Source organism: Oreochromis aureus, linkage group 3, assembly GCF_013358895.1.
Source record: "Oreochromis aureus strain Israel breed Guangdong linkage group 3, ZZ_aureus, whole genome shotgun sequence".
Classification (NCBI taxonomy): domain Eukaryota; kingdom Metazoa; phylum Chordata; class Actinopteri; order Cichliformes; family Cichlidae; genus Oreochromis; species Oreochromis aureus.
The window spans coordinates 28,298,118-28,427,380 of NC_052944.1; the positions used below are offsets into that span (position 1 = coordinate 28,298,118).

At 41.2% G+C, this 129,263-nt stretch overlaps 5 protein-coding genes, 1 long non-coding RNA gene and 1 other non-coding gene across 9 annotated transcripts; 5 read left to right on the plus strand and 2 right to left on the minus strand.

Moving 5' to 3' along the window:
- The first annotated feature begins 15,127 nt into the window (after positions 1–15,127).
- On the plus strand, positions 15,128–18,780 carry pfdn2 (prefoldin subunit 2). Its single transcript, XM_031732329.2, has 4 exons — positions 15,128–15,270; positions 16,295–16,383; positions 17,444–17,567; positions 17,698–18,780. Exons 1-4 carry the CDS (start codon positions 15,190–15,192, stop codon positions 17,887–17,889), a joined length of 486 nt encoding a protein of 161 aa, XP_031588189.1. The 5' UTR covers positions 15,128–15,189; the 3' UTR covers positions 17,890–18,780.
- A 1,312-nt stretch (positions 18,781–20,092) lies between these two features.
- Positions 20,093–25,353, plus strand: b4gat1 (beta-1,4-glucuronyltransferase 1). The gene is made up of 2 exons (XM_031732312.2): positions 20,093–21,827; positions 23,009–25,353. Exons 1-2 carry the CDS (start codon positions 20,724–20,726, stop codon positions 23,198–23,200), a joined length of 1,296 nt encoding a protein of 431 aa, XP_031588172.1. The 5' UTR covers positions 20,093–20,723; the 3' UTR covers positions 23,201–25,353.
- Positions 20,112–20,193, minus strand: trnas-gcu. The gene has a single exon. It is a non-coding gene; the product is annotated as a tRNA-Ser (tRNA).
- Positions 25,354–43,438: 18,085 nt separating the features above from the next.
- Positions 43,439–47,215, plus strand: six7 (SIX homeobox 7). The gene is made up of 3 exons (XM_031732331.2): positions 43,439–44,277; positions 45,484–45,647; positions 45,831–47,215. The coding sequence occupies exons 1-3, from the start codon at positions 43,870–43,872 to the stop codon at positions 46,039–46,041; spliced, it is 783 nt and encodes a 260-aa protein (XP_031588191.1). The 5' UTR covers positions 43,439–43,869; the 3' UTR covers positions 46,042–47,215.
- A 1,662-nt stretch (positions 47,216–48,877) lies between these two features.
- zgc:101810 (uncharacterized protein LOC493612 homolog) lies at positions 48,878–56,087 on the plus strand. Of its 2 annotated transcripts, none has more exons than XM_031732317.2 (9): positions 48,878–48,947; positions 50,907–51,017; positions 52,152–52,310; positions 52,411–52,540; positions 52,664–52,800; positions 52,915–53,064; positions 53,152–53,297; positions 53,395–53,527; positions 54,196–56,087. In XM_031732317.2, the coding sequence occupies exons 3-9, from the start codon at positions 52,158–52,160 to the stop codon at positions 54,364–54,366; spliced, it is 1,020 nt and encodes a 339-aa protein (XP_031588177.1). In that variant the 5' UTR covers positions 48,878–48,947; positions 50,907–51,017; positions 52,152–52,157; the 3' UTR covers positions 54,367–56,087. The 2 variants fall into 2 exon arrangements, with proteins under 2 accessions (XP_031588177.1, XP_031588173.1); XM_031732313.2 differs by lacking the exon at positions 48,878–48,947 and adding an exon at positions 49,605–49,778.
- Positions 56,088–57,601: 1,514 nt separating this feature from the next.
- Positions 57,602–87,800, minus strand: si:ch211-168d1.3 (ras and Rab interactor 2). The gene is made up of 12 exons (XM_039599852.1): positions 87,733–87,800; positions 80,056–80,199; positions 79,541–79,655; positions 77,700–77,772; positions 77,229–77,320; positions 76,409–76,581; positions 75,931–76,215; positions 75,235–75,790; positions 67,535–67,843; positions 66,994–67,125; positions 64,999–65,168; positions 57,602–59,707 (listed from the first exon to the last, which is right to left on the minus strand). The coding sequence occupies exons 2-12, from the start codon at positions 80,197–80,199 to the stop codon at positions 59,384–59,386; spliced, it is 2,373 nt and encodes a 790-aa protein (XP_039455786.1). The 5' UTR covers positions 87,733–87,800; the 3' UTR covers positions 57,602–59,383.
- Positions 87,801–91,824: 4,024 nt separating this feature from the next.
- LOC120438971 lies at positions 91,825–114,090 on the plus strand. Of its 2 annotated transcripts, XR_005612291.1 has the most exons (5): positions 91,825–92,044; positions 93,891–93,932; positions 94,044–94,171; positions 100,253–100,352; positions 114,034–114,090. It is a non-coding gene; the product is annotated as an uncharacterized LOC120438971 (long non-coding RNA). The 2 variants fall into 2 exon arrangements; XR_005612290.1 differs by lacking the exons at positions 100,253–100,352; positions 114,034–114,090 and adding an exon at positions 95,682–95,801.
- Positions 114,091–129,263: the final 15,173 nt, after the last annotated feature.

A 129,263-nucleotide genomic window follows, 5' to 3' on the forward strand; every position in this document is an offset into this window, starting at 1 on the left:
TATTTGTCATGATCCTGGGTCCTTTTGACCCAGCGTTTTGTGTTTTCTATTATTGTAATTTTGGTTCTGTTCTTCCTCGGTTAGCGTTCATTCTTTTCTGCCCATGTATCCCTGTGTTTAGTCTGTGTTTTGAGTCTGTGTCATTACGTGTATGTAGTTCCTGTTTTATTGTGAAGGTCTGTGTCTTATGTCAGTGTGTTCTGTTTACGTTTCCCCTGCCTCATCAGCTGTGATGTCTTCCAGGTGTGTTCCCCTCCTGTTTCCCATCCCCTGATTCCTGGCATGTGTATTTATAGTGTGTGTTACCTCGTCCTCGTTGCTGGTTTGTCTGTGTTGTTTCCCCTTGGTCTCCCTGCGTCTCTCCATCCGTCTCTCTGTGTGTATTTCCCTGGAGCTCTCTGCATCTTCGTTTCTGGTTTGTTTTGTTGGTTTTGCCCAGTTTAGGTTTTCCTGTTTAATGTCCGCCCGCACCGTTTACTGTTTGTATTTTCTGTTGTCATTAAACTCACGTACACCAGAGCTGCCGCTTCCTGGTCCTAAATAATTCCACACGGCTTGCCCCGGCAGACCGTGACAATATTAGATATTCTCAGTGGCAACATTTAATTATTGAAATTTAATTATTGAAAAACAAATGTGTTTGTTAAGTGTAACATGTGATAATTTGTTTTGAAATGCTGCCAATTTGGTGAAAAGTTCTGTAAAATTTGAAAGTTGATTTTTGTATGTTACATACATACAAAAATAATGTATGTAACAGTGCATGATTTGTTAAAAATTGTTAGCGGCAAGTGAAAATGTTGTAGAAGTGATCACATCAAAATGTAAATACTTGCAGAGATATATAGAAATAAAGCGTTGCATATTGATATTTATCTGTTTCCTACCTTGTTTCCTACTTGCAATCTTTATAATTATGGTGAAAAATAATTAACATAATTTGTGTTTTTACATAGAAGAATATCATTAATTATTAATGATAACACATAATTAACGTTAAATTGAGGAAATTTGTTATTTGAGAAGTGTATGTCAAACTGGTAGCCCTTCGCATTAATCAGTACCCAAGAAGTAGCTCTCACTTTCAAAAAGGTTGGTGACCCCTGATATATAGGCATCCCTCTTCTTCCATTCTTACTAACCAAGATAGATCAGCGTCTTTTCTTTTACACCGTGGGACACGACAAGGCTGCTCTTTGAGCCCTTTGCTCTTCGCAATTTCTATTGAACCTCTTGCAGTAACCATTAGGAATGAGCCCTCTGTTGACCCTGTCCAATTGGGGAATATCAAGCACTACATTTCCTTATATGCGGATGATGTTGTTTTGTTTTTGTCAAATCCTGAGCAATCTGTTCCTGTAATTTTAGATGGTAAGGTGGTAAGGTCGTTTGAAATACTTGGGTGTTATTTTGCCTAAGGATCCTAAATTGATCTTTAAGTTGAATTATTGAACAAGTTGAAAAATTGAAAAGGGCCTTGAGAAATGGAGGGCTCTCCCTATTTCCATGGCAGGTCGCATTAATGTAATTGAAATGGTTTCCCTTCCTAAATTTCTATATTTATTTTTACATTGACCTATTTTTTTGAATAAGCAATTTTTTAAAGTGATCGACTCAGTAGTATTACCATTTGTCTGGGGCTTTAAAACTCACAGGATATCAAAAGTTCATCTATGTAAGTCAAAACTTAAGGGTGGATTTGCTTTGCCACTGTTTCAGTTTTATTACTGGGCTGCAAATGCTAGAACTCTTGCTTACTGGCAGGAAGGGTACAAAAAAGGTCATGTCTGCCGATACCCCACCTTGGGTGGTCATAGAGAGTGGTGGGGTTGAGAATAGTTCCCTCCCTGCTCTTCTTTTTTCATCCTCTAATCCGCGAACCAAGGTCAATAATTTTATAGTTTCGAACTGCGTTAAAATCTTTAGTCAGATCAAAAAAGGTTGTGCTCTACCAGACACTTCGATCCACACTCCAATATACGGTAATCATGCATTTCCACCCTCATGTTTAGACGCCTCTTTTGAGGTCTGGACACAGAAAGGTATTATTACTCTCAAAGATTTATATATTGACAGGCAGTTTGCATCATTTACTCAGTTGCAGAACAAGTTCTCTCTCCCTGCATCACATTTTTTTCATTATTTACAGATAAGAAACTATGTTCATCAGAGTATTGTTAATTTTCCATCTCTTCCGGAAGAGGGGTCAATTTTTGCGCTCCTTCTGAGTTCCCCGGATTCTAAAAAGTTGGTTTCTGGTTTTGTGAAAACTTTTTCTGAGTATTTAAATTTTAAATCTGACTTTTTGAAGATGGCATGGGAGGAAGAGCTTGGTTTGCTGATTGGAGATGAGGTGTGGGAGAGGAGTCTGTGTAGGATCCATTCTTGCTCTATAAATGCAAGGCATCAGTTAATTCAATTCAAAGTGCTTCACAGACTTCATTATTCAAAAACTAAACTGCACAGGATTTTTCCTTCTATTAGTCCGGTGATCATTGTAAACTTGGAGAAGGCTCTCTTACTCATTTATTTTGGACTTGTCCCAAATTGCATAACTATTAGTTGGACATTTTTAAATGTTTTTCTGGTATCTACAATTGCACATTAGAGCCGGACCCAATAATTGCATTGTTTGGATCTTCCTCTTCTCTTTTACTCCTCAGCTCTGCTGCACAAACTACAGTTTTGTTCGGAATGGTAATTGCTAAGAAAATTATCTTGACTCTCTGGAAATCGGATACTGTACCTCAATTCAAAATGTGGCTGACAGAACTGACTGCTCTACTACATATGGAGAGGATTAGGTATACATTAGCGGACAAACTTAGTAATTTCTTTGATGTGTGGCAGCCATCTTTAGATCATGTATTAAAAAACAAAGTCCTGTTTGATCGATTGATCAATAACTCAGCCTACCACCTTAGTGTTTTATTTCTGCTTATTGCCAGTGTTGAAGTAGTATTTTTGTCGTTGCAGTGTAATCTTTTGTCTCATTTGTGTATTTTAGCCCTTGCTGTTGTGTTGTCTGTTGTTGTTTTTTTTTTGTTTTTGTCTCTTTTTTTGTTCTTATATCAAAAAATCTCAATAAACATACTTAAGGATCTTAAGTGTCAGAGAAGGCCTGAGAGGGCTGAGGTGTGGCGCTTGATCAGTGCATTGCTGAGGGAGAGGGAGAGGCCTGCACAGCCTGAACAACCAGCAACATATGAGCCATCTAAGAAAAGATCAGCTCTCATGCTTGCATCACAGTCTTCATCTGATGAAGAGGAGGACTGCATTGAGAAATGTGTGGAGCAATGCAGGGCAGAGCCAACTATTGACATTGAGGACTGTCCCCAGAAATGGTGGTCCAAGCATGAAGGGGCACACAGTGAGATGGCCTACCTTGCATGCAAGTACTTGGCAACACCTGCCACATCCATACCATGTGAGAGGTTATTTTCACTTTCTGGGCATGTTGTTCAGAAGAAGCGAGCTGCCCTGTCATCTGAAAATGTCAAAATGCTTGTCTGTTTCAGCAACTGAGTCAGTGCAAAGAAACAAAAGTAATAGGGACAACCCATGCACTGTATGTTTTTAGTTCTTCTTTTCTTTCTCCTTTGTGGTGTTTCCATGTTCATGTTTTGTTCGGAAAACAGAAAGAGGAATAAGCTTGCGTTGCTTAGCCTCTGCTAAATACAACTGGAGGCTACAGCGCTTGGTCTCCCCTGCCTGAAGCTCAGTTAGCCGCTCGGCCTCAAGCTCAGTTGCCACCTCCACCACATTCAGCCTCACTGCCCATAGCTCAGTTACAGTCTCAGACAGACTTACTACAAACTATGTTACAGTCCATAGCCCAGTCAGTAGCTCAGTTGGCAGAAGAGTCATTAGCCTTATCATCAGTTCAGTCTCCAACTTCACCACCATTATTGTCTCAACCTTTACTTCAGTCGTCCTCAGCTCAGCCACATATTTAGCCATCATCTTCACCTACTCCTCCTGTACAACAAGCTAGGTCAATTCAACCCAAAAGAAACTGTTGTTCGTCCATTCATTCCAAGCAGAGAGACAAACCTAATAATCATGTAAACATTCCTCAAGAGCTGGCCATTTCTGAGACTGTGATGCACTCCAGGGCCTCCCCAGAGGCTGGGTTTCAGCCCCCAGCTGACTCTGGACCCCTGGAGGTTAAGAAGCCAGCTGAGGACTGCACTCGGCTGTCGCTGCCTGAGCAGAGTCAATGCTCTGTGCGGCTGCAGTCTGCTATGTGTTTGCCAGAGGCCCATGTGCCTGCTGGTTCAGCCCTGCGTGTGCCAGGGGTCCTGGTGCCCGCTGGTTTTGGGACTGTTTTTGCTGGGGGGCCCGAGGAGCCCGTCCAGCAACCTGCCTCGTCAGCTGGGGGGCCCGAGAAGCCCGTCCAGCCACCAGCTGCTCCACCAGCAGCTTCATCCACGCCGCCTGCAGCAGCAGCAGCAGCTTCATCGACGCCTGCAGCAGCTGCTTCATCCACGCCATCGCCTGGTCCAGCCTCAGCTTCGCCGTCGCCTGGTCCAGCCTCCGCATCAGCTTCGCCGTCGCCTGGTCCAGCCGCCGCATCAGCTCCAGCGTCGCCTGGTCCAGCCTCCGCATCAGCTTCGCCGTCGCTTGGTCCAGCCTCCGCATCAGCTCCAGCGTCACCTGGTCCGGCCTCCGCCTCAGCTTCGTCTGGTCCAGCCTCAGCTTCAGCTTCTTCAGCTTCATCTATTCCAGCCTCAGCTTCAGCTTCATCTGTTCCAGCCTCTGCCTCAGCTTCATCAGCTTCGTCTGGTCCAGCCTCTGTTTCAGCTTCATCAGCTTCGCCTGGTCCAGCTTCGCCTTCGCCTGGTCCAACTTCAGCTTCAACTTCGCCCTCGCCTGGTCCAGCCTCTGCTTCAGCTTCTGCCTCGCCTGGTCCAGCCTCCGCCTCGCCTGGTGCTGCGGGGGCCACGCAGCCTTTAGGTCCCCAACTGCCGCCTCAACATCATCGGTCATCTGTGTGGCCGCTTGTTGGGCATCGTCGCCACTGTGGACGACCTCCTGAACGCCGCCACTGCCTTCCGTGTGGCCAGCCTCCATTTACAATTAAGAAATACAGATAGTTTCTCTCTTTACTCTTAAAGTTAACAAATATGTTTTTTATATTTATCAATCTAAAAAAAATAAACATTTAGTCTGATTTGATGTTACAATTAAAAAAGTGTTTGTGTTTTTATCTGAAGAGTATGTAAATATCTGGTTTCAACTGTATATTTGATGATGTTGGTGTTTGGCTTGCTTGTCAGCACAAAGAGGGAGAGAGAGGGAGAGAAAGAGGAACAGAGAGGGAGAAAGAGAGGAACAGAGAGGGAGAAAGAGGAACAGAGAGGGAGATGGAGAACGAGGACAGAATACCCACATTCGTGAAAGAAAACCAAAACACTTTTTTGAAAAGTCTGTAACAAAACCATCAAATCTGATAAAGGTTATTTAAATGCTGCAAACGAAGAATGGATTGGAATAAAGAAAAAAAACATATCCTAACCTTAATTACTTTGGGGGGTGGGGGGTAATGAATGACGCCAATAGTGAGTAAAAATTCAACAGTATAATACAGATACATAAAAAACACTCCCAAAACAGAATAAATTATTACAAAATATTAATAAAAAACTATAAAAATGGAGGCAACTTTGCCTGAGGTAGAGTGTATACAATGTATGAAAAAATCTTTACTGCAGATACTAATTTGACTAATTTAATAATACTAATTTTGTGTTGTAAGATTTATGAGTTTCATGCTTTCATAGTGGTACTTGGGAGAACTGACATTTTTCTCAGGTGGTACACACTGTAAAAAGTTTGAGAAACACTGATAAGTGTATGTGTGCTTTTGGAAAACATTTAAAGCTGCTGTACAGAATCTTTGAAACAAGCTTAAAACATTTTTAGAATATAAACAGAGCACTCTGCTTCTCTTTACAGCTCCTCACTCCAGCAGGGCTGTTTGGCTCTTTCTGATAGTGTGCAAATGTGATGTACGTACTGTGGCAGTCATACAGACAACTGGACGGTCCAAAAGTTATATTACCTATTACCTATTACTGGCTGAGGTTTTAGTAGAGTTGTGGCTGAACCACATAAAATATATCATTAATTTTAATCTCCCAATCCATTATAATGTTATGTTGGAATGCCTTTAAAGAGGGTCAAAATGTTTCAACCCAGTTTGTTTTGCAGATTCTGTATAGCAGCTTTAATATAGGGAGAACACAACTTCCAGATTGTGCGAGTAAAAGTAGGTTTTTTCTCTTTGTCAGTTTAACAGTTTCTGTTTTGCCTGTCACTGTTCCCTGTCTGTTTCCTCCTGACCTTGTACTTTCTCCTCACGTTCCCCTCTTTCCTCCTCTCTCCCGCTTTGGACTGACAATCATACACAAATAGATTCAATTAGATGAAAAATTACATTAATATGAAAAAAATATTATTAAGATCACTAACAAAAAGTCCACTCTCAGTGTACTTTCAACCAAAAGGCAAATAACCAAACCACATGAACATCTAATAAAAGATATAAATATTGAAACACTGATCCAACATTATTCTTGAGAGACGGACCATTTGATTTTACACTTTTACCTGAATGTGGCTCCTTTTTTTTTGGAAATAACTTCCTCATATCCATTATGAACCTGGCTGTCTCTCTGCACACACACACACCGGGAGTTATAAGGTTAATGGGCATTCAGTCAGTTAGCTAGTTGGTATCAATTTCAAACAGGACAGTGGTAACAACAGTAGGTTACGGACAATTTTAAGTTTTACATTTTAAATAGGCTGTATAAATTTCAATGGGAGCAACAGGACGGTCAAATGTCGTCGATTTTACTACAGTGTAGGACGGATTGTAGGGTAGCAAACATCGTCGGAAAACACGTTTTCAACACAGCAGGTTACCTGGTGTAATGTTTTTCAGCTAAAAGAAACATGGTCTGACTCCTACCTAACTATATAAAGAGTAACTGAAGGTTAAATGCAGCTAATATGTCCTGTTTTAAGCCGGGCACTTACACCTCCGCTCCACTGCGTCTCAGCCACCATCGCTCTGGCAGCAACGGCACTAGAAAGCCGGGGAGCTGGAACAAACCATTTTTTTTGGGGGGGGGGGGTATCTATACTTTTGTTGTCTCAACCAAGTACTGTATGCTTTTTATATGTTTAGTATAAAAAACAGCAATTATTGTCAAAAAAAAGTAAGAAATATTTGGGGGTGCTTCAGCACCCCCAAAAATGGGCTAAAATCGCCCCTGGTGCTAAGTAGATAGATATATAGCCTACATGAGTGCAGGTGGTGATCAGTGCCAAACATGGAATGATGCAGTGGTGGGAACAGTCATGTGGTTATTGTTCATGAGTCCAACAGCAGAGGGGAAGAAACTGTTCTTATGGCGAGAGGTTCTGGTGCGAATGGACCGGAGCCTCCTGCCTGAGGGAAGCAGGTCAAACAGACTGTGTCCAGGGTGAGAAGGGTCAGCTGTGATCCGAGCTGCACGCCCCAGTGTCCTGGAGGTGTACAGGTCCTGCAGAGATGGGAGACCACAGCCAATCACCTTCTCAGCAGAGCGCACAACACGCTGTAGTCTCTGTTTGTACCTGATAGTGGCTCCAGCGTACCACACAGTGATGGAGGAGGTGAGGATGGACTCGATGATTACAGTGTAGAATTGCATCATCGTCCGTATTGGCAGGTTGAATTTCTTCAGCTGCCTCAGGAAGTATATCCTCTGCTGGGCTTTCTTTATGACGGAGGTGATGGTGGGCTCCCACTTCAGGTCCTGGGTGATGGTGGTACCCAGGAAGCGGAATGAGTCCACAAAGGTGATGGGGGTGTCAGTCAGGATGATGGGGGGGGAGTGGGGCTGTATGCTTCCTGAAGTCCACAATAATCTCCACTGTCTTCTGGGCATTCAGCACCAGGTTGTTGTGGCTGCACCAGGACACCAGATGTTCAACCTCCCTCCTGTAGGCAGACTCATCCCCGTCCGAGATGAGTCCAATAACGGTGGTGTCATCTGCAAACTTGATTAGCTTGACAGACTGGTGGGTGGAGGTGCAGCAGTTAGTGTACAGGGAGAAGAGCAGAGGAGAAAGAACACAGCCCTGAGGGGAGCCGGTGCTGATAAAACCGTTGTAATGTCAGAGGTAACGTTCATATGTTCATTAATGGTTTTCTTTCGTTTTTGATGTACTGCAGAATATTTTTATAAAATCCCAGGCCAGGAAAACCTTCCTGTTTTTCTGTGTTTTATCTTCAGCTACTTTGACACAAAAGCATCTGCTGTGACGCTCACACCTTTGATAAAGTCTTGCATGTGTCAGCTTCCTTTTTATAGATACAAAAATATGTAAATGTACTGATCTGAATTATAATATTTCTGACTGTCAAAATTTCCCAGATTCAAATCGAATTGAATTGAATCGAATCGAATCGAATTTAATCGAATCGTGGATCGAATGGATTCGGGACCTTGTGAATCGGAATTGAATCGATTCTAGAAATCAGTAACGATACCCAGCCCTAATTTTAATGCCTTAACATTAGAGTTTTCCATATTATTTATGAGTGACTAAGACTATAAACTCAGCAGGAAAGTTTTTTGCAGAGGCTTTTCCATAGACATTTATAGGACCTGAAGTGTTTTTGAAACTACAGCAATTAGCATCTGTCTGAACCTACATTCAGACAGAATGTAGGTTTAAGACACTTTGGCTTCAGTTTTCCAATCCAGAAAATGAACGTTCATGTTTAATACTGTCGGTGTTTACAACAATATACTGTAATAACAAAAGACACATGTTGTGGGGGGAAAAACTGTCTGATCTATGTGAATGGCTCTGGAAAAACAGCACTAATTAAAACCCCAGGAATAAGTTTATGTATTCAAAAGTGATCCCTAAGTGTACACTCAGTTATTCCCCTTGTTGTTTTCTAAATATGTTCTAGGTTAGTAAATTTACTTGTGAACGACCCATTTCCCCATAAGAAAGTAAGCAGTCTTTGCTTTTTTGGAAGAGGGCTGCCCACCACCTGCCAGCTGCAAAAGGTTGTGTGTGGCAAACAGCTGGTCACTTAATACCTAGATTTCTTTTTTTTAATTGAGCAATTGCAAAATACAAACTCTCAAAGAGGATAACACAGGTAATAATACAAATGAAAATTTGGAACAGTACAACAGTACAAGCTTGTATGAATCGGGAGTAGTTCACATTATTTGATATTAAGAGATAAACCAGAAGCTTTAGAGAAGATTGAGATAATACTTGAAGTTTTATCTACCATTGATTTATCTTTCAAAAAGATAGATATATCCTCTGCAAACTGACTTTGAACTCTTTATTAAAAATTGATATTCCTTGTATGTCGTTAGAATTTTTGATTAATAGTGTTAAGAATTGAGTTGCCAATATAAAAAGCTTTGGGGAAATATGGCATCCTTGTCGGATTCCTTGTTGCACCTTGAATCCAGGAATGACTCCTGGATTCAAGGAGACCGTGCTACTGATGTCAGTGTAAGCATTTCAACCATGTTGCAAAATTTACTTCCAAAGCCCAAAAATTCTAAAGCTTTTAACAAAAAGGAATGCTCGATTGTGTCAAAAGCCTTGAAGAAGTCCAGAAACAACACATAACTGTCTGTTGTGATAAATTCTCTGTAGTCTAGCAGGCCAAGAAGCAGTCTAGTGTGGTTATGTATGTTTCTACCCTTCACAAAGGCTGACTGGCACTCATCCACTATTTTGGATACCCCAAATCCAATCTATTGGAGTAAATATGAGCTAGCAACTTGTATTCATTGCATAATAAAGTAATTGGTCTCCAGTTATCCAGCAATAGTTTGTCCTTACTGGGTTTTGGAATTAATGTGATGACACCCCTTTTCATGGTAGACGACAGAGATGACCAGATGAAGTACATTCCAAAAAGGCATTACAAGGCAGTACCCTGATATCATTCCAAAAATGAATAATTCCACTGTTAACCCATCCAGTCCTGGTGACTTTCCTTTTGAAGTATGCCCAATTGCTTTATCTAGCTCTGCAATTCTAAGTTTATCTTCCATGTGTTGCCTAAAAGACTTGTCAATTATTGTACTACTTGGCCTAATTATTTCAAAAAATGTTTGACAACCATCGAGTGAAAAGTTAGATTCATATAATTTCTTATAGAAATGTTCTATTTCCTCATTTATTTCTTCTTGGCTATCATAAATAAGATTATTAACAAGTAGTTTATTGATTTTCTTTTTTGTTTGTCTTTGTTTTTCTAGGCCAAAGAAATAAGAAGTATTTTTTTCACCTTCCTCAAGCCAACGAGCTCTTGAGCGTATAAATGCTCCTTTTGCTCTTTCCAGATATAAACTATCCAACTGATTTTAAAGATTATTTAGTTTGATTTGTTCTTCTACAGATGGGTCTTCTTTTTGACGTAATCTGTTCATATCATTAATAATATCATGTTGTTCCTTTTTTTTTTTAACTTTTGAGATGCCTTTACTTATTATTATGGCAACCTCTTTGATTTTAAATTTTAAACCATTCCCATTTACTCAAGGGTGACATTTCCAGTAGATTAATTTCGTTTAACAAGTTTTTTTGTTTCATTGCAAAATTCCTCATTGTCTATGAGGCTACTGTTAAACTTCCATAAATAGTTAGGGATATGCTTAACCCCACCTGGTTGAAAAGACATTGAAATAGCACAATGGTCAGTCAGGGGTGATGCTGATATTTCACATTTAGGGACCTTATTTATCAGGTTAGTAGACATTAACCAAAGTCTAACCTTGAACATTGACCATTATTAGCCAAATTGTACCATGTGAATTGTTTGACATTGGGATTTCTCATTCTCCAAAAATCAATTAGATTTCCTTTAGTAATAAATTCAGCTACAATCTCCTCATAATAGTGGCTATTTCTTCTTGGAGGAGGGCGATCCATATAGACGTCAGGGACCAAATTAAAGTCTCCTCCAACTATGACTTTCTCAGTGTTGGAGTATTATAGGTCACTATCCATTCCTCCAACATCTTATTCAAGGAAGAGTAAAGTTGTTTGATCTGTGCTCTTTTGTTATAACCATAAACACAAATCAAAATATATTTAACATCATTAAACTCAATCACCATCATTAGCCTGTGTCCATTATTGTCACTACTGTGGTTAATTACAATTCCTGAAAACCTGTTGAACAGGATCATCACTCCAGCTGAATGTGAAGTCCCATGGCTGAAGAAAACATAATTCCCCATTGTTGTTTCCAGAAATGTTTATCTGCCTACCCCGAATGAGTCTCTTAAAAAATAATGTTGCTCTTCTGCTCTTTGCAAAAAAGAAAAGTTGCCTTACGCTTTGCATTGTTCTTTAAACCCCCAACATTCAAAGAAAAAAAGGATAACATTCGTTAAATAATAAGAGTGCACGAAGAGAGTGGTGCGCAGGAATGAGCAGCTAATGTTTTCCCTACAAAATTCAACATTAGCATTTATTGCAGCAACCCTTAAGGTGTCTGAACATTCGTAGAACTGGTAAACTAGTCACACTACCTGAAATGGAGCAATTGGAGAAATCTTCACTGAAGTGAATATGCATTTCATTACACACTTGGGCTTGCTTCAGCACCCCCAAAATGAATCAAAGCACACCCAAATATTTCTTACTTTTTTTGGACAATAATTGCTGTTTTTTATACTAAACATATAAAAAGCATACAGTACTTGGTTGAGACAACAAAAGTATAGATACCACCCCCCCACCCCCCACCCCCCCCAAAAAAATGGTTTGTTCCAGCTCTCCGGCTCTCTAGTGCCGTTGCTGCCAGAGCGATGGTGGCTGAGACGCAGCGGAGTGGAGGTGTGAGTGCCTGGCTTAAAACAGGACATATTAGCTGCATTTAACCTTCAGTTACTCTTTATATAGTTAGGTAGGAGTCAGACCATGTTTCTTTTAGCTGAAAAACATTACACCAGGTAACCTGCTGTGTTGAAAACGTGTTTTCCGACGATGTTTGCTACCCTACAATCCGTCCTGCTCTGTAGTAAAATCGGTGACATTTGACCGTCCTGTTGCTCCCATTGAAATTTATACAGCCTATTTAAAATGTAAAACTTAAAATTGTCCGTAACCTACTGTTGTTACCACTGTCCTGTTTGAAATTGATACCAACTAGCTAACTGACTGAATGCCCATTAACCTTATAACTCCCGGTGTGTGTGTGTGCAGAGAGACAGCCAGGTTCATAATGGATATGAGGAAGTTATTTCCAAAAAAACAGGAGCCACATTCAGGTAAAAGTGTAAGAACAAATGATCCATCAATAAAGGATAATGTTGGATCAGTGTTTCAATATTTATATCTTTTATTAGATGTTCATGTGGTTTGGTTATTTGCCTTTTGGTTGAAAGTACACTGAGAGTGGACTTTTTGTTAGTGATCTTAATAATATTTTTTTCATATTAATGTAATTTTTCATCTAATTGAATCTATTTGTGTATGATTGTCAGTCCAAAGAGGGAGAGAGGAGGAAAGAGGGGAACGTGAGGAGAAAGTACAAGGTCAGGAGGAACCAGGTAAGAAAACAGACAGGGAACAGTGACAGCAAAACAGAAACTGTTAAACTGACAAAGAGAAAAAACCTACTTTTACTCGCACAATCTGGAAGTTGTGTTCTCCCTATATTAAAGCTGCTATACAGAATCTGCAAAACAAACTGGGTTGAAACATTTTTGACCCTCTTTAAAGGCATTCCAACATAACATTATAATGGATTGGGGAGATTAAAATTAATGATATATTTTTATGTGGTTCAGCCACAACTCTACTAAAACCTCAGCCAGTAATAGGTAATAGGTAATATAACTTTTGGACCGTCCAGTTGTCTGTATGACTGCCACAGTACGTACATCACATTTGCACACTATCAGAAAGAGCCAAACAGCCCTGCTGGAGTGAGGAGCTGTAAAGAGAAGCAGAGTGCTCTGTTTATATTCTAAAAATGTTTTAAGCTTGTTTCAAAGATTCTGTACAGCAGCTTTAAATGTTTTCCAAAAGCACACATACACTTATCAGTGTTTCTCAAACTTTTTACAGTGTGTACCACCTGAGAAAAATGTCAGTTCTCCCAAGTACCACTATGAAAGCATGAAACTCATAAATCTTACAACACAAAATTAGTATTATTAAATTAGTCAAATTAGTATCTGCAGTAAAGATTTTTTTCATACATTGTATATACTCTACCTCAGGCAAAGTTGCCTCCATTTTTATAGTTTTTTATTAATATTTTGTAATAATTTATAATGTTTTGGGAGTGTTTTTTATGTATCTGTATTATACTGTTGAATTTTTACTCACTATTGGCATCATTCATTACCCCCCACCCCCCACCCCCCAAAGTAATTAAGGTTAGGATATGTTTTTTTTTTCTTTATTCCAATCCATTCTTCGTTTGCAGCATTTAAATAACCTTTATCAGATTTGATGGTTTTGTTACAGACTTTTCAAAAAAGTGTTTTGGTTTTCTTTCACGAATGTGGGTATTCAATTGTGTTAAAATGTACAAAACAGTGATGTCATGTTTTGTGACGAGGACCCAGGCACAGAGAGACTTGATGAATTTAAGAATCTTATGATTTAGTAAAGAAATTTGCAGATTTGCACAGAGATGGTAAAATTTTGATGACTGATAACAGAGACGAAGACAACATACGACAAGGACAGGGAGGAACAGGGGTTTAAATGCAGGAGGAGACAGTCATAGAGAACTCGGGACAACTGGAGACATTTAAGAATGCAGGGACTGAAAGAGACAGGGAAGAAGTCTCATCGTGATGTGTAACGTTTATCTTGCCTGGATGGGCAGCTCTCTGGGTGCTCAGCACCCCCAAAGCTCTAATCCTAGAATCGCCCCTGGTTAGCACTTTTAATTTTTATTTATTTTTATGTTTATTTAAGCGTTATATGACAGTATGTTTGCACTAAGTACCGCAGCAATTTCCTAGTGTTGTAAACCTGCTCGACATTTGGCAATAAAACCCTTTCTGATTCTGATTCTGATTATTAGAGACACGGCTAAGCGTTTTGCTTTTTGCATAATTTTAAAAAGTTTAAATTTGTTCAGTATTGAACGGCAGAAATTAGGTTTTCTTTTCAGAAGTATGAAAACGAAAAAAAAAACAGCGGCCGACAGCACTGTAAACAACGGTAAACTTGTGCATAACAAGCAAGCGAATAATGCAGAAAACAGTACAGAGAGAGAGAGAGAGAGAGCTGTGCATGAAGTGTGATTTTATCGTGGTGGAAGCAAAACAGTAAAAGTCAGAGGAAATTCATGACGATGTTTATGTGGAGCGTAGTTTGGATCTTCTTTTGCTGCTGGTTCAGTCAGTTTTATTTTTATTGTTTGGAGAGAGATAAAACTAACAGCTTTAGAATCAGCGCCAACAGGGCGTGAACACAAAGTGCGGACCCGCCGACAGATCAGAATCAGTGAGTTGTCAGCTTTCAGCCCCGACCGTGTCCGTGCCGTCAGGTGAGAAAGGCGACATCTCACTGATTCTGATCCGCGGGTCCACGCTTTGTGTTTACGTCTTTGTGCAGAATCCGTGTACCTGCTCTCATTTACTGTCTTAGCTGTTTGGTGGTTGTTGAAATTTTGTGAGATTTCACCAGAGATTCTGGCATTTCGGGCAAAATAAATTTATATTAAAAAATCGATTCAGGATTAATGAATCGATTTCACGTTATCCAGGCCAGAATCTATTTTAATCGATAAATCGATTATAAAAACCCACCCCTAATTAAAATAGGATTTCATAAAGGAATGAAGTCGCCATAGAGTGTAAATAGACAGATTCTTTATTGATCACGCAAGGGAAATTGCCGTCTTGCAGCAACACCATAAGAAGTAAAAATGAAATGTATAATCCACAATAAAAACAACATAGGCTGTGTAACCTTTAACAATGTAATTTAAGGTCCATACAGTAATTGGTCCATACTGAAGGCCTAGTAATGTGAGGTAGTCCATACTTTCACATACTTAAAAGAAAATAATACCATAATGGAAAGTCACACTTTATTCATTTTTATACAGGCAATCGCGTAAACCAGCCCTGTACGTCTTTCCTGGGTCCCTCGCAGCAACACCCTTCCAAGATGGCAGCCAACAGTAGCAGCACGGGTAGCAAATCCAGCAACAGCGGCGGTGGGAAACAGTCCGGCCCGTCAGCTGAACAGGTACCCTCCCCTCCGCCTCAGGCTGCTTCACCGGTGCAGTCGTTGATATTATTGTCGTTGGGCCATGTGCGGTGGAGTTACAGCCACCAGTTTGAGTCCCGGATAGCTAAAGCTAACGTTAGCTTCCCATCGGCGTGAGCCAGGTGTCCGGACATCAGTCTGCTCTCTAACAAGCAGCTGGTGTTAAACATGAAGATTTAAGCGTTCATATAATGAGCTGGGGTCAGGTGTGCGCTTCTAGAGAGCGGTTTATGGCTGTTAGACGTATTTAAATGTGCGCATGTGTGTAAGGAGATGGTGTGGATGCGTGAATAGAAGATGCTATTTTTATAACTGAAGACCACCCAGCCCGACTCAATCAACGTGAAGCCACATTACTCAGATATTCATAAAGTATCTGTAACGATGAACTGAGTCTGCCGTAAAAGTCCTGCAGTGTAGCTGCTCTCAACAAAAGTATGTGGAAAGCGATTAATGTGATCAATGCAATGGTTTCATGTGGTGCTTCTGCAGGCTGTCCATCATGGATCAGTTTACGTTTGTTGGTGTCAGCTGCCCTCTGCTGTCCCAGCGAAGCACAGAACAGCATAGAGTACAGCAGTGACCATCACAGACTCATGCTGAGCGGATATTAAAATACCTCAGTCATCTCAGAAAATAGTGATGGCTGTGTATGTTGTTGAGAACTTATGTGTTTTTAGTGAAGTCTGGTTAATTGTTAATGTGAACATTCCTTGACAGTTTCCACTGGTAGAAACAGGGTCACTGATTTTGATCACCAGGAGGCGTTTAAGTTACTTGAAATTAAAATGCCATTATTTTTATGATATAGCCAAAAAATTACTGAAAATGTGTGAATTTCTGAGTGTGGTGAGGTTACATAGACTTTTACACCTTAACTATGTGTGGATCAGACATGCTTACATGTCCGGTCATCTCCAAGAAACGTGAATATAAATATAACATACCATATGCAATATCTCTGCTGGTCCATGATGGTGCTCACTGTGGTTTTCTGCGGCAGGTGGTGGCAACATTTCAGAGGATGCGTCAGGAGCAGCGCAGTATGGCTTCTAAAGCTGCAGAGTTGGAGATGGACATCAACGAGCACAGGTTGGTACAAACCTTCTGATCCGCTCTAAACAGTTTACATTTACAAAGAAGTTTCATGCGGCAGTTCAAGAAAGAGAGAACTGAACATGATTTATTGATACACAGAATTCAGTTATGCTATTTGGCGACTCCGATGCTACGACAGCAGAATGAAATCCTAGTGGCGATAGACGTTATCTAGGCGTCAAGGGTCATGCCTTGATTCTAGGTCCTTGTCAAATTCTAGCTCAGGTTCTAGCTCAAGTGCCCCTCCAGCTCATAGAGGATCTCAGAGCAGAAGTCCAAGATGGTGGAGTTTAATCCATCTGACCATGGCTTGCAACACGCACTGGGAAGCAGCTAAATTATTTTATGGTTTTACTGCGTGCCTTCTCAAATGTTGGCCCAAATGTGTGCGCGCACACGTGTACACAGAAAAAGCGGACAGATGATAGAAAAACACACACAGCAAGTGTTTATTTCTCACTTCCAGTATTAGGAAACGTTTGCATGTTTGCAAACACTTCATTGGCACAACCGGAACAGGTGGCTGGTTTGCAGCAGTTACTTTGGTAACTGAGTTTAAGTAACTGATCTTAAAACGTTTAAATATAAAAGTAAATAAATGCTTAAATGAGGTGTCAGATATACTTGTATGGGTATTAATATACTTGGTGGAAGACCTGATGGCTGAGTCGTTATTCCTGTTATACTTCTTTTAAGTTCACCTCCCAGAGTGGATGTGTGGTCAGTGCATGGTGAAATAAAGTCTCCGTGGATAAGTCCTTGTAGACACATGGACCCTCACACTCACTGTCTGATGATGAAATTTATGATCCTAGTGAACTTGTGGATGTGGAGGTTATTTGAGACTTATGGCCTGACATTATAAGCATCTAAATACGTAATAAGCTCTAGGGCAGACCAGGTGGTGCATGTGAATGTAACACTGAATGCATGTTCTTAGCCGCAAATATTTCACAGTCTGGGGAATCATAATGTCAGCTACTAGCTGAGGCATTCCTGTGATACCTTTTCAGTTGAATACGTTTTCTTTTTAACATTTCTGTTTTCCATTCAGCTTAGTAATAGACACATTGAAGGAGGTGGATCCATCGAGGAAATGCTTTCGTCTAATAGGAGGAGTGTTGGTGGAGAGGACAGTAAAAGAAGTTCTACCTGCCTTGGAAAACAACAAAGAACAGGTGATGGAAGAGGAAATGATAGCATATTACAATTTTCACACTGTGTTCTGCTGTTTAATAGCTTCATATATTGTACACAGACTCTTATTTCGCTCACGATTTAATTTTCTTCCTCCTCCTGTCTTCACAGATCTCCAAAATAATCGAGTCCATCAACTCACAGATGCAGACGAAGGGGCGGGAGCTCACAGAGTACAGGGAACGCTACAACATACGTTTGGTGGGAGAGGGCGAAGGAGAGGAAAAGGGCCAGTCAGCCGCTCCCTCCAGGGACAGCGAAGGAGGCGGATCAAAAAGCGGAGCCGGTGTTTTAGTTTCATAGGTAGTGAGCATGGACAGTGACAGCAGGGCCCTTTGATTTCTGCAGTGTTGAACACGTAGATGGAGTCACACAGTTTAGGTGGAAAACAAACTCTTTGCAGGATAACTCTGGATTTGAAGTTTACTGAAATCTCTGCTTAATCTAACGCACTTGTTAATTTGCAGCAGGTATATTCTGCTTCCTTATGTTCAGTGTGAAAGTTAAAGCTGTCTTATGTTTGCCTTTTTTAATGGTGAAATACTGTGACATCAGTTCACTGATTGAATTCAACCCCCTGAACATTTACCCGCACTCACGCAGGAGCAGCTAAAAACATGATTTTGCTGTCTTAAGATTATCGAAAGTGTTTTTCCCACACAAGATGCAACTGCTAATGTGTTTGGCCAAAACTAAAGAGTCATTTCGAAAACTAAGAAGAAATGGGACACCTAAACATCCAGTAAAATAAATAACGAAGAGATCATTTTGAAAGATGTGCAAAAATTGGATTTCATCGTGCTGTAAAAAATTATTAAGTTGAGCAAAAGTTCATGTCCATGAAGGCATTTAAAAAGCACTCGTCTTTAGCATGAACATCTAAATTTACTCCAAGTACATCATCAGACTTAAAAACAGACACGTTATATTCAACCTCCCTCTGTGACAGTACGTTTCCTCTGAGCTCGTTTAGCTCCACACATGAGCCATGCAGAGTATTAGCTCTGAATGAGGTCGGTTTGTGTTCAGGGGTGACGAGCCTGGAAGTGTAACTGTCTCATCTTAATAATAAAAACCCACCATAACTGAGGAAATGCCTCCTAGGACCCCATGAGCACTGTCCACACGGTTAATGTGTTGTAAGGCCTTTGTTTTTGTTAATGATCATGAATAAAAAAAATGTCACAGTTGTGATTTGTTGTTGTCCTCAGTTCATCTCATCACTTCCATGAGGAGTGGAGCCAACAAGAGTTTTAAACAAGATGAGACAAGGTTCAACAAAAGTGCATCATAAATTATTCTCATATACAAACGGTGAAGAAAAAAAGGACTAGTTTAAAGAGTCCCTCTCATAACATGGTTTGTATATTCGCTTGTATGTGCAGCACCTGCTTTCAAAGGATAAACCTCTATCAATAATTATAGCTCTGTCAAATCATGACGTTCAGAAACTGAGGTATCCTGCATGGTGATCTAAGACTGATTTCAAGATGGGGAAAGTCTTTTGTATTGAGTTTTTATAAAAAGACCTCTGGGGGTTTTCTGGGATAGTGAAAAGTTTGCCACTCACCAAAGGTTTTGGACACAGTGAAAGGAAGATAACTTTGTTTACTCAAACACAGAAAACACCTAAAATGTATCAATAGGAAAATACACGTCAGTTAAAGTAAGATATAATACCTTTACTATACATGTGCTCACTTTCATTCTAAAACAAAAAAAGAGCAAAACCACAGGTCAGCCAACAGATTTTGGTGCCCAAGTTTTGGATTGCTCCTAGTTTGTCTGCAAGGCAATTATAAATAACAAAAATTTAAACTTAGTGTGGGGAACTGAAAGGGCTTTAACTGAAACACCACACTTCAAAGAAAAATGGAAAGGATGTTGATTGTTTACAAAACTAAACCAAAAAATACACAATAAATGTCTTTAGTTGTAATTTTTGTAAGTTTAGTTAAATTTGTCAAACACAAAAATACACTGGAGCTTATGTTTAGTTGAGACGAGTATGTGGTAGAGAGCCGTGTGCTTTTGAACTTATTATCTTACCTATGACAAATAACCACCAAAAACAAAACCAACAACATAATAACTAGAATGAACCACACCAAAAACTCTTAGGCAAAAACATAAACCTTAAAATATCAGATTAACTCGTGAAACTAAAGTAAACTGAGACAGGGGAAAAGAAAAGCTAACAAAAACAATAAAAATGCGAGCTGATATTTTCTCTGGACGTCTGTGTGCACTGCCATCTCTGCACCATCTCTCACATCTATATTTATCTCTTTCTATGTGTGTATATATATAGCTACACTTTATAGTATTCATTCTGGGTTTTATATGGGATTGAGGCAGATTGATTGAAGCTCCTTCATTTGTAATTTAAATCTCTTGGTCCGTTTGGACTAATGTGAGCAAGCGATACTGGGCAATTGAGAGTTCAGATTATTTATAAATATATGGCGTTACGTAAGTGACAAAACACGTGATTCAGGATTAAGAGGGAAAAAGTGAAAAGCTACCGACGAGGATGGGATTCGAACCCACGCGTGCAGAGCACAATGGATTAGCAGTCCATCGCCTTAACCACTCGGCCACCTCGTCTGAATGTCTCTTTCGCAACAGCAAATTGTATTCAAGGGCAACATAGAAGAACAGTATCCATATTTATTTGGCTTATTTCTAAAGACTTCGTTCTCACGTAACGGCACCGTATTTAGAACATCCTCTAGTTCACACAGTGGCCTTTAGGACAAATTAAAAACAAGCGCAAACACTTCTCCCGGAGTGAATTCAGCGGCGCCTTTACTTTCGTCATTACGGTTATAACACATCGGTGTGCGCCGCTGTCGCAGCAGCAGCAGACTGCTGACAACTGTGCTGTGCTTTGATGGAGATCACAGAAACTGGATGGTCGCTTTATTTGTTCTTTTCTGAGTCGTGTGGAAATCTAGGTCAGCGCTGCCACTAACCGGGAAAACATGCGATCGAGTATTCGTTACATTTCCAGCCGAGGAGGCTGCAGTTAGCACCGAGGCAGCAGTGTCGGTGACGCTAGCTGGGACAGAAATAGAGCAGTAAGAGGCATCCAGTTGTGGTTTTCGGACCTCTTTGTGTCCTGCAGCCTGTCTGGGATGCATCTCTCCAAGAAATGTTCCGCCTTCAAAGTAGTGCTGAGCGCCCTGCTGATAGTGGCGCTGCTGCAGCTCATCTACCTGTCCTTCCTGTCCAAGTTTCACGGTAAGCAGCAGCGGTACCGATACTCGGAGCTCTTCGGAGGCTCCGGGGCCAAGAAAAATGCCCACCCGGAGAAAAACTCGCGGAAGGAGCGCCTGAGGTACTCGCTGTCCACCGGCGGGATCTTTGACAACAGCGGGCAGTACCGAGTGTACAAGAACTTGATCAAAAGTGACTTCACCACGAATGAGAAGCCGGGATCTGACCCCAGCTCCAACATCCTGGCTCTAGCTACACACACCACTATCAACAACCTGCACTACCTGGAGTCCTTGCTGGAGAGGTGGCAGAACCCCATCTCTGTGGCCATATTCGCTCACGGCCAAGATGTGAAGTTTGCCACAGCTCTGGTGTACGCTCTCAGCTTCTTCTGCCCTCACATCCAAGCCCTGGTGGACTTCCACTTGGTTTGCCTCTCTGGAGAGATGGCCAGCTTCCCGGAGCAGGACCGTGAGCATTTTGCAGGTCTTGAGGACTGTGCCTCAGTGTTCTCCAGACTGGAGACTCACGGGGAGAAGTACAAGAACTATGCCATGAGCGGAAACATCTCCTACCCCAACAACCTTCTTCGTAACATCGCCAGAGGAGGCACGGAGTCCTCCTACATCTTGGTCATTGACATGGACATGATGCCAAGCGCCGACCTGCACGAGCAGTTCATGGCCATGATCGCCAAGCGTGAGCCAGCGAGTGACGAGGTCTTCGTCCTACCGGCTTTCGAGATCCGCCACGCTAGGAAGATGCCAGCCACCAAGGCAGAGCTGGTTCAGCTCTACCAGGTCGGTGAAGTCCGGCCCTTTTATGAAGAGCTGTGTCCTCGTTGTCAGGCCCCCACCAACTACTCACAGTGGGTAAACAGCCACGTCAGAGAGACGGGAACCCTGGAAGTTGCCTACACGCTCACCTGGGTGGACCCCTGGGAGCCCTTTTACATCGGGCACCGCTCTGTGCCTCTCTACGATGAGAACTTCAAGCAGTATGGCTTCAATCGTATCAGCCAGGTTGGTATGAGAAAGGTGGTCATGATTTCAAGAAGATCTGCCTGTTAGCTGAAGCCCATGAGGTGTTTAAATATAAAACCACAACCATCACTGAACATACAGGAGAGAGCTACCACACACTGTCAGCATCAGTATCGCTCTTAGACTAAAACCTGGAAAACCTGAAAAACATATATCACATCTGCATGTAGACTACGCCTGTGCTTGAATTTTGTTTTTTGGTACTCGCTGTTAAACTTCTGTTAAATGTCACTGAGGCTGCAGCTGAAAGCATAAAAACTGACACTGTTTTTTTTAAGATTATTTTAATCCTGTGTTTTAGCGATAGAGCTGTGATGTTTATAAGTCTGTCATCTCACACACTTATTATTTAAGTTGCCTCTCCTTCCTGTGTTCACATTTGCTAAACTTTATCAGTACAGCAGATCTTTTAGCATAATCCCCATATACACTGTAAAGAGGGCATGGAGCTGGACAAGAGATCACAAATGAAGTTTAATGAGTTACCGTAGTGGGAGAGGACGTGCCCCAGAGCAGGATGAAATCCCATAAAATATCTTTTTTTCATAATCCTGGACTTTTCAGACTAAAACTGGGTCAGCAGCTTTTTTGTGGAGTTTTAAGCTTCCTAAAACTTCTGAGAGACGTGGATGGTGGATGTAAATGCAGTAAGAGTTACATATTTTAAAACTAAAACACATGATTGTTTACTGAGGACGAGAATTCACAGGACGTCTGCCTCTGGTGCATCAGCTTTGACCTCTCACAGGTTCCTCAACTTTAGGAAAGTCTGATATTAAAGGAGTGAAGGCCCCTTCAAATTAAATTAATCTGATCGTTAGTCTGTTCGACACAGATCGTTTTTGGTGGTATCAACCCACCAAAACTTCTAAACCTTATGGCCTTCTTTTTCTAAGCTTCTCCTTTCCCCTGTGGAAATGTCTCCACACCTTCGTCGGTTCCATCACTCCACACAGCCTCTCCCTGACACCTCGTACCTGAAGAAGACGTTTCATCTCTCCTTCATCACGCCCGCTCTCTCACCTTTGTTCTCACGCCTTCTGCCCTCGATACCAAAACCGTCTCCTGTGTCATTATCTTCTCTCACCTCCCCCCGTTCGCTCTCATCACTTCCCACCTGCACGTCTGTCTTCTCATGCTGTTGTTTAATCTCCCTCCAGGCCTGTGAGCTCCACGTGGCCGGATACAGGTTCTCCGTGCTGAGCACTGCCTTTGTGGTGCACCGCGGCTTCAAGATCCAGGGGGAGTTCCACGCTAGGAAAGACGAGGAGAACAAACGCAACCGGGTTCTGTTTCGCAACTTCAAAGAGGGCCTGAAGACCAAATATCCGTCCTCCGCCCGGCGCTGCTGAAAAAAAGACGAGGACATCGGCCGTTGATGACGTCGCTGTCGAGCTGAAACGACGGACGCTTTCTTCTTGTATCCAGATTTAGCTTCCTGTAAGACTCTTTCTGCCCAACTTTCATAGTCAGCACATCAATTTCCTAGTTTCTCTCTGATTTTTCTTTTTTTTGTGATGGTGGCACAGTAGGCGTTTATTTCAAATTTTGTGAAAATGAGCATCAGGGAAATGCTGCCTGGGGATTTCTGAGTGTTCGCTTGGATGGGAGAAAAAGAAATGATCATTCAAGAGTGAGAAACAGGGCAGAAAATCTGGAGTTCACTGCGATTTCACTCAAATGCACATTCAGATAACATTTGGGGTCATTTTAAAGCACATAAGGAATGCATCCTATATTTAGAAATAATTTTACACTCGTCCAGATTGAAAAATGGAGCAGAGTCCTAGATTTCACTGCGAGTAACATGAAGTTTAACGTCTTACATTTCAGACATTGTGTTTAACGTTAACAGGCGTGGTGGTGTTTGACAGCAGCTGGCAGAAAAATGAATTGGCTGATACATCAGGGACCAACAGTAAGGACCAGCTGCTTAATGTGGAGCTCCTGACCAGCTTATTCTCCTGCAGACTGACTGAGCAGGTTCATTTTTAGGAAGGTGGTGGAGCATCACAAAGGTCTACTTGTCTACAAGGAGACATCAGCAGGAAGGCAGCGGTGTTGTTTTCTAGAGCGATGCTGAAGATGCTTTAATCAGGCTTTCTGTACAGAAACAAGTTCTCCATCTACATATATACAAACACCAACAGCCCTCTGACTGGAAGTGAAGCTAAAAATGCTACATTTTTTTCCTTTTGGGGATTTGAAGGGTTTGATTATTATATTTCCTCCAAGGGCAAAAACACTAGTTTAAAGATAAAGCTTCTTTCTGCTGCTCCTTGATTCTGACAAGGTCGTCACAGCAGACGAGTCTGCATCTTTTGATTTGACACAGATTTCTGTGGCTAAAAAAAACCTCCTCACACTATTTAACTTCACTTGTTTGGCCTGGTTTCAGACATTTATGTCAGCTATTCAAGAAAAAAAATGGTGAAGTAGTCTGATTGTTGCTCTGCAGACCTGCAATCATGGGAGTAAAGTGTGTTCTATAGTGCGCTCTGACCACAAGGTGGCAACAGTCGCTCGAGTGTTTGTTTTCAGCCTGTGGTAAAAACAGCAGAGCGCTCACACATCAGCGGCGCTGTTTGGTGCTCAGGACGTGAAGCAGCTCCGCAGCACGGCCGTTAGCACATTTGGCTGCGAGTGCTTATCGGACTGAAAGGGTTAATCTCATGAGAACAAAGCTCTGGGAGCCTGTGTACACAGATTATGTACAACACTAGATTTTTGCATACACTGTGGAGAACTGCTGTATTTATAACACTGGGGATCTGACACTGGCAGTCCTCTACATCTATCAACAGATTTTTGTTGTTGTTTTTACCTCTTCAGCTGGAGTGTGTGTTGGGAGCGGGCAGCTACAGGCACTAATGTAGCACACATATAAAGCATAATCAAAGTGTGAACCACAAACAGGAGCAGCCTGTGGTGTTAAAGGATTGCTTCTCTTGCTACTATTGGAGTAAAAGACAGCAAATGTTTGATCTTAGGCTTTATTCTGTAACTATGGTACATACATACAGTATTAACCTCGACTACCACTCTTCTTCTTTGTTTGTAGTGAATGCATATACACTTCAGATATGTTTGACTCACGTGTTTAAGTGTTTAATTTCAATTTAATTCTCGATTCGAGACGGACTGACGTGTTTTTTTTCTTCCTCACTCGTCATGTTTGTGATATATTTATTGTAAAAACTCTTCTTTGTTAACAGGAATAGTTTTTTATGACCTCGAGCAACAAAGAATAACCTGTAGCACGAAATTTAAATGGAACATTGTGATTTTTTTTAAACCACTATGAAATAATTTATTTAGCATTTTTGGAGCAGAATCAGTTTGAACACATTACCTTATGTGATTATGTGGTGCAGTGCTTTTCTCCTGGTGCAGTGTTTCTTCCTTATTTGGAAATTAATTGTTTTTGTATTTATTTATTTTTTTCTCTATGATGCCTGATTTGTATTGTTGGAATTTCTAATAAACCTGGATTATTTACATTTGACCCGTGACTGTGATTGACTCTTGCTCTAACTCAAGAATAGAGTAAGTTTGTGAAATCACACCTGGTTATATCACAAACTCAGAGTATATGAAAGAAAGAGCCAGCTGTGGCTCAGGTGGTAGAGCAGGTCGTCTTGTAGTCAGAAGGTCAGTGGCTTGATCCCTGGATCATCCAGCCCACATGGCTTGGGAAAGATACTGAGCCCTGAGCTGCCTCCAGTGCATCCACTGAGCCTGTGTGTTTGTTAGAAAGCACTTAATCCGCTGCATGAAGATGTCAAGTCAAGTGACTTTTATCATCATTTCAAACATGTACAGTGGTACAGTACAGAGTGAAACGAGACAACATTCCTGATCCTACATATGACAGACAAACACAGGACTATGTAAAGTGCAATGTGCAAAAAAACAAGACTAGACAGAACAGGACGATGCAGACACAAGACAGTGTAATGGAAGTGTGCAAAATACCTAATATTGTAATTTCTTTATTTTATATATAACCCTTAATCCTGTGCAGTCTATTTACCAACATTAGCAAACATACTACACGTAGAAACGTCAGAAATCCATTTTGGCCATTCAGTCAGTTTTCAATTCAACAAAAGTGGAGAGGTTTCTAAATATTGAAGGTTGTTGATTCATAAAGGGGAGAAATACAAATATAACATCTCCAAGAGGTATTTGGGAAAAATTGGGAAAGGATCTGTGCTAATGGCTCTAATTTATTGACACTTACGGGTAAGACTGATATCACTTAAAATATCACATTATTTCTATTGAACCTACAGCAGGCTCAGACTGGACTTCATTAAATCAAAGGAAATGTAACAGCATCCACATTGTGAACATGTTTAAAATTCAGCTGTACTGGACAAAAATAATGATTATTTAGATGTAACTGAGATGTAGTGAGGCCTGTGACAGACTGGCACCTGTCCACAGAGCACCCTGCCTCTCGCCTCTAACCCCTGTCTTAGCCCCCCACCACCCCCCGAGACCCTGACAATTTTTTAAATATTGTAAAGCATTCAGTCAAACTTTATCACGCACTGAAGGATTAGACAACAATCACAATAATGATTGGATATTAGACTCGTTTTTAAAAAAATGAAAGAATTCAGGAAATGCTCCTTTAATGAGTCGCTTTACAAATCAGGGAAAGTCACTGATACGAAATAATGTCATATAAGATGATTAATAATGTACAAAAATACTTCAAAATTAAACATGTATATATATTAGCATTTATGCATGAGTAAAGTGGGAGGATGAGGAAATGTATTTGTCTTTTATTTTATTAAACTGAAACGCTGGCATAAAAATGGGTCCAAATTCTTCTGTTATAAGACGAGTAAAGACTCCCTTGGGCTGAATTTTTAAAAATGCATTCATTCACCCTACAAAACTGTAAAATAAATAACTTTACTGTAGGTGTTTTTATACCACCAGTTTTTATAATTGTGTAAAAGTTTCAAATGAAAAGTAATTTTAAAACAAATTGCAAGTAAGAAAACAAACATCCTCAGTCATGCGAAGGTTCCTTGAGCACTTGGAAATGCTCAAATCCAATCAATTAACTTCACCAGAGGGATTTGCAATGACATCTAATGTCAACAGAGTTTCCAGAAGCATCATTTAAAAACAACTGCAACACTTCATGTCCAAGTAAAGCGTTTCAAACACAGCAGGCTTCGCCCGTCTGAACTCAGAGCGTGCGCGATGTTACGTAAAACCTTCATATGTGTCGAGGCGTGTCGCTCAAAGTGAGAAAACTACGAGTTATCAGAGGAGTATCATTCTCCAAAACACTTGACCTAGTTGACTCTAACCTGTGGTGTAACGGGGTTTAAGATGGGGAGGCTTTAAAGCCATCCCTGCACCAACAGCATGTGACGGGTGATTACAAGGTGAGCTGGGACAGCATCCAATTAAAAGTTCCTACTTAGTAATTAAGATCTCTGTTACAGTGGAGTTTAATGAGTTCTCTGTATGGCTTCTGTTTCATATGGACTGAATTCCCTCTGCAATGACACCCATGGCCAGTGAGGTTCCCAGGAGAGCCTTCATTGTATCCTGATAAATAAAAAAAAGAACGGTGATGAAGAAAATAAAACACGTCAGTATCATTGTGCTCAGCTGTAACGTCGCTCGAGCGTTGATGGTTTAACCGGCCATCTGTTGGTTGATAAAGTGGAGCACGTGTGACATTCAGCACTCGACAACTGTGCGAGGGGCCGTGGCATTTTGTGACTAAGCCTTCATTATTGGGTCCAGGCACACGAAGGCAAGTGGCACGCAACGCCATGCTATGACTTTAGATCAGCCTTCATTGGACGCACACTTGGTCATCACCAGCTTTATTAAGTTAGGCTTTGTTTTTGCCTTCTACTCACTTCATCCCAACCTCCGTTATTACTCACGTACAGCAGCGAGGCCTTAAAAAAATAGCAATAACCTTAGAGTTAGAGTACTCATGCTAGGTTATTCATTTGTTTTACATACATACTATATATATTTGGTATATGCTTAGTCATCTTTTTTAAATACAAAGACATCAAACTTTAAAACCCATGATGTACATTTTTTCTCCCCCTGCTCAGGGTGTTAATAACGTAGCAGAAGGTGCGGAAAGGTTAGGAGGGGGATGGTGGATCAGGAGAGGCAGGTTTGGTGAGGTAAAGTGGGGTTTATCTCAGCAGCTTTGGGGAGTGAAGGCTTATCTGGGTCAGAGAGCTTTATGACATAAGCAATTAGGGTTTCCTTCTCTTGTGGATGCTAGCAGGAGGGAGGCCTCCCGCTATCTAGATTAGCCATCCTACTCAAGCCAGGAGAGCTCGGCAGCTTCTGGACAGTGGAGGGAACCAGCTGGGGGGCGAGATGAGCAGGCGGCAGGGGGTTCCTCGATGGGGATGGGGGGGAGTGAGGGCAACAAGAGCGAGGGGTCAACAAACATATCTTGTAGACATGCAGGACAAGCAGCACGGGTCAGCGGAGGAGCAAGAGCAGAAAGACGGAGTCAGTGACCCAGACTGATGAGAGGAATTCACAGAATGAAATGTGGGGGGAATGAAGAGGGCGTTTGTTCACTGTAGCATGTTTAACAGGAGTGTGGAGAGAAAACGACCACAGAGGATGTTTATGGTTACTCAGCTTAATGTCATCGATTTCTTCTCATGAGCCACTTGACTCGAAGGACTTACAAGTGATTAGGACAATTGGTTTAGAGAAATGGTTTAAAAGGTCTCTATATGTGCTCAGCTCGTGACTCAAGGCATCTGACAACATGTGAAAATATGAATTATGGATTTTTTATTTTTACTCGAACTGCACATTTCTACCCCCCCAAAAAAAGTAAAAATGTGACTGTAACTCATCATTTCACATTAAGCTATTGCAGTGATGTGAAGCAAAAGCAGCCATGCAAGCTGAATGCTGTTATAAGAATCACATTTTATGTGTTGTAAACAATACTTATGACGATTTGTTAATCTCTGATGTCAGATAACCATTGAAAAAAAAATTCGTGTTAATCCCAACCTGACCAAAAACACATAATTTTACATAACAGCGTAACAGAAATGGTTACATATGAGCTGTTCGAGACATTAAATGTTGGCTGTACTCACACGATGAATGATTTTAATGATTGATTATTTAATGTTTTGTTATCAGAAAAAAAAGGTTAAATATTTAAACTGGTCTGATCTCTGCTCTTTTTTTTCCTCCTGAATCTTTAAGAGTTGAAGTTTATGGTTTACAAATAACAAAAGCTTTCATTATTATATTAAATCATTTTATTATTATCATTATCATGGACTAGATTAGAATTATTTTCTCTGTAAATACCACAAACTAATCAGTAATAACTTTTATGACCTTGTCTGATGGCTTGAAATTTCTTTCTCTAACACAGAGTCAAACATCTTTGAAAAAAGGCCACATGATCTTTACACATAACTAAATAACAGAAAAAGGAGCAAACGCTCACTTTTATCAGGGACCACAGTATCTCCCATTTCAAAAAATTACTTGGATGTTTCCGACTGGTCAGAATTTTCTCCCATTAATTTTCTGCTAGCCAACTTGTTTTAGATCTATTACAGTGGTGCTTTGTTATATTTCCATATATTTTTCTTCCAAGGACACAGATTTTCTTAACAATAATTCTCGAAGATTTCTGGAGGTCTGTCAACTGCTTTTTTACTCAGTTTCAATCCTTGTACCTGTCCATTTTCAAAGGAATGGTTTTATCTTTGTTAAGCCACTGACATTGCACTTGATCCAAATTCTTTAGTTGAATCTGTGAAAAATAGCAAAGGTGACACAGTTTGACAGACATAAAATCAAGGTGATTCCCACAGAGCTATTAGCTGAAAACCTGGCATATCTCAGCATGATGTGCAGGGTCAGGATATCTACAACAGATGAATAGTAGCTGAGAGTCATACTCTTAAGAAACAGGAAACAATCCTGACACAAGGTGAGAGAGACATTTGGTCCTTCAGTTGATCCATCTACTGTTCACTGAAGCCTCATCAGAAATGGTCACAGTGGAAGGGCGGGTGTGAAGAGGCCATGCTTACAGAATGGAAGGTATGTCAGGTATGCTGAGATTTGGCAAATCACACAAGAACTGACAAGAAAATCAATGGAACAGGTCTGATGGAGTCATGAATCAAAATGTGAAATGCTCAGGCCAAATCATCATCAATATGGCAGCAGCTTCATATTTCAGCATGATGACGATCCCACACATTGGATTGGCCTTCAACATTATTGAAGCAGTGTGAGATCATCTTGACAGAGAACAGAACATCAGGCAGAAACATCAAAAGAAGAGCTTTAAATGACCTTCAAGAAGCCTGGAGAACTATTCCTGAAGACTACTTAAAGAAACGAGAAGAGAGCTGCCTCGAAAGTTCAGACTGTGCTGAATAATAAAGGTGGGGGCTTGTTAGGTTAGTACAAGTTCTATCTATCTATCTATCTATCTATCTATCTATCTATCTATCTATCTATCTATCTATCTATCTATCTATCGATCGATCGCAGCCTCCACCCTTCTCCTTTTCATTCTTGTAATGGTGCCTGTTAATAAGATTCAGGTCTCAATCACAAACACAAAGACACTCTTGTTTTGATCAACAATCCCAACAACAGATTGTAACCACACGCTGAGCATGTCTATCTCTGTGATGCATGCATCCGTTTCACTTAAACAAGCGAAGGCTTAGCTGCCATCCGCGCCAGCTTTGGGAGAAGTTTACCTGTCTACTTACCGAAGAAAGCCTCTCAGGCAAAGGGCACACATATCACTCTACCTCTAAACCTGGTGTTCCTGGACGCCCCGGCTGCCTGCATTTTAAATGCATCCCACTAAAGCCAGACTATCCAGGCTGGAGGACAGAAGTAATGAGACGTGACACTGCCCAAGGGAAGGAAAAGGAGGCCTAACAGATATAGGTAATCCTTCTCACCAAGCTAACGCCTCTTAGCCTCTCGCCCCTGCTGTCACATGAACCCAGCAGGAAAAGATCCAGGAGCCATACGCATATAGACAAATGCAGACACACTAGCAGCATAATCATTAGAAGCTGTCAGCTTTGTATTCATACGTGTTGTTTGAAGAGCATACACTGTTCAGCCACAGCACTAAAACCTCTGACAGGTAAAATTAACATCGATCATCTCATTACGATGCAGCGTTCAGCAGGGAAACCTCATTTTGCTCTTACTTTGACACTCACCACCAACTTACACATTGTTTAACCAGCCGCTTAAGCTAGCCCCCCACAACACGCACCACCAAACCGCCAAAACTGCTAAAGAACAGCTTGAGGAGGCCGACCCCAGAGGCCTGGACATGTTAGAGGTAGCTTCTAAGCACAAAACAAGGCAGGTGGTTTCAAAAAAAGGGAAACATATGGTCTGCATCAGCCACGCACACTCACACACACTTACAATAGCTTCTGCATCGATCGATGTGCTAATGCAAGGCTCATTTATCACCATAACTCACTAACAGATGTTGGGCGCTATGATACCATTACCCCAATGTTTGCACAACACAACCCGGGTGTATGACAACAATGTCTCAGAGATGACCTGACTGATATTATCTGCATCGATAGAGAAGGTGATGGATTGTTGTGTACTTGTAAAAGGTTTATGAAGTGTAGCACTGATGGCTGAGTAGAAGCACTTCTGCTGAGCAGTTACAGACGTTAATATACTCGATGTAGCGGTTGTGGAACAGGAGATTAGGTCGGATTTATTTTACAGATTAAACTTTAGTTGAACTGTCAGCCACTGTATCAAAGGATCACACAACATGGCTTTAATGGAAATCAATATAAGCCACGAGTGAGCGCGACTATTTGTTTTCACTATTTCTTTCTTTGTTGTGTATTTTAGTGCGCTCATGAGGTCAGAGGTTGTGTCGAATGTTTGGAGGTGCAACAAAACCTTCGTTTGACCAAAACTGCTGCATTTATTCCAGTAACACAGACTAAAAAAGGACTATGATACTGATATAAATACAGCTTTCACATACTTACTGTTTGCTGGAGCTGAACTTTAAAGATAGTTTTGGTTTTGGTTGAAAAATGCAGCATAGTGCCCTCAGACCCTGTGCTCTGTACGATTTATTTAAATACACCTAATAAATGATCAATAAACTAGTAATTAGGTCATATTATTCCAGCTTTTGATACGGCTAATTAATTGCTATAATAGCAAAACTCAATAATCCACACAAACAATTAAAAAATCTAAATGAGATTTGAGAACATTATTTATCATTACAGCTTAGTACAGCATGAAGAGGGCTGAAGGCCCTGAAGGCTGAATGACCACAGGCATGTGGCTCCTCGTTAATGCATCATGTCAGTGTGTAAGTGTCAACATCAGCTCCGATCGCAGAAAGATAACTGAAATTTTATTCAAATTTTGCAAACAAGTTAACTCTCCACTCAGTTTATTAGGTACATGGTGCTAGTACTGGTTTTCCTTCAGAACTGCTTTAATTCTTCATGGCTTAGATTCAACAAGTTGCTAAAAATATTCCTGACGTGACAGCATCACACAGTTGCAGCAGATTTGTCGGCTGCACATCCATCATGAGAATCTCCCGTTCCACCACATCATAAAGGTGCTCTGTTGGACTGTGTTCATGCTGCTAATGCCAAACTCTGACCTACCATCTGAATTTTGCAGCAGAAATCAAAACTCATCAGACCAGGCAACAATTTTACATCTAATTTGAGCGGCTTCCAGTGTGGTCTTCTGCTGCTGTAGCCCTTCTGCTTCGAGGTTCAATGAGTTCTACATTCAGAGATGCTTTTTTTTTTACATATACCTTGTGTAACCGGTGTGTTCGTGCAGTGTGTCTGACAATGAAAGGTAAAAAGAAAGTTAATAACTTGCCCGCTCCAGCTCCTCTCCCACAGGGGAATTGTAGAAAAGGGCGCAGTATTTAATTTTACATTAAACATAAAGTAGAAAACTTACATGCAACATATTTAACACAGATCGGGGAAAAAAAACCCCAGGGTGGATAAAGATATAATTAGTGTTGGAAAAGAAATGACACGAGCTTTCCTACAGAGGAATTGTCGAAAAGGGGAGAGGCCGAAGGGCTACCCCAAATTTATAGGGCTGCACCAAAGAAGAAGAAGAAGAAAAGGATGAGGAGGGGCTCTAACTGATAATGAAGATAACTTCAGGCGTGGAGGTCCTAAAAGTCAGGTATACCAGGAACAGTTTTGTGTAATTATAACAATATGTAATTTATGTATTAATTTATTTGAGTGACTGTTGTCTTTCTATGAGCTTGAAGCACTATGGCCATTCTCTGACCTCTGACATCACCAAGGCATTTCCAGTCAGAGATCTGCCGCTCACTGGATATTTTCTCTTTTTTTGAACCCTACAGATTCAGACCTCCAGATCAGCAGTTTCTGAAACATTCAGAAGAGCCTGTCTGACAACAACCATACCACGTTCAACGTCACTCAAATCCCCCTTTCCCCCCATTCTCACAGATATTTACACACAGTGTATTATTTACTAAATTACCAGAGTAAAAGAGTAAATTACCAGTTAAGTGCAGCATGTTTTGAAATGTCACGTTTTGGTGTGAACAATTATCTTCTTATGATTTAGTACAGCTTGGAGGAGACACATGTTGACACGTGTCACAATAAACTTGGGGCTTCCTCCATATGATCCTAATGTTTTCAGACATGAACCTATAGAAACCACAAGACTGTGTGTCTGTTTTTGCTGTCAGAGACAAACTAAAAGTTAATTAGTGCGGATGACCTGGTGGTTATAAAGCAGTAAAACGTGTCTTACTCTGAATGAAGTTCATACTGAAGCTCAGAAGTTCAGAACAGCAGCAAACATTATTGGTATGTAATGTGAATTTATTTAAATTAAGTTCTGCTTACATTTACTAATGTATACTTTTAAGGTATACCAAAAACACGCCAAATTATAACTGCAGAATCATTCAAGTCAAAGTATTAACATCCAGTTAATTTACTTTTTTGTGGGTTTGTCTCATATTTATCCCATTTGACGTCAATGACATTTCAGTTTGCTTATATTTACAACACATAAACGTCAGACATGGACACATCTATCTTTCAGTGCTGTATTATCCTCCCGGGGCCTTGTCGAGGCCCTGACAGCGTCAGCAGCACAGAGGGCGAGGCTAGGCTGGGCAGAGCCGGGCGGTCCAGAGAGGATCAGGGGAGGTAAGTCACCAAAGCAGGAATTAATGAGCATTATAGTATTAGGTAAAAATAAGTCCCACCTTAAATCCCTCAGGATTCCTAAACAACCACCAGCACCTGTTACATATGATGAAGAGGATCAGAGAGGAAGACCAGGCTCCTGTGACCAGACAGATAACTGAAAAAGGTCTACGCTGTTTGTGTAACTGATCTAAAATCAAAGCGCACACTGTTTCCTCTTTACTGTTGTACTGAATATTTCAGCTGTACATTTATACAGGCTGCTGTGCTGTTACATTTTATTTCTTTGTTATATATTTTTTTAACTTCTTCCAACATAAAGAAATGTGTAAATTCAGGTCTTTTGGTTTTCTGGGTGTTTCAAAGTGTGAAAATGGTTCATTTTTGCTCAGTCTGTTATCTTTTACCTTTGCTCCCCACGTAGGCAGGTCTATACAAAGCTCTGCGACCACAATTAGCAAAGAAAAGAAAACAAACAAACAACAATCCAGTGCGAGCAGTGATTTGCTGGGCTATTTTTTCTCTGGCTTAAATTAGTTTGCCGGCTAACCGTGAGCTTGTGGTAAGCTGATCCCACAAACAGGGAACATGATACTGTCTGGAGGTGGTTCATTGTGCTGGAGGGAACAACGACCAAACCCACCTATTGGTGATACCTGGAAAGCACAAATGTTACAAATAATAGGGCTGAATTTTCTTTTAAAGACCCTGTTGCTTTGAGCCACTAATTAATTCACAGAGTTCAGATTTCCCTTGGAAATGCTGTAATGTCAAGAAACCAGGCACTACGAGGAACTGCACATGCCTCGAGATTACTGACCTTTAAGAGATTCCTTCAGGGCTCTGGAAATTAAATCTTCTAAATATGCAGTTGTGAGTGCTTTAACTGTGGTTGAATCTCATAACCGGGGTTATTACAGTTAAGTAAAACAAATTAAATCAAAGGATATTTAACTGAAATGAAAAATAAAAGCTAAATAACTGAAACCTGAGACCTGCAACACTCTGTATGAAGAAATCTTTGCAGGTTTGGTCTAATTTGGTCACATTTGTCATGTTTAGATTTTGATGTCTACATGACTGCGAGTGAAGGGTTTGCATTAGAATATCTGCTATAAAAGGCTTAAATTTGCAGCTGACAAATATGACCTGAAATGAAGACAAAAAAATGAAACTAATTCAAAAACTAGACCAAAATGAGCAAACCTTGTAAATGAAAAGAAAAATGTAAAACTAAGTAAAAATAAAACCTTTAAATTATTTAATTAACCAGTTAGTCATTGGCTTTAATGAGCTGTTCCTAACGCTGGATAGTCTGAGCTTATCAATACAGTGGTTTAATCAACTGTTTAATCACCTCATGATTAAAAAGTTTGTAGAGCTTTAGCTGCAATAACTTTTCTGTGTGATGTATCAGTCTCTCACATTATTGTGGAGGAATATTACCCCACCCTCACACTCTTCACCCTGCTGCCTTCTGGCATGAGGCACCGAAGCATCCGGGCCCTCACTGCCAGACTGCGAAACAGTTTCTTCCCCCAAGGTTAGACTCCTGAACACTCAGTGACTGGACTGGCACACACACTTTCATACACCAAGTTACTTTTTGCACAATGCTCAGTCTTTTCCCACAGCCCACTATCATTGTTGCACTTTTCTACTGCACTGTTGTGTCTGTATCGTTCTGTTCTGTCTGGTGTTGCACTCTGTTTTGTTTTTTTGTAATTTTTGCACATTGCACTTTATGTGGTTCTGTGTTGATTGTCTGTTATATGTGATGTGTAGCACCACGGTCTTGGAGGAACGTTGTACCACTGCACATGGTTGAAATGACAATAAAGCCACTTGACTTGAATTTTGGGTCAAGTGGGTCATATTTACATACTTGTGACTTCAGTTTGCAGGTATTCGTTCATGCACAGCTCTCTTAAGGTCCCACCACAGCATTTCAATCAGGTCCCAACCTGATTGAAATGCTGGACTTTGGCTGGATCATTGCAAAACTTTGATTCTTTTCTTTTTCAGTCATTCTGTTATAGATTTCCTGCTGTGCTTGGGGTCATTGTTCTGTTTCATGACCCAGTTTTGGTGAGTTTTAGTTGTCAGACACATTTGACTCTAGAATATTTTGGCATACAGAGGCGGTCATGGCCGACTCAGTGACTGCGAGGTGTTCAGGTCCTGTGGATGTAAAACAGGCCCAAATCGTGACCCCTCCACCACCGTGCTGACAGGTTGCATACCGAGGTGTTTGCGCTGATATGTTGTTTTTGTTTTTTACCATGGTGGTGTGCATTACGACCAAAAGTCTCCACTTTGGTCTTGTCTGTCCAAAGTATTTTTTTTTTTTTGTAACTCTTGTGGTTTGTTAAGATACAGTTTTGCAAACTGAAGCTGTGCAGCCATGTTCTTTTTACAGAGACAAGGCATTCTCCTCCCAAACAGTTCATTCTTGTTCAGTGTTTTTCTAATTGTGCTGGCATGAACTTTTAACATGACAAATTATGTTTAACAGGCTAACCAAATTTTCTAGGGTCTGAGATGTAACTCTTGTGTTTTGTCATTTCCCAGTATTGTACAGTCTGAGCTCGGCTGAACGTCCACTCCTGTCTTGAGTTTTAATGCACACTTGAATGCTCCAGGCCAGCGAGCTTTCAAGACCTCTGCTTTTATAGAGATGCTCAAACTTGCTTATGATCAGTTAATTGAATCAAGCAGCAGTAGTCTCACCTGGCTGTTACTACTGCTGCTTAATTCCTATAAAAGCATTGAGGGTGTCCTTAGTTTTTCACAGGGCTGATCTAAATAAAGATTTTATTTAGAGGCCACAACATTTCTCAAAGAGTTTGTTCAGTGAGGCATCTTCAGTTATACCAAAGCAATGACATATTTTAGATCACACCTGTACAAAGGTATGGCTTTTCCCTTTTTCATTCTTTGTAGTCACTGATAACCCACCAAATGTTGTTACAGTTATCTCCTATCAGTATTTTCCATCCACGCTGACTTTATATCACCTGTGTCTATATAATCAAGAGATCTTCTTCTCTCTCCTCTTCACACCCCACAGCAACAGATCAGGAAGTCACTTTTGTCGTTTGTTTGCTGAGTGCTCCCGGCTTGAGCTGAGAGGTAAAGCTAACATGCAGGAGTTTGGGGGTGAAGGGAGGGGAGGATGCAGAGGGGGTGGACCTGTCTGAGAGGAGACTGCTATAGAGTTGTAAATGAGCTTGTAATTAGCTCTTACACATTTGCCTGGAGGGAATTAGTGTGTGCGTGCTTGCGTGTGTGTGTGTGTGTGTGTGTGTGTGTGTGTGTGAGAGAGTGTGTGAGTGTGTGTCATTGTGTGTTTTTTAACCCCTTTTCCTTAGAATAGGGGTTGATGGTGATAAGCAGATAATACTAATTACTTCTCCTCCCCATTGCTTGTTAATTGTGCTTGGTGTGGATTTATACAGCATGGTAATACCCCCATTCCTCACACACACACACACACACACACACACAAAACAGATGCATGCCCCCTGCTTTGTGGGCAAAATCAACAGGTCATTTTTTAATCAGGATATTTCTGTTTAAGCCGTTGATTAATTATGCCAGTTTGGTGCTTCATCATATATTAGTCCAGCCAATGAGGCAGTGTGTGTGTGTGTGTGTGTGTGTGTGTGTGTGTGTGTGTGTGTGTGTGTGTGTGTGTGTGTGTGTGTGTGTGTGTGTGTGTGTGTTTGCTTCTTTTAATATATTCATGGAGGTTAAATACCTGGGGTCTGACAGCTTTGGGGTCAGACCTCTACAGTATATGGAAATGAAAATGCTGCGAAGAGTAATAAATGGATTAAACCTCATTTTATTGTTAGAGGGTCTCTCACATACATGACTGAGTCAGGCCAGCAGTCGGCAATGGTCCTCTTTTGTTAAATAACACATTACAGTAAAACTTGAAGTATAAATGTCAGCCTTCCTGTCTCCATTTCAGCACTAAATTAAGTTTCTTCACTGCTTTTCTTTTTTTTAATGATTAGCATCACACCAATCTGGGAACCCAGTGACTATCATGTGATAACTATGAGATCCAGGTTTGTCATTCTGTAAACAAATCAGGCAAAATTTCAAAAAGCTCAAGAAAACTTAGCATCCGAAGTTCAGCCAACTGGATCTACGTCTGCTCTCCTGAAAATTGATCAATCACTACGAACAGAAACCAGAAGATTTCCTCCAATTTACTATTGTTAAGAATCAGCATATGGTGTCAAGAAGATGATACTTAACACAGTGTGTATTGGGAAAAAGTCAAGGTATACTCTAGACAGACCGTCAGTCTGTCACCTTGTTAACACAGATAAGCTGTGTACCAATTCAGGGACTGGAGTGTGTATTCAAGACCAGGTACATCACGATGGGCAAACGACACTCAGCGTGAAAACTGCTTCATCAGGGAATCTCGAATGAGCCGCAAACATACGGAAAATGCAGATGATGATTTTTTTAAGGAAAAATGTGGAAATCAGTAAACTGGACAATATTCTTTGCACATATACATAAATAATATTAGAATATTTTAGATGTTACAGAACTATTTGTAGAGGCACCACTTGAGTAATTGAGCAAATTTAAGCAAAACAGCAAATATAACAATCGGGAAAACAGAATTACAAAACAATAAGATGACATAGTTAAAACATGATTAAAATAAAAACCTGTTCACAGAAAGACGCAGTTAGTTTCTAGTTGAGATTTAAAATCTGTTTTGTGAGGCCGACAACCTGAACTGTAGGAGGAAGCTGCTCCAGAGTTTTGGAGCTGCGTTTGCTGCAGCTGATGTCAAGAGAAAAAAAAAAGAGTCACAAATGCCTTGTAATGGCTCTAAATATTTTTGTTCTTTTGATATTTCAGCTTTTGTTTTTTAAAGTGAAACCTAGATAGTCCCTAAAATTCTGTTTGTGCCTTTTCATAACAGGGAAGTGAATATAGAGTCATGAAAATCAATTATTTTAATGATTTTAGGAAAAGGCCGAATCATAAAAAATAGTAAAAGAACACGAATGGACTAAACAGTAACTGAGAACATACCAATAAGCTAGTCGTCTATAATGTTGTTAGACAGAATTATTTTTCTGCAGTAACCGTGATTAGGTTGAGATCAGGTGATTGACTCAGACACTGATGAATGTCTCATTTCTTGGCCTTGAGAAACTCTCGGGTTGTTCTCATACTTTGCTTTGGGCCATTATCTAATTGCACAGTGAAGCTCTGTCTGATCAGCTTTGCAGCTTTCAGCTGAATCTGAGCAGAGAGTACAGCCCTGTACACTTCACACTTCATTCCACCTCCACCGTGTTAGACAGATGAGTGTGCTTCAGTTTCTCTCTCCATACTTCTCTCTGCTTCTCTCGGGTACAAGTTCATCTTGGTTTTCTTCTTGTTCTTGAGTGTAATCTGTGGTTTTCACCTTGTTGTAAATTCTCTGTATTTCCCTTCATGAAAGCATCTCTTGACAGTAGCATTTGACAGTGACACTCCTGCTGTACCACCACAAGAGTTTGCTTGACTTGTTTAGATGTGGTGAAGCTGATTTTATTAACCATGAAAATAATTCTGTGATCATTCACTTTGGTTTTCTTACAGATCTTTTGGCGTCTCTGAGCTGGTCAGGATGTTCACTCTTTATAAGCAATACCCAGATTATTGATTTGGCCTCTCCTAAAGTTTTTGCTGTCTCTCTGATATATAGTTTATATTGTTTTTTCACCCCGTGAAGGCCAAAGGCCTCCCTTACATTAACAAGTCGGACCTCCCATTGAAGCTCCAATAATAAGATTTTTTTGAAGTGTTTCCTAAATCACCATTAATGTACACATGGTTCAGTTGGATATAATTAAAATAGTTGAGCTGGAAGCTTTTTATGAAGAAGAATTACAAACAATAACTGCACTTCTGATTTCACAGGTATGACACTAATTATTTTGTGAGTTATTTTTATGATACAGGACTTAGTTTTGTTTAGAGGCAACATTTCATGATCCCTTTTTAGTATGTACAGTAAAAAAAGAGTCACGGTGAGTGATTTTCTATTTTAATATAATTTATATAAAATGAACCTTCTGAGCCCCCACTGCCTCCTCCCCTCCACAAACACATGCATAATCTTTTTATTCCTCCATCTTATTATTCATTCTGCTCTAACGGCTTGGGAGTACTTAAGCAGATTTTGGTTCAGTCTGCTCTCAAAGTGTTAAACAGATTGGGTAGGGGGGGATTTCTTTCAATGAAGGTGAGTGTGTGTGTGTAGGTGTGTGTGTGTGTGTGTGTGTGTGTGTGTGTGTGTGTGGTGGTGGTCAGTGGCGCAAAGTGTCTGAAATTTGGACGGGTTAGATTAACTATGAGCATGATCTTCACTGAGCTCATTTCCCCCTTTCTGTCACAATGAGTGTGACTGACACACACACACACACACACACACACACACACACACACACACACACACACACACAGCTAACCACCTTTCCATTAGCTCACCAATCCCACCTGGTATTTTAATCTAGACTTAGGCTCTAACACGTATCAAATGATGGCCTTCTGCTTACAAAGTAATTCTACACCCTTTCTATACCCTAAACTCTCGTAAACAGCATCTCAGGAACAGATCTGGAAAACCTCTAAAAGATTAATCAACTAGTTATTAAAGGAAAATCAGCTAAAGTCATTTAGCTGAACTGGATCTTCGTCTCCTTTCAGAAGGTTGGAAATAAAGTATCCAAATACACATTTAGATGTTTATTTTAACACAGTTTGTTTATTTGACATTTATGCAAATTGGTGTGTGATTAATGAGATACCTCATTTGCATATTTTAACAACTTGCCTTTAGAAAAATAACTTTAGTAATGTAGTAACAAGTTGGAGAAACTTCATGGTGATATCTGTTACTTTAAAGAATGAGTTATTAAATTAAATTAAAATGAATGATTTTACTATATGTATCAGTGAAGACTCTTTTCTTATACTTTAAGTAAAATTTCTGCACATCAGCAGCACTTACACACATCAAATGTTCCAGTTGTATTCCTTATTATATTTTGAGGGATTTTAAAAATTTTAAAATAAAAAAAACATTTAAAAAAAAAAAACAGTGAAAATTCCTCCTTTTTTTACCTTATGAAATTATTTTCATAGACTTACACAATTCCCTGTAAATAACTTCACTATTTCCTAATTTGTCAAGAAAATGAAAGAATCATTTTAGGCCTCACTTAATCCCGCATTCACATTTTTGTTCTGGACAAGTTTGGAAAAAGGTGTATTTTTTTAGATAGATAATAGATATATAATGCCACGCTTGAATTATTTATTTACTTTTTTTTTTTTCTTTGAGAAGGGAATAAACATCAGAATAGGGAGAAACAAGTGGGGGGAAAAAATTAATCCAAAACTTCCAAAATGTTTTAGAAATTACATCTTTGACTCGTGTTGTGACTTTTCACCACTTGGCTCATAACTGTCTGTAGTTGTACTTTAGTTCTTAAGGAAGGAGTTATTGTTTTTCTTTTAGCATATCCAGTCTCCGTCCTCGGCGGATCACATTTGATCCTTTTCCCTGTAAGAGCGGTTTTTCATGCGATAGTCAAAATTTTGAAGAGGTAGATATCCTCTCTTCTAATCATTCCACTGCTGATCCCAGAAACATCTGTAGAGGTCCCACAATCTAATAAGATCTCATAGCTGACGATTGTTGTGTCTTACACATGGAGTGCTAATCACTCTCTAATCAGTACACAGTTTTGTCCCTCTTACCTCACTTGAAGTTTTAAAAACAACATTTCTGAATACTTGTAATATCAAAATATTACTTGTTATGTAAGTAAACAACTGAGGAAAGAAAAAAGTTTCACTTTGTTTTCCTTAATTTATTTGACCAGTTGCAGGTTACTCAAATATTACAATAAAGTGAGGGTTAAAATCATTACTTAAGTACCTTATCAAGGCAAAATAATCATTTTAAAAAAGATATAAAAAGTTTACTGTATCAGAGATATGGGTCCTGAATATGCAAGCCTTGATTCCAAAAATGTTGGCACAGAGTTTTGGAAATAAAAACAGAACGCAATAACTTGCAAATGTCATAAAACAACATTTTATTTGCAATATATATAACAAATGTTTAAACTGAGAAATGTACCTTTTTTAAAATACAAAAAATACATTTTACACAGTGTCCCAACTTTTTGGCAATTGCAGTTGTGCAAAATATTCAACCTTTGTGAGTAAAGGCTTTTTTTGTGAAAAAGGTGTTCAAAGCTAATTTTCCTGTTTATCTCATTGTGTATTTGACGTGCACACAAAGGTAATTATGTGTCAGCCTGACAGTCTGTTTCACATGAACACAATGTTAAGACTCCAGATGTTCATAGCTCAGCCTTCGATGTCTGCTGGGCTCATATCTCTATTCTAGACAGAGTTTGAGACAAAAATTTAAGCTCCTTCTACTTATTTTAAAGCAGATGATCCTTCACCTGACTGCAACCTTTATGCAAAGTTAAATTCACTCCAGGGAGTAATCGTGTCTGCCTGCGGAGGAACTTTTTGCGGACTCTAACTCCACATGTATATAACAGTCTCACTTTTTCCTCAATGTTGTGCTTTATGCAGATAAAGTTTATGTTTGCAGCTGACAGATGCTTTCAGGGTCCTTAACCTGATTAATAACAAAATTGCCCTCAGACTGATTAATGAGCTGCTGAGATCAGAAGGATTGAACCAGGCAGCGGATCATTAATTCCGTGTCCTGGAGTCGCTCTGCCGCACGTCGATGTCCAGCGGCGTTTTCATTATGTCTCGGCCTCACGAGAGGTCGCAGAGGATAGCCGACGTGCAACCACGTCTGCTTTAATTACAGGGGTATTAGCTGGTGGGGGGATCCCTACAGCTTTGTGTCCCGACATTCCCTCTGAGCCAAATGTCCAGGCAAATGTGACATTTTTTTTATATCATCGGGCATCACGGTTTCATTGTGGCATCCAAGTGTGTGGCAGAAATATTGTCAGTTATCAGACTATCACTGGTGACATAAAAGCAGAACAGCTTTAACAGGAAACCTCCCAATAAAATTTGTATTAATTTTGCATTTTTTGCTTGTATCTTTCACAGTCTTGGTTGGCCTCCTCTCCAGACACTGAGCCATTTTGTGGCCTGCACCCTTTCTTGCCCAGCTTTCCTCCAGCCCATCATCTGCTGCTCCAGCAGGGCTCCAACTCCACTGGTCCATCTCCACCGATTAACCAACCTAACCTCACTTGTTTGCTCACTGCAGTCATCCTGGCAGTCAATGTATCCTCAGGCTAAGCCAAACAAGCTGATCAGCCAGCCACCTCTGTACACAGTACCCCCCACTAAGAGGCTAATGGCCGGGATGTATAATCCTTCTCAAAACAACCACAGAGATGCTAATTGTATCCAGCTATAAATACGAGCCGACTCCTTGTCCTCTTTCTTCATTTGCCTATGCTCGTCTAAACCTGGAACAGCCTACGCCCTTCACACCGGCTTCCCCGAAACAATTTGCACAGATACCAGGAAAAACTCCGTTACATAAGACAGGCTCCAGATAATTGAGACAAGTGTCAATAAACCTACAGCATCTGAAAAAAAGGGAGAGAGGCAGAGAGCGCGCGGGGCTTTACGCACGGATACACCATTTCATGCGTCTTTTGGCTACTTCTTCACTTCTTCTCTGAGCTGCTGCGAAGCAACAGGTCGAGATGTTCCCCCTGCCGATGTTCACACCGGACCAGGTGGCTCGGGTATGCGAGAACCTGGAGGAGACCGGGGATATCGAGCGCCTCGGTCGGTTCCTCTGGTCCCTGCCCGCCGCCGTCCCTGGCTCCGCCGGGGAAGCGCTCAACCGACACGAGTCCATAATGCGAGCCAGAGCGCTGGTCGCGTTTCACGGGGGGAACTTCGAGGCTCTTTACCAAATCTTGCAGAGTCACCGTTTCACGCGCGAATCTCACGCCAAGCTGCAAGACCTGTGGCTGGACGCGCACTACCGAGAGGCGGAGAGGCTCCGTGGGAGACCCCTGGGCCCGGTGGAGAAGTACCGCATCCGCAAGAAGTTCCCGCTGCCCCGCACCATCTGGGACGGCGAGCAGAAGACGCACTGCTTCAAGGTAGGGTTGTGGTTTCACTCTCGTGGCTTTTGGTGACAGAGTGCTGTCGTGATATTCCAGGTTTGCCCACGTGTTTCCTCATTTCTGAGAAAAACACGGACTCTGCAGAGCCATCACAGGCTGCTACAACAAGCATAAACATTTCTGTAAACTACGCATTAACTAATAAATCAGGGCTTTTTAACATAACTGTTGTATTCGTGCTGGCTGGACTTTGTTAAAATGATGATGGTCAGAGTCACGGGTTTCCCCTCAGATCAGAAATTTCAGAGACTTCTCTACTTTAAAACAAAGTTGAATAATTTCTTTAGAGTTAAACTGTTTTTTGGCAAATATTACAAAACTAATCTAAGCTTATATGTATGATGCAGGTGCGTGTGTGTGTGTGTGTGTGTGTGTGTGTGTGTGTGTGTGTGTTTTAAATTAAAGTACCTCTGTGTATCTGTGTTATTGTGGTTTCAGCAGAATTCCTCTTCTTGCTCTGTAGCCATGTTTAAGAGGACCATTACTTATGCACACCTTGCAGACTGCTGGTTTGCACAGCAAGACTTCTTCTAGATTTATAAAACTTTTTCTTGTGACAAATGAACAATGCTATGTCCAGATGTGCAGAGAAGCTCGACTCAAAAAAGGGAAAGAAAAAGAAAGAAAGAAAGAAAGAAAGAAAAATTTTTAAATTTTGATGCCATGAGATTTGTTGCAGTTCCTCGGGAGGCAATTTGGCGACATTTTTGGCTTTTAAAGTGCAGTTTATAAATCATAAATCGGTAAAATTACACAAAGAACTGCTTTAAAGATACAATATAGTATATTTGGGGGAAGTAAACATGCACTTTTCCTCTTGGAAGTGTGTGTCTGAAAGTGTGAGCGCCCTCTTGTGGCAGGGTGGTGAAGTATCATTCAGAGTTAATCTTTAATTCCAACCCTCAGGAGGGATAGCTTCTCCAGCAGCTTATTAAACCACTTAGCATGATCCAATTTAGTGGATAAACATCGTTATGTGTGCTTCTAATGTAGATTGTGTTTATCTATTTATAAATCCGGACTAATGTGATTATACCAGGTATCATATAAGAGCGATTGTTGCGGTTTAATAGGATGATATTAAAATAACACTAACCACTTTATTGTCGGCACCTTTGGTTGATCCGGCATATGAGACACGTTGAGTCTTTAATGATCCACATCATTTTAACTCTTCCCCAGGAAAGAACTCGCAGTTTGCTACGAGAGTGGTATCTCCAAGATCCGTATCCCAACCCGTCCAGGAAACGCCACCTGGCCCAGGCCACCGGGCTCACACCTACCCAAGTCGGGAACTGGTTCAAGAACCGCCGGCAAAGAGACAGAGCTGCCTCAGCAAAGAACAGGTATCTCAGAAATTCCACATTTTATACATGTTATGACTCAGAAAGAGAGAGAAATCCTGTTTAGTCAAGTTAAGGAGACTAATTAGGTGAAGTGGCTGTACTTGTCTGAAGATCAGCTCTGACACTCACACTCATAAAAACAAGACTTCTCACTCTTCTTCTCTTGTCTTTCCATCCATGCAGGCTGCAGCAGGATCCTTCCCTCCTGCCCTCTGAAAGCTCTCCCGACGGCTCCCTCCAGGGACGCCATCATCACCCCCACCTGCTGCCCGCCTCCCCTCGCCACCCAGGGAGCCCCGAGGCCAGCGACTGCAGCACAGAGCCCGAGCCCAGAGGAACCGGAGCCTCCACCCCGGAGATCTCCGTCAGCAGCGACAGCGAGTTTGAGTCTTGAGACGAGGGACTCTCTGTCGCAGACGGCAGACTCTTACTGCCGTCTGTGATCAGACCCAGACACACTTACAAAGACACTTGAACTTTCAGCGCGACTGTGGACATATTAGAGCTGTTCTCGGTGGGAGGAGGGCAAGGATGAGACCACTTGCTGTGGATGTGAGTGGACAAAGTAAAGATATGCACTTAAAAAAAAGCACCATGGCACATGACCCTGACTGTTATGTATTAGTTTAATGTGACTCAGTGGTGTAAAAAGATAAACATCCAGTTGAGTTTCAAACTCTCGGGCGAAGTATTTGTAGAGATCATGCCTATGAGCTTTAGAAGAGATGTGAATATTAATATTTTAAGGTTGAACGCTATTTTAGTAGAGACAATTTTCTCAGTTTTTATGGAAGCTACAAAAAGAAAAATGCCTTGTGCAGGCTGTTATTGTATGTCAGTATGTTAACATGCACATTGTTTCGTTTGATTATCTTCAAATTAGAACCAGAAACAAACTGTGAAAATCCCCTAGAACTGGCAGAGACGTCCCCACACAGTGTTACAGTTTTATCACTCCTGAAAAATTACACTAAAAAAAATGCACACAGTGGTGACACGCTTAACGATAATAAAGTTTAGGCAAATTTATTAAAATTAAAAACAGCCAGCGTAAATGTGCAAAATCTGTCTTGCAGCGCTGCAGTTTGCATGTTAACATAGGGACGTACCAACTCAACACATTTCACTGCCTTAAAATGGAACTAAGGGCATCACTGTTTTGCAATGCAATAACAAGCAACACGTTTAGAGAGACTGAGCTGTAACTCATCACCCATGCACACATGCTGCTTAAAATACAAACCATGTCATTGTGGGCTGTTTTACCTTTTCTGCTGATCGAAATCTGCTGGAAATGCTCCTGAGCTGCTCTGATGATGACGAATTCCTGCAGGAGCCGACGCAGAGGTGAAAGAGGAATCAGAGGGAATAAAACACACTCGTCGGTCTTAACTCAATGTGCCTATTACATCTGAGAACAGTGAGACCTAATCAGGCGTGAGACTGTCCTCATGACAACGACACACTCAAAGGCCTACTGTTTGCTGTCTTTCTTAACGACCATCATTTCTCATAAAGTATTTCTGCGTTTCAATGATAAATGTGTATTTTGTAATGTTTTGTGTAAATAAATGAACCTATTTTTATCCAAAGCGATGCAGTCTCTTTTTAGTTATGACCAGTATGAATACACTGTGTTTGTCTTTCTTTAAATCACCTTCAATATAAAAAAAAAAAAAGAATTTTTGAGCTTTTTTCACCAAACAAAATCAGCATGAAGCCACAGATTTACTCAAACTTTACAAAGAATCAGATACAGCCTGTTGAATACCCCTTTAAGTATCAACGTTAATATAAGGTGTAAAAATTGAGCTTTTTAAACATGTGAGTACTCTGCAGTTGGTTACAGTTACAATTGCAATACCAGGACTTGAATCACCTTTAGTGTTAATAATAACTTGAAGCATTCATTTTCTGTGTGACTTGTCAGTCTTTTGCATCACTGTGGAGAAATTCTGGCCCACTCATCTTTACAACGCTGCATCAGTTCATTCATTTATGCACAGCTCTCTGTCTCACCGCAGTATTTCAATCAGGTTGAGGTCTGTACTTTGGACCATTGCATCCCTTTGATTCTTTTATTTTTTCAGACTATTTGTTGTAGAGTTGTTTCTCTGTTTGACATCATTGTCCTGTTGCATTACACAGTTTCAGCCAAGCTTTAGCTGTTGGACAGATGACCTCACATTTGACTCTAGAATACTTTAATAAACAGAGGAGTTCATGTTTGACTCAGTGACTGCGACGTGTTCAGGTGCTGTGGCTGCAAAACAAGCCTAAACCATCACCCCTCCATCACTGTGCATGAGGTGTTTGAGCTGATATGCTGCGTTTGGTTTCAATTTGTGGTGCCATGCATCACAGCCAAACATCTGCAGTTTGGTCTCATCTGATTTGTTCACATGCAATTTTGCAAACTTAACCTGTGCTGCCATGTTCTTTTTTAGAGAAAAGAGATTTTCCATACAGCCCATTCTTATCAAAGGTTTGTCTAATTGAACATTTAAAATGCTAACTGAGGCCTGCAGACTCTGAGATGTAACTGTAGGTCTTTTTAAAAAAAACTGTGAGCATTGTAGTGGCTTTTTGCTGGGAAGATAAAGGCATTATGTTACACACACATGTATGCTCCAGCCCAACAAAATGCTCACACTTCTGCTTTTAGGGAGGAGCTCACAAATGCTCTTGATCAATTAATCAAATGCAATTCATCAGCAGCACGTGGCTGATACCAGCCCTCTAAATTCCCATGAAAGCAATAAGGTTGTGCTATGAAAATGGTCTTTTTTACGACAGTGTATACAGCCAACACAGTTACACATTAAGCAAATGCAAATTCATTTAGAATTGTGACATTGTCGGACTAGATAGATAGATAGATAGATAGATAGATTATTGTGGTTTATCACAGCTAAAACTTTAGTACTAGCTAACTCTTTTACACTAACAGACACCAAGCTAGCATATTTTTGTAAAGAGAAATGCACAAAATGTATGCAGCTTACATAAAAATATATATATATGTTGTTTGGAGAGACTTACCAGACTTACTGATTAAAGACATTTCAAAAGTCTTCCATCCAGCTTTAGGAAAAAACGCTGTCTGTCTCTCAGAAAAAAAGACTTGCTGCTCTGTGGATGAGGTTGGTTCTCAAACTAAACAAAGATGGCGGCCGGAAATGGACGGGTTTTTTTTTTTACCCTAAACCTAAAAGAAGTTGAAAGTAGAAGATAAGCAAGCTGCATGACGAGCAGAAAGGAGCCATTTCATTACAGGGATTACAAAACAAACAAAAAAAGGTAAAATATTAAACCAGGTTTCTTCTGGCACTCACTCGTAATTTGGATTCATGCTAAATGTTGTGAAATTGCTGAAATATGGGAAATTACAAATGATTTACTGTTTTTATCTTGTTATTAAAGATAAAAACATAGACATTTAAACTATACATTTTAATCATATGTTGCTCTGTAATTTCAGTTTAAAACTATGTCAGCGCTGGCAGAGAACACGCTGCTGCCATTCAAAAAGTTCTGCACCGTCAGGCCGTTATAGGTTAAAACTACTCAGATATTGGATGTGTAACTTTAAAAAAATGAACAAAGGGTGTATAGTACAAATTGCTAAATATTAGACCTCCAACATATTGTATAGTATTATGTTCCAAAGCAACAACAACAACAAACAAACAACAAACAGTTCTTTACCAACCTGAAAGTGAACATATACAGAAACGTTTCCTCCTTTGTGACTAAAGGACATTTAAAGGTAAGTGAAATGCATAATGTGCAAAATGTCAGTCACATATTTGTGTAAATTCCTCTTTTCATATCTCATAACAAAACAGTGTAGAATAGTTCTTCCTCCCTCCTGACCACAAAAATGGGTGTTGTCACACTCAGTAATCCCACCCACACCAGAAGTAGTAGCAAACAGACTTCTCCTTACCTGTCACTTTTTAGCCACTGCTACACTTATGTGCAATCTTAGGGCTGCACATAACACATAATCGGCTGTGCGTCAGTGAGGTTCCTGTGCAGACAGGTGGGGGTATTTTGAGGTGTTTGCAATATTTATTAAGAATGGACAGCCAGGGGAGGAAAGTGGTGGTCAGTGACAATGGGACAGGGGTAAGTCAAGCAGTCCGGAGTATATTACCACATAGTCAGATATCCTGTTAACAGTACTGGATGTTGTCTTTTATTTTTCTTTCAATCAGCGTTTAGTTTTAGCATGAAAAATATTACTAATCATGTTAACTGCATGTCTCTTTAAGATATCTTGATGCAAAGTAACCTTTTGCGTCGATGTCTATCTTATTTGTTTTATCGTCAATCATCTGGATCACTTAATGGCAAATATGTGAAGAAGTCCCGGGTGTGAGACAAAGTGCACTGCTGTGTGATTCCACATATGTCTGGACTTGTCACTCCTGACTTAAGTATGCGCACACCACCATAAATGGTTGTGGTGCTTTGAAGTGAGCAGACATTGGACAAAAACCAGGAAGAGAGACGTATCAGAGGAGATAAAATCACAGAAGTGGCACTCAGATGTTTATTTCCGGAGGAAGTCAAGTCAAGTCAAGTCAAGTCAAGTCAAGTCAAGTCAAGTCAAGTCATTTTATTTATATAACACATTTAAAAGACATCTAGTGTCGGCCAAAGTGCTGAACAGGGATAATATAATCAAATAGAAAGAATTAAAATAGATAAGATAAAAACATTATGTCAATGTGCATTAGGAAGATGCGCATTGACAGACTTTACCTGCTGCAACCAGAAACAGTCATATTTTTACCCCTGTTAGGAATGTATTGCATCCCTCCAGGCTAAGGAATGTGTGTCTGTGCCCACACGGACAAGTTAAGACAGTGTAGTAGGAGGTGTAGTTATGGCAGATTGGGAAGCATGGAAAATTTGGTAAATCTGTTGCTGTTTAAAGGCAGCATAAAATACATCTATATATATAGTGTGCTTTCCAAATGAGTTCCAATAAACATGATGAAATTGCAGTCGCCGCTGTCTGTTAAATAAGAAACAATTTGGTAAATGCATTACAGTAATACACTCTAGGTCAGGTCCTTGGAGGCAGATTAATCCCAGCATCGGATTAAAATGAACAAACCTGATTTATGAACGGAATTTTATCTGCACAAAAGGCTTTTAGTGCAAGAGTACAATTAATACGTTTAGCCTTAATGCAGGGCTACACAAACACAAACTGACTCTCAGTTTCATTTTCACATCCCCGTGCAGTTTGTCAAGTGTGGTTTTGCCGGATCCAACTTCCCGAAGCACATCTTCCCAGCCCTGGTGGGCCGGCCAATCATACGATCATCCACCAGAGTGGGCAACATCGAGATAAAGGTAAGACTGATGTAAATGAAAGGCCTGCACATGGGTCTTTCAGTTAACCTAAAGTCAGAATAGCGGAACATTAAAACGACATGAAATAAGTGGAAATGGGGAAATTACATCTACTGTATGCAGAGTTCTGTTAACAGCAAACAGCATTAAAACCACTGACAGGTGAGTCATCCTGTTACAGTTCAGTGCTCTATTGGGAAACCTGGTGTCGAAGCATTACAGCATTCCCAAGAAGGATAAAGGGCCCTGCAACACCACAAAAACTACTACTAAGAACATAATAAATAGCCAAGATGTAGACCACAACCACAATGGTCCCACCCAGTAACCCACAGGACACTCGAGGTCCACGTCTAGACAAGTCAGAGCTGTTCTAGCAGCAATACAGGGACCTGCACTATATTACTCAGGTGGTTTTAATGTTTGAGATGGCACAGTGACGTCTGGAGCCTCTGTATGTGGAGTGTGTGTTACCCCTGTGTCAGATTGGTGCCATGGTGTCGCACCATGTGACAGCTAAGATAGGCTCCAGCAACCTTGGATTGGATAAATGGAAGAAATTGGATGGTTTTAATGCTGTAGCTGATTGGTGTAGCCATCTATAAGATCTAGATACACATCCTCTGTATCTCTGCTTCTCATCAACTTCCTGTGCCTCAGCTTAAAGCGTCTTAGAAGTGCACACCTGCTAGCTTCCTAAGATGCTGAGACTGTTGAGTTCATAGACTCATGTAACCTGAGATCATTCAGACCTTTTAACCTGATAATCCCTGCAGGATCGGAGCGGAGAAAGCATGAAAAGGTCAGTGGTACAAATAAATAAGTAAACAAATAAAGGCAGGCTGCTATGTAATAAACATTACGCTTTCATAGATTTTTTATCAAATGTTGAGTTGAAACACCAGGTTTCCCAGGATAGCTGTCTTATATTTGTACTTTTGTATGGATGTGTATGTTTGTGACTTAATATTTTATACAGTATATTTAAACCTTGCTGATAATTTTCAAACTAAAAATCAAACTGAGGCTTTTTTTTATTATTATTTATTAAAGCTATACTTTGCTGTAGGTCAGACAAAGAAGAGCAAAAACAAAACCATTAATATTTCCTGTCTCTGTCATCTCTTCCACCAGGACCTAATGGTGGGAGAAGAGGCCAGTGAGTGTCGCTCCATGCTGGAGATGTCCTACCCCATGGAGAATGGCATGGTGCGCTGCTGGGAGGACATGCTCCACCTGTGGGACTACACCTTTGGCCCAGAATGCCTGGACATCAACCCACCAGAATGCAAGGTATGAACGGGTTTAAGACAGACAAAGACTGAAATGAATGAAAAGAAAAACTGTACAAGTGCTAGATTAATATTGAGTTTGTGTATGTTTTCTATTCAAGATCCTACTGACTGAGCCGCCCATGAACCCGACCAAAAACCGCGAGAAAATCGCTGAAATCATGTTTGAGAAGTACCAGTTCTACGGCATCTACGTGGCCATTCAGGCTGTGCTCACTCTGTACGCTCAGGGTAAGAGGGCGTGAAACGCTGTGCAAAATAAAGGGTTTAAATCCTGACCTGCTGTTAACGGTGCAGTTCACTGGATATTTGGTCAATTTTAACTCCCGCTTTGTTAAATGACTCTGTCCACAGGTTTGCTTACCGGTGTTGTAGTTGACTCAGGAGACGGCGTCACCCACATCTGTCCAGTGTATGAGGGCTTCTCTTTGCCCCACCTTACACGCAGGCTGGACATCGCAGGACGTGATGTCACACGCTACCTCATTAAGGTGAGCTGGAAAGATCAGTGTTCGGGCAAAGAGTTGGGTTTTTTTCAGTGTAAGGAAAGTATATGTACAGTTTCACAGCAAACATATGTGTGAAAAAAATGTTCTTCCCATCAGCTCCTGCTGCTTCGCGGCTACGCCTTCAACCACACTGCTGACTTTGAGACCGTGCGCATGCTGAAGGAGAAGCTCTGCTATGTGGCATACAACATTGAGCAAGAGCAGCGTCTGGCCACAGAGACCACTTACCTGGTGGAGACATTCACGGTACGTTGGGGAGCAAGCTTTAATTTATTCTGCCTCCTAAAGTCGAGAAAAGTCAGAAAAAATAACCGATTCCTCTCATTTATGCAGCTTCCTGATGGCAGGCAAGTGAAGGTGGGCGGAGAACGATTCGGGGCTCCTGAAGCTCTTTTCCAGCCTCATCTCATCAACGTGGAGGGAGCCGGAGTGGCCGAGCTGCTGTTTAACACCATCCAGGCTGCAGACATTGACCTCAGGTCTGAGCCTCCTCCCTCGCCTTTCTCTGATTAATGAAGCTGAACTACTGCAAACACGCCTTCATCGGGTCCATCTCCCATCTGCTTTCCCACGCAGGGCCGACTTCTATAAGCACATCGTTCTGTCCGGGGGGACCACCATGTACCCGGGCCTCCCATCCAGGCTCGAGAGAGAGATCAAGCAGCTCTATCTGGAAAGAGTGCTCAAGGGAGACACTGAGAAACTATCAGTAAGAGCTTTCATATTAATGTCAGTAGAGAATGGATTCGATTAAGAGCCTGTGAGGTGTTCTTCAGTGCATTTGCATAAATATAATTTTACTGATGATCAGTGTCATCTGTATCATGAGCTGACAAAATGTTAATAGAATACATTTTCCAGTTATTTAATAAATGTCACCAAGCATTCATATAGATGCTCTGTTTTATTCACTGAACCTGAGGGCTATTGCATGCAGGTTTTTCTACAGCAGGTCCAGTTTGGCTGTGATATAAACTCTCTGAATTTAAATGTCTTTATGAGTTAAAAGTTTAGAAAAAGCTTGGTATTTGCTATTTGACTCTCTGCAACATTTAAGGTTAAAAGTGACCTATCTATTTTTCTTTGTATTAAAAATAAGTTTGGGCTATTTTATTACAAATACCAAAATGCATTTACTTTTTGTTGTTTTAAAGCCAAACCAATAAAGTGTGACATTTGTCATATTAATTAAATATATATGTAGAAATTGAAAGTTTATTTTATTAACCTCATTACTGAGGTTGTTTCTCTTTTAGCACTTTTCTTCGTAGCGGCACAGAATGTAAAAAAAAGGCTTAAAGGAAAGAATTGTTGTACTTAAATATTAGGGCTCTGTGTTTTAATGACATCTCCTGACCTTTCTCTTCACCCCTGCAGAAGTTCAAGATTCGAATCGAGGACCCTCCCAGGAGGAAACACATGGTGTTCATGGGAGGTGCCGTGCTGGCCAACATCATGAAAGACAAAGAATCCTTCTGGCTGACTAGACAAGAATACCAGGAGAAAGGCCTGGGAGTGCTGCAGAAGCTGGGAGGTGGAGTCAGATAAAATAAAACGGAATTAAACAGAATTTTAAAAACACAAATTAAAAATGAGGAAAATATGAACTAGGTTTTGTACTTTTAAATATTAACTCTGTGTCTCTCACAGTCTCATCTCTATTCGAAACAGTTTTAACTGACAAAAATTACAACTTTTATCATTAAAAACACCATGGTAGGTTTTTTCAGCTTTTACATACTAAATATAACAGTTATGTTTTTTGGACCGTGTAGGTGCTCGCTTGTCCAGGTCGTGCTTTTTGGATCATTTGATAAAACTTTGATGACTAATGTTAAAAAATGTCAGGAATTCATTTGTTGCATTAATAGCAAGTTTAGGTTTTATTTAACCTTTTTAAAACTAACAGATCTATGCAAACCCTTCAGTACTGTGCAAAAGTTTTGAGTCACCCCTCGTTTTTTTATATGTTGCTTAAAAAATGGGAAATAGATCCAGCAATGTATTGAAACATGTGCAAACATATATAGAAACTCAGTAAAGGAGGTCAAAACAAAGTATTAAAGTTCTAACAGGCTTGAAAGTCAACATTTGGTGTGACCGCCTTTATTCTTCAGCACAGTCTGAACTCTCTTAGGCAGCTGAAAAATGAAGCCAGTCACATGCCTCCCTGAAAGGAAGTCTTTGAAAAACCTTTAGAAAGTCTGGAGAACTATTGTTAAAGACCATTTTAAAAAATACAGAAAAAAACTTTTACATTTTATCTTAACTGAGTCTTAATTTATCCTTGTGCAATAAAGGTTATTATAAAAACAAAAACATGAATATTTGGATAAAAATGACTTAAATGTAAAGCCAAAATTAATTTTTTTTGTTAAACTCCATTACTAATTCATTTTGGGACCCCACATTATGCCAGCCAAACAGTAACCTGTTTGCTACTGTTTCTTAGAAATATTTGTCAGTAAAGTTTACTCGCTAAACTTGATTTAATCAAAAATAGATTACAGTCAATGATCTTCCGCAAACACAAAACTTACCCAGTTTTTACTTTGGCTAGCTTGGCATCTAATCACAGGAATCCTCTTTTCTTTACTCTGTTTATATGGTTGGTGGTGTTAGCTTACTGTTATTATCAAGAGCTTAACTTTAATTATTGGCTCATATGAACTATTAGTTTAGGTCTTTTGTGCTTTTTTCCTGCACTTTAATCTAGTTTTGGTTGATGTATATTGTAATTATTATTAGTTGCAGCCTCCCGGGGGTTCCTGGTTGTTCCTCCCTTTGTGTTTCCTTACTCCTGACTTGTTCAGTGTGTATGCGGGTCTGTGTAGGACTCTGGGGTTATTTTTATCTGTTTAAATTTGAATGTCAGTATAGCTTCCTGTCTGTCCTCCCCAAACCCCCGACTGTGACCGACTGTGTATTACTCTCACCTGCATCTCGTTCCTCACCTGTTTGTCACTTCTCAGTGTATTTATAGTTTGGCCTTTGTTATAACACCTGTGTTTCCGCCCTTTGGTGCTGCTCATTTTGCCTCGGTCCCAGTTTGATTCCTGATTTGTTGCTCCTCCCGTTCTGAACGCCTCTGTTTCAGGCTGGGATTTCTACTTTGTTTTTGTTTTGAGATTGAGAGATTCTTCTTATTAACTGTAAAAAATAAGTGTTCAATGGACTGGCAAATACAGGCTGAACATTTGAATGTTCTGAATGGAAAGAATTTGTCTGTGGGTTTGTTTGGATTTTTTAAAAATAAATGTCAAACAGAGGTTTTTTTTATTGTACATATTTCTTGCTGTAAGCGATGAAAAATGATGCAAAATGTGACCTGTTACTTCTCTCATAAATATAAAATTGGGTACATACACTGACTTAATTGGGTACACCAGTTCAGCTGCTCATTGCTGCAAGTAACTAATCAGCCAATCAAACAGCAGCAAGTTAATGCATTCAGCTATATAGACAGGGTGAAGACGGCCTGCAAAAGTTCAAGCTGAGCATCAGAATGAGGAAGAAATGTGATTTAAGTGGCTTTGAATGTGTCATGGTTGTTGGTCTGAGTATTTCAGAAACTGGTCAGAACATCTGCTGGGATTTTCCCACAAAAACATCTCTGTGGTTTAAAGAGTACAGTTTGGGGGGGGGGGAGAAAATATCCAGTGAGCAGCAGATCTCTGCATAAAAATGTCTTGTTCAGGCCTGAAGTCAGAGAGGTATAGGCCAGATTGCTTAGTAAGTAAGTAAGTGAGGTATGGAGAAGCGCATCTCTGAATCCACAACACATTGGCCTTGGAAGCAGATGTGCTACATCAGCAGAAGACCACACCGGGTGCCACTCCTGTCTGCTAAGAACAGAAAACTGAGGCTACAATTCAAACTGGACAACAGATGATGAGAAATGTGTTACCTAGCCTGATGTGTATCAAGCTCTGCTCTGACCTTTGGAAGGGAGGGTCAGAATTTGGCACAAACATGGATTTATTAATGTTTCAGCGTCGAGGTGTATTAATGTGTGGCACATTTTCTTCGCACACTTTGGGCTCCTTAATACAAACTGAGCATCATTTAAACCCCGCAGCCTGCCCGAGTACTGATGTTGACCATGTCCATCCCTTTATGACCACAGTGCACCATCTCCTTATTGCTGCTACACACCATGTCCCAAAGCTCAAATGAAACTGGTTTCTTGAACATGACAATGGGTTCACTGAACTAAAATAACTTCCACAGCCACAAGATCTCAGACTGACAGAGCACCTTTGGGATGTGGTGGAAGAGGAGATTTTCATCATGGATGAGCAGCAACTGTGTGATGCTGTCATGTCAACATGGACCAACATTCCCGAGGAGTGTTTCCAGCACCTTGTTGAATCTGTGCCATGAAGAATTAAAGCAGCTCTGAAGGAAAACGGGGCTCCAACCTGGTGCTAGTGACCACTGAGTGCAGATGTTAGTGCCTTTCATTTAAAAAATATAATTTAATCTTTTTTTTTCTTTTTTTATGAGACCTATTAAATAACATGATCATACATCCAAAAGCAGGACTTGGCTTGATGGGTTAATTAATGTATTAATACATGAATTACTAAATAGTCAGTGATAACTCTCAACACTCAAAGCCTGTAAGAAATAAATGTGAAGGTGTGAAATGACAGTGTTAGTATTTGCTGCCATCTGGTGGTTAAATCTGCACCCGTCAACACTCCAGCACTCCACTCACCGTAACCACATGGCGAACAGATATTGCAATTTTTTTTTATTGCGATACTGAGTTACCTGACAAAATACAGTCATGTGTTTTTACACTGAAAAGAAATAGTGAGCTCTCACAATGAACACATGCTTCACGCACACATACACGCACACGTACACGCACACATACGCGCACGCCACATTCGCAGAACCTTCACGTTAAAATGAAAAAAGCATGCAATAATGTTCAAAACACATCTCAAGAATGAACCTCCTCCCCTCCCCCGACTCGGCTGATCGAAAAACTCCAGAAATGTTGGAAAGTCCACACGTTTAGGTTCGATATCTACCCAACAAGTTCAACAATTCAAAGTTAGTTTTAAATACACAATAATGATCATCGATAACGACACTGAGTCGAACAGTCAGTCGATAGTGATGACTTGCAGCAGGAAGTCACCAAGAGGCTGGCGACGTGTACATTTACATTCTACCAGTCGCCGCGAGGCTCCCGGTTTTATTGGTCAGACTGTCCTCTCAGTCCGCTTATAACAAAAAGAAAGAAAGGAAAATAAATGTTAGCTCACGGGCTCGGCCAACAGTACAACTCAAAAGCGGTGAATCGAGACATGAAACGGATGCAGTTCTGAAAAGGAATAAACACTGAGAGAGATTTTAAATACATTCGCGAGTCATTCAGTAAAATCTGTTGTCCTGGTGTGTGGATGTGATGCGCTTCCGTCTTTTTTCTTCCCTCACTTGGTTTAAAAACAGAGAGAGATGATGCCTTTCTATCACTTCCCTCCTACTCGCCCATTACTCCACCTGCCAAAACCATTAAATAGAATACGCAAGCTGGGAGGAGAGCTTCTTCTTCTTCTTCTTTGCTTTCCTTTTTTTTCTCTTCAGGAAGCAAAAATAAAATAGTCTTTGTGGGTGAGCCTAAAAATAAACAGCTGATTTAAAGCTTCCCTCATGATTTCTTTCAAAGCAAACAGCTGTTGTGTCACAAGATGGCCTTTCTTTTATCTTCTTTTTTTGTCACTTTGGTATTGAAGTTTGGTCGTGGCTATCACACATCTCACCTTTTTTGTCACTGGGGTGGGGGGGAGGGAGGGGGGCACAGAAAGCCTCGTACCCCCACCTTTTAACAGCATAGTTCCATCCAGCAATCAATCTGCAGACTTTTACACATAAAAGGAGCAAAAAACCAAAAAAAAGTAATAAAATATCCAATTTTCACCCAGAACTATACAGTGGAAGGGTTACATCACCGCGGTGGACAATTTGCCTTCTCGAGGCGCGCGCTCGCAGGAAGTGATTAGTTTCCAGGCAACAGTAGTCTCACAGAATTTGTCTTTGGATTCGAGCCTCTTCACATGTTTTTGTTTTTTTTTGTTTTTTTTTAATGATGTAATCGCTTCATGGTATAACTCTGGGTTCATGTTTCAAATAACAACCAAAATCCATTTATTACACATTTTCCATTGTCACAAGCAGCACACTCCTTTACACTAGCAGCCACACTGAGTGGTACATAGTACAACTTTTTGGCAACACTCCCCTACGTTGGTCCTGCTCTGTTCGGTCCGTTTAGGGAAGAGTTTACCGTTTGTTTGTTTGTTTGTTTGTTTTAAAGCTCTGCTCCTGGTCTGGAGAAGGGCTGCAGTTTGTCACGAAAAAGTCCCGACCCACGACGAGACACAACACACCGTCGGAGAGAGAAAAGAGACAGAACAAGAGAGAGAAAGAGAGAGAGAAAGCAAGAGCCACCATCCATCTCCTCCTCCTCCTTCATTTCCTTCCTTCCTTCCTTCCTTCCTTCCTTCCTTCCTTCCTTCCTTCCTCCTCCTTCCTCCTCTATGCCTCCCACTCACTCCTCACACACCGACTCGCTCAGGTCCACGGCGCCACCCCTGGTGAGCCGCCGCATCTTGCTGAAGTCGTGGTCGGTCCTCAGGTAGGAGAGCGAGGGGCCTCCCTCGCTGTGGCTGGCCAGGTCCTGGGGCTGGGCCTGGGGCGGCAGGGCCCTCATCTCGCCGCCGCTGCGCCAGTACAGGGTGTATTGCTGCGGGTCGGACACTCCGAAGGTGGCGGCACACAGCTGCGCCAGGGCCTGGCTCGTCTCCCCGGCTCTCCACTGCAACGTCCGCACAGCGCTCCGCTCCCCGTCCTGGAACAGTATCCGAACGCACCTCTGGAGGCAGCGAGGGAGGGAGGAAGAGAGAAAGAGAGGGAGAGAGCGAAAAGGAGTGAATATATATACTGTATTTATGCAAAACACAGGTCAAGAGGCTTATGGAGTGAGGGCAAACGAGGGGGAGGAGAGAGATGGAGTCAGAGGAGGAGTGAGGACTGTATAAGCACGGGCTGATACGCTGCCACAATAAATGAGCCCCCCCCAAAAAAAACAGAAAAAGGACGATCATGAAAGAAAAATGCCTCTTAAACAAAGCTCCTGCTTCCCACACACAGCCGGCAGGTCCGAGAGCTTCACGCGAAAGCCATCTTCATGAAACTGCTCTTTTTTTCCCCCCCGCTCTGCTTCATGTTACAGCTTCACTGACAAACTCCCGGCATAAATCCACTCGAGCGAGTCCACTTCCAAACTCAAATATCATCCATTAAACTCGCTCTGCTCTGGTGCTCTGCTAAAGTCCCCCCTCCTCCACCACCGCCACCACTCAGCAGACACAAACTTTTTTCACATTTTCCACAGAGCAAAAAGAGAGCAAACCCAAAACTAACAGGTCTATCGCAACAATCGCTGCTCTTCAGGCACTTGAGCCATTATATAATGTCAGATTCAACCACCTACAGACGCCCTCACAACTCTCTGTAAAGCACACACACACACACACACACACACACACACACACAGTGAAAACATGCTGGACATAATCCTTTTTACCAAACATCCAACCTTGAGAAACCAGGGAGAATCCTTTTCCCTGTCGCTCACGGAAACACACAAACAGACAAGCCATCCAGCCTGCCTCCTCCATCACACACACACACACACCACAGATGAATAAGTGGCTTTTAAAAGAAGCAAAAAAAAAGAACGAAAAAGCACTCAGTAGCAAATATAATCAACAGGTCAGCCATAATCAGAACTTACAGAGTCACTGAGCTCCTCGCTGTCCGTGTGCATATTGTGTTTGCCTGCTTCGATGGGTAGATGCAGCTCAATAAATTTCATGTTATCTGACCGCCCACTTCTTCATAGCACTTGGCTCACTGATCCCCGCCTGTGTCAGTGGAAAATCTGGCTGCCGGGTGAGTTAGATCGGCTATTTGAAGCCAGGAGAGGAACCACGTGACGAGACAGAAACGTTGTGGATGACAATGCCTGTTTTCCATGGCATCTGGTGGACCGTTACACAAACGTGGGGCCAGCAGGGTGATAATAGGAGAGTGTAGGTAAAAAGTCAGCGTGCGTGTGTGTTAGTGTGTGTGTGAGCGCGCATTAGCGCACGCCCGGTCGTAAGCCGGCGGCCCCAGATCAGAGGATTACCTCTAAAAATGTCTAAAAACTAATCCCCCTAAATGAATTTGAAACGTGTTTGCACTCAGAAAACAAAAAAAAGGGAAATCCAGGTGTGCTCTTTCACCTCTGGCTCTCCCGAAACTCCAGCTCTGTCCACGACTTCATCAAGAAGCTTCAGTGGTGATGCCCGAAATCAACTTTGAGTCAAATGTGGGTCACTGCTCCTTTTTTTTCTACCCCACCTGCCAGAGTCACAGATAGAGGACAGTGTGATGTTCTCAACACTGTGTTGCCATCAGTGTAATTAATGTGCTGTAATATCTGACCTCTTTGGATGGATTATCACCTCCTTTTTGATGTCACTTGCTTCTTTCGTGCAATTTTTATGTGCCAAAGCTCACTGTGACAGTTCTAAGCAGATGCTGGCCGCTCCAAGCTGCAAAGACCACACGTTTGATACGAGAGAGACTTTGATTGTTCTGCCAGAAGAAAAGAGATTTTAACTGGTGCCATCAACGATGATTTGCTTTGTTATTCTCTGACAGTCAATTAAAGACTAAGCCAGGGTAGCCTGCTTCTGAGTGCAGCTTTGTGTTTAATCCATAAACGTGCAGAAAATGGTTAAAGCTATACTGCTGTCCAACACCAGCACTAGTCAAAGCTGCATGCAGAAGCTTTGCAGCTGCATGGAGACACTTGTCTTGGCCCTTGTACGAGATAAGCTAGAGTGGATCCAGAAAGTATTCACAGCCATTTACTAAACAAGCTATTTCCAGTAACTCTGTATTTATGCTGAAACAGCCAAACTGATAAATCAAACACACAGATTCTTGGTGAAGGGGTGAAATCAAAACCCCAAAGCTCCAGTGGAGTCCTCTGCAAAAGAACAAAACCTGCAGATTGACAACATCTGAGTAAAAGATGCTCTGGTCTGATGGGCGGCATGGTGGCGTAGTGATTAGCACTGTTGCCTCACTGGGTTCGACTCCACCACCAGGCCGGGGCCTTTCTGTGTGGAGTTTGCATGTTCTCTCTGGGTACTCTGGCTTCCTCCCACAGTCCAAAGAGATGCAGTTAGTGGGGTTAAGGTAACTGGTGATCCTAAGTTGCCCATAGGTGTGAATGTGAATGGTTGTGTGTCTCTCTGTGTTAGCCTTGCAGTGCAAGCATCCTAAACTGGAACCCCGATGGATAGATATTCTGTTCTGATGAGCCTTATAACCCAAAAAAACATTTAGAGAAACAGATTGGGACAGGAGATAGTTGCCCTCAGATGCCTTCTTAAACCTGGAAATAGCAGCAGGACAGAGCGTGCAGGATGCAGGACATAAAATGTCCACATCCCTGCCTCGAATTAGACCTACAATTACTTCCTCTTTCTCATAATCTAAGATGTGCTGGTGAGCAGACAGGGGATAGACTGTTTAATACCCAAGTCTGATGCTTTGCTTCTTACACTGGGCAGCTGTAGCTCAGGTGTTACAGCAGGTCCAATCAGAAGGTCAATGGGTTAATCTCTGACTCCTCCATGCCGCATGTTGAAGTATCCTTGGGTAAGATACCAAACCCTGAGCTGACCCCCCTAAACCCCCTTGAATCCATCCGTTGGAGTGTCAGTGTGTGTGAAATGGTGGATGTCCAGGAAACACCAGGCACTGCTCATCTTGGTAATAGCTTCAAGCTGAGGAAAAGGCAGACTGATCAGAGCCGAGAGAAGAAGATAAACCACCTGACAACCGGGTGATGGTTCCCCTTTTTTAGCATGACAGTGACCTGAAGCTAATAACCAAAACAGCCACTCTGGAGTGGCCTCGGAGCAGGTCTCTGCCTGTCCCTAAGTGACCCCATCAAATCCCAGACTTAAACGCCACAAAACATCAGTCGAGAGGTCTGAACAGACGCCTCGCATCCCATCAGGCTGAGAGAATCTGCCAAGAAGTATAGAATAAAGTAAAAGCTTATTTTGGCTGCTCCCTAATTCACGACGGGGTGCCACAGCAGGGTAGCTCTGCATGTTTAATTTGGCACATTTTTTTTATGCCAGATGCCCCTACTGATTCAACCTCAAAGGGATTTGTCTCCTTCTGGGATCAAACCAGAGATCTTCTGCTTGTTGGACAAACGTGTAAACCACTACATTATGGAGCCAGTCCAAGAAAAACGGAATAAAAAGCCACACTTTTACAGGCTTGACCAGAGTTATCCAAGAAAGCTCAAAACTGTAAGGAGATTTCTGCAAAGCTACTGATTAGTAGAGATGGACCGATCCGATATTACGTATCGGTATCGGTCCGATACTGACGTAAATTACTGGATCGGATATCGGCGAGAAATAAAAAATGTAATCCGATCCAGTAAATATAAAAAAAGCACCTCACAAAACTTGCGACACGGCGTAACTCGGCTCATAACCGTAGCAGTCGGAGCAGTGTGCGTCACGTGATAGAGCAGCTGTGTGTATTTGTAGCCTCGCTAGCAAACCAGCATTTCATCTCCGAGGAAGTTATCCCAGAGAGAAGTAAAGCAAGTGTGTAAGTTCATCTCTGAATGTTTGTAAAGCTTACCTGCGTTAAGCTTAACCACCGATATATGGAGCGTCTGCCTCTCTCTCTCCCTCTCCTGCAGCTACTTCATGAAACTCCTTAATGATCAGCTGATCGGCTTTTCTGTCGCGAGTCTGTCTCTCTTCTTTGTTTTTGGCCCACTTTGCACCACAAGAAGGAAAACAGCAGCTGAACAACAGCTTAAGCTTGATAAGCTGTTGTTAGAATGTATTTAATATTACTTTCTACACCAGGATCCTTTTCTACGTAGCTGACGGCTGGTAACTGTGCAGGGGCGGATCTAGCAAAGTTTGGCCAGGGGGGCCGATAGGGCATGAACAGGGAAAAGGGGGCACAAAGACATGCTTTTCTTTCTTATTCTCATTTAAAATGTCTAGCTTTTAATAAATAATTATCTGAATCTTACACCCAAAGTTTTAATCTGATGTAAAATGTATAGAAGTCCATTACTGTATATAGTAACTGTTAAATGTCTAATATACCCTAGTAAGCTATAGTACTTTTTCCTTTGGGAAAGTACCATCTGTGCACTCTGCAATTCTGTAGAAGAAAGATTTTGAATCTATTTAATTATTCTTGAAAAATAATTTATTTCTGTGCATTTTTTTTCACACTGCATCAAATTAAAGTTGATTATGTCGATTAAGCATCATGAGGTGGAGGGTGGGGGGTGGTTCCCTTTTTTTTTTGTGGGAGTTTGCAACCCTATTAGTTAGGTTGCTTAATATTTCTGTTAAGTACTCTTTAAAATACCAGAATAGGGAGGATGGTGCAGGTTTAAGTTTATTAGATTGATCAGTGTTGCTGAACTATGAAATATTTTGGGTGCAGTGTATTTTTTACATACAGGTATAACAGAATAGCTTTAGTGTTGTTGTTTATTTAAACTTGAGTATGAACTTATACAAAATGCAGCAAGATATTAAAAAAACAGTTTTATTGATTAAAAAACTCACTATATCGGATTAATATCGGTATCGGCAGATATCCAAATTTATGATATCGGTATCGGTATCGGACATAAAAAAGTGGTATCGTGCCATCTCTACTGATTAGCATTAGTTTTTATATCCATATCATGAGTTTAGTCAATTTCCCTGCGTTTGTAATAACCTTCATGTAGAAAAACGGATTAAAGAAAGAAAAAAATAAGACATCCCCCTCACATGTTTGTTTTTCTTTTGATCTTCATTCATCCACCTGTAAGATTTAGTTTGTGTCTTTAAAGTGTTTCTGCCGTTAAGTCGTCCGCACTGTCCAGAATATCCCATTAGAGTTGTCTCACTGCATAATAAGCAGCTGTCCACACATAAATCAGCATTTCACACAAGAGAGGTTTGTGTGAAGGCTATATACTACATTACTCCACAACAAACCCACATGTAATGCTACGAGGGTTTGTGCACTGCTACAATCGAAGCAGGCGGCGCCTACTTGGCTCTGCTGATTCTCTTTCTGTCTCTGGGCCTCTCGGCTCCGTCTGCAGCTCCACTCTTTCAGCGCTTCTTGGACCTCTGGCGTCAGGCAGCCCGAGAACGGCTGCTCCTTGTCCAGGCTCTGGATCAGACGCAGGCTGGCGTACACGCTGGTCAGGTAGTAGCCACCTGTAGGCGAAAAAGGTGTAGGAGGGAAAAAGAGTGTAAAAACAGGATTAAATCTTGCATCACATAGTACTTCCTCCTACTCTGTCCTTAAAAAGATTGTCTTAAAACTTCCCTGCCATGTACTGCTTTCAAGAGATTTTTCTTTTTTTTGTTATTTACTTCCTAAATTCACTTCCTACACTCTTCCTGTGTAAGTCAGAGGTACGAATTAATAATAGAGAATAATAATAATCAGTGCATGTAGTAACAGCTACTAAAATACAACTAAGACAGAGTAGATTATGAACAGTCAGTGCAATTTTAAGACAAAAAGCGAGTAAAATGTGAATCATCAAACACAGATTTGTGGTAATATTTGAAAATGTGTATTTTTTACTGATATGAAAGCAGGAAAAAAATAAACTAGCCGTCATAGACCTTCATAACATCTGTTCGTTTTATTTTGCTGTTACCTGTTTTCCTTCTTTCTGTCTTTTGTTAGTTTTTCATCTTTAACTTCCTGTTTTAGATTGAAAGGTTAGCTTTTTTTGTGTCTCTTCCGGTTTTAATTCCTGTTTGTCTTCCTTTCCCATTTTCACACTTGTGTCCTCACTCCTGCATCCCTGACGATTTTTGATTGTCAAATACATCCAAGTATCTATAAAAGTGTCGCATCAGTGTGTTTTTAAAAACCTCTTACTTCTACTAATCAAATTTATTCATTAAAGTGACTTTTCTTTATATGGGGATAGGTATGTAGTATGAGTAGAAGTCCAACAGCACAGTGTTTGTGAGACTAATTTGCATTGCCACCATATACACAAAAAAACGCAAAAGAAAAGCTTCACCCAACAAAAAAACACCAAATCATTTGTTAATGACCTTCTTAAAAACGGTTTAAGGTTGCACTTAAAAATATCCCAGTCTGGATACAATTTGATTTCTTCTTCCTCTTTCAGCTCCTGCCTTTACGGGATGCTGCACTGGATCATCTGCCTCCATCTCACCCCATCCTCCTCCGTCACACCAACACTCCTCATTCACTACACCCAAGAATCTCCTCTGTGGTCTTCCTCTTCTCCTTCTGCGTGGCAGCTCCACCTTCAACATCCTTCGTCATATATATCCACTCTCCCTCCTCTGCACGCGTCCAAACCCTCTGACCCTTGTTTCTCTAACTTTCTCTCCAAACTGCTCAACCTGCGCCGTCGCTCTGATCTACTCATTTCATCTCCAGCTCCAGTCTTTTTTGTCACTACCACCGTCTCCAAAACATACATTACAACAGGTCTTACTCCCATTTTGTAAACCTTCAGTCATGCTGCCATCCTTCTGTCATAAATCACCCCTGAGACTTGTTTCCATCCCCGCCACCCTGCTGAATCTCTCTTTTTTTATCTCTCTTGTGCATTGTTTATTGCTTTGGATGGTTGACCCCTCTGTAGGTAAAGATTTGAACACCGAAAGAGTCGACTGGGTTTTTCTGTCCAAATGAGGATTTAAATAATGATACCTTGCAATTCCCAGAAGAAGTTACTGACCCCCAAACTCAGAGGAATCAAAAGCACCTCAGAAGGTAATTTGATCCTATCCGCCTTTGGCCCATAAATTACTTTTGATTGTTATATCATCAAATGTTTATGTTGTCTGGCTATTACAGACGGTGGTTAAAAAATAACCTAAGTCATTTATGTGCTGTGCTGTCCCAAAACAAAGACAGCAAATGTAACAAAAGTATTGTGATAGCTGCTCCTGCACTGCACAGTAACAGAGGTGTAAGGATGGCTGTTGTACCAAAGATATCCTGGGACGACCGGAGACAGTGATGCCGCAGTTTGGGACCTACCCTCTCCTCCGAGCCACGAGGGCTCCAGCAGCTCCATCATGTACTCCACCTCTATGAGGATGTGAGGCTTGTTACACTCCACGATCACGTAAGACAACGATGGCAGGAAGTCGTCCCAGCTAACTTCCTGTCCTGCATATATATTAAGAGAAGGAAAGGAAAAGAAGAGGCTGTCATCGTTCTTTCTGACAGCTTGAAATGAACATTGTACCAAATAAACAAGTGTACAAAAGCGAGCAGGTCGTGCTGCTGCCCACACAGATACAGTTTTAAATGTGAAGGTTTTGACAGTGAAGAAACGCTCTGCAGAGACGCCTGACCTTCATTTTTTTCTTTTTTTTTCTTTCTTTTTTTTTTTACAGCCAGGATCACAAACAGCAGCGACAAAGCCCTTTATTGTAAACGCTACAGAAAGTGAAAAGTCTCCAGTCTCAAACTTGATGTTTAACTAAAAACATCACAAATCCACACAAACTCCAGCTGAAGTGACTCCATCTCTGGCTACCTGTGTTTCTGTCTGTGCAGCATGCAGCAGTCTCACCGTGTAAGGACCCCATGGCCTTGTGTACACACTTGCACACTTGGAGCAGCAGCAGCACCTTGTCGATGGGCGAGTGCGTCCGCTGCATCAGGACCAGTTTCTGCTTCACCCTCTCCACCTCTCGGCTGTCTGGAACGCCCGTCCGAACACTGAGCCGCTCCATGGTGGCGTCCCCTTTCAGCTGTAGCAGGTTCTGGGTGAGACGCTGGGTGGAGCCGTCCTGATTGTGCAAAGCGACCAGGGCTTTCTCGAGGTGGGACCTCAGAGGCCTGAGCACACAGGAGAACATGGAGCGCTCCAACGCCAGGTCTGCAAAAAAGGGGAGGGACTTGTTATTTGGGGAAACCAGCATTTACTGTGACAAACTGATGCACAAGGAAGGAAGAGAACTAATTTTGATGTTTTGTGCGACAATAAACAATAAAAATACAATTAAAAAATTGGCTCCCCCTCCTATACTGTGGTTTGGTCTTCTGCAGAGGCGTGTCTAGAAGGTGGGCATGGGTGGGCACCAGCCCACCCTCAAAATGTGATCGTCCGCCCACCAAAGCCTTCAGACCAGAGGAATGTTAATCTTGTAATCCCTGATACCACTGGATGAGAGCACAGATAGGACTAGTAGGAATGTAACTGAGTACATTTACTCAAGTACTTCACTTAGAGTTAATGTACTTGTACTACATTTAAATAATGTATTCTATATTTTGAAAGCAATTATTCCACTTTGTACTCTGTTTATTTTAAAGCTTTCGTTACTTCTTATTTTGCAAATTAAAGAGATTCACACATCAGTAAATCAATAATTATAACCGCAAAACATCCTTAGTACATTTACTTTAGATACTTCACATATATTTGAAGATACAACCTGCAAACTATTGAGCCAGTTAAAGTGGATTATAACTGTTACTTAAGTTAAACATCTAAATCCTTTTTTCCACTTTGCAAAACAACAATTCATCACAAGATAATGTTTAAATTCTCATGCAGTTTCACTTTTCACACAATAAATCTGCAAAGGCAGGTCTGTATATGCGCTTTAAAATTATGTCATTAATGTTATAATTCATTCAATTTAATATTTCTAGGTAAATGCCAATGTCAGTTTTTTTTCTATAGCACATTTAAAAAAGCAACAAGGTTAAAAGTATCAGTGCTTTGCAAAACAAGCAAGATAAAACCACAGATCACTAAAATAAACTTTGCAAAAGTGAACTTAAAAGAAAGCATATTTGAGACTAGAGATGGACCGATCCGATATTACGTATCGTTATCGGTCTGATACTGACGTAAATTACTGGATCGGATATCAGCGAGAAATAAAAAATGTAATCGATCCATTAAATATCAAAAAAGCATCTCACAAAACTTGCAACACGGCGTAACTCGGCTCATAACCGTAGCACGTTGCAGCAGTATGTCATGTGATAGAGCGGCTGTGTGTATTTGTAGCCTCGCTACCAAACCAGCATTTCATCTCTGAGGAAGTTATCCCAGAGAGAAGTAAAGCAAGTGTGTAAGTTCATCTCTGAATGTTTGTAAAGCATTCCCACGTTAAGCTTAACAACCAATATATGGAGTGACTGCCTCTCCCTCACCTTCCTGCCGCTACTTCAATCGTGAAACTGCTTAACGATCAGCTGATCGGCTTTTCTGTCGCGAGTCCGTCTCTCTTCTTTGTTTTTGGTCCACTTTGCACCAGAAAGAGGAAACCAGCGGCTGAACAACAGCAGCACGTTTAAGCTTGATAAGCTGCTGTTAGAATTTATTTAATATTACTTTCTACACCAGGATCCTTTTCTACGTAGCTGACGGCTGGTAACTGTGCAGGGGCGGATCTAGCAAAGTTTAGCCAGGGGGGCCGATAGGGCATTAACAGGGAAAAGGGGGCACAAAGACATACTTTTCTTTCTTATTCTCATTTAAAATACGTAGCTTTTAATAAATAATTATCTGAATCTTACACCCAAAGTTTTAATCTGATGTAAAATGTATAGAAGTCCATTACTGTATATAGTAACTGTTAAGTCTAATATACCCTAGTAAGCTATAGTACTTTTTCCTTTGGGAAGGTACCATCTGTGCAGTCTGCAATTCTGTTGAAGAAAGATGTTGAATCTATTTAATTATTCTTGAAAAATAATTTATTTCTGTGCAATTTTTTTCACCCTGCATCAAATTAAAGTTGATTACATCGATTAAGCATCATGAGGTGGAGGGGGGGGGTTCCCTATTTTCATTTACATCACCTGATCCATGCTAATGGATTAATGAAATCAATTAAAATAATGACCTCATTAACCTTGCTGAAATTTTAACCAATTTTCAAGTGGTTTGGTTTAGTATTTGTTCCTGATTTCCCATGAGACCCCATGGCTGGCTCTGCATCCCAGCCCACTGCCACTCCATTTACAAAATCCTGGAAACGTCTAAGGGGGGGGATTACGGACTGTAACATTTTATATACATTTATTTTAACGATTACTGCTCTCAAATACTCAGCCATCATCCAGTGACCTGCGATAAAGTGCACATAAAGTAAAATTACCTTCAGAAAACAGACAAATATATGAAAATACGTTAAAAATTCAAACAAATAACATTGGCTTGATTTTTTTTAATGATCTCGCCCACGCCGTGTCAAGTCCCATTGTCTGGTTTCAAATTAATATTCAGATTATTTATTTAGAACCTTAATTTAGAGGAAAATAATCATTCAGATAGCAATGAATCTGACAAAGTACGCTTAATGGAGCGATCCACAGAAACACAAATTACAGCCTTAAAAGGTTTAACTACTAACACACATTACTCACAGAGCGTACTGTACTTGACTGTGGGCTTTCTGTTTTGCCTCACATCATATAAAATCAGATGTGCTTTGGATTCGGGAGATTATCGCTGAGTGAAATGGCTGTTTAAACTCTTCTGCTGTAGTGCAGAATATTTGTAGAAGCAGCTCCTATTTTGCATGGTCACATTAACCTGACAGCGACCCTCCCTGCAGTTCACCTCCCGGCACAGTTTTTCCATTAACCCTTTTCTCAGAGCACAAACCTTTGCAGAGACACAGGAATCGTTTCAAGGTAACACAAATCAAAGTGATCAGCAGTCCTGCTCTGGCTGCAGACTGAGACTGGGATTTGTGCCTTCTATTCTTAGTCAAGACATAGTTACAGCAGCACATAACTGCTCCAAGAAAAAAAATGTCTAGACTGTCATTTCCATCATCCCTCATCGCCTTGGGCGTGTTAAAGCCTGAGAAGATTGAAGGTGGTGAGATACTGTGTAAAAAAAAAAAAGAAAAAACTAAGAAAAGCGATCTATGACCTTCTGACAATTTATTATGAACGCTTATTTCCAGAGCTAAATCAAAAATTCTAGTTATTATCTCAAAATTGAAACTTCAGAGTGAGTCGAATTTTTGAGTCTTTTTAGTGGCAGAAACACGTTTCCATAATTTATGGCAAACATCCTGGTAGTTTTGATTGCATAGTATCATTATAATTAATAATAATACAGTCTTCAATATGATGTCGGCCCACCCATTGCAGCTATAACAGTTTCAGCTCTTCTGGGAAGTCTTTCCACAATGTTTAGAAGTGTTTGTGGGAATTTTTAAACATTCTTCCAGAAGCACATTTGTGAGGTCAGACACTAATGTTGGGCCAGAAGGCCTGGCTCTCAGTTTCCAATCTAATTCATCCCAAAGGTGTTTTTTGGGGTTGAGGTCAGGACTGTGTGCAAGCCAGTCAAGTTCTTCCACACCACACTCACTCATTCATGTCTTTACAGACCTTGTTTTGTGTACTGGTGCAGAGTCATGTTGGAACAGGAAGGGGACATCCCCAAACTGCTCCCACAAAGTTTGGAGCATTGAACTGTCCAAAATGTTTTGATTTGCTGAAGCGTTACGAGTTCCTGTGTGATTGAACTCTTGCCTACTACTTCATGGCTCAACAGCTGTCGTTCCCAATCACTCCCACTTTGTTATAACACCACTAACAGCTGACTGTGGAATATCCACATAGCAGTGAGGAAATTTATTGGCTGGACTTGCTGCACAGGTGACGTCCTATCACGGTACCACGCTGGAGTTCACTGAGCTCCTGAGAGTGAGCTATTCTTGCATAAGTAGAAGGTTCAGGACTTGTAGAAGCAGTCTGCAGGGCTAGGTGTTCGATTTTATACACCTGTAGTCATGGGATTAATTTGAACAATGATTTGGATGGGTGGATGAATACTTCTGGCAATACAGTGTATTCATTACATAAACTAGGGATCCCAGAAACTACAATAGTGGCTCTAACTAGCAGCAGGCATAAGCTATACTTTCTCATCTTTGTTAGTTTTTCTGGGAACTCCTTTGTAACTCCCAGCCAATTTTCCACCTCGCTTGCACAAACCTGGCTCCCTCCTCGCTCTAGTCTCGCCTGCTTACCCACAATTCTTAGAGAAGTGCTTCACAGATGTCACAGAACTGAAATAAGGGTAAACCTTAGCTTTCTGTTCAGCAGGTCCTCACATACATTTCCCTAAAGATAAAACACGCTTTAAAACCTGCCTCTAATGAAGAAACGAGCATATTTCTGCAAATGTTAAACGACTCCTTTAAAGCTCCCTGATCATGTAATTAGAAATGACATTTTCCCATCCTCTGAAAAGCTCAGGAGTGCATGATTTTTTTTCTTTTGGTTTTGTTTTTCATTTTGTTTTTGGGTGACAACAGTGAACTCGTGTACATGTAATGGTTCACATGCGAGCCTTCCCTTACACGTGTAAAAAACACTCACTCGGTGGTTCTCCTGCAGTCAGTGGGCAGTCCTGACTAAGTGGGTAACAATTCTCCAGTGCACACTGTTTTTCCACTCATCATCAATATCCTCCACTCCCTCCTCTCCATGCTTCATGTTTCCCTACTGCATAATCCTTGAACATCTCCCCCATCTACCTTACTATAGCACTCCCCCTTGTGATCAATCATTCCCACCCTCCAGCCTCTGTTTATCCACCTCCCTCTCTGCTCGATGTCTCTCTCTCTCACAGCTCTGGAGAGTAACAGATTACATGTAATGTGATTACAGCCCCGTTACAGAAAAAAAGCTGACTTTTTCTTTTCTCTCTTTTTCTTCTTGTTATTTTTTTGAGTTGTTACTCACAGTTCAGTAACTGATTACATTTTCAAAGTAACCTGCCTATTTCTATCTCTCCCTCCCACCCTCCTCTGAATCGTGCTGCTCTTCAAGTGAGCGTGGGACTGTGATATCTTTTTATGATAAACGAGGGGGAGAAAAAAAAAATGCAAATGCCTCCCACCGACGCAAAGCGAGATAAATCAAAATTGCAGCGCAGGAAGGAAGGAAGGAAAGGGAGGACGGAAGGCAGCGGCCGACCGCTCTCCCCTGAAGCCTGTGAAGCCAGGCAACCATCCGTCATCACACATTTACACACAAGCGCACGCACCTGCGAGCGCAGACGCACACACACGCAAACGCTCGGCCACACACAAAGCAGTCCAAACACGACCAAACCTACGCAGAGGAGCGTGTCAAAAGATCTAACTAGAATGCTTCCAGAGTAACACCCTGCGATGTCTTTACAATAATGAGACGAATCCCGCTTTGAATGCGATGGATGTGAGTGCAGGCGCGTCGGGCCGGGCTTTCCTAATGCTATTTTCTAAATACCAGAGACAATATGAGCTCCGCTGAATGAGACTCTACCCCCCCCCCAACCGCCCCCCCCACGCAAACTACTTTGTGTTGACAGTGCCTTTCACTGGAGCCCGAGCAGCCCACCATTTATCAGAAAAGGCTGTCTGTTTCCACAGACCTGCGTCCTCTGGCACAGTGTCTATTGAATCACTGTTTTCTAATAGTACAGTTTGTTGTTTTTTTTGCTTTGTTTTACACATTTCTATCTCTCCTCGGTCCCTCGGTGCACTCACCATCGCCTCCTTTTTTAAATGTGATAAACCAATCAAGCATTCATATGAGAAAGGGTGGTGAGGATATTGTGCTCAGACTGTGATCCAGCACAGTCAGCTAAATTCGATCGAATCCTTCCCTCGGCGAAGCAAACTTACTTTGAGCTCCTCTGTGGCTCAAACTGAATGTCGTACAATCATGTTTAACTGTTTAGTTTTGCTTTGAGGTGTGAAGTGCTTTTGAAGATACATGCTAAGGAAGTGAAGCAGTCCAATCGGAGCGGGGCTGGCAGGGGGGAGTGGTGGGCAGGATCATCCACACCAATCAGATTATTGACAAAATGACCAAGCTATAGAAGCAGAGGACCAGCAGTGCCAACTACAGCATTGAAAAGACTCACAGCTGAATGGATAACACTGATCATCTCACTAAAATGAAATTTAGCTTTTATATGGATGTTACTAGTTTTTGTGAGTTTTTGAGGCCCTCTTCTTCTCAGGGTGTGTGGCTTGATCTCCACATGGGGGATCATCATGTATGAAATCACAGCCAATCTGTTCTCTGGAAAATAGCATCACCATTCCTGGAAGATCCTTCAGACCTCTGTTTGTGGACAGTTGGAGGGTCTAAAGTTTTTTTCTATAGAGCATAAAGTCTCTGTGTTTCAGTAATTGATAGAGATTCTTAGACTCTTTCTTTTAAAACTGACTACGATTTTTCATCGATTTTATTGCTCTATAAGCATCAAGATATGATTCTGAAATGGGAAACGGATGTGTACTTGTGGACTTTATATCAAATTCATGCTGCATTTGAATTCTGTTTTTCCATTGTTTCTTTACTTGCTCAGAGAACATTAAACCTCACTGGTGCAGCAGGTGATAAAGTTGTGATATTGAGAAGTCTGTTAACCCACGCAGACGGGCTCTCCTTCCTGTCTTTAAATAGATTAAACTTTGTGAATATTGTCACTCTTTACTTACTTTTAATCCTAAATTACTGTACAGAGTTTGTCCTCTCTCACACACACACATTGCTGATTTGTCTGCAGCAGCTGTGTCACTTTCAGTCCATATTGTGTGCGTAACCTCTTCATATGTTTTTTGTAATATTGTAGTTTTATCTTCCTTCGTAAAAATCAGCCACTCTGCTGCCTGCACTGTTATCCATGATTATGATCACAGGATGCTGCCAACACTAACCCGTTCCTGTGAACACACTTGTAGCTAGATTGATAAAGCCTGGTTTAACTCATTGAGCTGATAACCACCTTCGTGTGATCACTTATCCTGATCACCAGTGTAAGAGTAAGTGAATCCAGATAATGGGAAAATAAGGGCACAGGTCCAGCAGACTAGGAATACCCCACCATGATAAGAGCACAAAGCAAAGCCAGCAGGACAATGCTCATGTCTTCAGCTCGAACTATGAGGACTGACTTCACCTCAAATTCTCTACAACAACATTCAATCTGTGCAATGAGCTCAAAACAATTCGGATCCACAGAGGCCACTCAAAGCAACCATTAGGACACCGCAAAACACCCTCAGGAGGAAACTCAACTTAAAAATACTTCATGTTGAATTCCAGTTATTTTTATTTGTGTAACAAAGTAAAAACTAAATGTTCCTCACTGGAATAAGATTCTGCTAATAAACCAGCTTCAGCTCCAGCTTAGAGAAATTTCAAAAATATGGATCAAACTATGCTTTAAATACACCGTGTTTCATATGAAAGTGTATTTGCATGTTAATTATGTTTGCATTTGCTTACCCTTCTCGTTCTCTGGCACCAGGGTTTCAATGGGAGGCTCCAGCTCTCCGCTGTCCAGCAGGCAACACTTGGCCTGGGACAGAAAGAGGCGCAGACCCTGCAGAAGCTGCACGGAGGTCACGCGTGATGAGGAAGATGCCGAAGGCGAGGACGTCAGGGATTTGAGCACCTCTCTCTGCTCTAGGAGGAAGTCCTGAACCATGCCCCCGAAGATTGAGCGCCTGTCTCTGGACAGCTCCTCCACCAGCCGGGTGAGCCGCTTGTCCGGTGCAAAGAAGCACACAAACGCCTCGCTCATGCGGTGCAGCCCGCCGCGACCTCGAGAGCGCACGAGCGGCGGGCGATGGTAGGCGTGCATTTGGGTTTGGAACATGCTTTCAGGTTCCGTGTCTGAGTCATGATCCTCATCCATACTGCTGAAGGAACTGCTGCTGTCGAGCTCAGCCAAAGATGGAGCCGGGCGGCGTTCCAGGGCCAGAAGTGCCACCTCGATGCCTGGCTCCTCCGCTGGGCCAGACGGCTGGGGCTTCGGAGGCTCCTCCACCTTGGGAGATGTCTTGAAGAGAGGAGAAGTTATTGCATGATGTGAAAACTGACATATTTAATATAAATCAAGACAGAAAGGAGGTGTGCTCACATATGCGTATCAGTATAAGCATGCTTTGACGTGCAAATAAAGATCCTGACTCTTATTACTTGTGGCACATAGACAGACATCAGGTCATCCTCCTCAGCAGATCCAGGTGAAACGGCAGGGGTTCTCCTCAGGACGCCTGCACCGGCATGAACTCTCCTCTGTGGGTTGGTGTTGGTCTTGTTCAGCCTTTCTGACCCACCAGGTTGCTCAACCGAAGGGGGAGGCGAGTAGGAACCAACCCCCTCGAGGGACAGATTCATGGACGACTCAGAGAGCCGGAGCCGCATGCTGCGCTTGAAGCGGTGCCGTTTATTGGAGGCACTGTGGTTTGTGAGCTGTGGCTGCTGTAAAAACGGAGGAAATGGATTCAAGGGTGGATTGATGAACTGCTTATTTTTCTATAAGAGATGAAGTAAAGTGCAGGGTGTAGTTATTTATCAGTTGCACAGAGGCTTCGATTTAGAGCACTTGTAGAGGCCAGAAAAGCACCAACGGGTGTCCTTGAAAGGTCTCAGAGAAAGCTTCTAACCAACTAACCTTGCAAACCTCCAGCTGCAGAAAGAGCGGGTTAATGAAGCACAGTTTGCCTTGTGTGCCCCTTGACAGCAGGGAACATTGGTCCTGGACCCCAGTCTGGGCCTGACTGGTGGATGCAACTGGCTCCATCGGTCCATTTTGGATGTCTGAAGCACTCGGAGAACTCCAGAAGTCTAATTGAAAAACCAGGAGAGGGGATATAACTTAAATATTTTCATAAGTCTTTATTGTACTTTATTGTACAAGTGTTTAAACAGTGTTCCCATTTTTTTTAAATGTTTCACATGCTTGAAAACTAAAACAATACACAGCACAACACACAACATTAACCTGTGTTTTTTACTGCAAGCTGATCCAGAAGCAGACTGATTTTGCAGAAGCATGATGAGAAAGAGTCTGGTTATCACTTTTCGCAATGAAGTCACACCTCACTGCACTACAGAAGCATGCCGCGCATTTAAAAATAGACGCAAGCTGGCAGCCACCACTTTAGTCAGCTATTACTTTACTCTCTCATTTTTAAACTTTGGTTTTCTGTCAGCGATCTCGTCCTGAAAACATCTTTAAAGTCCTTAAATCTCATTTAGGTTCAGTGTTAAAAGGGAGGAAAGTCCCTCAACAGCCCTCTGGTTAGTGAATTATGAGAGAGTAGGACCAATAGGAAATACCGTATGGTAGCAGCTCTGTTGGGCTGCAGTATTTACAATTAGATAGGCTGACCCAAAAATGCTGATCTACGTTAAGTAACACTTATTATTTGGAGCAAGTGAATGTACCTGCTGCTGCAGTTTATTTTTTAAAGAGGTCACCAGTGACCGACCTTGTCCCATGTGTGAGATGGCCTCCAGCTGCCTGTGTGTTGACGCTCTAGCGATGGCATCAGGTAGCTGCAGAGGCAAAGGCAACACATCCCTGCAGATCAAAGAAAAGAAAAGAAAGTTCAAGTTTGAAGATATGTGAGATCATAAAATTATAACTAGATACAGTCAAGTTTACTGCATGCAAGGAAGTCTGTGGACAGCTAAAAATTACGGGAATAAAACTGGTTTTGAAAACCAGTGGGCATTAAATGCAGAAGAAGATTTAGGACCCAGCGTGCAAAGACTTTGCTCCCATTTAGGTGCAGGCATTAGGGGAGATCTGCCACTTCTGTTAAGAAGTAAGATTTGGGCATTCGGCCATCCATGTCATTCCAAATATTGGGCTGAAGTCAGGACTCTGTGTAGGCCAGTGAGGTTTAATGTTAGCAAGAAGAATGATTGAGATTTATTATCAGTTATATTATTATTACCTGCTGATACAGTAGAAGGCCACCAGTCGACACAAGTCAGGGAAGCTGAGTGCTGAGCTCTCCAAGGCGAACGCTGGTTATACACAGACAGAGTTTGATTGACAGCTAATGGGAGCAGTGGGACACTCGTTCAGCTTTAACAGGAAATGTGCCAGCTGCAAAAAAAATCTGGAGGACCCATCCTCTCCGGCCCACATCACTTCACCGAGTGAGTGTCTGAGCTGCACTGCGCCACAAACGCTGACTGGGTTGTCAACTCTCACACTTTTGACATGAGACACCTGTTTTCAGTCTGTCTCACACTCTCATGCTGCCAAAACAAATCTCGCTCCAATTAAGAGGAAGCCACGAAAAGAATCCTTTATGAAAAGCAATCCATGTTAAACAGGCTTTCTCTCGACAGTCTGAACACCAACATCACAGAAAGCACAAGAGCTGCAGTTTAGTTCGTCTAGTTAGTGCATGCACACTTCGCCAAACTTCACCAAAATCACAGATCGACTTCCGTGGATGTTGAGTTTTGCCTCGTTTACTCGACTCTACATTTTTCATCTATTACACATTGAAACGCCTACAAGAGAGTAGAAAACCACTGTGATGAGTTTGTAACAAGTTTGACCTTCACCAGTAATAAATGTAATCCATTTCTGACAAACCTTTAACAGAAACTAAAGTTTACTTTGTTTTATTGATTTATTTGATTATTGGATTTATTTAATGAGCTTTTCTCTGAGTTTATTAAATATTTGTTGCGTTCAACAGCAGCAGGATCCATAGGAGCATCTCAGAAAGCAGTGCAGCCATCCTCTGTAAAGCCATTTGTTTTGCTCTTATTAACAGATTAATGTGTAAAGTAAAAAGTTTTCTCGTTTATTGCTTTTTGAAGTTTGAAGTTTTTGAAGTAGCAATGATTTGTATCATTGTACCACCTTTCTGCTCCATCTCACCCAAACCCAATATTCTGTCACACCAACCTCAAGCATGTCCTTCTTCACTACATCCATGAACCTCCTCTGAGGTCTTCCTCTTTTCCTCCTGTCCAGCAGCTCTATATTCAACATCTTTTGTCCAATATGTACACCATCCTTCCTCAGTACACATCCAAACCATCTCTTGCTTGTCTATCTTAACATTTTCAACTCTGCTTCCTGTCTTTTTGTCAGTGCCTATGTCTCCAAACCATACATCACAGCAGGTCTCACTACCATCTTGTTGTAAACCTTCCCTCTTACTCTTGCTGCTATCCTTCTGTCATAAATCACCAAGACACTCGGCTGCCTCCACTCCTCCCTCCCTTCACTCTCCTATTGCTTTTTCTGTTGCTTTGGATATATTTAAACTCCTCCATCTTTACGTCCTCTGCTCCATGCATGTTCACGTTTCCACCTGTCTCCCTCTCATTCACACATGTATTCTCTCTTGTTTTTTACTGTCTTTCATTCCCCTTCTCTCCAGTGCATACCTCCACCTGCCCCAGGCTCTCACAACAGATCATTATGTTTTATAAAAAGGCTCATTTTGAACATTACATGTGATATGATAAAATAATTATCAGTTAATTTTGTTTGTGCACATTTAAAAAGATGTAAAAGCATGTCTGACATGGTCTGTTTTTGAGGTACAAAGATGACAACTTAGTGGCTACGTTGGTAACTTCTAAAAAATAAGAGTCATGTGGTTTGCAATATCAACCCTGCTGCACTAAAACACAAGCCCTCTCCCCCACATCCCCTCACCCCTGATCTCACTCGGCCTGACTCTTGGCAGCTTTGGACGTGTTGAGTGTTATGTGTATTGCTCCAACTGCAGTTGGCTGATAATTTAGTTTGTTTTATACTCACTGGAGTCCTCCTCACAGATGAAGCACTCCTTAACAGAGGAGGCACTTCTGTCTGCTGTCACCCTCAAACACAGCACCTTCCTCTGGGTAGAGCTGCATTTGCGCACTAGAAATGTCTGTAAGCACAAAAAAACATCACAGAAAATAAGAACAAAACATTTTTTTAAGTTTCTCAGGTCTAGGAGATGATGTCCACTTCATGATTAAGGTTAATTGTCATGGTTTTCAATCAAACACATTTCATTTTAATTAGTGGAGAATTGCAGTTGGCATAAATAGCTTGATTTGTGGTACTTAGATGATGATGATAGTTAGACTAGGACATTTAGACCACCCTCAGTAAATATGAAGCTAAAGCAGGGAGAGCCAGGAATCATATCCACCTAAGATTTTACGAAATCCTGCTTTTTTAGTTACAGATGTAACCGTCCAGTTCATTGGTATGCACAAAAGATTATATCATTTATTGTTTTACCTGATTAAATAGTATGAGTAATATGATTGATATTTCCTCACCCCGACAGGTTCTCTGAGCAGGATGTAGAGGGCAGCTTCTTGGTTGAGTGACAGCTGCAGCCACACAGGATGTGTGAGCAGCAGACGATCCAGGACGCTGAAGGCCCGCTGAGAGCCTCGCTGGGAACTGCCCACCTCCTGCATCTGCAAGACAGATGCAACCAGAGAAAAAACAAATCAGACGAGCTGTTCCTGTCAAATATTTCAAAATTCAAACTTAAAATCATGATTTTTTTTAAGGAAAGCAGTTTAGAGAAGCAGATTGTGGTACAGTAGCACAGTACCAAGGAGGTTAGCACTGTTTCCACACAGCAGGGATGTCCTGGGATCACATTCATAATGTGGCCAGATCCTTTCTGTGTAGAGGTAGTAGTTAAGGTGGTTAGGTTCATTAATTAACAAATTGTGCATAAATAATCTGTCTTTCTCTGTTAGCCCAGTGACAGACTGGAAACCTGTCTAGTGTATACCTCTTCTAGACAGGTTAGACTCCAACCCCTGTGACCCTGATAAGAGTAGGAGGATGGATGGATGCGTTTACTCTCTGCCCCCATAAAAAATGATTAGGTTTCATATTTTTACTCTCTGCCCCCATAAAAAATGATTAGGTTTCATATTTTAATTGCTGTTGTTAGCATTTTGTACCAAGGGAAAGCTTTGAAATGTCTTTACGTTAGTTTTATTAAATAGTCATGAAGCATTTTAGGCTCTAATAAAAAAAATAAACACATGTTAGACTACTACTGATAATAATGATAACAACAATCTATTTGCTTATGAAGTCCCACAACATCAAGAGTCATCAAGAGCAACCAAATTGGGCAAACAGGCAAATCTCAGGCCACCAAGGTTCTTATCCATATCAGATATTATAGTATCATCATGTTGCCTAGCAACAGGCAAAATGACCTATTAGTGGCATTTAAGGATCTAGTACGTTTTAGAAAGGTATGATGTCATCTTAATTACACAGCATTAACATAATATTTATACCCACAACAGTTGAATTACACACAATATATTATGATGTCACTACACTGCCTGGCAACAACCGAACAAATGACCAGTTTTTAGCTTTTATGTACATAACATGTTTTTATTGAGGTGTGGTATCGTTTTTATTCAACAACAAAAACATCACACATATGTCCTCAAAAACTGAATTGTTCATGATAAATTATAAACAGCATCATGTTATCTAGCAACCACCAAGCAATGGCATAAAACAGCATTTATGCACCTACCACACCTTATAAAAGCATTTCATCATTCCAGTTTCATGAACAGGCCAAACAATACTGTCGCATGGGCTACAATAACAGTAATAATAACAAGTTATTCACATGGTGTGGCCCTTCCCCACCAAAAGCTAGCATGACTAGCTTTTTGTGTCGTCCACCTGCTAGCTTAGCATTAAGCTAGGCTCCAACACTGCTGATGGGACACTTTTAATGTAACACCAGACAAACTATAACACTTCACTTGAGTAGAACAGACTAAATTGTTCATTATAGTTCAGAAGAATATATTATGAATATAAACAATAGTGTTAAATGTCAATAACTGCATGGTGTTAGAGTGGTGTTAGCTTTTATACCCAAGTCCTCCAAAACCTAATCAGTGTCAGTATGTTTACACTGTTGTCAGTTGTACTTCCTGTCTTTATCAGCGTCCCCTCCTTTTGTGATGGTTTGCCCTCATTAGTGTGACCTGTGTTTAGTCTGCAACACCTGTTTCCAATTAGTCATCAGCTTCCGTGGAGTATATAAGCCTCTAGCTGTTTGCTTACCACCTGTTAGATTGTTAATGATTTCTGTTTAAATATGGCTTGACTTTTGCCTGCCCCTCATTTGGCTTGTTTGCCACACAAACTGATATCCTGTGTATGACCATCGTGTGTTTTCTGGATTAAAGACTAGATTTTGGACTTTTATTCTGTCCCAACCCCTCTACCAGCCCCCTCACAAAAGCCCACATAAAGTCTCAGCAAAGTGTTATTTATGTCGTGCTGCGTGTGTGATTTATGCAGAGTGCATTCATTTTTATTTTTTGCATATTTTATAGTGTGCTGTAAAACTGTACTTGCTTGAGATAGATAGCATTATTAGACAAGAGAAAGTCAAGAGATTGAAGTGGTGAGTCAATTTTTTTCTCGATAGAATATTCATGGTCTCATTTAGATCATATTAGCAATCCATTCCTGAGCTTGGTGGAAGAAACACCACCAGTTTCCTGCCATGTTTTTTTTTTAAACTCAGTGGCCCTAGTGATGACACTGTGGCTCCTTCAGGCCTGCGCCACACTCGGACTTTTACCGAGTGTGGCGCAGGCCTGTTTCACCAAACTTCAGTTCACAGTTCCTGAACATTTAAAGCAGCTTTACATCCTTCTGTTCCTTCTATAATCTGCCAAAGTCTGTTGTGCATCACATGCTGCACACCTCTCCTCCTTCTGTCACCACTATAGCAGCATTCCTAAAGAATTTATTGCACTTACACTTTCTAAACAAATTCACCTTTACGTGGACGTGAAATTGAACTAATTCACTGTTTTTTGGGATTTTTTGTGTTTGCTTATTTTTGGCTCTTTAATGTAAGCTCTCAGTCACAGTGTTACTTTCTCTGTAAGACTGGCTTGCTGCTGGATGTCACACTGTGTGGGCTGCCGGCGAACGCTTGCGAGCGTAGCAGCAGATGGTTGCTATGGCAACCTGGGCCTACACATCCTACCAGGCATTCCCACTCAGTGAAACACCCTTTCTCTAACAAGTTGGAGATGCGCGCACACACACACACACACTGTTGGCTGACGGGTGACAGGTTTTTCCGGGGTGCAGAGGTGTTTTATTTCTAGGACGTACTTCTTTCCTTTCTAAAACGTCACTTTTATTCTTAAGGAAATTGAAGAAATGATGTCATTAATAATCATTATATTTCCAGTTCCTTCCTCCCCTTACATCAGACCGCCGAAGCACAGCTCACACGCAGCGACCTGTTTCAGCGATATTAGTAAAAGCATTATGAATGTTGTTTTCCTTTCAGTATCACATTTGAAATTTTCACATTTTTCATCACCTCCTGTCACCTATTACATAACCCTCCCCTCCTCAAGGAGAAACCAGTTCCCAGTCTGCACCCTGCAGGACCATTAACAGAAAACAGCACAGGAAAGGTTAGGAAACAAGTGCAGCACATATCAGTCACATTAGGCTCTGTGTTTTATGATAATAGCCACCTATATAAGATGCTTTCTCCATATGTGAGAGGAGAGTTTTAAGTGTGTTGTTATTCTTCTTTAGCCTTTTTTAAACCCAGAATGCTAGTTGTCCAACACCTGTTAGTATTAAGGTTACATATTTCATTTAAATAAAGGAAGCCACTTGCTGCAAAGGTCAGATCCAAGAGTTGAGCTGCGGACCATAAAATCAAAGAAAACATGCTTTATTATCTCAACTACCTTAAAAATACAGACATCTTTCATTCGGCGTTGGTAATTTTAAACGACCTTTCCACATAAATTGCATCCATGTGTCGTTAAAAGTGGTGCGCTTTAATCAAAAAGCTTTTTCACCATGTTTCATGTTTGTTAATGTTTAAAAAACCGCTTACCAAATATTTGATGTGGCAGCAGCACCTCAGCTGTCCTGTCTCATCAAGAAGATGGTGGGAATGCAACAGATTAAAGTACTGCATTTACCAGAGTACTTTGCAGAGCTAAAAGTCTTGTCTCTTTTTTAATTTTTAAATGTTCATTTACTGGCCATGTTAAATGTAGATACCAGTAAAAAAAATTAAGTGCCTTAAAGCTTGTGAGTCGTGGAAAACATCAGCCAAAATCCCCAATAGACCCAATGTGGCCCAGCATCGATGGCCACACGTCCCCTCTATGGCATTGTGACTGAGCGGTGTATGTGCTTTGGACGTCACATTTTACACCAACTCCCGCACCAACTGCCCAAGACTGCCCAAGCAAACCAGACCGCCCCCATAACATGCTGAAGGACTTTCGTTGATGATTTACGCACCTTAACCATTGCATGGGATGAGGCCGAAGAAGCTGTAGCTGATCGATTACACCTGCAGAGATCTGCCACCCAATACGCCGAACAGCGTGGGAGGGTAAAAAGCCTTAAACCTGGATTCCTCTTAATTGTTAAAGGAGGCCAAAATACCTGTGACTACAAAGAGTTCTGGCTCCATAGAAGTGAAAACCGACCTCAGACTACTTTAAGCACTTCCCTGATGACTTAATGCTCTTAATTGCTTATTTGAGGTCATATAGAATAATATACATGAAATCAATTTTGGAAAATTTGGCCACAAGTTTCAGAAAGGAGGATTATCCAGGATGTGCTCATAAATATGGTTTCACAGTAGGATCAGCCCCTCGTTTATCACATCCAAAATACCAATATAGGGATGGAAACATCAGCTTGAATCAGACAAAACACAATAAATAGTAATAACATTGTCTTTTGCAACCAGAGGTGTTGCCCCTTGTGGGTGTTAGGAAAAATGCAGGTGTAAGTACCTCCACTGTTTATGTGGTCTATGTCCTTCTGCAGTCTATGCCCTATAACATCTATAACAGCCTGATCTTGAGGTTTTAGCTAACTTCCTTTAAGAGTTCCCATCATTAGCCAAAGCTGAAGTTAATAAAATCTCCTATTTCTTGATACTGCCTGTTTCATCGAGCTGTGGTCGGCTATCGGCCATGCCTAACTGTCCACTGTCAGAAATTTCAAACCTAATTTCAATCAAGAAAATCCCATTTTGTTGGCTTGAAATACGAAGACTGCGTTTGTTTACTTCGAGTAGCTATTGTTTCAGAAAATACTGAATTGTGAAGCTGCAAATCTGCCACTGCTATCTTGGCAAGCCTCACGACAGGCAGTTTTAAATGAATAAAACAAAGGATGAATGTTTATCCTTCAAAAAAATAAAAAACTCAGACACACTTTACATGTGCGTCACAAGTCAACAAGCAGCATCACTGTAAAAGTACAAGTCATAAATTAAGCTGCTTTAAGAATAATTAAAATTTTAAATAAGTTGTTTGTGTGTATATGTGCATGTGTTTGTGACTCTGAGTGGGTTTGGAGAGTCACATCATTGTGGATCTGGAGTCAACTACAGTCCAATGACCCGAACACACACACACACACACACACACACACACACACACACACACACACACACACACACACACACACACACACAAGGCCACAAGACGAGCAGAGGGAGAATGAGAGAAAAAACATAGAGCAAGACAAATGTTTCACTAGCCACTTCCAGGTCCACCTTACATAAAATGCAATGCTGCCCACACACACACACACACACACACACACACACACACAGACACACACACAAACACAGAAAGTCTTATGTAATTCCCTCAGAGAAAGAGAGAGGGAGAAACACAAAAGAAAGATAAAAGATAAAACGATGAAAAGAGAAGAGAGAAAAGCCGGCACTGCAAATTAAAGCTTGGATAAGGAAATCACAACATCGGTGGGCCCGCAGCGCTGCGAGCTGGCAGATTGGAAATGTAATAAGCAGAAGGAGACGACGCACGCTGTATATCTAACAAGGTGTTTTTGCACCTGAGGGCAGCAGCTGCAGCATAAGCAGCAGCAGTGGGAGCCCAGCGGGGTAGAGCATAAAGTCTGATGCTGCTGATCGCACTCAGCACTTAACAAGAAGTAGATGAAGAGACAGTTAGGGCAAGACTTGACTGAAGCGGGATGGGGAGAGGAGGAGGAGGAGGAAAGGAGTGCTGAGCCCAGTAGTGCGATTCAGTGGGGAGTTGTTGAGGATTTTTAGAGAACCTTAAATTATGTTCCTCTTCTGGGAAAAAGGTAGAGGGGAGAAGAGCTTGTACAGTCAAAACTGGAGTGAGTGCTACAGAGGGGGGAAAAAAAGAGAAGCAGCAGGCTGTTGGTGGGTAATTCGAGCAGGAAACATCAGATTTTATTGTGCAAATAATGACTGACTGCTGGAGAAAACCTGACTAAACCTTTTGGAGAGGAGATGAGAAATTTTGAAAGAAATTCGAACATGAGCGCGATGCTGCACAGAAGGACTGTGAGCGATGACGGGCTGACGGAGTGACTCAAACCCTGACAAAGGACGATTTTACAACAGATGTGAGAAAACACAGCAGGTGCAATAGGTATCAGTGTTTTGTTTAGATTTCATAGGCAGTGGTGCATCATAAATGGTGCACAGAGATTACATCACCACCTGTCTGTCACTGGACAACAACTCAGGACTCGAGAGAAAAACGGCTTTTAGGGCTGAATGTGAGTAAGTCACATTGTGGGGGATGAACGAGATCGCTAACAGTGACCAGCTGCTATGCTAGAAGCTCAGCTTCATGCAGATGGTCAACATCATGGTGTCCAGATTTGCAGGACACAGTTTGTCCGCCTCCACAGCAGCGTCCACTCAGGATGCACAGAAGCACAGTGGCGCCCCCAAGGGATCGAGCTTGTTTGAAGACTTCACAGACAATGAACCCAAAAAGCTTTGCTGTGTCATGCATGTGAGGAAGAAGAGTATTGTCAGGTGTGCAAGGCAACTACTGGTTCTACAGCCGTGAAATATGATTGGTCTTCTGGAGCTTCTACCCGCCCACCCCCACCCCTCACCAACACCACTGGTCAGCTGATCTGTACAGCTGATCTGCAGATGTACAGCGCCATTGGATCTAAGAGTGGATAGGACTGTGCATTGCACATTAACTCAATGTGAATGGACTCATTACCCTTTAATTATTGTTTTACACCATTATTAGATATTGAAAGCAAATGCTTTGTACTTTAATACATTTCATGTAGATTCATGTTCATTTTAAATATATCTCTGAAAATAAAATAATCCCACGTTATCAACAGCTCAGGCTACTGGTGGTAGAGGTGGTGCAAGGTGTAGGGGATGTTATCTTGACACACTCTGGGCCCTTTAGTACCAAATAAGAATCCTTTAAACACCACAGCCTGCCTGAGTATTGTTGCTGACCACATCCATCTGTTTATGACCACAGTGTGTCATCCAGCAGGATAACACACCATGTTACAAAGCTCAAAATATCTCTTGAACTACCAACCTCCTGAGCCACATCCAGACCACGTGGCACATCTACAGTCCCATTAGTGGTGAACAGTGAGTTTGTGTTGCAATTCACTGTAGGAAAAACCATCCAGTGCTGCAATCAATGCAAACAGTAGCTTACCACATAGATCAGTGGTCCCCAACCCCCGGGCCACGGACCGGTCTGTGAGTTGTTTGGTACCAGGCCGCAAGAGTTGAGGTTCAGGTGTGAAATTTATGGCTTTCAGGGTTTTTATCGTTATTTTTTTATCGTTTTTAGTGTTATCGTCAGTGTCCCTGGGTCTTTTCCCGAGCCGAGTGTTATGAATAAATCTTCTTTTTTGGTGCCGGTTCTGGTTTTATTTTGTTGTATTTATCCGCGACACCTTAAAGGCCGGTCCGTGAAAATATTGTCGGACATAAACCGGTCCATGGTGCAAAAAAGGTTGGAGACCGCTGACATATATGATTAACTAAAACTTGTGCATCCTTTCTTGCAACAAACCATAGATGTTTGCTTTGACAAATTACCTTCTGTTACAGTAAGGAGGAAAAAGTCCTCTTGCACGAACTTTAGACCTACCTGAGACACAAGTAATCCATCAAAGAAAGCCTAGTGTTTTGCAGTCACAAGGAGGGAGAACATTTAAAAATAAATAACAGACTGTGTGATAAAAAACCTAATGTAATGTAACATTAGTTATAACCAAAAACTTGATGAAAAATCCAGAGTATTGCAAAAAAACAACCCTCCTGAAATGTGAAATCAGTCTGTCCCAGCTTGTTGCATGCTGCCCCTTTATCCTCCCTCCTGCTTCACACGGTGGACTCCTGCATTTCCCAGCATTCATTTCAGCAGCCTCCAGAGAACACTCATAAACTTGTTTTCAGCTGAGTTTTATGTGTAGGTGGATGTAGCCATATAATGACAGAGGTAGTAATAGCAAAGCAGCGCAGGCGTCCAGTTAAGCAGAAACCTCCACGATTTACACATCTGCAAGCTGTGATCTGCAAGCCTGATCAGTTATCCCAAATAATGAGACGGGAAATGCTGCTGGTGATTGATGCACTGTCAAAAACGTCAAAGAAAATTCTAAATCATCAGTACAGTACTTCGCATTTTGCCAGCTATTCACAGGGGAAAAAACAAACCCTAATGCAATAAGTCCAGGGAAAGTTAGAGAGGCTCCTGAGACGGCAGCAGAGGAGGAACGAGGCGGAAACTTAAATCTCAACAACCCACCCACTTTTCACTGAGCTGATGCGGCTACGCTGCCTTCAACTTCTGCCACACCGAGTGAAATCCACCGAGTTCTCACAAACGTAAACTCCAGCCAATAAACATGCAGCGACAGTAATGCTGAAAGCAGATAGCAGTGCCGTGCACTTTGCTCATTGTTACATCCTACATACGGTATTTCCATCTGGAGTCTTTGATAAGCAGGTGCTGGAAATTCACCTTTTTTTTTTAAATCATCTTTTACAGATTTTACATTTAGCAGGGACATTACATTTCATGGATATACGCTGATGTTGCAGCTCTGAGAAATCCACAGGATGCACAGATTTCTGCACGTTTATAGCAGCTTACCATCGACAAATGAACATGACTAATAATAAAAATTAACAGGTTATTGTGCGCATTTATTAATCACATACAGACGAAAATGTATTTTTCCCAACTGCTGTTAAACAGAGCAAGGAAAGTTTAACACAGATTTTCCAAACATCCTAGATGCTTACATTATTTCACGTTCCCCATGGTATCAAAATTTTGACCTCCCTGATGCTGAAAGTCAGTTGTGTGTTCTTTTTGCTGGATAACAGCCTGCAGTCGTTTGTTGTAGTTTTCAGTAAGTATCACTCACGTCTCCTCAGCAATCCCAGCCCATTCTTGTTTGATGAAATTCTCAAGCTCCTCCAGGTTTGATGGTCTTCTGGCACAGACCTTGCTCTTCAGTTCACCCCACAGATTTTCAAGTTGGTGCTTTATGCAGGCTAGTCAGTAATGTTCACTGTGGTCTTCTGAAGGTAGGTCTTTGGGTCATTGCTGTGTTGGAAGACTTGGGTTTTTCCTTCTGAATCTTCACATATCTTTCTGTCATGATTCCTTCCACCTTGATAAGATTCCTGGTTTCAGATATTCTGAAGCATCCCCACAACATAATACTCCACCATGTTTCACTGTGGAGTTGTTTTCCTCTCCCTTCTTTCTCCAAACATAAGCAGCATCTCTGTGGCCAAAGAGACATAGTTTTTGGGTCATCTGAGGTCTTGTGCCACACTTACAGAGTACATAATCTTTCTCCAGGAGGCCCTTTAATCAGTCAGTAGTCAGTAGTTTTCTTTCCAGAGTCCTTGAAATCTTTGGCTTCCCACCTCTGCCAGGTTTAAACTGTCTAAACTGACTACTTTTGTTTTTGACATGATGCTTTTTCAAGAAACAGCTCCAACCCATGCTGGAGGTTTTATACTGTGTGTAAATTGAAAGTTAAGCCTTACTTTTAATTTGATTTTACACATTTTGAGCATCACGAAGTTAAACCACATCATTGCACAGTAGAGGTTTGTGCTATGGCTCAATAAACATCTCATTTTTTCTGTAACTGTATAGAAAAAAATATTCATTAATTCTTAGAAATGCTTTAAAGAAAATGCTTAAAGAAAAGTAGAATGTTTCGAAATACTATGTTGACAATCCCTTAACTGTTAAAAATGACTTTTGACAAAAACTATAAAATTCATAGGCCGAATAGCTGTCCTCACCTGTATAGCATTCACTCCAGCAGATCAGCTGATCTCAGTGCTAACCCAAATCAGCTGTAGGTTCAGCTGATAAGCCTTTCTACATTCAGTTGGCAAATGTAGCATAGAACATGCTTTTTAAGTCTTTTTAGCTCACATCAGTTGCTGCTTATTGCAAGCCTCTTTGCAACCCACTGTCACCACAACACCTCTTCTCTTGTCATTTCAGACAATGTGTCTTACTGCTGCAGCAGAAAAGGTTTTCCTGCTCCGAAGAGGATAGTGGCAGGAAAAATGTGTACAGGCATTAATGTATTGCGATTAATTTATATTTGTTTTTTCTGACCAATATGGCGGCCACATTGCTGGAGTTATGAGCGGTGGCCAGTGGTCTATCAACATGAATGTAACTACACACTGTTATATACACAGCATACGCCAGCTCTAACTTCATAATAGTCGAAGCCTTAACATTTCGAGCAGAGGTACACACACAAATCAGACTAACAACTGTGTACTTAACGTTCAGCATAAATTCTTGCTTTGACGCCAGCCACTCTCTCATCAGTCTGTAAAATCTCTCATTTGCATAAGAGTGACCATGACAGTGGATAAGTATAGCCAGCAGCCCATCACTGCATGCGTAGGATGACTAATGGAACAACATAATTGCAGTGGGCTATAAGTATCCACAGGGGGCAACAGTGGGCACGGGGGCCTGCTGACTGATGACAGGTGTCCGTTTTGATGCCTGCTGCATAAGCGGCATAGCAAAGGCACTCAGGGCCAGTGACAAGGAAGTGAGAGCTGTGTGTTGTGTGTATGTGTGTGTGTGCATGACGAAGTAGTACAAAGGCATTAGTATGAGTCAGAAGCAACACTTGGGCTGTAGGAGAGAAGAAGGACTGTTAGCATAACTGTGAATTTTCATAATTTTAGAAGCATATCGGTTAACTGATGTGGTGATTCAGAAGGAGCATTATCACAAATAGTTCTGTCAGACCAGAGATGTGTGTCTGTGTGTGTGTGATGAGAGAAAAGCTAAATGTAATCCATTATGATGTCAAATCATTTAACTGTTCCATTTTTGGTCCATAGTGTGACACAGAGGTCAGCCTGCAACCTATAATCATTCAGCTTTTGTTGGTGGCAGCTTTACGGATATAATGCATGTTAAAATCTTATGATTATTTGAATTCAGGATAATTTGGCGTGAATAATTGCGTGTTTAGCACTGAAAAGAGCAAATATGAGGTGTGGAGACCACAGTTATTATGAGGCGCAAATCTAATATAGGATATTTTTAGATTTGATACAGATCCCAAATTGGATAAGTATGCACATTCAGACAGAAAAATAAAATGAAGCATGATTTAAACATAAGAAATGAAAAAGATCGTCCACAGTATTGAATTCCTCCTATTAAAACTATGTATAAAAGCACATTTAGACTGAAAATAAAGTATAGTATAGATATAGTACACATTTACAGCAGTCATTAACCCTGAAAAAGGAAAAACTCTGAAAAGCACCTACTGAATACAACAACATACAGATATTTTTCTCAGGAGTGACTAAAAGCAGAGCTGAAAGTATGTGAATGTTAGCACTAAATTCAGCAGGTGAACAGAAACACCAGCTGAATGATAGAGCTGGCTGTTGGCTGGAGTAGATGCACGTGTTAGCTAAACTATTAGCTATAGTAACTCGCACAGTAGTGCCAAGCAGCAGCTCCTGGGGCAGTAAAATAAATTTAATGTGGACATGCCAAAACTTGAGTTCACTTTGAGAGCAAATGTTTCCCTCTAATCAACTGTACAAGGAGTCATGTTTGTCTGAAAGGCTGAAAGTTATCATTATTAGAGAGGTGGATGCTAACACAGGGGGTTATTATGCTAGCTCTCTGCTAGGTTTTCACCTATGTTATTTTAAGTCAGTGCAATTCACATATTTTTGGTGTTGGTGCCTTTATGAATATTCCCATTACATTTTTCAGTAACACATTTTCAATTCAGTAACATATTTCTAACTGTAATCACATTACAGTTAGATTTACCGCATGCTAACACAAAGCTATAGTGAATAACTAAGACTGATGTTAAGGCTGAGTCCTGGGCCCAGCCCAGCAGCAGGAGGCTGAACTTCAACAGGTAACAAAGGCAGTGATGAGTTTCTACCTGTTCATGTTTCTAATGTATTGATTGCATTAAAGTCTCAGATTCTCAACTTTGCTCTGTGTTCAGACTTAAATACTCAAACAAAGATGTTGTATGTTTGCTCATTAGGATAACCGTTTGTGTTGGTGTGCGGGACTGTGGCCTCAGGTTTATATTGTTAACTGGTTATTATATGACAGTGCATTTAAGCCATGTTACAGAGTAACGTGAAAACTAATTAACAAGTAATGTAACAAATTACTTTTTTTCTGTGGAATAGTTAAGTAATGTACTGCATTACTTTCAAGAATAGCAGTGACTAATGTGTAATACGTAACCTTTACTGAATAACAACCCCAACACTGCTTGCTAATAAGGGAGCAGCTGAAAGACAACTTAGCACTAATTAGCAGGTATCTGTGTCTGTGGGTACACACATGGGATAAAGTGGGCCAGTGTTCCAGCACCTTCAGCTAATGAGTACTTAAATCTTACAGTTTACGATACAAAAATACTTTCGAGTAGGCATTTTTGTTCTGTGCAGTTTGACACAATGTGTCTGCTAGCTAAAGGTACAAACACTGTATTTTACAGGGACAGAAAAAACAGAAACAACATGTTAATGTGTAAAACTGTCAGAGGTGGAAAAAGATGTGGAAGTGTGGAAAAAGAGAGGACAGGAAAGTAAGAAGAAACATTTAAATGGGAAATTTAAAGCTTACATAATGTGATGATGCTGGAGTTGTGTTTTTTCATATTGTGAAATTTTTCTAATAATAACTTCATGTTAATCAAAGGTTATACTCTACAGATAATGCAAGCTGGGTAGTATACAATATTGCGGTACATTTTATAGTGATTGATGTTAAACGGCTGCAGGGCAGGCTGTGGTATCCTTGGTAACTGGCAGGTTAGGTCCTGGCTACTATGAGAGACATTGTAAGAAAGAGAAACGGCACTAAAATAATTAGGCAATGAATTTTGTGTGAGAATTTTGCAACAGGAGGGATGCCTTGAAGGTTCAAATAATTAAAACCACAAGCATATAGTACACGATGGTACTATTTGTACCGTATTTGTATTCTGGCTACAAATAAAGGACAAAAACGACAAAACAATAAAGTACATCCGTTTCCCAGGTGACCAGTCCATTTTGCATGTGTCACCAGAGGGCACCAAAGGCCCATAGAAAGCTTTTTCGAAATACAAATGAACTTTAACCTAATGTAATCCTAAATGCTTATTTCGTAACCACAATATTCTGATATGTGATTTGAATGCGTGTGCACATATAAGCAGCACTTATAGACTATTTACATATAAATAATATAAATGTTCTTCAGAAATGTACACATTAATTTGACTGACCAAGTGGTGGTTAGCATACAGCCCAGACTAGCAAGTTCAGACATTAGCAATTTAAGAAACAATATACACAACAAATACAGCTGTTGATATCTATAAGTATTCTCTAATATTGATTATAAATAACAAATTAATAAACTTACGTGAGTGCATTTACGCATGCTCAGAACAGACTTTAGCAACTGCCAATCCACTAAGTCTTGACCATGCTACATAATGCTGTAGAAGAACAGCTATTGGCCAATAAACCCAAGAAGGACCAGTCAAAGAGCTCAAAACTAAACCAATAAAATCAAATCTTTACTGAAAGCATTTTTATCACTAGTGGTTTAGCTTGAAGAGGAGAAAACCTTCTAAAGTCTTATTTGTGGTAAAAGTAAGCAAACTTTTAAAAGATGTTTTTAATCAGATATGTTTTTAATATCCTGATTTAAATTTAAAGTTTAATTTGATAATGCTTCAAAATGTGTTTCAGTGCAGCCGCTGAGTAACAGGACCTGCTTCCAGAAGAACTTTGGTAGGAGTCATCAACGTGAATTTTAGCTGATATTTCACCTTTTTGCTGTCTTTTTATTAGCTAGGATTTGGAAAGCATTCATGATGCCTCATATAACATCTACTCATATAGTGTAGGATGCAGCTGGGTGAATCCAGGAAGAGCAGGAAACCTCAGAGCCAGCAGTCAGCTGACTTCAGCTGGTCCACAAAGGAAACGTGCTGGAGCCCACATTAGACATGTATGCTGCTTTTTTCTAAGTGAGTCATGAGCTACCCATGCACCTTGCTAACTAAGCTTGATAGTATTAGCAGGTAAATTCATATTCAAACCACTCATTCAAATATGTGACACAGCACGGGAAAAGCCGGTCAGAGACGCCAACCAACTATCCTGCCTGTGCACAAAAACAAACAAAACACAAAAGGCAAAAATCACGAACAAGCAGACGTTCCAATATTTCTAATGTTTGTTATCTTAACTTCAGTGTCTGCAAATACGTCTCAAAACTGTCAGAATTTTTGTAAAATGTAAAAGAATGTAAAAAAGTTCAAAGAAAAACTTAACCTTTGTCTGTCTTTAGCATGTTAGCTTCTAGTCCCCCAGAAAACAAGACTAGAAGTTCACAAGGCAGTAGGTGGCGTCACAGTGGCCTCATCTGTTTTCTTATACAGTCTGTGGTCCCACAACAAAACTAAGTGGATGATCATTATCAGCTTTGAGAAAGTCTAAAAAGTGTGGACTATTTGTGAGCAGTGACTACTATTATTCTATACAATTAATCAGTGGATAAAGTATTGACTGAGGTTTGAATTTATTGCAAATCTTATTCACTGTGTCTTTTTCCCACCGTGGTTTGGAGCTTATCTGGAAAGCCTGTACTCGACTTGGAGTGCCAAAGTTGTCCATCTGAACAGGTCATTGAATCTTGCATTTTCCTCATAATAAGAGCTGGAAAAGTTGCCAGAATAACAGCCCGGCCACATTCACTTGTCTCCCACGAAAACTGGAAACCAACTTTCTTCAAGATGCTGTCACTTTGCCGTTGTCACTTCTCAAAAACACATAACAACTGGAATCTCACCACGCGACTGCCAGATTTTCTCACACCGCTTTCAGCAAAAACAAGGCGAAACACCTCTCCTCTCCTTCTTAATCTCTCTTTATCCCGACTGCGGTTAAAGCTGCGATCCAAAATGTGCTTGGAAACAATAGGATCCATACCCTTAAAAAAAGTCTTTTCAGCATCGCAGTTCCTCCTTTTTTCTGGTCGGGCTTGACCTCTGCGTGATTCACAGTGTAACTAATGACGCATGAGGAGCTCTTCATACAAAATGGTATTTTTGTAAAGGACTGTTAGGTAATGTCAGAGGTTTTTCCATAAGCGGGAGTGAATAATATCTCTAAAAGCTGAGTTTTGTCAGGGGTCTTTGGAGAAGATATTGATTGAGTAGATACAGCATCTCGCAGAGTTTGTGCTAATATCAGTTTTAGCAGCTTTTTAAGACTTTGATTAGGAACTTTAAAGTTTAGTTTCATTCTATCAAACACTTTCCCCGAAAGAAACCTCAAACTAGACGATCATGAGTTAGAACTAAAAAATGTTTCCTAAACTATTTGATGATAAGACTTTACTGTGTGAATGTGCGTCCATACATTTGATTTGTATTTAAATTCTCTGGCTTTCCTGCGATATCTACCATGGATTTCATCTCACGAGCGCGGACTTGACAACGACAAAGAGGGATCACTTTCATCTTTCATTTTCAGATTGTGTTAGAGTGACCACAAGAGGACAAAAGCCTGCATTAATACTGTACTCTCTCTGAAGAAGCCGGGGAAGGAGGACGACAACCCAGATCTGTTGGTTTTCAAGTTCTGCTCTATTAAACGACCCCTACTGATTTTTTTAAAGTCCTGTCACAATAAACTTAAAAAAACAACAGTCAACTATATGTTTTTTGACATATTTAATGAGTCAGATTTGGCAAACTCGTCGTCTTTAATCCGTGAACCAAATTCAAATCTTTTATTTTGTAATGTTTTGTTGAGTCAGTGTAGGTAAGCCCTAAACCTCTCGTCTTGAACATTTACCTTGGAGCATTTATCCACCAGACGTGCTCAAGCCTGAGGGAAAAAGCTGTCTGGTTGCCTAAGAAACACACCTATATTAGGACTATAACAACACACTTCCTATATTAATTACACTGCATGAAACAGGTGGAAACACTGTGTGTTTCTCAGGTTCCTGATAGTTAAGAACATATTCAGCGGAGCTTAAAGTAACTAAACGGTATCCTCCAAATCCTGCCGTTTTACATCAACTCCATCAGCGCTGTGGTGCATACGGTACCCTAACAGTGAGGAGACTGGGCAGGATCTGTGGTCTTAACCAGGAAGTAATGAAAATGAGGCAGTGCAGAGCTTCTGATCACATCATGTCTTATCAGTTTTGGAGTATTTGTACTTCGAATGTTGTTTTTCAGAACTCCATCTGTCAATAACTTGTTGAGGAGGAACTGATTAATTTCAACTCCAAAACCAATAGAGGTGTACATTTGGGGATATATCTTTTATTACACAAAAGGCACTCTGTAGTTTGTGATGTGTCCGTGACCTTTTACTTGTTAATACTACATATTTGCTTGCGAGGTAGAGGAGTGCACGTGTGCAGTACGACCAAAGTGTTTGCCTGATCACTTCAGTGATGGTTTCTTTCAAGTGGTTATGTAGGTGTGTTATTTTCTGCTGCCTCTTTAGATGCAGGCGAAGCTTTACGATAATGTTACGAATGCAGCAATCACATCAGCAACTATAAAGACGATATCTGGGGACCTCCCCTCTACCTCTAATGAGAACTACTGACACTGATAAAGATCAATGACATCATTAAGACGTGTTTCGACCACCGGTAGACCACACTCACTTGAAGTTTGTTTCTGCTGCTGACAAACTAAAGCACTTTTTGGCATCCGTAAGTCGTAAGTTTCAAGTTTTTTACTCAGAAGTTTTGCATTAGCAAGTCAAAGTTTTGAGATAAAACCTGGAAATTGGGACTCAAGTTTCTGAGAAGATCACTTGAAACTTCGAGCTTATGGATGCAAAAAAAAGATGTTTTTTCTAGAAATGATTTGCACTAATTATTATGAAGAAATTGGAAGCTGTGTTTTTGTTTGTGTGTTTGTTAATTGTTATTGTGGTTAATATGAAGCTATAAACAGAGAGCTATACCAAACATACCAGTGAGACAATATCATTAATATCTGCTGTTTTCATACAACTTAAAGTATCATAGTTGTGCTGTAAGTTCTCTCTGTTAAAAGCTAAGGGTGTTGGGGTGGTGACAGCTCCAGCAGCACCGTCATGACCGTGGTTGGATAAGGAGTATGTATTTTCCCCATTTTGCATATACTTACAAAAAATACAACTTTTTTTTACTCGTATCACATCGCATGCAGCGTTGGGTGCTACTGAGAATTTGCTTTCCTGTTAAAGTGCTGCCCTGCCCTACTGTGCATTTAAATTAATCTGACTCAAGCTGACTGGAGAAGGCGTTCGCATTGGAAAGCGAGCGTCTTACATCCTAAGTTAGTGCAGCTTAACTTGATTATACTGCTGGGACACACTGATGGGAAATGGTTGATATCTAAAACAAAAAAAAAGCTAATTACATCTTTAATAAAGTTTTGATTCGGTGCCCAAAATAGCCTCTTACTGAACAGTAAGAAATGCACTCAGTGGAGAAACTGTCTCCTCTGCCAGCAATCCTTATATATCTGCCAGACTTTTCAAAATGGTGGACGTTTGCTTCAGGAGTGAGCACTTTTTTTTCTTTTTTTTCTCTCTTGTGTTTCAAGGTGATGACACAATTTCTTAGCAGTGAAGAGGGGAAGCCTGCCATATACATGAGTCAGGTTACTGTAATGTGTCTGTCTGCGCACCGTTTCCAGCACAGAGGACAGGCTGCTCAGCAAAGGACTGAACTCTGTCCAACAGCTCTGAGCGTCATGCCTGGGCACTCTGCGATCGCACTCCTCCTACACAACACAGGGCAGAAAGCAGCCCCCCCCCTCCCCCTACACACACATAAATATATACACACATATTTGGTCAAAATCAACATGTCAGTCCACCATTCAGCAATCACAGACTTCTTGTAGGTAGGACGGCATAATCACAGCAACGACTCGCAAAGCAATCAGTAATGCTCGTGGCCTCATCTGCATCTCCATTTAAAAGAAGGGTGGGGGGGGGTCTTAAAAAATAAATAAATAAAAACTAATTTAAAAAAAAAAACAGCAGTCATGTAAAGTCACAAAACGCCACTTACAGTAATGCGCCTCTCAGAATTAACGAGCAAAACAACAGCAAGGAAGTGGGAACATCACATCTACTCCTACGCAGGCAGGATGGCACTTCAGTTTTAAAGTTATGTAACAGTCCATTGGTGTGAGATTACATTCACTTTGCCCTCTGAGGGGAGACAGGAGATCAAGATACTTCAAAAATAAAAGTCTGAGTGGCTAATTGAACACTGGCATGCCTCGTGAAGGTGCAGCTCAGCCAAAAAAAAGAAAGAAAAGAAAAGAAAAGAAAGCCAGGCGGATGGATGGATGGGTGGATGGATGGTCATTAGTTCACCTCCAAAACCTGCAGAGATGAAAATTTGCATTATTTCTCGTGGGTGGTTGGTTTGATTAGGTGCTGGAGGAAATGAAAAAAAAAACGCCCTGAACTTCTGCTTGTCTGAGGTAATATGGTAATTTGAAATTTTCAGGCTGTACACAGAGAAATCTGCAGCACAAACACTGAGAGACAGAAGGAAAAATCATCAGTAAAGTTGAAAGAGGAGCAGCCCGAGTACACACTGCAGACCTGTGGCTGAGAATAATGAACACCTACATCCAAACTGTTATTATCATTTAAAAACATCCATATTAATTCCATGAAACCTCCACTCTGAGCTTTGGGTCGTGCATCAGCCTCACTCCCACCTGCCCCCTGCAGCAACGCTTTCCGACCGTCCTAATCACTAATTGATTAATTGGCAAAAACTTTAATGTCGAGGGGACGCACACGCGTGAATCACCGAGCTGCATTGTTTACCGAGACGTCCCCTGCTGACCGGAAACTACGTTAAACAACAAACGCCGACGCGCTTTGAACTTGAGAAGAGAAAGGGGACCTTCAAAAGGGAGGAGAAAATATTAATACAGCTACTGGAGCCTGGAGCCGTGCTGCATGTGCCAACTCTGCAGGAACTACCTCTGCATTTTTTTTTCCAACTTCACGCAGTCTATTTATTTTATTTTATTTTTTTTTAAATCTTCACAGCCAGTCACACCTGTCTCCCTTTTTCTTTTTTCTTTTTAACGCAAATTCCGATTCCAAAAAAACAAAAACAAAAACAAACTTACCTTCTATCTGAAGGTGGGAACAGGTGCTGCGGGGCGCTGTGCGTGGTCTGCTGTCTTAATTAAGCGTCCGCGAGAGTTTGATGGTTATGTACGAAGAGGGTGCCGAGCCTCCGAGTCCGAGCACCATGCTGTGGGAACACGGGCTTGTCAAGAAAATGCGCACAACACCGGCGACAAGGCGGAGGAGCGCATTTTTAATTCTGTCTGAGCATCTGAAGTGATACACAGTCACAGCAGAGACACACTATGTGCCCCCCCTCCCGCCTCCCTGACTCTGACACTCACTCACTCACACCAATCCAAATCACACCATGCCAGGGAAAATATTCTGCTTGTAAATCCACTTTTTTTTTTTTTTTTTTTTTTTTTTTGACATAGTGGACACGATATTTAAAAAAGGGCGTTTCCCGTGTAATAATGCAGGAGCCTCACAAAACTTTAAGCCCTTTATAATGTTCTCATGAGGTTGATGAACTCCATGAAGGAAGGCAGCACCAGTGCAAACTATAAAGGACGAAATCATTTGTCTTTTAGGGGACACAAGGCACGTTTGAAACTGAATTAAATCAGTGATATAACCAAGAAAATAGCGTAAAAATATGATAAAGAGACTTTTTACTGCAGAAAGGCAGCGAATCGTCCCACTTCTGTTCCCCTAATGAAGCCCTTGTGCATATAACGCGCTGTTCAGGTGGAAGAGAAAGCGCACAAAGGTCCTGAAAATGCTAATTGAAACAATTTGCATTTTCCCACAGAGACTAAACGATCAGAAATAACACAGCTCTTTATAAAACTGCGTGTGTGTGACCATGGGAGAGCTGTGAGAAGCGTCACATAACCGGAACTGGACTTTGACGCACTGTGCGCTTTTTTGTGAGAGCTATTTCTGGACTGCTGCATCCATCTTTTTTTTTTTTCTTACAGGTGAAGGTGTGTGGTTCTGCTAATGGCCGCCAGGTGGCGCCAGAGTCCGCGCTTTATGTCATCGACATGGCCAAAAAGCTCCAGAAGTTTTCAGAAACAGGTGAAGATTTGGTTCTGGTTCTTTATGTGTGACTTTGAACAAACTTTATTTATAGTATTCTATATCTAATGAATGATGTAATATTTTCACAAATCACATATGTGAAGCAGACAAAACATAAATAATAAACGTTTAAACACACTAAACTGACATTTGACAACTTGAACTGTGTTTAGACTGAATGTAGAACTTCTATCACATTACTAACTAACTAACTATAACTATAACTTCATGTGGCCATGGGAAACTAACTAACTAACTAATTGTATTGGATACCTATAACTACCAATCTAACTATAAGAACTATTACTTGATATGCTCAGTATGTCGATTGGGGTTGACAAAGTGGGGCGTGTTGCCAGATTTCCCCCGTTGTAATACAATAAAGCATTAGCCTACATTATGTTAATACTGATAATAAACCAGGATAAAAAATGGAAAGAGCTTGATTAAATGCTAATAAAATTCTAGTAAGTCACCAGTCTGTCACAGGGTTAATAGAAAGAGACATGTCAGGCAACCACACAGCGTCACATCTACACCTACGGCCAATTTAGAATCACCCATTAACCTAACAGGCAAAGTGGACTCTGAGAGGAAGCAGGGGTGCCCAGAGGATGCCCACATAGGAACAGGGATAACAAGCAAAGTCCACACAGGCAGACCTGAGTCGAGCAGAAGGTTTGAACCACAAACCTTTCTGCCATGGGACAAGAGGGCAAACCATTGCACCGTTGTACCACAAAACTCTTGCCCTGAATATGAGCTTTGATACTGTTGGTCATATATGACCTTTTATAAGCCCAATTTTTATTTTTTTACATATGCTGAACCATCCATATATTCATTATCTTTAGCTTATCCTTATCAGGCTGCCAGGGGAGGGGAAGCTGGAGCCTATCCCAGCTACCATGGGGCGAGAAGCGGGATACACCCCGGACAGGTCGCCAGTCTGAGGCAGGCCTAACACAGAGTCACAAACAACCACTCACACCTATGGGTAATTTAGAATCACTAATTAAACTACATGCACTAACGGACATTGTGTTAATGTAGCATTAACATATTAATGCACAATGCTACAATCCTCCCAGGAGTAGATGTCACAGCAAATTCACCCGAAGGTCAGACTGTGTAAAAAAACTCCAAGAGCTACAACTCAGAGTCTACAGGCCTCAGTTATCTATAAAAGTACATGTACAGATGTTTGATTCACACCACTAAATTTAGAGAAAACCAAACACCTCATATCAGCTGTAGGCACAATGTTGGAGAGGTGATGTTTTGGGCTTGTTTTGCAGCCAGGACCTGGACATCACGCACTAACAGAGTCAGCCATGAACTCCTCTGTATACCAAAATATTCTAGAGTCAAATGTGAGGTCATCAGTCTGACAGCTAAAGAGCTGCTACTGCTACGCTTGGCTGAAACTGGGTCATGCAACAGGACGATGACCCCAAACACAGTCAAGGTCCAGACTGCTGTGGTGGGACCTTAGCTGTGCACGAATGAATCAAAAGACTGGACCAAAATCCTACCACAACAGTGTGAGAGACTCATAAAGGCATGCAGGAAATGATTACTTCAAGTTACTGCTGCTAAACGAGGTTCTACAAGCTACTGAATCACGAGGTGTATTCATTTTTTCACATGTCTGTAGCTGCTTCAGTTCCTGGCTTCTGTTATCCATGTACACTCTCACATTGTTATGGAACAAAGCCATGATTAATGTTATGACTTATATCTTTGCTTTCACTGCCAGATGTGCAGACATAATAAGCTGCTGTGAACAAACTTCCTGACAGAAAACGTTGTGGGTGCAGAACGCGCTGCATGTATGAAATAGAACTGGACCTCAGTTTTGCTCATGTGGTTAACGAGAGGCTGATTATTTAGAATAAGGGAGTCGAGATTCGATGGTCACGTCGCTGTGATGTTTGTCCGTCCACGTATTTCTCTGCGGTGCTTCAGGAGAAGGTCAGATCTAGGTGTTTTTACCCTAACCTCATGCCTCTCTGTATATTGTTTTTCAGATCAGCTCTAACATGATAATGTGCCTGCCTGCCCACACTCCTCATTATTTATCCTTCTGAATGCTCGGTTTGCTGGTGCTCTGCCAGCTCCAGATGTTATTTGAAGTCTGGCATCACATCATTATTCTCTGGGCCTCTGCCATGCGTCCTGTGTTCACATTCATTCCTCTGCACACTCTTTAATCTAATTAGGATTGTTTTCTTGTTTCTTGCAGTCTGACTTGTTTTCTTGTCATTTCCATGCCTCCCTGGACCCGTCCTTGACGAGTGTAACTGTGAAGCTCAGCCATTTTTAAAATGATGACAATGACATTTACAAAATGATGTCTGGCATGCGGGACTTTCTTCTTCTGCTGCTGCTCTTTATTTGGCCTTTGTATTAGTATAGTTGCATTTTAATACTGTCATTCAGGGCTGTTGTCAAGATTTTAGAAATACTGGCGTTAATGTTTTTTAATTACTTACCTTTTTCATATTTATTTAATTCATTTAATGCATTTATTTATTCACGTTTGATTTTATGCGTATGGAAGCAGTTCTCTTGGGAACATTCCTGCTGATATCAGCCGATGCATATTCTGTCAGCTCCACGTGCCAAACTTAACTCTGAATAACTGCATCATTGTCGGTTTTCCTTGAAATAGCACCAGTGTTACATAAATGTGGCCAGAAAACTTTCCAAGAAGTGACTGACCCATGAAATGAAGTGTGAGACGCTGATAAAATGGGCTGTGAGATGCAGTTCAGAGATCCAGCAGAAGCTACTGAGTGGACCATGTGTTTGAGTTATTTCCTCACACATGCAGCATTACTGGAGCACTACTTTCCTTCAAAGGCTCAGCTGTGCTGCCAGGAATAAAGCCCCGGTGGAGAAATACTGAATTCTATATTTTCTCATTTGGTCTCTGTAGAAACTGCAGCGAGAGCTTTGTCTGCATTGCCGGCAATAAGTTGGACTCTTTCCCGGTGGATGCTGGACTTTGCCAGGGCTGCCCTTTGTCTCTGATTCTGTTCATCATTTTTATGGACAGCATTTCTCAGGGCCACTCAGAGACCACTTTGGGGATCTCGGGATCTTTTCTCTGTTGTTTTTGGATGATGTGGTTCTGTTGGTTTCGTCAGGCGTTGGCGTCCAGCTCACACTGAAGCAGTTTACAGGCGAGCGTAAATAAGAACCAGGAAAGAGAATTTGCACCTCTAAGTCAAAGACCATGGTTCTCAACCCCAAAATGGTGGAGTGCCCGCTCTGGGCCAGGGCTGAGTTGCTGCCCCAAGTGGAGGAGCTTAAGTTATCTTGGGGTCTTGTGAGGGAAGAGGGGAGCAAGAGCTTGAGAGATGGATTAGAGCTGCATCTTCAGTAGCGTGGACCACTGTGGTGAACAGAGAGCTGAGTGTGAAAGCACTGGTGAGATCTGTGTTCCTACTCTCCCCTATGGCCACAAGCTTTGGCTCATGACCAAAAGACTGAGATTGTGGATATAAATGGCAAAAATGAGCTTCGACCAAAGGGTGACTGGACTCTCCCTTAGAGATCGGATAAGAAGTTCAGTCATTTGGGATGGACTCAGAGTCAAGCTGCTCGTCCTCCACATCGAAAGGAGGCAGCTGATGTAGCATCTGACTCGGATGCCTCCTGGGCACTTCCTAGGTGAGGTCTTCCAGTAGGCTTGTCCTAAGTAGAAGATGGATGAATGATGAATAGATGGATGGAAATTATGCATAACTTCATTCACCTCCTGCTCATTTACAAAACCAAAAGATGCAACAGCAAGAAAACTCAGTCTCAAGGCTTAAAAAAAACGGGTCGTCAGAAAGGTTTTTCACATTTTATAAATGTGACCTTAACATGGAGGTCAAAGAGATTTCTAGTGCCCATTTGAGTTGCTTCATTTTGGGCACCTCTATTGGTTTTGCTTTTTTTTTAGTCTCGTAGGCTGTTATTTGGGAAGCTTAGAGATAAATTATACAGCTGCCAGGTTAAGAACACAGCAACATCTGCTATTATAGAAATGTTGCTTAACTGATATATCAAGTCTTTAACCACTCATGTTGATACATAGCTAGTTACATTTTCTGTGCATACTTCATGTGAATAACTTAACCCAACCAATCTGGCACATGAAACTGTATCATTCCAAGGTCAGGATGTGTGTGTGTGTGTGTGTGTGTGTGTGTGTGTGTGTGTGTGTGTGTGTGTGTGTGTGTGTGTGTGTGTGTGTGTGTGCATGTTTTTAATGCCCCATTTTATCAAGCTGCGGTCTGCTGAACGCCTTCAGGGGGGAATCTATGCTTCCGATGTTGTGTAGCCCTCGGTGTTTCACTGCTTGGTGTTTGCCTTGTTCGGACATCCTCGTCTTTCCAGCAGCTTTCACACGCCAGATCACTGTGGGCCAGTTCCTCCATCCACTGAGTGGAAAAATCTCCAGTGTGGCAATCTGCAGCCACTCGGAAACCAACAGCGCCCAGCTAATGCTAATTAATTGCAACACACACTCACACACACTCACACACACATGCACACACACGTGCACATAAGTCCTCTCCCTTTCCCCTCTGCCCTCTTGCTCTCTCTCCCTGCACAAACACACACTCATGCCGCCCACAGCCCTTCAGAGTGTGAACTAAAATGGAAGTGATGTGTTGTGGTCTCAACGCTGCAAAAAAGCATCTCTGACTCACCGAGAGATAAATGAGCAGGGACACGGGCACTGGTCATATGAGATACTGTCAGTGTGTGTGTGCGTGACATGTTAGAGTCATGGCAAATATTGTGTGGAGCCTCATATCCAATGCTGCTGGGTGATCATGTTGGCAGACAGATGCGGTGCTGTTCGGGCCTCTTCGTGTCAGTTTGAGAGCTCTTCAGGGAAGACAACATGATAGACAGAAGACAAGTAGCTGCATAGTAATAAGTAGCAGTTTATACAGCTCAGGAAAGTTGTGTGTTTTCTCCTTCTGTCTTTAGAAACACTGAAAGCAAGTGTGTGTTCAATTTATATGTAATTTCCACACGAAGGCTTATGTGGTGAAATGTAGTTCCTCAAACATCTGACACATAATCTGATCACATGACAGCAGCTCAATGCATTTAGTCACGCAGACCTGCTGAAATTCAAAGTGAGCTGACGCTATGATGAGAATGAATGAGGAAGAAAGGTTAAATTTGAACGTGTCATGGTTGTTGTTGCCAGGCGGGCTGATCAGAGTATTTCAGAAACTGCAGATCTGCTGGGATTTTCCCACACAGCCATCTCGATGGTTTACTACTAATGCTCTGAAAAACTGAAAGTATCCACAGAGCGGCAGCTCTCTATGAAAATGCTTGTTGATGTCAGAAGAATGGCAAGGCTGCTTTGAGCCGATAGGAAGGCAACAGTACTTTAAATAACCATTCATTACAACCAAGTTCTGCAGAAGAGCAAAACACATCCAACTTTGAAGCAGATGTGCTGAAGCTGCAGAGGACCACATAAGGTGCCGTCCCTGTCAGCTAAGAACAGGAAACTGAGGCTACAGTTCACACAGGCTCACCAAAAGTGATCAAAATGTTGCCTGGTCTGAACAGTTTTGATTTCTGCTGCAACATTCAGATAGCATTGTAAGGGCGATGTTGTAATGTAATGTGTAATTGTGTGGGGGATATTTTCTTTGCACATTCTGGGCCATTCGGTACCAACTGAGGATAATTTAAACACCACAGACTACCGGAGTATTGTTGCTGACCATGTCTATCCCTTTATAACCACATGGATGACACACCATGTCACAGTTCAGATTATCTCAAACTGGTTTCTTGACCATGACAGTGTGTTAAGAGATTTTTACATTTACTTACTTTGATAACTTTTATTTTGCTTAAGTATAATTTCTTGTGAGAACATGATGTGCCTGCAACCTACAGATTAAGGAACAGAAGCATGCGTGAGGAAGTTACAAAGTAACACACTCTCAGGCAGAGACAGTTCCAACCTGAAGCTGATATGACAAAAGATACTAGTTCCTCTTGTCTTACGGATAACGGCCACTCATGCGATAACCATATCTAGAGATGTTTTTCTATTACGTATGCTCCACCTAGAGATGCTGTGTAATCTATTCTCTGCTATAAAATAAAGAACGGACTGAGGATCTGCGCGACTTGCCTGTGTCTTGCCACGCAGTAGGCCTCGCCCATGTACATGCCATAAATTGAGTTTGTGTTTCTTGCTTCTCTAAGGTTTTTTCCTTTGACACAGTGATTTCACTGAACTCAAATGACCTCTGCAGTCACCAGATCTCAATCCAATAAAGCACCTTTGGGATGTGGTGAAACGGGAGATTCACATCATGGATGTGCAGCGACCGTGTGATGCTGTCATCACAATATGATGAGAATGTTTTCAGGACCTTCCTGAATCTGTGCCATGAAGAGTTAAAGCAGCTCTGAAGGAAAAAAGGGTCCAATTCGGTACTAGGAAGGTGTACCTAGTGAAGTGTCCTGTGAGTATATATTACCTTCTGCAGCCAGAAGGTGAAAGTGTTCATACTTTCACTCTGTATGTTTGAAAATAAAATGCTTTCTAATTTTTACTCAGCTTTTATAAACTGGCAGCACAGTTAAGTTTTATATATGAAAGATTCTTCAATTAAAATTTTGATGAAATAAATTTACATGAATCGGTTTAAAAAGGACTAATACGAGACTGTATCTACACACAGAGACATGCAAAAACGCCCGTGCCAGTGCACTCACATGCACTCATGTGCTGCTGGGCTCACAGTGCCTCAGGGCCTTGCAGCGTACGACAGCAGGCAGAAGAGTTGACTTGGTTTTCCACGTCCCCTGTATCCTGTCTGTTTCCCTGCCTTCATCACGGATCAGTCCTCTGCCGCATGGCTCAGTGACACCTTGTTCACATCTCCTGGACTCCAGAATCTGACAAGTGAGTTAACGACTCAGGATCCTGTGGCCTGATAATGACCGCAGAGGCCAAGAAACAAGGCAGAGGGATGGTGTGTATTGCATGGGTATTACTCAGTGAAAACCAACATGCATCTGCTTTTCACAGGGAGGGCTGGTTGGACAGGACGCACGAAGACTGTGACCTAAATTGGTAGACTGTAAAGAATGTGGAGCAGATGTATTTTCCTCAGTTGTCATGAAGATAAACCTTCAAGCTTTGCAGCTTTCACTTGGTAAACCTGCACTAAAAAAAAGTGACATTTGTCTGTACTCTCTGCTCAGAACAGCAAAGCAGCGTTTCCTGATTGATGCGTGTTGCCACTGTTTCGTAAGGTTTAAGCCAAGTTGCAACCTTCAGAGCTACAACGAAGCCAACCTGAAGTAGTTACCTAAGGCTGTCTCCAAAAGTGAGTCCAGCTTAGCTACAGAAATAACCCAGCAATTCAAATCACATTAAGGATTAGAGTTATGCCTTAATAGACGATGGGCTGCTTTGAGTAAGAGGTGGCTGCTTTTTGTTCATGTTTAGTGTTGAGCCTCCACCAACAGATACTCTAAAGCTCTTCATTTAGTTTCTTAGCATGTGTCCAATTAAGTATGTCAGAGACTTGCTGCAGTATCTTCATATCTAAGCGAGTTGGTTGGTGTTAACTGAAGAGTACCCTCTGGCCCATATACAGTCACCTCCACCTTCAAAATAAGATAAAGGTTTAATAACAACGAAAAGCAAGGATCTAAATATATAGCTATGTAGAGATATATTTTTAAATTATAGAGATATTTATTCATCGTAGACAAAACTCTCAGCAGGTAGAGCTACCGCCGAACTCAGAGGTGCTGTTGCGGTTGTGGTCTGTAGAAGCGGGTTAGGACAAATGAAGCCATCAAACTCCAGCTTGTGCAGCCAGAAGGTGAAAGTGTTGTCTCCATCATGCAGCATGTAAACCATCAACATGGCAGTTCGCAACAACATGCATGTAGACAAGACCTGACATAGTTTGAAGGAAAGATTGGTTACTGTTATTATGCATCTGTTGCTTTGCAATAGGAATGCGGGCGGAGCCTAGCTCTCCTCTCCTCTCTAACTCCTATCCGGTCTTTAAGTCTGACGTCATTAGCCGTGTCTGGGTCCAAACTCCGCTCCCAAAGTCAAACAATCACTGCAGCATCACTGAGAGTTGAAAAACTGTCTAAATTCTTTGATCTGTAATAAAATGATCAGTGTTGCTGCTCTACCAGGTGTAACAATTAAGTTAAACATCCAGGCATCCATGAAAAGGGAATTTATTAAATTTAACAGAGTTAGAAGTTAGCAGGGAGTTAGCTCGCTAGTTTCCATCTAAATATAATGTACCATGTTCAGACTGAGGGATTTGTGAAACAAATTAAAACGTACAGCTCTGATATCACTTCTGACATAAATGAAGACAGGAAAGTAAACAGCAGTGACGTTTGTAGGGTTACTGAAGTTGGACTAGCTGGTATATAACGATGTGCTACGTGATCGCTAGCAACACAGCTATATTAGCATAATATAAACAGTGAAGCTGGAGGGTGGACGCTAACTTTTTTCCACTCAATAAAAGTTAATGTGAGGGTTCCTGAAAGTCAGCGACAAATGCAATCGCATGGCAGGATGCTGTAAACAGACCAAACTTCAGCCAGGAGAACAAGTGAGATAATCCATCCACAATACGAGGTTAGTCATTAATATACTGCTGCATGGGCTGGGCTGTAGTTACATCATAAGGTTTTAAAAACTGAGCTTTAAAAGGAACAGTGGTAATAAAACCTGAGAGAGGCCGACAGTGACCACTGACTGTTTTTAGGGGCTTGTTCAGATTAAATAGAACAAGATACAAAGCACTAAAACATGTTAAAACACAAAAGCCATATTAAACACAGGGTAGTTAGGGCCTGTAGGCAGGATTCATTATGTCATCACTTAAAGACCGGATAGTAAAACGGGCACCACAACATATGTATAGTTCTGACATTTGAGCGGTGTTCCAATGACACGTGTCGCAGGACTAGTTGGGTGTGAAAGTTCTGGAAGATTAAAATATAACATTATTTTTTCTTGTTATTAAAATATACAACATATACATATACAATTATAAAATACACGGTGTAGCTCACATTCGTCTATGAAATGTATGTACGTGTGTGAAATGTCAAAGACCAACAGCACCTCGTTCCAATTATATTACCAAGACAAACTCCAAACTTGTTTAGTTTAAAAATGAGTCTACGAAGTTCAACTCTGAGAAAGCATAATGACTTTGTGCTCTGTGTGCTACATGGCATTGAAGAAAATAGAGAAAATTGATTTAATGGAGTCACTTCCTTACGTTTGGTTGTTGCACTTTCAGATAGAGACCTACTGTAATTAAATTCTGTGTAGTCCATGATCGCAAACTGCAGTGTTAGAAAAATAATAGACAAATGCAGGTTTCAAGGAAATGTTAATAAATGTTCACTGTACAAGCAAAATCATTATCATTTTAATAACTGCAATGAAAAATAGCCCTACTACTGAGAAGCATATTTTTCTATAGTGTAGATGGAGTGGTTCCATCCTTGGTTTGATTCCTGGAGGAAACATGAATCGCTTGTGGATTGTGCCACGAAGGGCATCCAAGCATGTGGAGCTGCCTGCTGTGGCAACCCCTCGTGATAAGGGAGGAGCTGAAAGTCAGTTTTATTCCTGTATAGCATGGCAGTATAATCGACAGGATTACACCTCAGGTGTGTCAAGTGTCGCACTTTGCATACGGGGCCTACACACTCCTGTCACAACCAGCTGCACATGGACAGCTTTTTCACTCAGCCCAGGTTAAATGATGACTAGTTTCATGAAAACAAGCTTGTAGTTTATTTCCTGCACTAATGATGTAAGAAAGAGGTGCTGCTGGTCTTCTCATAACACTCCATATAAGTTATTGATCCCAGGAGCTCAAATGTGCAAATTTCTTTATAAATGAACTTTGAAGAGTGGCCCTGACATGCCATCGCCGTCGCGCTGTTTCCGAGAGCGTGACTTAATTATGTTGTTTAATTACTATAGTCAAAAGCTGCAGAACGCTAGCAGGTGAGTCTTTAATTTGGTTTGTGGTGTCAGACAGAAGGCTTTGCAGCTCAGTCCAGCTCTGGGTATAATCTGCTATTAACACTCAGGGTTATGTTTATGTGGCTGAACTGATTTGCAGTCATATCAGTGCACTCTCAGTTACAGATTTGCACGTTATTATTTCGTTTGTTTTACATAGAACTAACGCTGCTATGGTGTAAATGAAGTACTTCCCTTCAATGAACATATATGAACATGAATATTTCTTAATAATAAATGTAATAAATTAGATTTGTATAGTGCCAAGAACGCTTTACAAAAGAGTATCATAAAGAAAAAGACTAGAGGTTGAAGTTCTTCATCAGAGCTGGTATTGTATTCTTTGTGTGTTTGTTTGTTTTGTTGTCCTCTATAATACTTCTATCCTCACCATTATATGTCCTAAAGCAGTTTGAATTGACTGGCTGTGGAAGGATGCTGTCACTCTAAACCAAACCGAGAACCCGGAAAATGGTTTGCAGTTACCCAACACCCAGCGCTGCTGAGATGCATTTGCTTGCTTCTGTGTTGTAAGCATGTATAACATTTTGGTGCATGACCAGCACATAAAGAACTTGCAGCCAGGCCACATTTTTGTCACATTTCACTCATTCATTTCATTCAAATTTCCAATGCAAGCCTCAATAAGCCCACACTATTGAGTATCTCTTGCTCAGAGAACCTTGTTGGGTGCTGCAGGATCTTAACCTTATTATGTAAAGGCCCTTTTGATAACCTATGTTGTGATTTGCCGCTAAATAAATAAAATCATCTAATTTAAACCACCACATAAATGCAGCTGTGTGGAGGTTAGGGCCTTCTAGATGGTCTGAATACTATTTCAAAGACCATGAGAAAAAAAAGTTGCAAAGAAATTGCTGTAATGAAAAGTATAGACGCTTAGTTTAATTTAATGCCAGTAGGTGCTGGACGGGTGTTTGTGCCGTGTGCCGTTGAGTGTGTCTTGAAGAAAGACAGAAGGAAAAGGAGTAGAAAGGGACTGAGAAAAGTCCCAGATCAGAGCCCATCCACTGGAACAGACACTTCATAAAAATGTTTTGACACCAACATCTGTTAGAGATGCCTCACGTCAGCTGACATCGCCTGATCTCCTGCAGCTGTTCTTTCTCTCGCTACCGTCATCACAGAGTTTCACTGCGTTTGAGGTGAAATCACACAATAATAAAAAAAAACCAAACTCTCCCTGTACCAGAGGAATCTGCGATGGTGTCAGAACTGCTGCCCATCAATCTGAGCATGTGTGTGGAAAGAATGAATGCACTGTCCACAATTAAAAGCAAAGTCACTCGTGTTTTTTCTCTTTATGACATCTGAGCAGTACTTCACAAGCTAGCTGCTAACTGTGTCTGGTAACTGTATCAGGTGATGTAACTACAACCTTTTAACACTGTCAGTCCCCCTTTAGCTTGTTCGACAGGCAGGGCAGTCTGAGTGATTTCAAATGGCCAGAGTCTGAGGTTTTTAATAAGGGTCACCACTAAGGCTGTTATACCCCTGTAATTAAATGTTGCTACAGGGTGCATTTCACATGGTGACAACCACCTTCTTTGATTCCCACTGAGAGAGATGCTTCAGGAAACGTCAGTAAACACTTTCCCATCTCACAGAGTACTGACAGCTTGACAGACCGGCTGTAGTATTTGGTGATGTGTAGTCCAGGAGCTCCACAGGGGACGGTGCTGTCTCCATTCCTGCTCACCTCGTCCACCTCAGACTTTCAGTACGTCCAGGTCATACCACCTACAGAAATACTCTGTCCAGCAGTGGTTGGATGTATTAGTGATGGGCAGGAGGAGGAGGACAGAGCACGAGTGGATGATTGTGTGGAGTGGTCTGGAAAGAATCGTCTAGTCCTGAATGTGAATGAGAAAATTTCACAGAGAAGAGGAGGGGTTCATGAACCTGCATATTCTGAGGCGTAGGAGTGTAAGTACCTGGATGTTCACCTGGTCCTTCAACATGTGCAGCCAAATAATGGAAACTTTGTACCAGTAAGTGCTGTGAGCTTCGCTGTGGTCTGCTGGAGGAGCAGCATCAGAGCTGGTGACACCAACAGGCTGAATAAACCGACCAGGAAGGCTGGCTCTGTGATTGGCTGCAAACTGGACATTTCTGAAGCTGCAGTGGAGAGGATGTGATTTACTGCCACAAGAAAACTTTTATACCACACACTATCTCCTTCTATAATACAGTCTATCTGGCAGAAAATCATCTGCTCCTTAATTTTATCTGCTTCATTTATTTTGGAATATTTTGATTTCCTTGGTATGTATTATCAGCAGTATCACCAGCAGTTTCATTTCTCCAAAAATAAACTGTTACACATTGCTCATTATTTTTCTTAAAGGTAATTCATCATGTTACTTAATTACTCAGCGGAGAAAATCACACTAATGCACTACATTATTCACACACCAACACAAATCCCTCTCCTAATGAGGATACACATCCGATTTTTTTTTTAGTGTTTAGGTTTGAACACAAAGTTTGTGCTCATCACGCTCAAAGTTGTGTGATGCAGTTGTTTCCATCGAAAGGCTACGTCCACACGTACACGGGTATTTTTGAAAACGCTGATTTTTCTATGCGTTCGGGCCTTTCGTCCACACATACTCCGTTTTGGGTCACTGAAAACTGAGATTTTTAAAAACTCCTGCCAGGGTGGAGAGCTTCAAAGACTCTGTTTTTGCGTTTAGGTGTGGACGGGATTTTTTTTTTTTTTTTTTTTTTTTTTTTTTTAACGAAAATGGAAAATGGGTGTTTTCAAAAATACCCGTGTACGTGTGGACGTAGCCTAAAAGTACAAGTATGCGCTGCAATTCTTGGACATCCTTAACATCTGAACATCCCTTACAGTGAAAATAACTGTCAGTATGATAAGACGTCACCTCAATTTCAATGCAATATTTCATTTCTGTAATATATTGGAGAAATTTTTTATATTAGAGCTATTGGTAATATATTTTATTATTTAATGTTATTACTGCTTGCTAACTGTGAACACATATTTTCCTCTGGGATTAATAAAGTTTCCGGATTCTGTCCTGGATACAGTCATGTTTGAAAAAGTCACGTTAGGTGTTTTTTTTTCTTTCTGTCTGCACATCATGCAGGTAACTGAAGAACCGTGTTGTACAGTGCAGTGTTGTAATTGTACTGATTGGCTAGATAATGTTTACTTTGGTGAGTGATGGCATGTAGTGTCTGGGAATTTCCAGGTGAATCAGCAGTAGTGAGAATAGTGGGCATTTTATTGGGAGGTGTTTAGGTAACAAAAGGCCATGCACCAGGTGTTGTAGCCCTGCTCAGTGAACAGGGTTGATTCAACACAGTCCTCTAAGCCACAACCAGCGACTGTACCTTCGGCTAGATGAGTCACTTCAGCTGATTAACTGATAAGTTGGATGTTTCCTTTAGATCTTTTGATCTTTGATGTTAAAGCACTGCCTCAAGAATCTTAACCTATAGCTTTCTGAACTGTGGGGATTTACGTGTTTGTCAAACAGTGATTATTATCTGCTGGAGTTTTTAAACTGTTTCTATTTTTAACTTTTTGTTTTCTTCACGTCATTTTAGATAACACGTTAGTGATTGTAATCCTGGTCCCGCCGTCATCTTTATGGTTTCCTGGCAGCAGGCGGTGTGTTCACCTGGAGCAGTCAAGTTTATGGTGGACCCTGGTGAGGTGATGGTCATTTTAACAGTGCTCCACACTGTGCTGACACCTCTGTCTGTCCCCTTGTTTCTTTAATTGAGTTACATTTCCAATAAAGCAATAAAGCTGCTTGTAACAGTGCTTGAACGGGAGATTTCTGACTGCAGTGTTTGTCTTCATATTAAGACGTATGTGTGACATATTAACTTTATTCAAGGAAGGTTAAAGAAATGCTTAGAAATGCTTAGGCTACGTTAATGTGTTTTGCCCAGGTGTTTGACTTTGTGACATTTAAATTATCCAGAAGTATCTGAACTAGTAGAAGTGATGATGTGATGAAAAATCATTTTTTTATTACTCATATATTTTATTTTATTGATATTACTGTGTTTACCGTTACTGTGCGCAGGTATGTCCAAGAACATACCGTTCTTGGACACAAGAACTCGTAAAAGAGAGCACGCAACCCTTGTCCTGGCCTCACTGGCCGCCTGTATGTTTTAGAGTTCATTTTGAAATTCTTATGTTTGTTTTCACAATGTTGCCCCGCCTTACCTCTATGAGCTTCTTCCTTCCACCACACCCCGTCAGATCGCCCGGCCATCTGCTCCTGGAAGTACCGAGATCCAGGAGAAAACTCAGAGGGGACACGGCTTTTTCTGCTGTTACTCCTTAATTATGGAATAACTTGCCCAGGCACATTAGAGAGGCCCCTTTGTGATCCAGTTTTAAAACATGTCTTAAAATTAGTTTTTATTTTTTCTGTTTCTGCCCCAGTGAGACATTTTTCTGTTAGTTTTTTGGTTTTTCTTTTAATTATTTGACTTTTTTTAAATTAGATTTTATTCATATCTTATGTATTTTTATAATTTAGTTCTAGTGTGCAGCACTTTGTGTCAGCTGTGGTTGTTTGTAAGTGTTTTTTATAAATAAAGATGGATGGCTGTGTTAGGTCAAGATCTATATATTATATTACCAGAACAATAGTGATAGTAACAATATAATTTGTTAGATGTCATATTTTAAACAATGTAATTATGTAAATTAACGACTATATTCAAGTGTTATAGAGTAACACTAAACATGAATTAAATATATAGATGAAAACTTTGCACTGACTGTTAAAATATGCAGCATAACAAACACAGAACATGCACAAACTACACAAACTTAGCATGCGCACGCTAAACATCAGCAAACGTGCAGACAGTGAACACAGTCGTAAGGTCGGTGTATTTGTATATCCCAACTCTTTGGGCTGAAGGAAGAACAACACTCGGTGTATAAATGATCAGTCAACAGTTTCTTTATTCCATACAACACTTTGAGCATTACGTCCGGACGGGAGATGTGCACGGGAGGGTGTCCAGCAAAATCTCGAAGTGTCTGACCGTTTCTCACATTGTTACAGTTTCGGCCCCCCTCCAAACTGAGCATTCACATTCTTTCTCTCTCAGTGAGCCTAAGTTACGACCTTGGCTTCTTGTGCAGTATGTTTTGTTCTTTCTACAATCAGAAATCACAAGGCCATGATTCTCTGCAAACAGTATTCTCTTTATAAATCAGCAGTATAATGCAATACAAATCAGTCTAATAAATCCAATAATTTCACCTTCTTCTAACTCAGGAGTATAATGCAACCTAAAACAATGTAATTATTTCACAATCTTTAATCAACTGTATAATGTGGCCTATAGCCGTATAATGATTCAACAGTTCTTTGATTAGAGGTATAATGTAACATAAGACAGTGTAATAATCTCACAACGCCACATAGATGTCGGCACTAACGGTGCCCTTGGTAATGTTCATCCAAAGCTTCATCATGATTGGTCAAGTCGTCTAGACAGGGAACATACAAAGACATACATGCGCTACAGTCATCGTAGCATGACGACTACTGTCTGTGCTTCTATTATTATTATTGCTTCTTCAACTATTGTTGCTAATTTACTGTTTTTGTAGTTTTCCCAGTTAAGGGTTAAATACATATAAATGTCTTTGGGTTAAAATAAAGATAATGACATTATCACCAAGTAGGCACCTTGAAAAGAAAAGTAAATTAAAGTCACAATCGAGTGTGTAAAAATAGCGGCCCCAGATGGGACTCCAACCCCAGCCTTCTGTTTCCAAATTATGCCACCTGTTACCCCGCCTGCCTCCTGACTGTATATGTGGGCATCTGTCAGATATTATTTTTCCTCATCCTCCTTAAAGTGACATGCCTACAGGTCCTGACTGAATCAGAGTGTGAGAAGCTGATAAGGATGTGTTGATGATGGCAATGACAATGAACTAAAGCAGCAGTTGCAGGCTATAAAGCCAGAACACGCTTAAGGCTCCATAACAAACAAAAGTCAGATGTAGGAACAGGGACCAGTTCTTGCAGAAAACCGGTTCCCAGTAGTCCAGTTCCTTGGGATCGTTAGTCTGCCTGCCTTTCGATGCTGCTTATCGGTTCTTGCACTCACACTACAATCAGCTGATTGATGTTTGCGTGTCAGAGGACGAAAATAGTGATGTAGTCTAGAGAATGGATTTTTATTGCACAACAGAATGAGATAAACGGTAAAGTGTAAAACTGAATCCAGGACAGAAACAACCACATTATGCTGCTAACACAACTTCGGTTCTTTGCAAGGATCTGCCAAGACAGCATGCTAACGCTAAGCTAGCCAAGAACTCATGCCGGACCCTTAGCCTCAGTTTTATATTGTTAAATGGTGATTATGAGACAGTGTGTTTCAGCTGTTTTACAGAGTAACATGAAAGTAATGTAATGAGTAGTATAACGAAAACGTTACTTTTAAGAAAAGTGTTCTGTGTAATATGTAATAATGACTTATTCGAGTAACGATCACAACAAAGAGGAAATACCTCAACAAACATGCACAAACATTTGACCACAGCATGCAACTGATTAGCATTAATATAATTTATTAATTTCTGCTTAGAGATTGTGGTGACTCTCAACAAGGAGCCAATGACAATCAATAAGAGAATCGATAAGGACTCAAATCGATAAGCGATACTGTAATTATCCCAGTATAAAAACTGTTAGTTTTTGAGCTTTTTTCTCTTCCCACTGGTGTTTTTAGGTGTGAAATAGTAGTGAAATGAAAGACACTGACTAAAAACTGATTTTACATTTGAGGAAAGTGAGGTTACATAAATGTATTTTCAAGTGACTGGTAATGATTTCCATTTACTGGCAACCACGTGTTACGTAACGATAAGAAAGTGTCTGCTAAATTGTTCTGCTAAGACACACAGTACTAAAATAAAAGCGTTTTTTTCCCCCTGACTCACACAGCCTGTTGTTGTCAGTAGGTCACATTTTAGTCCAAAGCAGAGACAGGATATAAAAATGATCCACAGCTATCCACTCACACACTAACACCCCACACACAGTGAAAAAAGCCCGTCAGTACATGCACATAAACACACTCCACCTCCAGTCCTCTCCTCTTTGTCTGTGTCACCAGCAGCTCTGACATGCGTTGCATAAGCACGTCGCTGCTGGCACCATCAGGTCATCTTACAGAAAGCCTTCCAGACAGAGAAGCAGACAGGGGGAGTGATGGAGACATCAGATACACGTGTGTGTATGTGTGGAGGCGAGAGAAGGAAGGGAGAGAATGGTCTTCTTTTTTATTGAGGGGGCGATGTGAAGCGAGGGATGTGTAAAGTGAGCGATGACAGGCGTGACGATCACACCTCTGGCTGACTTATCCCTCCTCTGTCACGAGCAAATTAATCTGTGAAACGATGAGAAGCCTGGATGATTGACAGGTGGATGCTGCGTGCGGCAAAAGGAAGACGAACGATAAGAAAAAACTGTACAAATCTGTATGTGTATCTACACTATGAACACATACATACTGTGAATTGTGAAATGACATTTTAAGTGCAAATCATTACCTTTTAGAAATCCCTTAAACGGTAAGTCTTATCTTTTATTCATCAGCTGGTTGTAAACACATCAAAATCTAATCTGCAGTGCATTCATAATTGGTATTTGCTCTCTGCTCAGATGAAATCAGGTTGTGGGTCTCATACACGATCTGATATCGTCGTGTTGGTGTTGTTCCCAGATCATCATACTAAATGTTGTTCCAGGATCAACATTGCAAGTGACCAATGAGAATGTTGTGACGTCATACTTTTGCGACTTCGGGAAAAACCGTCGTAAAACAAAAAAATGTACTTAAGCTGCGAGAAACCGCCTCTGTCCACTGATCAACGGTCCCTGACCCTAATCCTAACCCTAACCCCAACCTTTTAATAAACGGTAAGCAGAATTGATATTGTCCTTTCAACATTGGAATTTCATAAATGCACGAATGGCTTGGCGCGCAAAAGAATAACGTCACAACAATGTGAGTGGTCACTTGCGATGTTGAACCTGGAACAACATTTTCATGATGATCTGGGAACAACACCAACACGACAATATCAGATCATCCGTGTCTCATTGCACAAGAAATTAAATGTCAGCGAGTGCTGCAACTTGTATTCAGCGTTAAAGCTTTTTTATTGTATTTTTTTGGCCTCTTACGGGCAGCTGTGAACACAACTTATTGTGTTATACACACTTATGCAGTTGATTTAAGGAATAAATTCTCAGCGAGAGCCTCATTACAAGTTGCCCAGGTCACATTAGTTGATCCATCCTCGCAGTGATTAGAGCACATTTAACATATACATTGTAACTGAGGTGTCATTAGTCAGCGAGTATACTGTGGATTTATCTTCTTTGCAATCTGCAAAATGATTTGAAATCGAAGTGGTTACAGCAGAGGATTATACCACTGGTAGATGTCTCTTTGTTTATATAAAACCCTCTTCTGGAACAAATGGTAAGCATTTCAAGTGTTTTCTTTAATAATTTATGCAGTAAAGTAAAGATATTTTCAAGTTAGATTTGCTGTTAGCCAGATTTTGGTTACTCATTTTGATTTGCAAAAGCATTAGCTAACTTTTTGGCTAATGCTAACTGAACGCTCAGCCAACATCACTGGTCAGTTGCAGTTATTAGATATCAGTTAGCAAAGATCATTGATAAGGTTATCAGTTAGCATATTGGTGCATTGTAACATACTACTGAAGTAAAAGAGATTCTCTCACCAAAACTGGAGAACAGGCTATGTACCAATACCACAAACATGGTTGAGAGGTCTAGTTTGTTGAACCAAATAAACTAAGATGAAGCCTGGCAAACAGCTAGCAAGCTAGCAATTCCTTATAGTAGCAGTATCTGTAATACAGCATTTTAAGCATTAATACATTTAAACTGGTGACATATACAAAAATGTACCACCCCTACAGCTGTCATGAAGTAGGACTTTCGGTGTATAGATCAAAATTTTGTGTTCCAGGCACTTCACCTGTGTTTCTCTGGTATAATGTTGGGTAGTTTAACATGGGAAAGTGTGGAGAAAAAACTAACTTTTCAAACCAGCCTCAATTGGCATTTTGAGCAGATTCACTTTAATCACTTTGATGCCACTTTAATGTCTTTTTGTGAGCCATTTGCCTATAATTCATGCACAAATACAGTGTTAGCTCATCGAGGGACGGCAGAACTGTACTGCCTTTCATATTGTTTGGAAATATTGCTTCTTCCTGACAACCTGCAGGACAAACATTGTGATTGATGTGCTGAGAGAAACAAAGTGCAAGAAGAAACAGACGACAAGGTTTTTATATGAAGGAGACTGACATTTAGTTGTACTTATATTTATATATTATTTTACAGTTTGTTAACTCGGAACTTAGTTTGTTGACTTAGCTTGACAGCTGTGTACTGTAAAAAGGGAAAGACAAATAGTTAAACTGAGGAAGGAAGAGATTCTTATCTGTGGGTATATAGATTTTAACATATTCAGCGAGTGTGCAGTTTGTGAGTCAACTGTGAGTGTGTGTCTTTACAGGGCTTGCTAAAGACATTCTCCCAATTTACTGTCTTGTTACTTATATGGTAATTATGCTGAGGTATTTATCCGAAAGAAACAGCAAGTGCAATAGCCTGGAGCCGATAAAAAGGCGCCAGATCTCCTGTCCTCCTGCCGAGCTCACCTGCCCGTTTGTGTGTGTGTGTGTGTGTGTGTGTGGATGAAGGTTGTTTTATAAAAGACTGCTCAACACATCTATGTAGACATTGTGAAGCTTTGTCACCGAGCCCCCCCGAGAGAAGAATAGGGTCACAATGAGATTCAAGTTCACCACCATCAAGGACACATGCACAGCTGTGATCACACACACACACACACACACACACGGAGTATAGTACACACTTCGGAGGGAGTCTTCAGGGAGAGACAACAGCAGCACATGAATATATTTGGACTTGTAATGAGGGCACAGCCCACCAATTAAGGAGGACTGGTGTGTGTATGTGTGTCTGTGTGTGTGTGTCTGCGTGTGTGTGTGTGTGTGTGCAGACCACTAGTCCCGGCAGGGGATGGAGACGGAGCCCAGTGGAGGGGAACCGACCCCATTCAGAGCTGGTAATCCAATTCTGAAAGCTGTCTTTCAGAGGAGGAGCTGTGTGTGTGTGTGTGTGTGTGTGTGTGTGTGTGTGTGTGTGTGTGTGTGTGTGTGTGTGTGTGTGTGTGTGTGTGTGTGTGTGTGTGTGTGTTTGGGCTAGACTGGGTGTGGGAAGCTGAGGGGTGGTAGTAGTAGTAGCAGAGAGTAGTTCTTTAATGTGAATTAAAAGCAGGGGAGAGGTCAGATTACTCCTCTTCTCTCTCCTCCCGTAAGTGTTCATTTGTTTTTTAAACCCATGACTCCTCCCTCAGGAGGACCACTGTGGACACTTACCACCCCCCAACCTTCACCCCACCCATTAGTAGCTCTATGTCCTTCTGCCTGATAACTCAACAACTAAGTCCTTTTATAAGAAGCTCAAGTTTCCTCCCCTCCCTCTTTGAGGATCTTTAACATGACAGGAGACAGATTGAAATGAGGAAAGGAAAAAACAGGAGGGAAACATTTGGAGACTTCAGTCAAAAACAGTAAGCTCATTCTTTATTTTGAATTATATTTATTCAAAATGCGAAGTCAAGTTCTCTTACAGTCGCCCAGAAAACCATGCAGATGTTTCCACAGTGTATAAAGGCTGTCGTACCTGCCACCGTGCAGCTGTGAAAGAAGTCATCAACACATAAAGATTTCAACTGCTTGGGATTTACGTTTTCTGTTGCACCAAAAGAATAAAAACAATTTAAAAAAGTAATCTGAGTACTCTAATGTGCTACTTTGTAATGCATCACACAAATACTGCTTATAAATGGGAAGAAAAAACTCTAACGTAGATGTTTTACCACATGCAACATGTCACAAAAACAGAGATCCATCACATCTTTAGAGGAATTTTTGATTACCCTCATTGATATCATCAGTCACTCATGGATATTTCCTTGGTCTGAATGTTTCAACTCAGTGTGTCATTGCAGATTTGTTGCAGATGTTGATTACTGTTTTCAGACTTGCATTAAAATTATTACACTTTATATTTTGCCCAGAGTGCAGTAAGTTACAGGATATTCTGAAAAGAAAGAGCTCCTGGAAAAGAGGTACAAATAATTGTATTAATGTGTAGCTGAGCACTTCCCTGTACCAGATATATTGTACCTTACAGGTGCAACAGATTTATACAACACAACAAATTTCAGATGCTTACATTAGTTTCCAGTATGTTCAAACATTCACCAGATAACAGGATAGCCATCCTTTTTTTCCTTTACCGTGTCAGTTATTCTTTGCTCATACCGAGGCTGCTGGCTTGTGGCCGACTTTAGCTACTTTGCCCGTTCCTGTGCCGCTGGGTGAGGGTGGTTAAAGATTCTGATATTAGGTTTGTTGCAACAAACTTTTTCATGGTGATGCCTGCAGCTTATTTTGATGAACTCTGTGGAAGCTCACAGCGAGGAGCTAATGACATGTTAGCATGTTGCTTTGAGTGTGTGCGCTACCGTGTGCCAGTCGATCGGTGCGTCTTTGATTTCTTTCTAACAAAGTGTCCACTGGTTAACTCAGAAGACTTTTTAAAACCCTGGAAAAGAAAATTAAAGCCAAATTCTAGTTAAATTATGTGGTTCTCAAAAGCAAAAATCTCTATTTTTCAATTAAAATCTATAAATCCCCAAAACATGGGGGGGGGGGGGAGAATATGAGAGGAAAGTGGACTCCAGTCTTTTGAATGATGTATGGAAGAGTGCTTTGGAACGCTGCATTATTTAAACAAGGCAACAGAAAAGTATGCTCCAAATCTTTCATGGAGCAAACTTCTCTGTTGCAGCATGTGTAGCTGTGTAGCTGTATTCAGACAGCACATCTTCTTGTTTTGGACCACAACATCAGCTGTGAGTCTTTACCTGTGAGAGACGTACAAGTCTGGGAGATTATGCAAAGATGGTGTGAGAGGAAAAAACATTTGATCTCTTTTATTCAAACTCTTTTGAGAACAGAAGTGAAGTGTGAGTGAAGACCTGAGGAGTGAGGAGAAAAACGGGTGGGGTGGAGGAGAATGAGACACATAGATAGCTGGGAAAATCACTGATTTAAAAGACAGAGAGGGCAGAAGAGGGGCTGATAATGAGGGGGCCTCCCTTGTAAGGCCCACCAGGTCTCTGCAGACCTCTCAAAGAATGGAGCGCTGCAACAGAGTGGCCCTTATTTTCTTTGTGAGCCCAGGAAACCAGAGATGCTCCTCCACCCAGTTACTGACTGACATCAGCCGCTTAGGGAGAAGACACACACATTGAAACATCCTGCAGAAGCATATACACACACACACACACAAGCCAAACCACCCACCACTTGCCACACATGCACACAGATCCTAAATCCTCTAAATGGCAAAATATTTGCATATACTGCTGTTCTAATTATCCTCCTGTCTTCCTCTTCTGCTCTTTTATCAGTGGGTGAAGACAAGTCTGTGTGAGGTTTAATGAAACAGGCCCTGTCATCTTCCTCACACTGAACGCTGTCTTTTTTCTCATTACAATATTAGAGGGAAAAAAGGGTGAAAAACAAAGATCTTGGGCGTGAGGCCAGAGGAGTAAAAACAGCGCACAATCGATAAAAGTACAATTTGCATATAAACTGCACACAGACTACATTCACAACATGCAGACTTTGTCCATATAAGGAAAAATATCCAAGCACTGAATAATTATACTAGAGACAAAATGTAAAGGTGAAGTTTCATTAATAAAAATACTTTGTGAGGCACTGGCCTCACAATCTAATGAGAGTGGGAGTCCCAAAAAGTGGATTCTGCTCATTTTTTGGGGATTTCCTTATTTGGACCAATAAGCATCCATCTAATGAGAATAGTGCTTCATTTTTAAAAATATATATTATTTTAATTAATTTCTTTTGTCATCAACAAATATGAAAACCAGAAAAAATATTTTGCAAAATGCGACAAATTATTAGTCTTATAAAAAGTTTCTCATAAATACTGTCTCAGTTTAAAGGGCCTTTAAACATGCACAAGGGTTTTTACTTATCTGGTCAGGTAAATCAGACAAAAATAATGGATCATCCATCCATTTTCAGCTACTTCTCTGGGTCCAAGTTGCAGGGTTCTGCCCCAGGAGCTCATCTCTATAGAACTTTTCCAAAACAGCTCACCTCTAAGCAAAGACCTCCCTCTATGCGACCAACATCTCCAGGATGCTGAGCCATAATCTCTCCACCACATCTTCAGTTTGCTCTGGGTGAGGTATTTTAGACATGTCCTACCGGGAATCACCATTCCAAGGATATGGTGAAGAGATTATGTCTCTCCACCAACGATATGATGGAGAGACATGTCTGAACTACCTTGACTGACTTCCTCCTGTATAACCAAGCTCATCCTATGTATAAAGATGTGTCCAGGCACAATTTGGAGAAAGACCATTTCCACTTCTTGTTTGCAGGTCTCATTCTGTCACTAGACCACAGCCAGTGGCCATAGATGAGTGTTAGATAGATTACCAATCTGTGTCAATCTGCACTCCCCTCTGCATCAGAGTTATGTCATAACTTATGCCATGACTGGAACTTCATTTACATTTACATGACCTTTTACATGCACCTGCCAAGAAATGAAACAACACATCGGATTGACACATAACACAACAACTTCAATGTCGTGGAAGTTACTTCATCAGTTAAGATAAAGAGCTTGGAATGAAAAGCGTTTGGACTTCTTTAAGTTTCTTGAAGACGTTTCACCTCTCGTCCAAGAAGCTTCTTCGGTTCTAAGAGCAAATGGTCGAATGCTCACCAGCTCTCATCTTCATGTGTAGCATGACCAGGGCATGTCCCAACTGTGTCAGGAAGATCTGTCTCCAACATTCTGATAACTTTCACTGTGGAAAATTCCCTGCCCAGATGATGAAGTGTTTAAAATGACTGATGCTTATGATACAATGTGATAATAACTGAACAAACAATAACTGAATAAAATCTTTCATTTATTAAAACTGCATCGGTGCCTTTGACTGGGTTCCCTTGGGACCCCAAACATTTGTATTTTCAAAAAGCACAAATCAAAGCAGAAATAAAAAAACAACAAAAAATAGATAAAGCCATAAAAAATGGAATGATAGAAAAGAACCATTAAAATATAAGAAAAAATATGCCTCTGTGTTTTTCTGTGGATCACATGTGCATTTAAATTTGGGGAAAAAATCTATTTACATTTTTGCCTTATCAGATAGATTACATCTGTAGTAAACACAGACAGGAAATATATGGAATGAGGAATGTAAAAAGCCTTTTCAAAGGGATATAGTGTGCCCCAGGGCCTCGCCCAAAACAGCTCACATTGGAGAGAGATGCCTCCTATACAAATACAGGCCATTTACCAAATGATAAAATGGTAAATGGCCTGTATTTGTATTGTGCTTTACTTAGTCCCTAACAACCCCAAAGGGCTTTACACTATATTCAGTCATTCACACATTGGTGATGGCAAGCTACATTGTAGCCACAGCTGCCCTGGGGCGCACTGACAGAAGCGAGGCTGCCATATCGCGCCATCGGCCCTTCTGACCACCACCAGTAGGCAACGGGTGAAGTGTCTTGCCCAAGGACACAAGGACCGAGACTGTCTGAGCCGGGGCTCCAACCGGCAACTTTCCAATTACAAGACGAACTGCCAACTCTTGAGCCACGATCGCCCCAAAACACACAGAGACCTCCATCTATGCAGCCTCATCCTGCAGCTCATCTGGAAGGATGCTAAAGCTTTCCCAAAATACTCAAGAGACATAATCTCTCCACCTGGACTTACACCCTGTAGGACATGCTAGAAAAACATCTCATGCAGGCGATACCCAAAAAGCATCTTGGAGAGATGCCTGAACCACCTCACCTGCCTCCTTTTGATGTGCAGGAGTTGCTCTAAGTCCCTACTAAATATTCTATCTCTAAGTCCAAACACCCTTTGGAGGGAAGCTCATTTTCTCCTCCACTTCAGACAGCAAGTCCCAGAGCAAACACTCCACCCATTTCAGCCTGTGTCTTGGTCACAGATTTATACTTGTCTTCAAACCACCTCAGTGTAAACTGGAAGTCACTGCCTCATAAAGCCAACAGCGCCTCATCGTCCACAAAACAGGATGAGGTGTAGCAGAAATCTGACACTTGGCTGCACCGGGAAATTCTTTCACCAAGGTTCTGAACACAATCGATGACGAAAGGAAGAGTGTAACACCCTACCATAACAGATCTGACTGGCTACCAGCAAGTCCGACCGAGCTGTCCACCGTGGCTGTACAGGGACATTCTTCACCTACTGTCCATACTCCTGACACAAACCCCACAGAATCTGCCAAGGGTGAATTTCCAATACTAACAGAAGATTACTCCTACTATGGAAATCAACAAGTTTTCTCATCTACTGACAAACGTGTAACAAGTTGTGCTGGCAGATTTTAGGAGATAACCTTTGTAAACAGTGGCTGTTTAAACATCTATTCAAACAGGAGTTTGCCTGGTGAAGTCAGGCTGCCCAACCAAACTGGTCTTTTCCTCAGTTTTTAACCAAGTAATTTTTTGACTAACACTAACCAAGCATTAAAAGAGCGTGTTGTGGAAAAGACAATAGATATTTGAAGTAAATGGGAATAATTCTCTGGAAACTGTGCATAAAGTGTAATTTATTCATTTTTTTTAAATTAGGAAGATATTTGAGAAGTAAAGCAGTGGACCGACTGACAGACCGGCATATCTATATAGCCAGCAGGGTTGCTAAAAATGGAAAATGAGGAAACAAGGAAAACGCCCACACTTAACTGTTGTATTAAAGTTTAGATTTCCTTGCACAAAGAGGAAAATCATCTCAGACTTGGGCTTCATGAACGATGTGATTTTTTTAAACTGACAGCACTAATTAAGACTGATGAAGGTATAATTTGTCGCACGCCCACCAGGTGTAACGAACAGGAAAATGAAGTAGATGCAAGTTCTTTCTGTTCACACCCACATAGGGGGTCCAATCAAGCGAGATAAGTGAAGACACCTGAGTGGGAGGCCAGTGTGCCTCCAGGCTATCTCTGAGCTGAGCTGACTTTCTATTATGCCATCTGCTGACAACTGTACACGACGGAACAAACATTTCTCTGTTTGAAGTTGCCTTTATGAATTGTTTAGGATGTAAGTTGTCGAGAAAGAAAACTTTTTAGACACAGCAGAAATCCCCGGGAAACCGGGCTTCTTCTGGTGGATATCTGCTCTCTCATTATGTGAATTTCGCCGCTAGAAAGTAAAGAGGCGAGCAGCTTAAGTGTGTAGCTCAGTCAGCCATGCGTTGGTTGAAAAAAAAATCCTTCATTAAAATCGAATCTCTAGATCTCTAGCATTCATAAAGACCAAACCAAAAACACACATGTCCTGTTTTGAGAACAGAACATTTTCAGTGTCTCTGACTGAAATCCATGCCTTCCTGGGATACCTCAAACTAAACATGCCCACGGATGCTCAGGCATGTATTAAATTTGACACAATGCATATCTGCAATCTCTACCAAGAGTAAGGAGCACTATGGAATTACATCTGCCTAAACTTTAGATGGAAAGAAAAGAAACTTCAAAAGAAACCTCCAAACTTTAGTCTGTGGCATTTCTTATGCTCTTTGTTGCGCTGCACACCTACTCACTCTGTTTGCTGCTGTGGTCTTGCTCTTCCTTGCTTGATGTTTGGAGCTAATGAATGTTTATGGAGGAGTTTCCATAAACAAACCAATAATAGTGACACAGAATTCATGCAGGCATTCCTATATACACAAAGTTTGCCTCAGAGATCAGCACTACAGACAAGACGTGCACACGCACACACAACCTTAAATGCACGCCAAACAAAGCAGAGAAACACACTACATGAATGCAGAGTGTGTAACCTGTAAATCTTCACATATGCATGAGTACATACACACATTTCCGTTAGCTGCTTTAAAGCCAGTGCAGCACTGAAATATACCCGTGTTCACTGCTGCACACCTTGTACCAGTTGTTTGCCCAGTTGTAAAGAAACACTCATTTTCCCCGGGAGGTTTCTGCTCTCCTAACCCCCTCTCCCTCTCCAGGATATTGACCGGGCTTCACTCTGCAGATAACAAAGTGTTTGTTTTATTTTTTATTACAGATCCTGTGTGGGCACGTGGGGTCAGAGAGCGGTGCTCTTCAGAGGGTATAAGAATGAGTCTTTATGAGTCTTTGTAAACAACTGGGCTGTAGGTGGAGGCTGTAGGTGGAGGCTTTAGGTCTGCAGTGGATTCAGGCGCTGGAATCGCCCCTGGCTGGCAAACACGAAAATGTGTGTGTGTTTGATATTGTGCAGTTGTAGTCTGGGTAAAAAGTGCATACAGTACAAGCAGGGATGAAAAGGACTCGTTGGTAGAGGCGTGCGATCAGCAATCACCACAAACAAGCATCCGGCACAGCAATCAAATAACTTCATAGCATAGGATTTCTTAATGAGTTTCCTGCCATTTCGGATATTTGTTTCCTGCACGTCATCAACTAAAATAATCAGCCTTTATCATTTTCAGCACTTTCAACCCTTTTTTTTATTTGTCAAGCTTCAATAGCTCTCCAAAAGCTTGACTCATAAAGCACCTGTAGTCACTGAGATAATGTTCCTGCAGTTAGTGCACAGACATTACACCTGCACCAGTCTTGTCACATACACTATATTATAATATGTTACAAAGTGGAAACAACTGGGAACAATTGCAACTCAGCCACAAAGTAGTAGGGCATATAAAATCACAGAGCAGGATATGTGGATGCTGATTCACACAGACGTCACCAACTTTTTGCAGAGTCAATCGCTACGGACCTCCAAACTCCATGTGGCCTTCAGATTAGCTCAAGAGCAGCGTGCAGAGAGCTTCATGGCCAAGCAGCTGCATCACAGCTTTACATTACAGAGTGTTGTCGGATACAGTGGTGTAAAGCACACCACCACTGGACTCTAAAGCAGTGTAGACGTGTTCTCTGGACTGATCACACTTCTCTATCTGGCAATCTGATGGATGAGTCTTGGTTTGGCAGTGCTTGTCTGACTGCATTGTGCCGATGCATTGTGGAGGGGGTATTATGGTGTGGGGGTGTTTTTCAGGAGTTGGGCTCAATCACTTAGTTCCAGTTCCAACTCTTAATGTTTCAGCACACCAAGACATTTTGGACAATTTCATGATCCCATCTTTGTTTGAACATTTTGGGAATATACCCTTCCTGTTCCAATATGACTGAGGACCAGTGCACAAAGGTCCATGAAGACACGGATGAGCACGTTTGGTGTAGAAGAACTTGACTGGCCTGCACAGAGTCCTGACCTCAACCCAACAGAACACCTTTGGGATGAATTAAAGTGGAGACTGTGATCCAGGTGTTCTCGTCAAACATCAGTGTCTGACCTCAAGAATGTGTTTCTGGAGCATAAAAACTTCCCATAAACACTCCTAAACCTTGTGGAAAGCTTTTCCTGAAGAGCTGAAGCTGTTATAGCTCCAAAGGGTGGAACGACATCATTATGGATTATGGATTAAGAATGGGATGTCACACAAGCTCATTTGTGTGTGAAGGCAGACGAGGCAATTCGTTTGGCAATATAGTGTGCTTCTCTTCATGACAGCCAATAAACT

Bases quoted from the DNA above. Each gene is read 5' to 3' on its own strand.
- pfdn2 (XM_031732329.2), top strand. From the start codon at position 15,190: ATGGCAGCCAACAGTAGCAGCACGGGTAGCAAATCCAGCAACAGCGGC. The intron at 16,384-17,443 runs GTTGGTACAAAC...TTTTCCATTCAG, and splicing joins ATGGACATCAACGAGCACAG to CTTAGTAATAGACACATTGA. The intron at 17,568-17,697 runs GTGATGGAAGAG...CTGTCTTCACAG, and splicing joins TGGAAAACAACAAAGAACAG to ATCTCCAAAATAATCGAGTC.
- b4gat1 (XM_031732312.2), top strand. From the start codon at position 20,724: ATGCATCTCTCCAAGAAATGTTCCGCCTTCAAAGTAGTGCTGAGCGCC. The intron at 21,828-23,008 runs GTTGGTATGAGA...ATCTCCCTCCAG, and splicing joins GCTTCAATCGTATCAGCCAG to GCCTGTGAGCTCCACGTGGC.
- zgc:101810 (XM_031732313.2), top strand. From the start codon at position 49,731: ATGGACAGCCAGGGGAGGAAAGTGGTGGTCAGTGACAATGGGACAGGG. The intron at 51,018-52,151 runs GTAAGACTGATG...CTCTTCCACCAG, and splicing joins TGGGCAACATCGAGATAAAG to GACCTAATGGTGGGAGAAGA. The intron at 52,311-52,410 runs GTATGAACGGGT...TTTCTATTCAAG, and splicing joins TCAACCCACCAGAATGCAAG to ATCCTACTGACTGAGCCGCC.
- si:ch211-168d1.3 (XM_039599852.1), bottom strand. From the start codon at position 80,199: ATGCAGGAGGTGGGCAGTTCCCAGCGAGGCTCTCAGCGGGCCTTCAGC. The intron at 76,582-77,228 runs GTCGGTCACTGG...TTTTTCAATTAG, and splicing joins CATCTCACACATGGGACAAG to ACTTCTGGAGTTCTCCGAGT. The intron at 67,126-67,534 runs GTGAGACTGCTG...ATATATATGCAG, and splicing joins GGCCATGGGGTCCTTACACG to GACAGGAAGTTAGCTGGGAC.
- six7 (XM_031732331.2), top strand. From the start codon at position 43,870: ATGTTCCCCCTGCCGATGTTCACACCGGACCAGGTGGCTCGGGTATGC. The intron at 44,278-45,483 runs GTAGGGTTGTGG...ACTCTTCCCCAG, and splicing joins AGAAGACGCACTGCTTCAAG to GAAAGAACTCGCAGTTTGCT. The intron at 45,648-45,830 runs GTATCTCAGAAA...CCATCCATGCAG, and splicing joins GCTGCCTCAGCAAAGAACAG to GCTGCAGCAGGATCCTTCCC.